This window comes from Stegostoma tigrinum, chromosome 7, assembly GCF_030684315.1.
Source record: "Stegostoma tigrinum isolate sSteTig4 chromosome 7, sSteTig4.hap1, whole genome shotgun sequence".
Lineage (NCBI taxonomy): Eukaryota > Metazoa > Chordata > Chondrichthyes > Orectolobiformes > Stegostomatidae > Stegostoma > Stegostoma tigrinum.
This window is the reverse complement of record NC_081360.1, coordinates 62,994,335-63,125,408: the sequence shown is the minus strand read 5'-3', so window position 1 is coordinate 63,125,408 and position 131,074 is coordinate 62,994,335. Positions and strand designations below refer to the sequence as shown.

Sequence of the window (131,074 nt, the reverse complement as noted above, 5' to 3'; positions counted from 1 at the left end):
GGCCAAGCATCATCTTAGGAGCACAAAAGCTGAAGTTTCGGGCCTAGACCCTTCATCTGATGAAGGGTTTAGACCTGAAACATCAGTTTCTGTGCTCCTGAGATGCTGCTTGGCCCGCTATGTTCATCCAGTTTCACACTTTGTTATCTTGGATTCTTCAGCATCTGCAGTTCCCATTATCCCTGATACAATTTTAACCTCACTGCGAAGCCTCTTCCAGGGATGCCTAACCTGAAGAAGTAACCCGCCTCCCTCTGGGCCATCTCTCCATCTTTGGTCCGCCTCCCCCCTCTCCATATTTATTCTAGAACCCTCTCCCCATCCCCCTCTCTGATGAAGGGTCTTGGCCCATAACGTCAGCTTTTGTGCTCCTGAGATGCTGCTGGGCCTGCTGTGTTCATCCAGCTTCACACTTTGTTATCCTGTAATGAACAAGTTGTCTTACGAAGGTAGGTTGGACTAATTGATCTAGTTTCCACAGGAATTTAGAAGAGTAAGGTGTGACTTGGTTGAAGGGTATAATATCCTGAATTATCTTGAAATTGGTAGAATTTGGAAATAATGCTTCTTCTTGTGGGTCAGCCCAGAACTAAGGGCCATCATTTTGAAATTAGGAGTCATCTGTTCAGGGCAGAGACAAGGAGAATGTTTTTCTCTCAGAGGGTTATGCAACTTTGAAATTCTCTGTCTCAATGGCAATGGTGGCAGGGCTATTAGAATCATAGAATCCCTATAGTGTGGCAGCAGGCTATCGAATCTACACTTAGCCTCTGAAGAGTGTCCTACCCAGACCAACTCCAGCCTTGTAAGCCTGTGTTTCCCATGACCAATCCACTTAACCTGCACGTCTTTGGACTGTTGAATTTTTTGTAAAAGATCTGGACAAATTCTTGTTAGAAAGGAAAATCAAGGGTTATTGGGGACAGCTAGGAATGTAGCATTCAAAACACAAACAGTTCAGCTACGATCTTATTGAATGGTGGGACAGGCTCAACAGGCTGAATGGTCCCCTCCTGCTTCCATTTCATATGTTTGTATGAACAATGATTTCAGGATCATCATAATATATGCTTGAATTCCAGGTGAAGTGGTAGATTTTGTGATAAGTCATTGATTTCTTTAAGGAAAAATTGAAAGCTAAATGCCCAATATTAAAATCCAAACGATAATTTGTTAAACAGAATTTAAGTCTGTATGTTTAAGTGATTTCGTTATTGTAACATGAGTTCTCTATTCTTCATAAAATTCACATCCCGCTGATTACGAACCTTCCTTTGTTATACAAGCAATTCAAATGCAATTAACTCTTAATTATGTTGTCATATCTTCCCTCATTCCATTATGTTTCAGACATTCATTCAAATGTTGTCCATCATTGCTCTCAATGGCTTTAGGGAGAGGCAGGCACTGCAGGAGATACAGTGCTTTATTTCCCCCTCCAACTCCATTGTGATTTAGTCCCTTCCCACTTTTGCGACCTACACCTTCCTCACCATTGATGATTTGCATTGGCCATAATGGACTTTGCTTGTAAATACTCAATTGGTTGCATGTGTGTTTTTATTGATACTGCTTACTAGTGTAAAAAAAAGGCAAAGAAAAAAGCAGACATTCATTCAGATCACAGCAGATAACAACAGATTCCTTTTTTCTTCTTTGATAAGTTCGTCTACAATGATAAAAAAATAAACAAAATGACACTAGATTATATTCCCATTTTTATCTTTGCACAAGTTCCAAGTGTTTTCTTATCAATATGTGCAACAGTTTCTTAGAAGATACTGTTCCCTTTGTAAAACAAAACTTGATTATAAGTCTACTCTCTCAATACATGAAGGCAACTGGTCATGGTTTAACCTGAGTGTCACCTCCCCTTAGGCAAAGGGAAAAGTTGAGAAAGAGACTCCTTTGTGTTCATCTCAGCTACTGCTGGAATTCAGCCTACACTGTTAGCATCACTCTACATTGATAACTAGCTGGCCACACAACGGAACTGACTGACCTCCTTTATCAGATAATGGATTGATAGTGTCCACACATTTCAATTTGAAAATCTTTCCTTTCTTCACCATCTGTTTTAAAACTGCAATATCAATTCTCAGTCCTTCCTTATTCACACACTTTGGTGAATATATGTTGTTCCACAGTTGATGTAGCACTCAATGGGTAGTGCTGCTGAATTTCTTAGAATTTCTTCCAACAGTTTTGCTCAGAAAAATGTCACATCTTCTGCCTCACCAAGAGTAAGAATCTCTGCCACTCAGCCTTTTCAGTTTCCCAAGCTAGAACTTTCACACAAGAAAAATGATAAACTCTCCTGCACTTGAGAATTTCATCACTGAGATTTGCTTAAGAAGCATTAGTAAAAGCTGTAAGTTTCATCTTCCAGTCATCTCACACTGAAGGAGATTTAAAACATAATGCTGTATTTTTAAATTTTTCAATATTTGTTTCCCAGAATAATACCTTCCGTATTGGGACTTTTCATAATTGAACTCAACTGTATTGTATCAAATTGGCGCCTGGCCTTTCTGGGTTCCAAATCAATTCACCTGTCCAAATTGATTCCAATTCAGCAATTACTTCACTTCAGTCTGGAAGATGCAGCATCTTGTTTTTTTTTCTATAAACAGCAATGGGGTTAAAGTTTTCCAAATAAGATTATTGATGCAAAGTGACACTTGATCCGTTTGACCTGATTTCCAATCCACTATACTTAAAAGCCCCAGAAGCCTACCTTCCAAATTTGAATTCACTTTAAACCTACATATGGCAATGTGGATGAAAAAAAGTCATCAACATTCATCATAAAGATTACTGCAAGCTACCTATTATAATGCCAGTTAAATATGGCAGTGTCTGCTTTTAAATAAAGCAAAACCAATTTTATTAAGACATATCTTACTGACAATGTCATATAGGCAGTGTAGACATTTATTTAACTCCAAGATGCTCCCCACTGCATTTGGTGCCTTTTTGGAAGTCAAATAAACACTTCTATTTTCAGCTGATCGTGATACAAAAATGTAACTTTCATACCAATTGATCTACACTCCTGAGCATTTGTAGGGATAAAGCCTCCCTCCCCGCAAATGTTTGCTTTTCATGTAATTGGTGAATATATCCTTACATTTTGATGCCCCCAGTATTTTCTTTAAAAACCTTGTACCATTACTTTGCTTTAGCCTAATAAGTCCCATCAAGGGGCAGCCTTTCAATGCATATGCATTTACATTATAGGGCTAATTCTTACCTATCTGGCACCTCCATACACACCCCAAATTGTCTCCAGCTTTGCAGTTCTAGTCTTGTTTTTTGGTATCTTTTATCAACTTTTCTCCTAGTTTGTTCATGGCCACTAGATCTGGCAGCATCTATGGAGAGAAATTCAAGTTAACATTTCAGGTTGAGTGACTCTGCCACAGAACAATTGAGGCAGTTTGATCCTCTTAGCTGTGCAACTTTTGGGGAAAAGCAATACATGAATCTTACCTATTTTCGATAGCTCCTTTACAATCTGACAATTTGCTATTTATACCAACAATCTTGAAGAATGTTCCTAAACAGTCTGACTTCCATGCTGTAGAATTATTACATTTCTGTCTTTAATAATTACCTTCCCAGTTCTCTCTCACATAATAAATCACGTCTCCCAGATTGAAACTGGTTTCTGATAGCCTTATATTGTACCTTGAGGCTTGCCAATTCTTTCTGAGATTTGGGCTTTAATGAAAGCCTTTCTGCCTGTAATTTGAATTATCCAAAAAAGTTGAAACTAAACAAAACCCCTTCTCAAGCAGCAAAACCAGGTTGCAAAGAGGACTCCTTGGCCACCTCAAAGCATACTTGACATGAGTTTGTGGGAGGTCCCCCTACAAATTGACTTATTGTGATTTTAATACAAAAGGTTCTCCAAACTTCAACCCTCAAAATACTCCCCATGCCCAATCCCTGCAATCTCATGCACACATTTACAACTCCCACAGGACATTATAGCCAATGCATGCCTCTCTACCCACCTGCTATGGCCCTCGACACATCCCAGTGGTTTGTTTTGTTCCTGTACTAAGTGCCAATTCATATTGAACCATTCCCCTCACCGTGAACCTTGCCCATATGCAGTCTGTGCCAATTCACTCAGTGTCCACCATTGGCAGACCACAAGATTAATGCTGAGATGAAATTATGCAAAATTCTTTAGTGTTTATTAGCAAATTTACTTTAATTAAAAAAAGATTTTAAAAAAATTTGACCACAACTTAACTTCCTTCAACTACTTTATCCTGTATTCATTGTATTAATAGCCCTGTTTGAAATATTTTATAGTACTTGGAACTGCCAATCAAACTATGAAAGGACAGGCACCGCACTATGTTAATGATAGGTTATGAAATCAATCATGAAACACAATCCTACGCTGTTACTCCTTAGACTTATGATAATAGAATGAAATAACAAGCATTGATGTTTTTAACACGACAGTCAGATCTCCCCCACCTCTCCAACATTTAATGGTCAGGAGACATAAATAACTTCACAGTTTTACAGTTGTCTTAATAGCTTGATAGTTCTGATCAACTTGACAGTTCCAATGAAGTTAGCCAGTTTTATGCACACACATCCCCCTTTAACAATTATGATCGCAAAGGGAACCTTGCCTCTCTGAAAGGTGTTTCTGATTCTATCCAAATTATTACCTTATGTCTCCAAATAACTCTGTTAGCATAATACCTTCTCCTGAAATGTGTAAAGTGCTCAGGTCATGATTCTGGACACTCCATGAAAAAAAGCTAGAACTGTTTAAAGGCAGTGCACTTCAACATATTAAACTGTCTCTGCAAACCACAGATATGAAAAGTATTATGTTCCCAATTCCTCCTCCCAACCTAGTGAAAATAATGGCTACTGAGTTCAGTAGAACTTCAGAAATAGAACCATAGAACCATGGAAATGATACAGCAGAAAGGGAATGGGGCCAAAGACATCCAGATGCCCTTTCCAACCCATCTTCCTGCAATGGCCCAAAGCCCTGCAGCTTGCAGCCCTTAAGAGCCAGGTACTTTTGAAAAGAGTTTTGGGTTTTTGTGTTCACCATCTACTCAGGCAGTGAATTCCATATACCCACCACATAAAGACATTTCTCCTCACATTCCTTCGAAGCCTTCTGATGCTTAGCTTCAATATATAAGCAATATTTTTTTAACTTTCTGCCAAGGGAAACTCTCATAATGTTGTATACCTCAATTATGTCATCCCTCAGCCTCCTCTATTCTAAAGAAAACAACCCCAATCTCTCTAATCTCTCCTTGTAGCTCTAATTCTCCAGCTAAAGCAACATTCTAATACATCTTCTCTGCAGTCCCTCCACAACAATTACATTCTTCCTATAATGTGATGAACAGAAGTGCACACAGCACTACAGTTGTGGCCTTTCCAATGTCTTATACAGTTTCGCCATCATATTGCTACTTTTGTATTCCATACATCTGCTGATGAAAGAGAGCATTGGCGGGGCAGTGCCCACAGTGCCAACATGGATAAAAATTACTACCAGCAGCTCTCCCACATCCTTGTGAATAGCCACATAAACCTTGTACTTAGTTGCAAGTCAACTATGTAGGTCCATTCATGAAATCAATGTTCTTAGTCACTTTAGACACTCAATCAAAGTGGTTGGATGAGCGTAGGGTCCATTAGTCACACAAACAGAGTTTTGGAAGCATTGATCACAGATAACAGGTCATTAGTTACCACAGGATTCGACATATAAGGACAGCTCATACTACCCACCATCCAATGGTGTGGCATAAAGATCAGAAGGCTGGCTTGAAGCAACAGCCCACAGCTTCACTAGATACCAAGGTTTTACAGTTATTTGAAATGGTCCCAGCTTATTGTCGGCTGCGACACATTTTACTGTATTTTCATTAATACATGTAACAATAAATTACTAAATTACTATTACTGTTACTGATTATAGGACCACTCCACATGCAGCTACAGGGGTAGGACTGGCAGAGTTGCAAATCAGCAGACAACTCTACACCAGGTTAAGTCTGATCTTCCCAGATCTGGGGGTGAAGGTTGAAATGGTCTCAAAAATTCCTGTGACGGACACAAAACTGGATCATGTTCATTTGTAATTTGTTGTAACAAAATAGAGTGTGCCCTTGTGTTATGATTTATTATTCACAAAGATAGCCTAGTGATATTATTGCCGGGCTGTTAATTCAGAGACCTAGATAACGTTCTGAACACCTGGGTTTGAATCCCGCCACCGCAGTTGGCAGAATTTGGTTTCAATAAATATCTGGAATTAAGAATCTAATGACAACCATGAATCCATTGTCCATTGTCAGGAAAATCCCATCTGGTTCGTTAATGTGCTTAAGGGAAAGAAACTGCCATACTGGTCTACATGTGACTCCAGACCCACAGCAATGTGATTGACTCTGAACTGCCCTCTGGGCAATTAGGGATGGGCAATAAATGCTGGCCTAGCCAGCGATGCTCACATCCCATTAATGAATTTTTTAAAAGTCATACAGGGAAGTGTACTTTTATTTGTGGATGACGTATTTATCAAGTGATAATTCATGTCTGGTAATGTTGGGACAAAGTAACGAAATAATCTCTGCACTAAATTATTCCAACTGGAGTTGCTACAACTGAAACTCTTCAGGATCAGAAACACCTCAATTCAATCTGACAGAGTTGCTGTGGGGGATAAAAACTGTCTTATGACTGTCAACCTAGCTCTGGAAAAATCCTCTGAATGCTACATAATGTTTTACAACTGTGATAAATGGAGCATTTAAAGGGGATTTTGTTTTTCTGTTTTCAATTAAGGAACAGCGGTCTCTGAGATGCCATTTGAAAAATCCTTCACCATTTCAGGGCTTATGTGATCTGCCAAATGATGTGAAATGCAATCACAGAAACCACAGAAAACCAGTTACTGAATTTCTACAAACCGTTGGTTGAGACTGAGCCCTAATATACAGTAATAATCTGCAATCAGAAGAATTGAGTTCAAGTTACTTCACAGCTCAGAATCCGGCCAGTTGCCTCACATTGTCACTGATGCTTAGACTCATCTCAAACCTGTTCCACACAAGCTTCTTCTTCTCTCCCTTACGTATGCATCAAATGTCACCTTAAATATGTCAAAGATATCTGCTCTTTATAGGAGTATGTTCAACGTTCACATCAAATTTGTGAAACTAAGTGACTATCACTATCTGAGAAGTGCTGTGTTGAAAATGTAAATAAATTTTCAGCGATCATTAGTAGCAGTATTTAGCAACTGTTATTGCACCATTTGCTTTGCTTCTTTTAATCTTTATTTATTGCTCATCCAAAATTGTTTTCTTATTACCATTTGCAGCTGTTAATAAGCAGCTAAAATGGTCAGCATTTCCCAGCCCTTTAATGGATGACCTTAGAATTGGGGGTGGGGAGAAATCAAATGGGGTAGTTTCACAATACTATGTACTGATTTTACAAACAGAAGATAGCATATCAAGTGGGAACAGTGGTTTTATATGTACATTGGTAGGGTAATGTTGGGACAAAGTAGCCAAGTGGATCACATAATCTCTGTATTAAGTTACTCCAACTGGAGAGTTGTCGCAACTGAAACACTGTAGGCTAACAAACAGTGGTGTGTTCAGCTCCCCAAACACTCAAGAAACTTGACAACATCCAGGACAAAGCAATTAGCACTTTATGAGCTTTATTAGCAGCACATTCATAAACATTCATTCCTTCCAACACCAACACTAGCTGGCAGTAGTGTATATCATCTACAAGGCACACTGCGCAAATTCACTGAAGACAGTGCCCTCCTAACATATGCCCATTACCATCCAGAAGGACAAGGTAGTCAGAGATGTGGAAACACCACTGTCTGCAAGTTCCTCTGCAAGCAACTCATCGTTATATGTATTCCCATTCCTTCATTGTCACTGGGTCAAAATCCTAGAACACCTTCCTTAATGGAATGATACATCTATCTACATTCAATGGACTGCAGATGTTCAACAAAGAAGCTCACCACCAACTTCACAAGTCAATTGTGAGGTCGTTATAAATGCTGGCCCATCCCCTGGATGAATAAAGAAACCAGCATGAGTTTTTGTGATTAGGGTAATTCAGGAGAAAAAATGATAATTCTCAATGATTGGCTATTCCAGTTAAGCACAAAATATATACGGACCTCAGGGTCTGAGACCCGAACTGGTAGGGACAGCTCAGGTCAATGCTATTGCATCAGGTAGTTTCAGCTAAGATGATGTGCCCTCACAGCCAGGCTGGGGAAAGCTGGCCAGATCCTCCTGCAGAAAGAAATGGTATTCAGATGCTAAGGTTTGGAGTAAAGCATCCACTTGTCTGCTGTCCTGTTGGTACATTGATAAGGCTTGAAGTATGGTGTGGGTAGTTTAAGGAACTATCTGAGAGCAAGCTTTGAGGCAGGCAGTGCCCAATATCATACACATCATTCACTCAGGGCGTGGACTGTTTAGCAAGGAGTAGTTTATAAGAGAGTTGGAGCCAAAGCTGCAAGACAGCAGCAACTTCATGGCAACCTGCAAGGGAAACCTTGGGATGGGGAAGTTGCAGATAAAAGGAATGGTTGACAGTGTTCACAATGGATCAAGTAGCTGCTCAGTAGGAAACGTGCATAGACAGAAGGTAAGCTGTCTCCTGCACCTCCAGGTCACAAATCATTTTAACTCTCCCTCCCATTCCTTAGATGACATGTCCACCCTGGGCCTCCTGCAGTGCCACAATGATGCCACCTGTAGGTTGCAGGAACAGCAACTCATATTCCGCTTGGGAACCCTGCAGCCCAATGTTATCAATGTGGACTTCACAAGCTTCAAAATCTCCCCTTCCCCCACTGCATCCCTAAACCAGCACAGCTCGTCCCCTCCCCCCACTGCATCCCAAAACCAGTCCAGCTCGCCGCTGCCTCCCTAACCTGTTCTTCCTCTCACCTATCCCCTCCTCCCACCTCAACTACACCTCCATTTCCTACCTACTAACCTCATCCCGCCTCCTTGACCTGTCCGTCCTCCCCGGACTGACCTATCCCCTCCCTACCTCCCCACCTATACTCTCCTCTCCACCTATCTTCTCCTCTATCCATGTTCGGTCCGCCTCCCCCTCTCCCCCTATTTATTTCAGAACCCCCTCCCCATCCCCCTCTCTGATGAAGGGTCTAGGCCCAAAACCTCAGCTTTTGTGCTCCTAAGATGGTGCTTGGCCTGCTATGTTTATCCAGCCCCACACTTTGTTATCCAGAAATTGGTGTGGTGTGACACTGAAGTCTGTGTCTCTCCCATGAGGACATTACAGACCCTTGTACCATGATATCAGACTGATTGAGCCCCGTAGACACTGGCAGATGCCTGCTGCCAACACTGTGAAGGTCACCGTGGTCATTAATCCTCATGATTCATTCCAGAAAGCCACTGTAGACCTACCCTCCCTTGACCTCTTCATCTCCAACTGCCGTCGGGACATCAACCGCCTCAACCTCTCCACCCCTCTCACCCACTCCAACCTCTCCCCCGCAGAACAGACAGCCCTCCGCTCCCTCCGCTCCAACCCCAACCTCACCATCAAACCCGAAGACAAGGGAGGCACAGTGGTAGTATGGCGCACTGACATCTACATCGCCGAGGCCAAACGCCAACTCTCCGACACCATTTTCCTACCGCCCCCTCGATCATGACCCCACCCTCGAGCACCAAACCATCATCTCCAACACCATTCATGACCTCATCACCTCAGGGGACCTCCCACCCACAGCCTCCAACCTCATTGTTCCCCAACCCCGCACGGCCCGTTTCTATCTCCTTCCCAAAATCCACAATCCTGCCTGCCCTGGTCAACTCTTTGCCTCAGCCTGTTCCTGCCCCACTGAACTCATCTCCACCTATCTGGACTCCATTTTCTCCCCTTTGGTCCAGGAACTCCCCACCTACGTCCGTGACACCACCCATGCCCTCCACCTCCTCCAGAACTTCCAAATCCCCGGCCCCCAACACCACATTTTCACCATGGACGTCCAGTCCCTATACACCTGTATTCCTCATGCAGATGGCCTTAAGGCCCTCAGCTTCTTCCTGTCCCGCAGCACCGACCAATCCCACTCCACCGACACCCGCATCCGCCTAGCCGAACTCGTCCACACCATCAACAACTTCTCTTTCGATTCCTCCCACTTCCTACAGACAAAGGGGGTGTCCATGGGTACCCGCATGGGCCCCAGCTATGCCCGCCTCTTTGTAGGTTACGTAGAACAGTCCCTCTTCCGCACCTACACAGGCCTCAAACCCCACCTCTTCCTCCGTTACATTGATGACTGTATTGGCGCCGCCTCTTGCTCCCCAGAGGAGCTCGAACAGTTCATCCACTTTACCAACACCTCCCACCCCATCCACAAGTTCACCTGGGCCATCTCCAGCACATCCCTCACCTTCCTGGACCTCTCAGTCTCCATCTCAGGTAACCAGGTAGAAACTGATGTCCATTTCAAGCCCACTGACTCCCACAGCTACCTAGAATACACCTCCTCCCACCCACCATGCTGCAAAAATTCCATCCCCTATTCCCAATTCCTCCACCTCTGCCGCATCTGCTCCCAGGATGAGGCATTCCACTCCCTCACATCACAGGTGTCCAAGTTCTTCAAGGACCGCAACTTTCCCCCCGCAGTGGTCGAGAACACCCTTGACTGTGTCTCCCGCATTTCCCGCAACACATCCCTCACACCCCGCCCCCTCCACAACCACCCAAAGAGGATCCCCCTCGTCCTCACATACCACCCCACCAACCTCCAGATACAACGTATCATCCTCCGACACTTCCACCATCTACAATCCGACCCCACCACCCAAGACATTTTTCCATCCCCACCTTTGTCTGCTTTCCGGAGAGACCGCTCTCTCCGCGACTCCGTTGTCCGCTCCACACTCCCCACCAACCCCACCACACCCGGCACCTTCCCCTGCAACCGCAGGAAATGCTACACTTGCCCCCACACCTCCTCCCTTACCCCCATCCCAGGCCCCAGGATGACCTTCCTTCCATATCAAACAGATGTTCACCTGCACATCTGCCAATGTGGTATATTGTATCCATTGCACCTGGTGTGGCTTCCTCTACATTGGGGAAACCAAGCGGAGGCTTGGGGACCACTTTGCAGAACACCTCCGCTCGGTTCGCAAAAAACAACTGCACCTCCCAGTCGCAAACCATTTCAACTCCCCCTCCCATTTCCCAGACGACATGTCCATCATGGGCCTCCTGCAATGCCACAATGATGCCACCCAAAGGTTGCAGGAACAGCAACTCATATTCCGCTTGGGAACCCTGCAGCCCAATGGTATCAACGTGGGCTTCACAAGCTTCAAAATCTCCCCTTCCCCTACTGCTTCCCAAAACCAGCCCAGTTCTTCCCCTCCCCCCAGTGCATCACAAAACCAGCCCAGCTCCTCCCTTCCCCCACTGCATCCCAAAACCAGCCCAGCCTGTCTCTGCTTCCCTAACCTGTTCTTCCTCTCACCCATCCCTTCCTCCCACCTCAAGCCGCACCTCCATTTCCTACCTACCACCTCATCCCGTCTCCTTGACCTGTCCATCTTCCCTGGACTGACCTATCCCCTCCCTACCTCCCCACCTATACTCTCCTCTCTACCTATCTTGTTTTCTCTCCATCTTTGGTCCGTCTCCCCCTCTCTCCCTATTTATTCCAGTTCCCTCTCCACATCCCCCTCTCTGATGAAGGGTCCAGGTCCGAAACATCAGCTTTTGTGCTCCTGAGATGCTGCTTGGCCTGCTGTGTTCATCCAGCTCCACACTTGGTTATCTTGGATTCTCCAGCATCTGCAGCTCCCATTATCACAGCCACTGTAGACATTTCTGGCATCTGCCAATCAACAGTATATTATTGCATCAAGCTGGTGACTGGTGCCCTCTTCAGGTGGCCAGGTAATGTAGCTGTTATTGCACTGATCCAGCCAGTTGTGACAACAAACTGACTATCCCAGGTATAAGATGTGACACACATGTGACAAGGTATCCACAAGCCAGCCACTGTTCATTATTAACAGAATTAAAGAATTCTATTCCATCCAATTACTCTGTGGCTACCAACATAATGTAGGTGTGTGTAGGTCTCCTGAAAGCAGCCAAAGTGCCTTTTTATATGCACAGGATGAGGGATTCACTGTCTAGGCTAGCCTTTATTACCCAACCCTAATTGCCCAGAGGGCAGTTAAGATTCAACCACATTGCTGTGGATCTGGAGTCACATGTGGTTCGACAAGGTAAGGATGTCAGTTTCCTTCCCTAAAGGACATGAGTGAGCCAAATGGAATTTTCCTTACAATAGATTTATGTTTGTCATCAGACGCTAATTTCAAGATTTTTAGTAATTCAAATTCCATTATCTGATGTAAGATGGATGAAGGGTCTAGGCCCGAAACGTCAGCTTTTGTGCTCCTGAGCTGCTGCTTGGCCTGCTGTGTTCATCCAGCTTCACATTTTATTATCCTGGATTCTCCAGCATCTGCAGTTCCCATTATCTCTCCATTATCTGATGTAGCAGGATTTGAATATTACCTCGGTCTCTGGATTAACAGTCCGGCAATCATATCACCAGGCCATTGCCTCCCCTTGAATCTCGGTGGCTCAGTAATTTTCTTTCTCATCCTCTCCTATCTTTATCACTTTCTCTCTTACCCCTCGATGATCTACTCCTTTCCTCAGCCTTCTTTAGACAAATTTCTCACTAACTTTTCGTCTGAAGATTGTTCTCATTTTGGTGATTTTTCCTTTCTCTTCTCAGTGACAATTTCTCTGTCTTCTCACTGATTTTCTCATTCTCTATCCCTTCTGAATGATTTTCTGTCTCCACCTCCCCTCTTGATGATTCTCTCTTCCTCTCAAATCACTCAGTGGTTCTCTGTCACATTCAAACACAGGGTCTGCAAATACATACAGACTATTGGGCCTGCCAGGCCTGCAGTTGTGAATAGAAAATGTAGACACACAAAAGCTAGGAGACGGCCTTTCAGCTCTTTGCTCTAGCTCTGCCATTCAATACGATCATCACTGACCTTCTACCTTAACATCATGTACACTTTTTCTGTCCATAACCTTTAACATCTACAAAAAAAATGTTTCTCAAATATAATCAGTGAGCCTGCATCCATAGCCTCCTGTGTCATCGAGTTATAGTGTCACAGAGATGTACAGTACGGAAGCAGACCCTTCAGCCCAACTTGTCCTTGCCAACCAGATATCCTTGAAAACTCCCATTTGCTAGCATTTGGCCCTTATCTCTCTGAACTCTTGCTGTTCATGTAATCATCTAGATACCTTTTAAATGCTGTAATTGTACCAGCCTCCACCACATCCTCTGGCAGCTCATTCCATACAAGTATCACCCTCTGCATGAAAAGGCTGCCCCTTCGGTTCATTTTAAACCTTTCCCCTCTCAGCTTAAACCTATATCCTCTAGTTTTTGACTCCCCTACCCTGTGAAAAAGATCTTGTCTATTTACCCTATCCATGCTCCTCATGATCTTATAAACCTCTATAAGGTCACCTCTCGGCCTCAAACACACGAGGGCAAATAGACCCAGCCTATTCAGCCTCTCTCCAGTTGCAAATTCTACAAGTTACCACCCTCTGAAAGAAGAAAAGTTACCTCATCTCATTCCTAAGATGACCCAGAGTGTATTCTGACTGTGAGCTCTCGATTTAGACTCCTCAACCAGGAAAAACATCCTCCCCGTAACTAAGATAATAAAATGTGAGGCTGGATGAACACAGCAGGCCCAGCAGCATCTCAGGAGCACAAAAGCCGACGTTTCGGGCCTAGACCCTTCATCAGAGAGGGGAGTGGGGTGAGGGTTCTGGAATAAATAGGGAGAGAGGGGGAGCCGGATCGAAGATGGAGAGAAAAGAAGATAGGTGGAGAGGAGAGTATAGGTGGGGAGGTAGGGAGGAGATAGGTCAGTTCCTGTTCCTGCCCCACCGAACTCATCTCCACATATCTGGACTCCAATTTCTCCCCTTTGGTCCAGGAACTCCCTACCTACATACGTGACACCACCCACACCCTCCACCTCCTCCAGAACTTCCAATTCCCTGGCCCCCAACACCTCATTTTCACCATGGACGTCCAGTCCCTATACACCTGTATTCCGCATGCAGATGGCCTCAAGGCCCTCTGCTTCTTCCTGTCCTGTAACCCCTCCACCGACACCCTCATCCGCCTAGCCGAACTCATCCTCACCCTCAACAACTTCTCTTTTGATTCCTCCCACTTCCTACAGACAAAGGGGGTGGCCATGGGAACCCGCATGGGCCCCAGCTATGCCTACCTCTTTGTAGATTACGTGGAACCGTCCCTCTTCCGCACCTACACAGGCCCCAAACCCCACCTCGTCCTCCGGTACATTGATAACTGTATTGGCGCCGCCTCTTGCTCCCCAGAGGAGCTCGACCACTTCACCAACACCTTCCACCCCAACCTTCAGTTCACCTGGGCCATCTCCAGCACATCCCTCACCTTCCTGGACCTCTCAGTCTCCATCTCAGGCAACCAGCTTGTAACTGATGTCCATTTCAAGCCCACCGACTCCCACAGCTACCTAGAATACACCTCCTCCCACCCACCCTCCTGCAAAAATTCCATCCCCTATTCCCAATTCCTCCGCCTCCGCCGCATATGCTCCCAGGATGAGGCATTCCACTCCCGCACATCCCAGATGTCCAAGTTCTTCAAGGACCGCAACTTGCCCCCCACAGTGGTCGAGAACGCCCTTGACCGCGTCTCCCGCATTTCCTGCAACACATCCCTCTCACCCCGCCCCTGCCACAACCAACTAACGAGGATCCCCCTTGTTCTCACACACCACCCCACTAGCCTCCGCATACAACACATCATCCTCCGACACTTCCGCCATCTACAATCCGACCCAACCACCCAAGACATTTTTCCATCCCCACCCTTGTCTGCTTTCCGGAGAGACCACTCTCTCCGTGACTCCCTTGTTTGCTCCACACTGCCCTCCAACCCCACCACACCCGGCACCTTCCCCTGCAACCGCAGGAAGTGCTACACTTGCCCCCACACCTCCTCCCTCACCCCTGTCCCAGGCCCCAAGATGACTTTCCATATTAAGCAGAGGCTCACCTGCACATCTGCCAATGTGGTATACTGTATCCATTGCACCCGGTGTGGCTTCCTCTACATTGGGGAAACCAAGGCTTGGGTACCACTTTGCAGAACACCTCCGCTCGGTTCGCAATAAACAACTGCACCTCCCAGTCGCAAACCATTTCCACTCCCCCTCCCATTCTTTACATGACGTGTCCATCATGGGCCTCCTGCAATGCCACAATGATGCCACCCAAAGTTTGCAGGAACAGCAACTCATATTCCACTTGGGAACCCTGCAGCCCAATGGTATCAACGTGGACTTCACCAGCTTCAAAATCTCCTCTTCCCCCACCGCATCACAAAACCAGCCCAGTTCGTTCCCTCCCCCCACTGCACCACACAACCAGCCCAGCTCTTCCCCTCCACCCACTGCATCCCAAAACCAGCCCAGCCTGCCTCTGCCTCCCTAACCTGTTCTTCCTCTCACCCATCCGTTCCTCCCACCCCAAACCGCACCTCCTTCTCCTACCTACTAACCTCATCCCACCTCCTTGACCTGTCCGTCTTCCTTGGACTGACCTATCCCCTTCCTACCTCCCCACCTCTACTCTCCTCTCCACCTATCTTCTTTTCTCTCCATCTTCAGTCCGCCTCCCCCTCTCTCCCTATTTATTCCCGAACCCTCACCCCATCCCCCTCTCTGATGAAGGGTCTAGGCCCAAAACGTCAGCTTTTGTGCTCCTGAGATGCTGCTGGGCCTGCTGTGTGCATCCAGCCTCACATTTTATTATCTTGGATTCTCCAGCATCTGCAGTTCCCATTATCACTCCCTGTAACTAGTCTGTCTATCCTGCTTAGAAATGTATACCTTTCAGTGAGACCCTCTTTCATTTCTCTCAACTCTGCTGAGTGCACACATGGTCAAACCAATCTCTCCTTATACAATAGCCCCACTTTCCACAGTTATCTGCCTAGTGTACCTCTGCTAAATTCCCTCAATGACAAGTGTATCTTTCTATTTTTCAGTAGGGAGACCAAAAATAGCACAGAATACTCTACAAATGTGGTCTCACCAAGTCCCTGTAAACCTGTAGTTAGGCATCTCTACTTCTGAACAAATTACCCCTTGAAATGGATACCAATCTACCATTCACCTGCCTAATTGCTTCCTGAGGCAGTTTACACTCTTCGGCACTCCCACAGTCAGGTAATGATACCTCACTTAGCAGAACATATGTTGACACTGTCGAAATGGAGAAATTTGATGTTCATATTGACAGCAGCAATAGGGTTGTAGGAGACCATATAAGAGGGAAGGAATAATTGTTACAGGTAGAGATTGTAAGAGTGAGTGAAAGAAGTCAGGAGGAATGAATATGAGAGGCGATGATTCAAAAAAGAGGTAGATAAACAAAATAAGGTGTAAAGTATGGGCACATGTTGGCGAGTAATAGATGGAAAAGGGGAGTAAGACATGGCGTTCAGTGCGAGAGAAATGAAAAGTGTAAAGATAGTTTTGGCGGACCATAAGGTTGAAAATAGCAGATCCAGAGGCTGAACATAATGGATGTTGAGCATAGGAAGCAGCAGCAGTAAGGGGTGACTCAGGGCGTAGATGAATTGTAACAGAAGACAAAATATTGATGTTTCAGTGGATGTTATAAATATTCAAACTGCATATTTTCTCTTCATAGATCATAGAATCCCTACAATGTGGAAGCAGGCCCTTTGCCCCAACAAATCTACACTGACCCAACCCAATATAACCCATCTAAGCTCCATATCCCTAAATGCTTACAGCATGGCCAATCCACCGAGCCTGCACACCTTTGGACTGTGGGAGAAAACCAGAGCACCTGGAGAAAACACACACAGACACAGGGAGAATGTGCAGACTCCACACAGACAGTTGCCCAGCTGTGAAATTGAACCTGGGTCCCTGGTGCTATGAAGGAGCAGTGCTAACCACTGGGCCACCCCACCACCGCTTAGGAAAGCCTTGACTGGCTTAGGGAAATCTTTAAAAGGTAAACTCTTGGAAGCATAATTTTCAAAAATTCTGTTGGTAAGGAAAGACATTTATACATTTAAACCATGATCTATAAATGTTGCAAAACAGTAAATATAAAATCTACAAATATATCACAACATGATATGAAATACACAAAATTCAATAATTTTGGATAGCGAAGTTGGTGATTTCTGGAAATAATAGTTTAGAACAGAAAGAGCTGAATATTCCTGACAATTTTGATCTCAGCTCCATTAGAAATGCAGAGCATAACTGAATCAATACGGTTCCTCTGTAGTGCAGGATAGTCAGGAGAAGTCAAACCAAGTCCCTTTTTGCAGCAGTGTACTGTGTTCTGAGCTTTAAATGATCAGCACCACAGCTGCTAGTAAAGGGTAAGTAAATAAACTAATTGGGGGCTTTGGGTAGTAGTTAGAGTGGTTAGGTTGTATGGGTTACCAGGTTGCCAAATAAGAAGGGTGCCAGGGATAGGGTGGAAGTACTCCAGGTAAATAGGATGCCAGCTAGGTAGAGTGCCAAGTGGGAAGGCTGCTGGGTAAGTGGACAAATGGTGACAGTAGGTTGGGGCTGTCCAACAGTGGGGCGGTGTCATTGGCAGCAGAAGACGATTGACTTCAGCCAGTGCTGAGTAAATAAATAAATAGGTACATACTTAAATAAATAACACTTAATGAGCTACTTAATAAGGAATATCATCCAGGAGGACTGAATCAACAAGATTGAAACAAATTTAAAAGGGAAGTTACATCAATAAAATGATTCACACATTGTAATACTATTAAATGAGAAACAAGTTAGAATACAGGAAATAACAGTTATGTGAACAGGAGCCATGTGCCAACTGCACCGGGGATAATTTAACCAAACTTAGCCAGTTGCAAAGAGATGGGGTCAGTCAGCTGATTTCTGAAGAAGGGTCTAGGCCTGAAACGTCAGCCTTCCTGATCCTCTGGTGCTCCTTGGTCGGCTGTGTTCATCCAGTTCTACACCTTGTTATCTCAGATTCTCCAGCATCTGCAGTTCCTACTATCTCTGGATCAGTCAGTTGCTTGTCTTGCATCCTGCTCAATTTGACACAATCCTCAAAAGGACTGTTCATTGTGCAGGTGCTCGAGTCAAACAGATCACATTGTCATCAAAATGGTTTGCCGCAAATTATCAGCAAGACTTTTATTTACATTAAAGATAATAATAAAGATAACTCAACTATGATTTTCACTGCATCCTGGGGAGAATTGCACGGTGTAATTCCAAAATAACCACTAAAAAGTTTGGGAAATCATGTAATAAACAGAAAATCTGTCTGATTTACTTGTCAAAAATCATAACTGAATCTGTTTCCTCTTTCATATTTTTGAAACATTAAGGAAATTGTCACCATTTTTGCCTAACTGTACAAAAATAACTTACTGTGGAATCATTTAGATTCGCGAACAAAACTAAACAATTTTAATACTAATATTAACAAGCTTTCTTTTTCAAAGTTAAAATCAAGTTTGAAATGAATTGCTTTGACATAGGACAATCAAATAGTCACTCTGTTTAATAGATTTTTGATTCATCTTACGCTTGCTTCTGATTTATTTGTTGCTCCCATTCTTTCAGCTTCTTGGTCTGAAAACTTCTGGCAGAATCTGACTAAGCTTTCAATGGCATGGGCAGTTTTGAGTCAGTTGGGAAAATAAGGTGAGGTGGGTTGAAATAAGGTTTTCAAAATTGAGAAAGTAAAGTTTGATTCTGCAAACAAATTTTGAACTGTGAAATGAAAATCTTGCCAGTGAGTGGCAAGAGAGTGATTTGTATGGATTTCATAGGTATCAGTATCTATTCTCACCACATTGATATGAATTTTCCTACGCACCAGAGAGAAACTCAATGGCAACAATTTCTGACATGAAAATCAAAGCAGGTATCTGGTAACAAAGTGTGAAGCTGGATGAACACAGCAGGCCAAGCAGCATCTCAGGAGCACAAAAGCTGACATTTCGGGCCTAGACCCTTCATCAGAGATGGTGAAGGGTCTAGGCCCAAAATGTCAGCTTTTGTGCGGATGAAGGGTCTAGGTCAGAAACGTCAGCTTTTGTGCTCCTGAGATGCTGCTTGGCCTGCTGTGTTCATCCAGCTCCACACTTTGTCATCTCAGATTCTCCAGCATCTGCAGTTCCCATTATCTTTGGATAGGCTGGGGCTTTTTTCACTGGAGCATAGGAGGCTAAGGGTTGACCTTTTAGAGGTTTATAAAATCATGCAGGACATAGATAAGGTGAATAGCTGTTTCTTTTTTTCTCTCTAGGATGGGGAAGTTCAAAGTTAGGGGCTATATCTTTAAGGTGAGAGGAGAAAGTTTTAAAAAGGACATGAGGGGCAACATTTTTATCCAGAGAGTGGTTCATGTGTGGAATAAGCTGCCAGAGGAAATGATTGATGCAGGCACAGTTACATTTAAAGACGTTGGATGCATACATGAAAAGGAAAAGTTTGGGAGGATATTGTCCAAATGCAGGCAGGCAGGAGTAGTCAAGTTTGGGAACATGATCAACCTGGACTGTTTGGGCTGAAGGATCTGTTTCCATGGTGTATGACTCTATGAATCAGTGACATCTGTCAAGGCCATCTCAGGTTATGCTCCATGGACAATGATTGACTGCAACCTATGTTCCCTCTAATATTCCCTGCTGCTTTGTAAGCCTCCAAGGTGTGGCATAGCAACAGCTTCTGAAACCAGAAGCCAATAGATCCGTACGCCAACAGGGATACAGGGACATTCTAAGTGGCGGTGCAGCTAAAAGAGAATATTGTCCACAGCCTCTGACCATTAGATAAATACCAGCCTTACTGCATCATCGTAGCTTATCTCCCACTCACATACAACACGGGTCTGGACTTTAATGTTGTACTTTGGAGAGCACTGGCAACCTTTCATTGTTTCCATACTTTGCTCAAAGGGTCATGCACCCATCCAATGGATTTGATTAGGCTGCACCTCCAGACTTCTCTCTTGCTCTATTAGTGTTCACACATTTTGTGCCTACTTGATTACATACGGTATCTCTGCCTTCCCTTGTCCTGCTTTTGAGCTTTGCCTCCTTATTCAGAGCATACAGCCTCGTAGACGTCTGCCTTGACTTGTCTTTTATTGTAGCCACAAGGCCATGTAGGCTGTAATAGTTGTCAGCAAGGATCGCCCAAGGGAGTGGCCATGTTGTTGTATGGTACCATGCTTTATCAGTGTTCCAACTGGCCCATATTGCCCAGCTGCTCATGCAGCAATCACACTACATGACCTTCAAACAAATGACCATGGCTCAAAGCCAAAAGAAAGTAGTTGTTGGACAAGCCAAATGATGGAGCTTTCAGTCAGGGTCCAGGCTGAGCAAGTCAAGGGCAGTATATTAGTCCAGGGGCTTAGGGCATGGTCATTTTGCGGCTTGGGATAGTCTTGAGACAGGAGTTCCGTACCACTACAGTCCAGGATGTGGATCATGTCAGTCTTGCAGGTCCAAGTTGAAAAATCTGGTCCAGTTGGGAAGTTGCACTAAGGTTAGTCAGGGGTGTGTAAGTTCTACAGTCAGGACTGTCTTTCAAAATCAGCCAGGAGGGTGGGCCATGGTCAGTCCTGTGTTGTGTCCATTGAAAGTCAAGGTGGGTTGGGGCTGTTATCAGAGATAATTTCTGCAGTGCATAAAATGAGCTTTCTTCGGAAACATGAACCGTGCGGGGAAATTGTAGACTGATGGATTCTGACCTGGCGCATACCATCATTTTAAGTTTAGCGTCAGTGTTGGGTAGTAGTTTGCACTATTATCGCACAGTTCCAGAGACTTGGGTTCAATTCCACTCTTGGGTGATTGTATGTGTGGAGTTTGCACATTTTTCTTGTGTCTGCATGGGTTTCCTTCAGGTGCTCTGGTTTCCTTCCACGCTCCAAAGATGACATGCGGGTACCAATGTTGGACTGGGGTGGACAAGGTCAAACGGTCAGATGACAGCGGGTTATAGTCCAACAGCTTTATTTCAAATCACAAGCTTTGAGAACATTGCAATGCTTTGAAAGCTTATGATTTCAAATCAAGCTGTTGGACGGTAATTTGATGTCGTCTGACTTCCCATCTAGTCCAAAGATGTGTGAAGGAGATGGTTTGGCCATGCTAAATTGTCCATAGTGTCTCGAGATGTGCAGGCTTGTTGTATGAGCCATGGCAAATGTAGGGTTTTAGGGATGGGGTAGTGGAGTGGGTCTGGGTGGGATGCTGTTTGGATGGATTGTATGGGCTTGATGGGCTTGATGGGCTGAATAGCCTACTTCCACACTGTAGGGAATCTATAATTCTAGAAGTGGCAAGTAGTCCTGTTGCAGTTGAATGTAAGATGGTCTTGAGTGTGGCGTCATAGAAGTATAGACCATGGGTAATGAGGACTCACAGAGACAGAATCTCCATGAAACTCCCTGAAATTGATATCTATCTGATCTCTGATAAAACTTAGCCCTCCGTTTCAATGTGAATACAAATAAATAAGGTGGTGAAAAGTTTTAGTTTGGCTCCACTAATTTATCAACCTATACATGCTTCCACTGTGAAATTTTGCAACTGTAAAGATTGTCAGGAAACTACCAAATACCTTTTACAATAGTGCCACCCACTGGTCTGAAGAACTGATGGAAACAATGATATATTCAGCTGATTCAGTAATAATTCTAGTTGCATCTCAGTCATTTTTAATTACTGTGTGATTTAAAAGGCGGTTAATTTCCAGTCTTTGCTTTTCAAACAATTTAATCGACCCACTTTGGAGAAGTAACCTTTCGGTAATTTAACTGAAGTGACCTTCCAGAAGGTGGGAAGATGAACAGTTAAAATTGCCACAGTTACTTGCCCACTCTGGAGTCTTCGATTATTGATAGAGACATAGAGTTTTACAGGACAGAAACAGACCCTTTAACCCAACTTGTCCATGCCAACCAGATTTCTTAAATTAATGTCGTTCCATTTGCCAGCATTTGGCCATATCCCACCAAACCCTTCCTGTTCATGTATCCATCCAGATGTCTTCTAAATTTTGTAACTGTACCAGCCTCCACCACTTCCTCTGGCAGCTCATTCCATTCATGCACCACTCATTGTGTGAAAACGCTGCCCATCAGGTCCCTTTTATATCTCTCCCGTCTCACCTTAAGCCTTTGCCCTCTAGCTTTGGACTCTCCTGCCCTGTGGAAAAGACATGGGAGTTCACACTACTCATGCCTGATTTTATAGCTTCATATTATATGGTATTCTCATAAAAAGGAAAGCAAATGAGATTCCCAACTCTTCGATATTTGGTATGAGTGCTGGAAAGGGTAGCTGATCACCCACACATTGCTGTTGACAGTGGAGACATCATCCTTGGGTGTGTTCATTTCCTCAGCTTGCAATTCAATTCTCTACCAGCTACGCAGAGGCATTGGCATTTTACTGCTTGAGATTCTTTTTTCTTTATTCATTCATAGGATGAGGGCATTGCTGGCTAGGCAGCATTTATTGCCCATCCCTAACTGCCTAAAGAGGGCAGTTAAGGGTCAACCACATGTCTGGAGTCATGTGTAAGCCATACCAGATAAGCATGGCAGTTTCCTTCCCTAAAGGGCATTAGAATAGAATGCTGCTGGAGTGAGGCTGGGCCTTGACCGGTGCCAGGCTCTATGGATAAAAGATACAGGTTTTGGAAAATGATAGACACCCATGATTAACACCCAGCGAAGACACCGGTGAGTTATAAGATCATAAGACATAGGAGTGGAAGTAAGGCCATTCGGCCCATTGCATCCACTCTGCCATTTAATCATGGCTGATGGGCATTTCAACTTCACTTCCCTGCACTCTTCCCGTAGCCCTTGATTCCTCGTGAGATCAAGAATTTATCAATCTCTGCCTTGAAGACATTTAACCCCGGCCTCCACTGCGCGCCGTGGCAATGAATTCCACAGGCCCACCACTCTCTGGCTGAAGAAATGTCTCCTCATTTCCGTTTTAAATTTACCCCCTCTAATTCTAAGGCTGTTCCCACGGGTCCTAGTCTCCCCGCCTAATGGAAACAACTTCCCAGCGTCCACCCTTTCTAAGCTATACATTATCTTGTAAGTTTCTATTAGATCTCCCCTCAACCTTCTAAACTCTAATGAATACAATCCCAGGATACTCAGTCGTTCATCGTACGCTAAACCTACCATTCCAGGGATCATCCGTGTGAATCTCCGCTGGACACGCTCCAGTGCCAGTATGACCTTCCTGAGATTTGGGGCCCAAAATTGGACACAGTATTCTAAATGGGGCCTAACTAGAGCTTTATAAAGTCTCAGAAGCACATCGCTGCTTTTGTATTCCAACCCTCTTGAGGTAAATGACAACATTACATTCGCTTTCTTAATCATGGACTCTACCTGCAAGTTAACATTTACAGAATCCTGGACCAACACTCCCAGATCCCTTTGTACTTCTGCTTTATGAATTTTCTCACTGTTTAGAAAATAGCCCATGCGTGTATTCTTTTATCCAAAGTGCAAAACCTCACATTTGCTCACATTTAATATCATCAGCCATCTCCTGGACCACTCTCCTAAACTGTCTAAATCTTTCTGCAGCCTCCCCACCTCCTCAGTACTACCTACCTGTCCACCTATCTTCATATCATCGGCAAACTTCGCCAGAATGCCCCCAGGCCCTTCATCCAGATCTTTAATATATAAAGTGAACTGCTGCGGCCTCAACACTGAACCCTGCAGGACACCACTTGTTACCAGTTGCTATTCCGAAGAAGAGCCTTTTATCCCAACTCTCTGCCTTCTGTCAGACAGCCAATCCTCAATCCAAGCCACTAGCTCACCTCAAACACCATGGGCCCTTACCTTACTCAGCAGCCTCCTGTGAGGCACCTTATCAAAGGCCTTTTGGACGTCTAGATAGATAACATCCACTGGGTTTCCCTGGTCTAACCTACTAGTTACCTCTTCAAAGAATTCTAACAGATTTGTCAGGCACGGCCTCCCCTTACTAAATCATGTTGACTTGTTCCAACCCAACCCTGTACTTCCAAGAATTTAGAAATCTCATCCTTCACAGTGAATTCTAGAATTTTACCAACACCCGAGGTTAAGCTAATTGGCTTATAATTTTCCAACTTTTGCCTTGATCCTTTCTTAAACAAGGGGGCTACAACAGCAATTTTCCAATCATCTGGGACTTTCCCAGACTCCAGTGACTTTTGAAAGATCACAACTAAAGCATCCGCTATTTCCTCAGCCACATCCCTCAGAACTCTAGGATGTAGCCCATCGGAGCCACGAGATTTATCAATTTTTAGACCTTTTAGATTTTCTAGCACTTTCTCTTTTGTAATGCCTACCGTACTCAACTCTGCCTCCTGACTCTCCTTAATTGTTGGGATACTACTCATGTCTTCCACTGTGAAGACTGATGCAAAGTACTTATTAAGTTCTTCAGCTATTTCCTTATCTCCCATCACTAACCTTCCAGCATCAATTTGGAGCGGCCCAATATCTACTTTTGCCTCTCATTTGTTTCTTACGCATTGAAAGAAGCTTTTACTATCATTTCTAATATTACTAGCTAGCCTACCTTCATATTTGATCCTCTCCTTCCTTATTTCTCTCTTTGTTATCCACTGTTTGTTTTTGTAGCCTTCCCAATCTTCTGATTTCCCAGTGCTCTTGGCCACTTTATAGGCTGTCTCTTTTTCTTTGATACATTTCCTGACTTTCTTTGTCAGCCATGGCTGTCTAATCCCACCCCGGAGAATCTTCCTTTTCTTTGGGATGAACCTCTGTACTGTCTCCTCAATTACACCCAGAAACTCCTGCCATTGTTGCTCTACTGTCTTCCCCGCCAGGCTCCACTTCGAGTCGATTTTCGTCAATTCGTCTCTCATGCCCCTGTAATTACCTTTATTTAACTATAATACCATTACATCCGATTTTGCCTTCTCTCTTTCAAACTGCAGACTGAACTGTACCATGTTATGGAGCCACTAGATACCCTACTCAGATTTTCACATTGAGAATCGTCTCTCTTTATTTTCTCTCTGCTGTATGGAGCCAGTGAACTGTCTGCAGTAAATTGGGAAAATCTGTAATGGGGACAACAAATGAAGAACAGTGGAAGGTGTTCAAAGAAACAATACAAAACCAGTTTCTATGCCGAGAGGTAAAATTTCCACTTCACAGAAACAAAGAAAGCCATGGACAACGAAAAAGATATGGGAACACACAAAACTAAAAGAACGGGCTCACAAAAATAACACACGCATTCTGCAAATGGGAAAAATACAAAAACCAACAAAGGGTCACAAAGCAATTTGATTTGATTTGATTTATTATTGTCATATATATTGAAATATAGTGAAAAGTATTGTTTTGTGTGCTAATTAGACAAACCATACATTACATCAGTACATCAGGGTAATACAACAGAAAACAGAATATAGCATTGCATGCAAAAAGATGCAGAGAAAGATCAATCATAATATATGACAGGTCCATTCATAAGTCTGATAATGGCAGGGAAAAAGCTGTTATTGAATTTGTTGATGTATGTTTTCAAACTTTTGTATCTTCTGCCCATTGAAAGGGGTAGAAGTGAGTATAAGCAGGTGGAAGTGAAGGCTTCTTTGATTATGTTGGTTGATTTCCTGAGGCAGCAGGACGTGTAGACAGAGTCAATGGGTCGAGGGCTGATTTGAGTGATGGACTGGGCTGCATTCAAAACTTTCTGTAATTTCTTCTGTTCTTGGACAGAGCAGTTGCATACCAAGCTGTGATGCATCCAGATAAGATGTTTTCCATGGATATACATCGATAAAAATTGGTAAGAGTCATTGTGGACATGCTGAATTTCATTAGCCTTTTGAGGAAGTAGAAGGGTTGTTGTGCTGCCTTGACTGTAGCATTGACATGGGTGGATCAGCATAGAGTGTTAGTACTATTTACTCCAAGGAACTTGAGGTTCTCAAGCACTTCCATGAAATAACTCCACAGTGGCTGGTATCCCGCACCAAGTCATCACTTATTTACATGTGCAGAGTCCTTGACACTGATCCAGCTCCCAGAATGAACTGAACCTTTAGCATTCCTGTTTATATCTGTCAGCCAGGGCTCCATGATTGGACCAGATTAACAACCCCAAAGATGGAACTCATATTTATGAGGCTGGCCTCATTAAAATCACTACATCTCACACTCTCTGAGTCCAAGGACACAGGTTGGTCCTTTTTTATTGTGGCATCGCCTAGTTCCTCCAACTGTGCCTCTGCAACTGGTGCATGTCAAGCACAGTAGTTCTCCTCTTGCATCTGGAGTATCTCAGAAAAAATTCATTCTCCTCTTAAGGTGGCAAAGGCTTTGAGGTGGCGATATCTGCCAATTCCATCTCAGATTCTGAGGTATCTTCAAAGCTTGATGGAAAAGGATAAGCTGCAGGTTCTGGAACATACAGAAAAGCAGTTGAAGAGCCTGACATGTTTTGCTCCAGCACCATTTGCGGGTTTGTTTGCCGCACCATTTGCTGTCTTTTGGTGCACTTGCTTGTTTAGGACCATTGTATCTACTTCAATATAATACGTCACTGGATCTGATCTCTTGTTGACCATGCCTCTTACTGATGCATGGTCATTTCCATAGTTTCTACACTAAGCATTGTTCCCTGAAGTAAACTGTCTCTCTTGCTTAGTGGAGACTTGGATTGGCATTGGCATTCCTGATGCTTTTCACCCTCCACCATCCCCACACTGTCTCCCAGGTCAAAGAAGGTCAGATTTAACCTGGTGCAGAGTCTCTTCCCCATTAGCAATTCTGCTGGAGCTGTACTCTGTAGTTGCATGAGGGGTGGTCCTTCAAACCCAAGATAGCTTGGTATCTAGTGAAGCTGTAAACTGTTCCTGAAAGCCTGCCTTCAAAGTTTGAACTGCACTTTCTGCCTGACCATTGGATGATGGATGGTATGGAGCTGTCCTTATATGACGAATGCTATTCAACTTTAGGAAGTACTCAAATTTCCTGCTGATAAACTATGGCCTCTTATCTGTGACCAACACTTTTGGGGAGTCTGTGTATTGCTAAAAATGCACATCTTTTTTCTATCATCGTCCCCGTGTTTGATGAGTGAACTTAATGTATGTCCAACAGTTTTGAGCGGGCATTAACAATGACAAAGAACATTGAGCCCATGAAACAGCCTGCATAGCTGATGTGTATACAAGTCCAGGATTTACTCAGCCATTCCCATGAATGTGAGAAAGCACTGATGGTATCTTTGTTGGCATTCTGGGCACTACCCCACCAATGCAGCTATGCTTGCATCCAATCCTGGCCACCAGACATGGCTCTCGCCAACATCTTCATTTGGAAACCCCTGGATGACCTGAATGACTTTCAGCCAATATCTGGTGGGGACCTTGACTTGGGTCAATCATGCTTGCTCTCCATTATAATATGCCATCCCCTACAGTGATTTGGTCTCGCTAGATCTAGAGTCGTAGACAGATACAACACAGAAACAAACCCTTCAGTCCAACTTGTGCATGCTGACCAGATATCCTAAATTAGCCTAGTCTCATTTTCCAGCATTTGGCCATATCCCTCTAATCCCAAACTTTTAATATATCAATCCACATACCTTTTAAATGTTGTAATTGCACCATCCTCCACCACATTCTCTGGCATATCATTCCATATATACACCACCCTCTGCGTGTCATGCTCCCCATTCCATAAATTGGATGGCTTTGATGATTCTTTCACTTTCCAGCCTTCTGATTTCTGCCCCTACTTTGCCAATAAGGCAAATGTCATTGGGTAGGACTTGCAGAATCATAGAATTGTTTCCTGGCCAACAAGCAAGGTGGCCTTGACTCCTTTGATAGTCTTTAGACCTTCCTGAAAAAACTTCTGGGTATTTATTTAGGATTTCACTCAGACAACCATTTTCTAAACAAAAAAATATTGAGCCAATCTTGGTGAATCTTTGGCAACCAATTTCATCCCCTCAGGCTCGGGCCAGTGCCTTTCTATAACCAATTGTAGCTGAACCAGCTCGTTCTCTTCACCAGGTTAAGTTGTGGTCTTAATTTGCATAGGTTCTCTTAAGCAAATTTAAGGGTTGGAGTCCAGAGTGAATTTTGTTAAAGACTGGTTCAATGAAATAACTGTGCTGGTATTGACCTCCATTAGAACTGGGTGGCCATTTAACCAGACATTTATTTTGAATGAGAGATAATGGGAACTGCAGATGCTGGAGAAACCAAGATAATAAAGTGTGGAGCTGGATGAACACAGCAGGCCAAGCAGCATCTTAGGAGCACAAAAGCTGACGTTTCGGGCCTAGACCTTTCATCAGCTCTCTGATGAAGGGTCTAGGCCCGAAACGTCAGCTTTTGCGCCCCTGAGATGCTGCTTGGCCTGCTGTGTTCATCCAGCTTCACACTTTATTATCTTATTTATTTTGAATGGTTCTGATTTGGATGTTGCTAAGCAATTTGACTGTTCCAAACTAGATGTAGGTGGACTTTCCAGTGCACTTTCCTGGATACCGACCAATGAGCTCTCTTACCTCATATAGGTCTAGTGGGACACTTTTGCCGTCTTGAGTCTGCATATCTGCAGCAACTACAATGGATTGCTGATCCAGACCCTGAGGAAAATTTAAACTGTTTGGCTTAGGCTTGGCTTTGTTTTAGTGTTTTGCTTTGTCTGAACTAGATTCCCTCTGTTCAGAATATGTCCTAACTGAGGCTATGCAATTTTCTTTACTCAAGTGGTATTCTCCAAACTCAGTCAGACAGCTGAAGGTGTCCATTTCAATTGGAATACCCTGCAACTCATATGCTTCACTTACCACATCTTCCAATGATAAAGCCAGCTGTAGTGCCTGTTTGAAGTCTAGTTGGGCTTCAGCTATTGGCACTTTTACATGGTTTCATCATCAGTCCCACATATGAACAGTCTCTCAGCATCTCATTCAGGGTTAAATCAAAATCACATGCCTCTGTCAGTCATTTTAATCTGGTCAAAAATCCCAATACGGATACCACTGGTTCTCAGATTGCCAAATAAAACCAAAAGCATCTCAGAATTAGAGAAGGCTTGGGATCATAAAATTCCTTAACTAAACCCATCAACTTTTCAAAGGTTTTCTCATTTGGTGTCTCAGGGAAAGTCAGACACTGAATAACCTAAAAAGCTGCAGGTCCACAAGCCATCAGGAGAATTACTCATTGCTTTTCATCTGCCCCAGTGTCGATTGCCTTGAAAAAAATAACACATTCTTTCTGCGCACTGGGCCCAGTCTTCGACAGCAGAATTGAATGAGTCAAGCTTCCCAGGTAACGGCATGGTGCCAGAAAAGCTTTCCACAACTAAAAGATGACAGCTGCAAATGAATTTCTTCAGAAGCATGTTTATTTCTCATAACCACTGAAATAAATTCACAGAGACCAACATCCCATCACCAAGTCACCCTTTACTTACACGTTGAGAATCCTTGATACTGACCCACAATGGTGGTGTCATCAGCAAATTTGTCAATAGAGTTAAAGCTGAATTTGGTCACACAGCCATAAGTGTATAAGGAGTATTATGAAAGAAAACTTGCAGGGACGTCAAAGTTAATAAGAAGAAATGTTGTAATTATACAAGGGGAAAGCAGGTGGTCAGGAGTAATGTTGACTCACTAAAGACTGAAAGCAGGGATTCAGTCAATGACTGTGGGGAAATGGCAAATACATTGAATAATTACTTTGCCTCAGTTTTTACAGTAGGAAAGGAAGATAGCTTACTGGATCTGATGAGGAAATTAAATGTGGATGGGGAACAGGGGCTGAATAAAATTAATGTAAGTAAAACAGTAGTAACGAGGAAATTAATAGAATTCAAGAGTGACGAATCTATGGGTTCGATGGTTTCCATCCAATGATGTTAAAAGAAATAGGAGTATTAATTGTAATATTTCAGAGTTCCCTTGATACAGGAGACATCCCTTTGGATTGAAAAATTACACATCACTCTACTTTTTAAAGAAGAGAAAAGGAGAAAAACCAGTGAATTACAGATCAGCTAGCCTAATATCTCTGGTAGGGAAATTGTTGGAGTCTATAATCAAAGATAGGGTAACTGAATACTGTGAAATTTTTTTTTCAGTCAATCGGGAAGTGGATTTGTGAAACTGGGATATGCCTGACAAATCTCATTGAATTTTTTCAAAAGGTGACTGAGGTAGTCAACATCTGAATGCCAATGTATATTATTTCTAATGAACTTTCAGAAGGCATTTGAGAAAGTCCCACATGACTGAAGCTTAACTAAGTTTGAAGCCCACCGAATCTTGGGCTATGCTGCTTGGCCTGCTGTGTTCATCCAGCTTCACACTTTATTATCTTGGATTCTCCAGCATCTGCAGTTCCCATTATCTCATGTACTACTGACGCTCTGGTCAGGCCAAATTTGGAATACTGTTTGCACTTTTGGGCCCTTTATCTCAGGAATGATGTCCAGGCCCTGTAGCAGACCCAGAGGAGGTTCACGAGAATGGTTGAAGGAATGAAAAGCTTAACATATGAGGAATGTTTGAAGACTCTGGGACTATACTTGATGAAGTTTAGAAGGATGAGGGTGGATCTAATTGAAAATTGCAGAATACTGAATGGCCTAGACAGAATGGATGTTGGGAAGATGTTTCCATTGGTAGGAGAGACTAGGACCCGAGGGCACAGCCTTGGAGCAAAGGGAATGTGTTTTAGAATGGAGAATAGGAGAAAATTCTTTCACCAGAGACTGCTGAATCGACGGAATTCAATGTCACAGAAGACTGTGGAGGCCAGGTCATGGAGTGTATTTAAGACAGAGACAGATAGATTGTTGATTGTCAAGGGGATCAAAGGTTACAGGGAGAAGGAGGGAGAATGGGGTTGAGAAACTTTTCAGCCATGATTGAATGGCAGTGCAGACTGGATTGGCTGAATGGCCCAACTTCTGCTCTGATGTCTTATGGTCTGATGGAAATTAGTTGAGTAGCAGGCAATAGAAAGAAGGGATCATAGGTAGGGATGCAATTTTGCAGGATGTGACCAGTGGTGTCCCACAAAGATCTGTGTTAGGGCCTCAATGATTCACATAATTTAGAACATGGAACATAGAACAGTACAGCACAGAACAGGCCCTTCAGCCCACAATGTTGTGCCGACCATTGATCCTCATGTATGCACCCTCAAATTTCTGTGACCATATGCATGTCCAGCAGTCTCTTAAATGACCCCAATGACCTTGCTTCCACAACTGCTGCTGGCAACGCATTCCATGCTCTCACAACTCTCTGTGTAAAGAACCCGCCTCTGACATCCCCTCTATACTTTCCACCAACCAGCTTAAAACTATGACCCCTCGTGCTAGCCATTTCTGCCCTGGGAAATAGTCTCTGGCTATCAACTCTATCTATGCCTCTCATTATCTTGTATACCTCAATTAGGTCCCCTCTTCTCCTCCTTTTCTCCAATGAAAAGAGACCGAGCTCAGTCAACCTCTCTTCATAAGATAAGCCCTCCAGTCCAGGCAGCATCCTGGTAAACCTCCTCTGAACCCTCTCCAAAGCATCCACATCTTTCCTATAATAGGGCGACCAGAACTGGACGCAGTATTCCAAGTGCGGTCTAACCAAAGTTTTATAGAGCTGCAACAAGATCTCACGACTCTTAAACTCAATCCCCCTGTTAATGAAAGCCAAAACACTTTAATGACTAAGATAAAGCGTAGAATTTATTAATGACTAAGATAAAGCATAGAAAGTCAGACATCCAAATGTGCTGCTGATACGAAGTTAAGACAGTGTAGATGGTAGCATAAAATTACAAAAAGATGTTGATAGATTAGGTGAATGAGTAAATTACAGCAGACGGAGTTCCATGGAAACAAATATGAGGTTATTCATTTTGGATTGAAAAGATAGATCAGAATACTTTCTGGATGATATTAAGTTAAATGGAGTGGATGTCCAAAGAAACTTGGGGGTCCAGGGACATAAACCTTTAAAATGCCACAAAAGGGTATAGGAAACAATTGTGAAACCTAACGGAATGCTGATCCTTATACCTACAGGACTGGAGTACATTATGCCGCAGTTCTACAAAATCTTGGTTAGACACCACTTGGAGTATTGTGAGAAGATCTGGGTGCCACACCTTAGGAAGAACATATTGGCCTTGGAGGTAGTACAATGTAAATTTACAGTTATGATACCAGGACTTCAAAGATTAGGTTATGACGAGAAAATGTACAATTAGGCATGTTTTCTGTGGAATTTACTCGGTTAACAGCTGATCTGAGTGAACTCTTCAGGTATTAACAGAAAAAGAAAACGTACATAATGTTAAACTATTTCTACTGGTTGGACTAGGGGGCATAGTCAGAGGATTAGGGCCAGATCGTTCAGGAGAGAGGCTAGGAAGCACTTCAACACAGAAAGTGTGGTAGATGTTTGGAACTTTCTTCCACAAATAGCAGTAGATGCAGAATTTTTTGTTAATTTAAAACCTGATAATTTTTTGATAAAGAAAAGTATTAAGGAATATGGGCCAAAGGCAGATGGATGGAGTTAGGCCAAAGATCAGCCATAGTGTCATTGAATGGGGAAACAGGCTTGAGGAGCTGAATGGTCGACTCCTGTTCCCATCTTCCAATGAATCCTATGAATTCCTATGAAATTTTGAAACATATGAAACCGCATCAGGAATTCCTATGAATCCAACTACAAGTTACTTAAAAGTGTTTTCCTCAAGCTGTCATTATCTGATCCAAAACATTTGCATTAATGTTACTTCAGTTATAGAGATATTATATGGATATGAAAAACATCCAACTGGAAACAGATGTTCATCTTTTACGTATTGTTGAGATGACATTTTGAATTCCTGAAGCATGCTCTAACCATTATGACTGTCGAGACATTGTAATGAGCAACAGTGTCTCTCATTTCATTAGTGAACAATTCAGCCACTTCATAAATAGTGATATGGTGGTGCCGGTGTTGGACTGGCGTGGACAAAGTCAGATGTCACTGACACCAAGTTACAATCCAACATGTTTAATTGAAAGGGCAAGCTTTCAAAGCACTGCTCCTTTGTCAGGTGAAGTGGAGGGAAATGCACAGGCACAGAAATTACAGGTGGAGAGACCATTGCAAGGTAATTCCAGGTAATTAAGAGTGTCAAAAGATTGTATCAATGATGTGAGTGGAGTGTCGACAGACTGAATAACAAGGCTTGGAAGGCAATGAAAAGTGTCAAACTGCGTGAGTAAAGTGTCAACAGCTGAATAGCAAGTGAAGGGATAACCTATGATCTGATTAATTGAAGCAGAGGGATAATTACAAAAGTCAAAAATAAGATCGTGCGAGAAACAAACCAAATGGCTGGAACAACATGGCGGGCTTATGAGTTGCATGACAAGGATCTAACTAAAGTAACAAGTAATATAAAACTGTACAATCTAATTAAGTTAGAGAGCTCATAACAAGTTATCAAGGTGATGGTGGCAAAACAAAACAGTAAGGAAGACTTTCCCGATACAGAACAATATAGTGGCGATATTTGTAGCACAAAATTAACCCAAGATCATGGGTGAGACTGTCTTCATAGGTACGGAACATGGCTATCACTTTCTGCTGGGTGATTCTATGTTGTGTATCTCAAAGGCCGCCTTGGAGGACGCTTATCAAAAATCGGGGCTGAATGTCCATGACTGCTGAAGGGACGGGACATTCCTGTTTGGTGATTGTTGTGCAGTGTCCATTCATCCGTTGTCATAGCATCTGCATGATCTTGCCGATATGCTGTGCCTCAGCGCATCCTTTCCTGCAGTGTATGAGGTAGACAACATTGGCCAAGTCACATGAATATCTACTGTGTGTATGGTAGGTGGTGTTCCCACAAGTGATGGTAGCATCCATACTGATGATCTGGCATGTTTTGCGGAGGTTACCATGGGAAGGTTGTGTGGTGTTGTGGTCACTGTTCTCTTGAGGTTTTCTGCGAACGATAATCTATTTGCGCTTTGCCGGTCGTTTGAAGGTGAGAGGTGGAGCCATAGGGATGGCTCTGGCAAGATGTTCATCATCATCAACTCTTGACCTGTAAACCTCTTGACTTTATTACAACTTTAGTTCAAATATGGATGAACGAGCTGAGTTCCAGAGGTGAGAGTGACAACCCTTCACATCAAAGCCCCATTTGACTGAGTATGGCATTAGGTCAGAGCTGGTGACATTTACCAGTGATTCCACAATGTTCAGCACAATTTATGACTTGTCAGACATACAAGCAGTCCATGGTCAAATACAATAAGAGCTGGACAATATCGACAGAAAAGTGGCAAGTAACATTGTGACACACAAATACCAGGTAATGACCATATCCAAATTAAAGACAGTCTAACCACTGCCATCAATATTCAATGGCATGGCCATCACTAGCATACAACCGGCTCCACAAATACAACAGAGAAATTGCGTGCCAAAAAACATTATTCCAGGAAGCTACCAATCAAGACTGGACAACTGACATGGAATGAGCCATTAACATCAGCTGATAGACCACAAGAGCCAAGGAAAGACAGTACCTGCAAGGCATACTAACCACACTTACCCACAAAATTGACAACAACAGAACTGATACATGGATAAGGAGCCCCTCCGACAGGAAACTGACAGACATGGAAAAAGCTGTTCTCACCCGAGGACTGCACTACAACTACGGGGACGCCAACAAAATGGAATGGCTAGCTACACTGGAAGCCACACGCAAGACCAATAATATCAACGAAGAAACACAACAAACTCTAAGATAGACCGTAGTCCCAACACTGACCAGAAAGAGGGAACTCAACACTCTCAACACACGGAAAAGACAAACCCTGGACAGATTAAAGAAGGACAAGAACATTACTATACTACCTGCAGACAAAGGGTGCACGACAGTGATAATGAATAAAAAGTACTACATCTCCAAAGCACAAGCACTGCTGGCCAACAAGAACACATATCGGCCAGTACAAACTGACCCCGCACTGCAACCAGACAACAAAATCCTATACACGCTCCAAAAACTTAAACAAACAGAACAGATCAACAAAACAGACTTCTTAGGAATGAAACCTGAAGGGACCAACACACCCCAATTCTACAGCCTCCCTAAAGTGCACAAGCCAGAAGTCCCCCTCAGACCCATAGTCTCCCTACCAGGCACTCCATCGCACAGATTAGCCAGAGAGCCACAAAGAAGACTCAAGGACCTAGTCAACAAATCACCCCACTCCATCCATGCGGCCCAGGAATTCCTCAACCCTATCTAAGACATAAAGACAGAGGACGAAGAGACCATGATATCATTTGATGTTACAGCCCTATTCACATCAATAGACATACTACTAGCAAGGGAAACAATGACAACACTGTTTGAACAAGAACACGACCCCAGTGAAACCATCTCCAAGGACACAATGCTTGAACTACTCGACCTATGCCTGATCACCCACTTCACCTTCAACAGCCAGACATACGAGCAAATCAATGGGACACCAATGGGATCGCCTATCTCTGGACTCATAGCAGAAGCAGCGATGCAAGACTGGAAAGGACGGCCCTTCCGCAAATCCAACTTAAACTATGGCTACCTTACGTAGATGACACCTTTGTCTTCATTAAAACAGACCAAATTAGAAGGGACACACAAAATCATAACAATGCCCTCACCAGAATAAAATTCACCAGAGAGGAGGAGAAGAACAAACAACTCCCATTCCTGGATGTCATGGTAGAGCATAAGACAAATGGGGAACTGTAAATGAAAGTACACCGAAAAGCCACACACACAGATCAGGTATTGAACTTCAATAGTAACCATCCCAGCACACACAAACAAAGCTGCATGCAAACACTATTTAAAAGGGCAACAACACACTGCAGCAACATGCAACTATGCCGAGAGGAGGAGGAATACCTCTTCCAAGTGTTCGAGGATAATGATATCCGAAGAACTGTGTCAGGAAATACCTACAGGAACAGCATCAGAAATATTCTACATGCCCCGAGACACTCATCTCACTACCCTACATCAGGAACACATCAGAACTCACCACAAGACTTCTACAACCACTGGGCATCAGAGTGGCACACAAGCCCACATCAACCCTATGACAAGTGCTCACCTGAACTAAAGACCCACTCCCCACCACAGACAGGACCAATGTCATCTACAAGATCCCCTACAGAGGTTGCAAGAAACACTACATTGGACAAACAGGAAGGAAACTAACAACAAAAGTACATGAACACAATGGTATCAATGTGGATTTCACAGGCTTCAAAATCTCCCCTCCCCCCACTGCATCCCAAAACCAGCCCAGCTCATCCCCGCCTCCCTAATCTGTTCTTCCTCTCACTTATCCCCTCCTCCTACCTCAAACTGCACCTCCATTTCCTACCTACCAGCCTCATACCGCCCCCTTGACCTGGTTGTCCTCCCCGGACTGACCTATCCACTCCCTACTTCCCCACCTACAGTCAACTCTACTGGCTCCATCCGCGCCCCTTTAACTTGCCTGTTTCCTCTCCACCTATCTTCTCTTCTATCCATCTTCAATCCGCCTCCCCCCTCTCCCTATTTATTTCAGAACCCTCTCCCCCTCCACCTCTTCTGATGAAGGGTCTAGACCCGAAACGTCAGCTTTTGTGCTCCTAAGATGCTGCTTGGCCTGCTGTGTTCATCCACCTCCACACTTTGTTATCCTGGATTCTCCAGAATTTGCAGTTCCCACTATCTCTAGTACATGAACACCAATTGGCTGCAAAAAGACACGACTAACTCTCCCTCATCTCAATCCAAATGGACAAGGAGAACCACGACTTCGACTGAGACAACACCAAGATCCGGGGACAGGCTAGGCAGAGGCAAGCACGAGAATTCTTGGAAGCATGGCACTCCACGAAGCATGCTACTAATAAACACATTGAACTCGACCCCCATTTGCATTCCACTATGAAGGAAACCCGGAAGTGAGGCAATCCATCGCAACGGACCCCAGAGTTTAAAATCCAGGCGGGAAAACACACCAACTCTTCATCAGAGGCTGCACTGAGGATGTTACCCAGCATGGTAATGAAACATCTGTGGAACAACAAACCAGCTCGGTGAGCCAACAAACCTCTACAGAGGCATTGAAAGCAATAAGACATGTCAGGAGATCACACAGAAAAAAATTGTTTTGACACCTGCTTGATAAACTGGATGCTTTATTAATACAGAGCACAACTTATTGCCTGCAGAAGAATTTGAGGTGTTAACCGCAAGATGCAGACTTGCAAACTATGCTTCGAAAATCATGAACTGGGTGAAAGATGCTCTTTGGTCTGCCCAAAGCATTTTGGTCTTCCAGAACAAGGAGTTGACCCTGGCTGAGTGTTGCAGGCTGAAACATTCCAAGGTCCAGGTCTACGTGCTGAGGGATGCATTGAAGCTTCGGGCAGCTGCCACCAAGGCACAGTGCTGTAAGGTCTTCCTGCTGAAAGTAAATGGGGGAAACTTCAGTAGCAGACCCTCCTAGTGCCTCAAATATATGTAAATATTAGTATTGCAAGTGTAATGGAGGTCTTTGTTTTTTAGGATAGGGTCTAAAGTCCAATGTTTTGCTTAATTACTTGATATGCAATTGTACAAAACCAAACTGCCTTTGAAGCAATGTATAGAAATATAAAGAGACTTTTTTTTAGGAACAAATTATAGCATTGAAATTAAAAATGAAGTCAAGAGCTGAGTAGCACTGGCAGAACCCAAACTGGGCATCACTGAGCAGGTTATTGTGGAGCAGGCACTGCTTCATAACATTTTTGATTACACCTTCCAAGACTTTACTGATATTTGAGACTACTATGATGGGACAATAATTGGCCTGTTGGATATATCTTGCTTTTTGTGTACTGGACATACCTGGATATTTGTGAACCATGTGTGTTTTTCTGACAATTGGCTGTCAATATTAGATTCTTAATTCTAGATTTCATTGAATTCAAATTCACTATCTCCTCTGGCAGGATTTAAATGCAGAACCTCAGAAAATGATCTTAGAGTCTGTATTAATAGTCTTGGGATAATACCGCTAATATCTCGAGAATTGCAACTCATGGCAGGGAACACAAGTTGTGGTGGACATCACCAGAACTGTGCTCCTCAGTCTGATCACCAGGTGCCCCATATCCCAGAGCCTCCTTTTACTCACACCAGCCTCACCACCCATTTCCACCCATGTTCTTCTGTAGAGACCCATTGACATATTACATCTTAATGATGCCCACCCTGGTTTTTCTACACTCCTTTTGGAGGCCATTGTGATGGTCATTGCCAAAATGCACTGGCCCTGCATGGTTGTTGTCTATTCCATGGAGTGTAGTTAGTCAGATCCCCTGACCGAGCTCATCCTGAACAGAAGACTGGCCATGCCAAGGCCCTAGATATTACGCAGATTTACAGTACTGGGACCTCCCTGTGGATGGCAACCTCGCGCGCCCCCCCCCCACCCAACTCCTCAATGAATTGAGGACTAGTCACCACTCATTTTCTGACAGGGTTAATTAGATGAATAAATGTGCAGTGTGTTTGATGTGCATTCATAAAGATGTAATCCCAACCCCACCCACACACCAGACATGACCATACTTTCAGGCTGGACAAACATTCTGTCTGTGTGTAGGTGCAAAAGAGCAAGCTGATATGTGAATACTGATGGCCTTTGACACTGGTTGAAGTGTTAATGATTGAACAGGCATGGCATTGCATCGCCAGATGGGATAAGGCATGGATGCTGCAAGCATGCAAGTAGCTGCTAAGTCAGCAAGCACGAAAAGACCAAGCAAAGAGCCCTGTGTTGCAGTCTGCTCCAAACCCTGAGACGTGTGCCTGTCTCTGCATGCAAAATATACTTGCAGAAGCCTTACATTGCTAATTACTGGTCAGGTTGAAGTGCAAACCTGTGCTTCCAAAAACATTCAGCAAGTCGGTTGGAGAGGACTGGGACATGATGGCAAATGTCAAATGCCAGTGTTTGTGAACAAGGTGTGCAATGGCTCATGCCCTGAGCTGCTGTTTGCTGCTGAGCAACATGGAGGCTCTTTACAGCCAGCAGTGAGATAAAGTTGCCAGTTCTGACTTCCATGTTAAGAGTTCTCCATATCTAAGATTATTCAGTGTGTTTCGTAAGGTAGGGAGCTGAGTATTTACTAGGTGAATTGTGCCATTAATAAGACATTTAACAAACTATCATTCACCCTTAATTGGCAACTTGCCAATATCTAGCAAGAAACTCGGCTCGCCATTTGACAGATGTATAAAAATACAGTGATTTGTTCCTGAAGCTAAAACAGGCCTTGTGGGCTTTTCATACTATTGTCCAAAAAATGATGCCATGGACCCGAGTCATTCATGCCCTTACAATAATTATAGTTTGAGTGTTCTGTACCATTTCCAGAAAGATCTGAATATAATTTCATAATTCAAATCAAAAAAAATTCTGCCACATCCATTACACTTTCCAATAAAATATGACTAAAAATTTTCAATTTCAATTCCTGGTCATCCTGATTATATATTGACTATTTTACAGCACAAACCTCTATCCTCCATCAGGTTTTGCAGGATTCCAGAAGACAGCAAGAAAAAGTTCAAAGATGTTCTTCTCAATGTATTGTGCAGCAGGCTAGATATTTGAGCCAGCAGTATATAATTTGAATCTCAAAATATAGATAATATTCCCACAACTCTGTAATAAATTATGAGTAAGTACAAGGTAAAGGTGGTTCCTTCAAACTAGTAATTTTATCTTCAGTAAAATGGCAATGTTACAAATTAAAGTTTCATGCAACCAGCTTTTCCTCACAACCTGTGCTTTTGTGAAGGCCTAGAATTGTTGCAGTGTTAGGGTTACAGTTGGCAACAAATATTCAGTAAATGGGCACTAATGTCAACAGTATAGTACACCCATTATAACATTGCTATCTCAAGCCTTTTTTAGTGCAGGCAGTAATATATTCAAGACATATGGCAGCCCATTAATCTAATTAAAACTAACAAATTAGGTAGGTATGTGTACCACGCTAATACATCATTCAGACAAAGCATTAATTTCACCTGGTGGAACAAGCATTACTAGAGGCACATTTGATTAAATGCCAGAAATGTCATTTAAAAATGAGGTACTTCTTTTTTTTTATTTTCATATGTTCAGCTTTGTCGTACTACAGCAGTAATCCAGTTCCATTCCAGCCAGTTTCCATTCAGGCAAGAGATGTAACAAGGGAAGGAATAGAATAGGACATAATAGAAATTTATTGTCATGTGTACTTTTATATGAAAAATACAGTGTTATAACTTGCCCCATTATGACACCTACTTCAAGGACAGAAGTCATTATGATAATAAGAGACAAAATTCATCAAAGTTTAGTTGATGGTTCCTGAGCTTGGGGAAAGCCGATTTAGAAACAATAGAACACCCAGATGATGCAGCCAGGATGAGACTGGCATGCCAGGCTGCTGGATACTAGCCAGAAGCCTCCATTGAAGAAGACTGCCATGCTGCGCTGAGACTGCCACTCTTGGATGAGACCGTCTGCTGGGCCACTGGAATACCTAGATGCTGAAAATGAAGAAGTCCTGCTGACCGGGATGAGTACTCCATGCCAGGACAAGACCCCCACACAACGGAACAGCCGCACCAAGCCAAGGCCGCCTTTTTCCTCCTTCAGGTGTCTGGGTCCAGCTGTGGACCTCAAGTCTCAGCTTAGCCTCTGAGTCTAGGCCAGGAGTATCAGTCCAGGACCTGTTTATCACATGCTAGAAGGTTATCTAGCAGGTTGTTTAATGCAAAATGTGCCTAAAAGATCCACTTATACACTATGTCTGGGGCCTATGCATCAGGTCCAGCTGATCATGGCGATGTACTTTATGAGACTGAAGAGTGTCACGAGCTTGTAGCCAACTCTCTCAAAACACAATCAGCATTCAATCCACCAATACGCCAGAGCAACAACTGGCACACGTGAACTTCACAACTTTCATTTTCTCAATGAATGCTCTGCACGTCTGCAACCTGTCGCCTACAATTCGGATACACACCATACCTTCTTCTCGATTTGTTGCCGAACTATTGGATCACTCTCCCCGGGGAGCAAACCATCTTACTCTTCCTTCCCCACAACATCTCCTACCTACATGCAATGTGGACCATCTTCCTTTCTCGTTTCCATCAGGTCATGGGTTTAAAAGATGTTAAGGCATAAAATTAATTTTAATTTCCCGTCAAGTTGCACATTTTGCAAAATGTGAATTTAAAATTGCAGAAATTTGAAACCCAAAATACTGCCAAAATTCAGATAATATCTGCAACAAAATGAAAATAAAATGTTCACAATAATCAATATCTGTATTGGAGTCACGTTGATCATATATTTTATTTTATTTAGATTAAAACAATATCCTCTAACTATACAGAAGATTGAGAGAGCTAGATTAAGTTCAAAAAGTTCCACTGCATTACTTACACTTGATAAGAATTGTTATGCAACTAAAACCATAAGATAAAGGAGCAGAAATAGCATTCAGCCCATCAAATCTACTTTGCTATTCAACGAAATCATAGCTAATTTCACAATCATCAATTCCTTATTGGCTTTATCCCCGTAACCCTTGGTTTCTTTTCTTGATTATAAATCTGTCTATCTCAGCCTTGTGCATGCTTAACACAGGCGCAACTGCCTTCTGAGGTAAGGGGTTCTGCAGAGTGATTACTCTCTGAGAGAAAATAATTTTCATGTCTTAAATCTCATGTTTTAAATGTGTGACTCCTTATTCCGATATTATACGCTCTATCCTAGACGTTCCCATAAGGGGAAGCAACCTCTTTGCATCTAATTTGTCAAGCCCCGAAGGATTCTTTATAACATGCACTTTAAAGAATTGTGCAGTTGCCAAAAAAAAACATTGTGCCTGCATTCTGATTAAAGCTGGTAGCAGATGTGCAGTAATGGACGTAATATAAGAACTGTAGCATATCCATTATAAAATTGCTACCTGAGGATTTTTATGCAAACACATAACAGTAGGAATTGCCACGTGGAGATAGTAATAACTGCATTTGCTGGAGTCAGAGACAAACGAGTAGAGCTGGAGGAACACAGCAGGCCAGGCAACATTAGAGGGGCAGGAAAGGTGACGGGTTGAGACCCTTCTTCAGAAAAAAATCACGTGGCCACTTAAAGATGCTCCATGGTCAGTTATTTTGTGGCTTGTCTTCTGGATAAACTCTGACACCTACCTTATCCATTATTCCTTGAATTTCTTAGTGTCCAAACACAGGGTATATTCAAGAATTAAACCAATGACTGTGCATTCGGAAGGCTTTGGGAAGTGAATTCCAAACACTCATAACCCTCATGCCAGTCCTAAAGAGCTGAAACAGTATTGTGTAATTATTGTATACAAATGCAAATCAATATCTGTCTCCATAAAAGACCTCCTGAGTTTTCCTTTCAAGGCCATCACTTTTAACACCCTTATTTGAGGAGGACTAAGGGATAGCACCAGCGAGAACAGTTCTTTCATCGAACCGCAGCAATTACGCCTGTACATTGAAAATTTTGGAAATACACAGCATCCTTGGAGAGAGAGAAACAGAGTGAATGTTTCAGGTCATGAATCATGTAAATACCAAGGGCAGAAACAATGCAAATGCGCACACACACACACACACATACAAAATCTGTCACGACAGCCATAATTATATAACATTCACATCTTGAAGCTGCATCTACGATATAGATCACCTGGGAACAACCGTACGCAGCAGCCCCAACATAAACTATCATCGGCCGCGCAGTCCACAACTTCACAAGACCACACTAAGGAGTCACAGCTGCAGACGGATTCGCATCAGCAGCAGTTATGCAACGACGCTAATATGCACAGTCTCATCTTAGCTGCCTGTCATATTGTAACCGGTAATTATTAAGAGCTGGGCGTATTTTAAATCACATACCGTGTGACTAATTCTCTCCGCTCCCTACTGTATAAATGCTGACAGTTTCCGTTAACCTGGCGCTGTGTGCTATTTCGAATATATGGCAATCAGCTGGTGAAAAGAGTACAGTATGTATGGTACCACTCTGCGGCGGCTCACTGGCACCTTGCTCACATTTATGCCGGACTGTTTCGGGAAGTCCTAAAAGCTAGCAGGGACTTTGTAGTTAACATCTAATGTAGTTTCCAGTTCTAATTGAAATACATAAAACGCTGCGACCAGACACATAACTCCGTTTTTAGGCTCATAATTTAGAATCGGCCCAGATCCTGGAGATCGTCCTACTCAAACAAAAATAGCTGTTTCGAACGTGATTGACTACAAAATAATTACATTTGGGCGAAAAAGGATTGCAATGTTCACAACTGATGGAGGTGGTGTTAACTTCGTAATCAGTATTCGAGCATCAGAGTCGAGCTAACCTCTGTGTCGGAAGAAATATTACTGCTGCATAATAATTTTGGATGGTACTTTATGAAACAGCATAGTTGCACTGTTCGGTCTTTTGAAATTATGAGGTTGGAAGTTTTACATTGAATCCCTCACTCTCGGCCGGATGGCAGCGTCCGCTTAGAGGGGGCGGATAAAGGAGGAGTTGGACTTCCTTAAAAGGCTTTCCTTTGAGATCCATAGGAAACTTCGAGTGCAGCCGTTTCAAACACGAGCTTGAATTTCACAACATCTCAAACTATAAACAAATCACAAAACCATTTTTACTTTCTTGATGGAGGTCCTGAGCATGGAAGATGAAAATAAACAGATGCAGGAAAGCTACGGAGAGGTAAGAGGAGCATTTTCCCCCCAGCACATTCCCTTCAATTGCAGCTGATAAGATCAACATAGAGCAACATTAAACCATGGTATTGAATTGAAATAAAAGTTTACGGAGAAAAACTCGGTATGTCAGCTTAGAACTGAATACTTTCGCGACTGTTGGTCTACTCTGCAGAGACAAATTAAAATGCAAAGCAGTGAGTAAAATATGACAGAATGCAGTTGTTCTTGAACAGCATAATTGAAATGTTCCCAATGTTCGTCTAACTGCCTTTTTAGAAAGTGTAGTTCCTTGGTTAAAACGTGCAAACAAGTGTATAGAAATTGAATTTACCGTAATTAATTATTCAGTGACTGAGGCATTTTGCGCATCGCTCTTTACAGATGGTCGATGTCGAAGATAAAAGAGCATTGGTTTGCGACGAGAGCACGACAGAAGGGGAGAAAAGCAACCTTTCATCAGCCAGCTTCAATGTAATAAACTCTATCATAGGCTCCGGGATCATTGGTAAATACGCGTGTTATTTATTTTAGTTCTACATTCATTAAAATCTATTCATGCCAATTGTTGACAACCCCCATCTGAATGTCGCTTTGCCAGGAGTCAGTCATCGGCACTAGGAGTTTAATGCTCAGCAAACAATGCCACGGAAATTCCAAAATCAATAATTTATACCTTCTGTCTTTATTTTAAAAGTCCAAAGTGAGCTTTGAGGTTTCAGCGGATTAATGCGAAGGGATAAGATGGGAAATATTGCAGAAAAAGATTTGTTAGCTAATGTGAAAAAAGCAGGAGAATATTAATTACTGTACGTAGTAAGAATAGAGAGGTATGTCAGTATTAGTTAAATGATAGAATTTCAAAATCCAAAGAGCTTAGAAACTGGTTGTGAACGATGCACACTGCTCTTGACCTACCTTGTATACTTAAAACTGGAGCTCCAGTTCGACTAGCAAGTTCATTTTCAAACAGTGTTTTCTAAAACTTTTATTTTTTAATATTTCTAATAAAACCAGCTGAAAATTACTGGATTTAGTATTGGAGGCAGAGATTTAGAAAAAGAAAGGAGACTATGTTAGACCACTGTAAAATTCTGGCTAAGCCTCAACTGCAGAAATGTGTTCCATTTCAGGCACCATACCTTAGAACAAAAGAACTTAAGGTGCAAGGAAGAAGCATTTTTCTAACACAGCAAGTCATTGTGATTTGGAATGAAATGCGGGAAGGAGCAATGCAAACAAATCAGTCTTCAAATTTAAGTGAAAACTGGATAAGTATTTGAAAGCAAACAGGCTTACAGAAAGTAGTGGAGTGGGTAGTTCATTGAATAATTGTAATAAAGCACAGTAACAGGAAAGATGGGTAATATGGTATGCATTACCAGTTTATCATATCACAGATTATGCCTGTTTGAAATGTTTTCAAATCTATTGAAATCTTTGATTTTCCCCTGTTTGTACGCAATTCTTATTTTATCAAGTACATGTCCAATTTCCTTTAGAAATTTACTTCAAAATCAGTAAGTATCAAAACGAATACTGGTTCTTATAGCAATGCTTGGGGCAAGCCATTATATACTTACATCCATTTTAGGTGGAAGACTAAATAAATGATCAATTCAATAGGTAATGTTAATCTTCCAATGTTTTTTATTGTTCAGATTACTGTTGAGGAAACACTTCACCAATTCATAGGGATCAAAACTCAGGGGTATGTGGGAATTTGGATTTGAGGACAAATTCAGGTCATCATCATCATCAAATCTGGTAAAAGAGCTCCCAGAATATCATTAGGTGGGAAGCTCCAGGATTTTAACTCAACAATAGGAGGGAATGCTGATGCATAGCCAAGTCAAGATGGTGAATGTCTCCGAGGTAATGGTCTTCACATGTACCTGCTACTTCCATTCTTCTAGTGAAGTTTCTGATTTCGTCTCAAAGAAGCTTCGATGACATGCTATAGTGCATTCTGCAGGCAGAACATGTTGTAACCGTGAGTGCATTCAATTGGGGGGGAAAGTATTTGAACTCCTGCATGGGATGTCAAATAGACGGACTGTTTTCATCAGTATGGCATCAAGTTGCTTGAATACTTTTGCAACTACAGTTATCCAAGGGTCTAGGCCCGAAACGTCAGCTTTTGTGCTCCTGAGATGCTGCTTGGCCTGCTGTGTTCATCCAGCCTCACATTTTATTATCTTGGAATTCTCCAGCATCTGCAGTTCCCATTATCTCCAATAACAATTACAAGTCTGGATTTTATGCTTATCTGCCAGTAGATTTGAATGCTGTGGCCACTAATCCTGATTGGTGCTGTTAGACTTTTTTAAAAAAAGTTCATGGAATATGGATCATTGGTAGTGAGGCCAACATTTATTTCCAATCCCTTATCACCAAATGAGATGGTGGTTAGTTGCTTTTTCTTTTGAGCACCTGCTCTCAATGCTTTAGCGACACCCACAATGCTGTTAGAGAGGGAGTTCCCAGATTTTGGTCCGACTGTTTGGCAGGCAGCATTCTAAGGTGGGAATTTCTTCCTCGATAAGTGTAGGCAAATTCTGTTAAGTCAATTTTTTGCCTACATCTTTAAATGCTCTGGGGCAACATTAGGATTGTAGGCAGGTTCCCTAAAGTTGAGAGAGTTTTAGCCAGGATGTTGTGGACTACGATACCCTGTACAATTTGTATATTGTAGGCAGTGGGGAAGCTTTACAACGGCAGGACACAATTACAAAATAATGCATTTTGATTTGCTCTAGTAGTAATGTTATATAAACTGAATGCTCGTATTGAATTTCATTGATGCTCAAAATGTTGATGGAGACAATTCAATTGTGGTAATGCCATTGAATATCAAGCATGGTTGTAAGGCACTGTCTGTTTTTGGAAATGATTGTTGTCTAGCTGTTGTGTGGCATAAATCTTTCAGCCTGAGTCTGCAAAGGTCAGGTTTTGTTTTGTGTGCCTATGGACTGCTTCAATACATGAAACATTTTGAATGGAAATCATCCATTAGTAGCATAATTCCTGTCCCATACTGGGGAGACGATCATTGATGAAATTGAAGATAATTGTTGTTCTTAAGCTGCTGGCTTGTGGAAATCCCACTGTGTTTCTTGGATCAAGGATATTTGGCATTTGGCATCCAGCAACAATAGTTATCTTCCTTTGTACCAGGTACAAGTGTAGTGAGTGGCATGTTTTGCCTTGACTCCGCATTAGTTTACAATAGTACCACATTCATTTAAGTGTAGGTTTGATATTAATGGGAATTGTGCACATTTTTTTTCTGGTACTTAGCTCTTGTGTTAACTTTTGGACCAAAACACAAGTTCTGGTGTTGCATGCTTTTTCTGGAACCAGAACTGTACATTAATGACTAGGTTATTGGTTAAAAAAATAAAGTCGCCATACTCCCAGAGGACCATACTGCTGCTCTCCCATTAGAGAGATTATTGGTAAATGCCACTTAATAGCATTGTTGATTACTCTTTTCCCACTATATAGTTGGCAATAAATGGTACAGTAAATGGTCAAGTTGGATGCAATCTGCTGTTTGTGACCAGAACCTACCTGGTCAATTTTCAACATGTGTAGATGCCAGAGAAAGTGACTGAGACAAAAAAATTAACGTAATTATTCATGTTGAACATGAATGACAATGTTTCAGTTTAGTCTTTAGATTAATATGTTAAGTTGTACCATCACTGAGGATGTGGATATTCACAAAGCGTCCTTCTTCTGTGACTAACTAATTGTCCATCTCTCTTCACCATTGAATATGACAAACCTGCTGAGCTTTGTTTGGATCTCTTACCCATAGCATTGCAGAGTTCAGCCTTTAGCATGTTGTTTCCCAGATTATAAATTATACTTGAGCTCCTTCTTTTTAATACTTCTTATTCAGTTAAAATCAAATTATTCATAAAATTTGCATGTTTCAAGTTGGATATGTTCAGCAAAGATTATTTTCTGTTCTGTGAACAAAAAGACAAGAGAATCAAACAGGTCGTAAAAGCTAATTAAAAAATGATAGCAGATTTCAGTTTTTTTCTCAAAAAAATTTGTGCTGTAAGCCATGTACCTGACTGATATATTCGTGCACATTAGGTATGCGTCATTTAGCATTGAGTTGTCAATTCACCACATTACTTATGCATAATGCATATGAGTGGGTTATCACTTGTTGCCAATCCTAATCAACACACGATTAATATTGTACATTCCAGCTAGCTTTTTTCATTTCTACAATTGTTTGAAGCCCTTTTTATCTTTGGAAATTTCCCTCTCTTCTGCATACATATTGGTTAAGTAATCTGTGAAGGTTTACTACACATTATACACTTTCATGAACTTGCCTCAAAACATAAGCACATTCTGAATTGAGACAGGATATCATGATCTCCAATGCACTTAACATTATCAGACATGTAATTCGCAATACTTTCCTGTTCCCAATTTCACCCAGCTGGGTGTTCTGCTAGTTCTGAGGAAGGGTCACCAGACCAGAAATTTAACTCTTCTTCTTTTTCACAAGTGCTGCCAGACCTGCTGAACTTTTCCAGCAACTTTTGCTTTTGTTCGTCCAGCCCTTTTATTCTTCTTAATGATGACCATTTCCACAGGGATCTGTTTTGAGATCTCTGCTCTTTTGTGATCTTTATAAATGACTTGGATGAGGAAGCGGAAGGGTGGGTTAGTAAGTTTTTTGATGACATGAAGGTTAGTGCAGTTGTGGACAGCATGGAGGACTGTTGTAGGTTGCAGTGGGACATTGACAGGATGCAGAGTTGGGCAAAGAAATGGCGGATGGAATTCAACTGAGAAAAGTGTGAAGTGATTCATATTGAAGGTCAAATTTAAATGCAAAATAAAGGATTAACGGCATGATTCTTGGCAGTGTGGAGAAACAGAGGGATCTTGGGGTCCATGTCCATAGATCTCTCAAAGTTGCTACCTAAGTTGATAGGGCTGTGAAGAAGGTGTGTTCGCTTTCATTGGCAGGAGAATTGGGTTTAAGAGCTGCAAAGTTAGGCTGCAGCTCTATAAAACCCTGGTTATACCACACTTGGAATATTGTGTTCAGTTCTGGTCATCTCATTTATAGGAAAGATGTGGAAGCTTTAGAGAGGGTACACAGGAGATTTACCAGGATGCTACCTGGGCTGGAGGGCAGGTCTTATGTGGAAAGGTTGAGGGAGCTAGGGCTTGTTTCATTGGAACAAAGAAGATGAGAGGTGACTTGATACAGGTTTGCAAGGTGATGAGAGGCATAAATATTGTTGATAACCAGAGACATTTTTCCCAGGGCGGAAATGACTGTTATGAGGGGGCATAATTTTAAGGTGGTTGGAGAAAGTTATGGGGAGATGTCAGAGGTAGGTTCTTCACACAGAGGTGGGCATGTGGAGTGCACTGCTGGCAGTGGTAGTGAAGTCAGATACTTTAGAGACTTTTAAGCAACTCTTGGGTCGGCACATGGAGGATAGTAAAATGTAGGGTATGCAGGGTAGTTTGAGCTTAGTAGGATAATAGGTCGGCATAACATTGTGGGCTGAAGGGCCTGTATTGTGCTGTACTGTTCTATGTTCTGTGTTAAATTGGCATGTGTACAGTGATCATTTACATATAAATGCATTCACTTACACTTCTGCAACTTCATAAAACAACAATTGCATTTATATACATCCTCTGAACACCCCAAGGCACAATTAGCTGAACAGGTGAGTGTATGTTGAAGAAGATTGTGTCTGCTCTTTCAGACTGCAGATAAATCAAAAGATGAGCAGAGCTGGTACACCATGGTCAAATGAAATACGGTAGCTTTTATGACACTGAATACAATTGCTTTTTCAGAAACCTGACCACAGATAGTAAAATGAGGACCTGTGGGGAAAGTGGGCACAGATTTTTGATATGATCAAATGTTTGAAGATTTTGAGTAGGAAAAGGAGATTGAAAATCAGTTAAGGTTAGGTGTTTAGGAAGGAGAGTGTGTGATGGTAGTATATGTAAAAGTGATCGGGACTGTGCCTGAGGGCAGGCAGCAATTTACAGTGTCAGAGATAATGGGAACTGCAGATGCTGGAGAATCCAAGATAATAAAATGTGAGGCTGGATGAACACAGCAGGCCAAGCAGCATCTCAGGAGCACAAACGCTGAAGTTTCGGGCCTAGACCCTTCATCAGAGATGGGGATGGGGTGAGGGTTCTGGAATAAATAGGGAGAGAGGGGAGGCGGACCGAAGATGGAGAGAAAAGAAGATAGGTGGAGAGAGTATAGGTGGGGAGGGGATAGGTCAGTCCAGGGAAGACGGACAGGTCAAGGAGGTGGGATGAGGTTAGTAGGTAGATGGGGGTGTGGCTTGGGGTGGGAGGAAGGGATGGGTGAGAGGAAGAACCGGTTAGGGAGGCAGAAACAGGTTGGACTGGTTTTGGGATGCAGTGGGTGGAGGGGAAGAGCTGGGCTGGTTTAGGGATGCAGTTGGGGAAGGGGAGATTTTGAAACTGGTGAAGTCCACATTGATACCATATGGCTGCAGGTTTCCCAGGCGGAATATGAGTTGCTGTTCCTGCAACCTTCGGGTGGCATCATTGTGGCACTGCAGGAGGCCCATGATGGACATGTCATCTAAAGAATGGGAGGGGGAGTGGAAATGGTTTGCGACTGGGAGGTGCAGTTGTTTGTTGCGAACTGAGCGGAGGTGTTCTGCAAAGCGGTCTCCAAGCCTCCGCTTGGTTTCCCCAATGTAGAGGAAGCCACACCGGGTACAGTGGATGCAGTATACCACACTGGCAGATGTGCAGGTGAACCTCTGCTTAATGTGGAATGTCATCTTGGGGCCCGGGATAGGGGTGAGGGAGGAGGTGTGGGGGCAAGTGTAGCATTTCCTGCGGTTGCAGGGGAAAGTGCCGGGTGTGGTGGGGTTGGAGGGCAGTGTGGAGCGAACAAGGGAGTCACGGAGAGAGTGGTCTCTCCGAAAAGCAGACAGGGGTGGGGATGGAAAAATGTCTTGGGTGGTGGGGTCGGATTGTAGATGGCGGAAGTGTCGGAGGATGATGCGTTGTATCCAGAGGTTGGTGGGGTGGTGTGTGAGAACGAGGGGGATCCTCTTTGGGCGGTTGTGGCGGGGGCGGGGTGTGAGGGATGTGTTGCGGGAAATACGGGAGACGCGGTCAAGGGCTACTTTCCCCCCACAGTGATCGAGAACGCCCTTGACCGCGTCTCCCGTATTTCCCGCAACACAACCCTCACACCCCGCCCCCGCCACAACCGCCCAAAGAGGATCCCCCTCGTTCTCACACACCACCCCACCAACCTCTGGATACAACGCATCATCCTCCGACACTTCCGCCATCTACAATCCGACCCCACCACCCAAGACATTTTTCCATCCCCACCCCTGTCTGCTTTTCGGAGAGACCACTCTCTCCGTGACTCCCTTGTTCGCTCCACACTGCCCTCCAACCCCACCACACCCGGCACCTTCCCCTGCAACCGCAGGAAATGCTACACTTGCCCCCACACCTCCTCCCTCACCCCTATCCCGGGCCCCAAGATGACATTCCACATTAAGCAGAGGTTCACCTGCACATCTGCCAGTGTGGTATACTGCATCCACTGTACCCGGTGTGGCTTCCTCTACATTGGGGAAACCAAGCGGAGGCTTGGAGACCGCTTTGCAGAACACCTCCGCTCAGTTCGCAACAAACAACTGCACCTCCCAGTCGCAAACCATTTCCACTCCCCCTCCCATTCTTTAGATGACATGTCCATCATGGGCCTCCTGCAGTGCCACAATGATGCCACCCGAAGGTTGCAGGAACAGCAACTCATATTCCGCCTGGGAACCCTGCAGCCTAATGGTATCAATGTGGATTTCACCAGTTTCAAAATCTCCCCTTCCCCAACTGCATCCCTAAACCAGCCCAGCTCTTCCCCTCCCCCCACTGCACCACACAACCAGTCCAGCTCTTCCCCTCCACCCACTGCATCCCAAAACCAGTCCAACCTGTCTCTGCCTCCCTAACCTGTTCTTTCTCTCACCCATCCCTTCCTCCCACCCCAAGCTGCACCCCCATCTACCTACTAACCTCATCCCACCTCCTTGACCTGTCCGTCTTCCCTGGACTGACCTATCCCCTCCCTACCTCCCCACCTATACTCTCCTCTCCACCTATCTTCTTTTCTCTCCATCTTCGGTCCGCCTCCCCCTCTCTCCCTATTTATTCCAGAACCCTCACTCCCTCCCCCTCTCTGATGAAGGGTCTAGGCCCGAAACGTCAGCTTTTGTGCTCCTGAGATGCTGCTTGGCCTGCTGTGTTCATCCAGCCTCACATTTTATTATCATTAATTTACAGTGTCAGTTTGCTCAGCAGTTTAGTGAGAATAGACTGAGAGCAAGAGGTGGACCTCATGAACACTGCATGATGGTTCCTAAGAGAGTGACTAGAGAATAATTTGTGTTCATACTAGGGCAGGGGGGCAGTGGTGAATATTGAAATAAATTTTGCTTAGCGGTCAAGAACAAGGACTGAATATGTATCAGAAGCCATTGAACAGTCACCTCAAGCTTCATGAGAAGAGGTGTTCGAGCACTTTGCATTTGTTGTAAGTGAGCGTGAAGGGAGAAGGCACATGAATTTTCAGAGATGGCCAGAGAAAAGAATCTTAGGATTACCTTTTTCATTCAGAAGTGATGTAATAATAATGGGACATGGTGGGAAGCACGGGGGGATTGGTGTACTGGTGATGTCACTACACTAGTAAGCCAGAAACCAAGGATAATGCTCTGGAGGACAGTTGCTTGAAGCCCACCAAGGCTGATGGTGAAATAAGAATTCAATTATGAAATCTGGAAATTAAAGCCAGTTTTATAGTGATCATTGCTGTAAAAGCCATCTGGTTCACTAATGCTTTTTAGAAAAGGAAATCTGCTAGCCCATGTATGACTCCACTCCCACAGATAAGCTCCCTGAAATGCCCTAGCAATCCACTCAATTCTGTTGAACCACTTTCAAATCAAAAGAAATGAAGGAATCTGTATGTGCCACTTGACATAGGCATTGGAAACTATATCAGCAAAGTCCTCCTTACTAACACATGTGGGCAAGTGCCAAAATTGGGATAGTTCTCCCACAGACTAGTCAGGCAACAGCTTGACATAGTCATATTAATGGAATCATACAAACAATGTCACAAAGATCACCACCACCCACTGACAAAACAGAGCTGGAGGCACAGTCGTCTACAGTCAAGAGGGCATTGTCTTTGACATCTCCAATATTGACTCTGGACCCCATGACATCTCATGGCGTCAGGTCAGCCATAGACAAGGAAACCCCCAGCTGATTATCGCCAACTGTGCACTACCATTGGTGGATGAAACAGTGCACCTTCATTTTGAACACTAATTGGAAGAAACATTTAAGATGCAAAGAACACATGATGTATTCTGAGCAGGAACTTTAATGGCCATTACCACAAGTACCTTGGTAGCACCACTACTGACCGAACTGGTCAAATCCCAAAAGATATACTTGCTAGACTTGACCTGTGGTAGATGGTGAGAGAACAAATGAAAGAGCAAAACCTACTTGACCTTGTCCTCAGCGGTCTACATGTTGTAGATGCATCCTGTCTATGGTGTAACTGGTAGATGACTGAGCAATGCATAATCCCCAAGGATACAAGGGCTCATCTTTGCATTGAGGATATCCTTCATCATGTTTCTATCACCATGATAAATCAAACAACTCAAAAACCAACAGAACTGCAGATGCTGTAAATCAGACACAAAAACAGAAGTTGCTGGAAAAGGTCAGCAGGTCTGGCAGCAACTCTGAAGAGAAATCAGAGTTAACGTTTCCGATTTAGTGATCCTTCTTCAGAACTGATGATAGCGAGGAAAACGTTGGTTTATATGCAGAATATAGGGTGGGGGGATGGAGGTAGGGAGTAAAAAATAAGTAGGAATAGAGCCCAAATTCAGAGCAGTAGTTGGACAGACAAAGGAATAGATAACGATCTGCTTAGGAGGGTGAATAGCTGTTAATGGAGACTAATGGTGGCTAACAACAGGTAGTATGTAATGGCAGACTGTGATAACAAGGCCTGGTGGGTGTAGTAGGGGCCTAGGACATGGGGGAGCTCAGGCTGTAAAATTATCCAGAGGGCTGCAGGGTTGCCAAGCGGAAAATGTTCTTCCAGCTTGCACTGAGTTTCACTGGAGCACTGCAGCAAGCCTGACACAGATGTTGGCCAGGGAACAGGATGGTGGCAGGTGACAGGAAGCTCAGGGTCTTTTTTATCTTTTTTTGCGGGCAGAACGTAGATGTTCTGTGAGGCGGTTAGCCTGGCTACGCTGCTGACTGGAATTAGTCTGCTCCAACTGCTTTTCTTTCTTATGTTCTCGCTTTTTTTTCTATCGTTCGGTTCTTAAGTTTTTTTTTCTTTCTCTACTTACCTTCTGAAGGGAACTCGGTCACGGAGGCAGTGGCAGCAATAGCAGCAGCTTGGGGACTTTGGCCACGAGATGGCTGGTGTGCCCAGCCGGAACTCTGGCGGTTAGTTGAACTGCAGCTTCATGGATGTCCAAAGCGGGACTCTGCAGCGAGGCAGCTAACGCGGCAATGTAGCATGGCAGCAGCTGGGGTCCAGTGCAAGACAGATGGTGGCAGGAGCAACGCAGCAGCCATTGACTAAGGATAGTGGCTGTGGTGTTCAGTGATGCGTTGGTGATCGGTCAGGTCCAAAGCCTTGCAGGCAGTGTCAAGGAGGTCAATAGCAGCAGTCGGTGGTGAAGGCAGCTGGCAAGCATGGGCAGGCTTTAGCCCAGAAGTCAAAACATGCCCAGCGCAGGGGAGAGCAAATCATCTTGGGGGGAAAAACCCAGTTTGGAGTGTCTGCAAGTCCATGACTTAAGAATGGATTGTATTGTTTGACTTTTTGAAGTTATTTCTTTATTTTTCTGCTTTTATACTAAGAAAACTGTAGTGCTGAAATTTTTAACTTACTTCCCTACTTTTCCTCATTCTAGAAGTCAGATTTTGTACATAGCTACTTTGTGCCTAAGATGGCACTGTGTGTGTGACATATTACACTTCTCCCTGTACTCTTGTACCCCAGAGTGGAGATCACGTGACAATAAAATCTAAATATAAGTCTAACATCCTGGAGGTTAACATTGACCAAAAACTGAATTGGGCAAGTCATCTAAATACTGTGACTACAACAGCAGGCCAGAGGCTGTGAATTCTGCTGTAACTCCTCTCCTATCTCTCCAGTGCCTGTGCAACATCTATAAGTCACTGGTTAACAGTATGATGGAATACTATCCACTTGCCTGGATAAATACAGTTACAATAACAATTGAGAAACTCAACACAAAGCAGCCCACCTGATCAGCACACCATCCTCCCCCTTTAACATTTACTCCCTTCACTACTGACGCACAGTAGCAACTGTCTGTACCACCTATATGATGCGCTGCTGCAACTCACCTTGGGATCCTTTTGACACCTTTCACACCTAAAAATTCTACCACCTAGAAGGGCAAGAATAGTAGATCCATGAGAACATCATTTACAAGTTCCCTCCAAGCCACAGACCACCTGGGCATGGAGCTACGTTGCCTCTCCTTCACTGTATGGGATCAAACTCCTGGAACTTCCTTTCATAATGACATTATGAGCATACCTAGACACCATGGAGTGCAGCGTTCAGAAAAGTCTTCTTACCACCGCCTTTTCAAGGACAATGATGGATAGACCACTAATTGTGTTCTAGCCAACGAAGCCCATATCTCCTGAACAAATTTTTTTTAAAAAGTGATCCTGCTTCTGTAACAGTTTTAGCAGGGAAAAGTAGGATTGAATAATACATGATGTTCTCCAGCTAGATTTGGCAGTGAATGGCAAAAGCAGTTTCCTCCATTGACCATAAGGGATTGCTCTTAGGAGAGTAACTCAGGTGGCAGAGAATGTGGGTTTTACTGGGGACAATGACATTAGAGCTAATGGTGAGAGTGTAATTGAGTAGAAGGTTAGCTGCAGAAATATTGTGGTGATTTGAGGGCATTTATAAGTATTGTTGCAAATGAAATTGAGGAGAGACAAAAGAGACATGACATCACCCTTGTTCTTTGTTTATAATCAGTTCTGTCTAGCTGTTTGAGTTGATATAAGTTGACATACTTCAATTCATCTTATTTAATTATAATGGTTGTGAGTTAAACAAATTCACATAGAACCTCCAAACAGGTTATTATAAGTATTATATTGTAAGACAATTGAGAGCATGTTTACTTTTGGCCTCTGGACTCCAGTATGTTAATAACAAGACAGTTAAATAGAGAAGAGGGATATAAATATATAATACTTTGGGTTCTGTGATGGGCAACAACTACTGCTTGGCCTATAGAATATTTGTAGCATTTGCTGATTTTATTCCAGATTTCCAGCAAATGCAGTTTTTAATATTTTTGTTCAAATAAATAGCAACCCTCTTCTAGTGTTTCCATCTAAAATGGCAACCAACAATAACTGAATAAACTCGCATTCAATCTGTTTCCTGACATGTGGCCATAAATCTCTAGTGTACTCAGGAGCTTTCCATCTCATAATTACATTGGGTATTCTGAAATGCTTTCTTCATTTATAAGCAGTACTTCGTGTCCACTTAAACGTTTCACTACAAAGCAAAAATGCTGTCTCAATCTGCAATGCAGGCAATTTTGCTAAGTAAGTTACTAAAGATAAGTTTGGCTGCCTTGCACAGTCCAGTTTGTAATTCAAATGAAAATTAATTTATAGATTTTTTAAAAAAAAATCCAAGGACAGCAAGTGGAATTTTTGAACTTTCATGGAGTATCATGAGTGAGATTCTAGATTTATGGTCCACCATGAGTTGGAGACAGTTCTCATGCTATCTTCCACTGCCTTATTAAACACACAACCTGCCTCTTCAACATCCTTCTTGTGCAATTGCATGGCAGGAGAGGAGAAAGTGTTTATCACTGTTGGAACCTTCTGGAATGTATGCAGTTGGCACTAAGTTCAAAGTCCAACTGCTCAGCACTTAAGATATAGCAAATCACAAACTGCCCCTTATAATGTAGTGCTGGACAATTCTAGTACAGAAAGCAAAGCTTACAACTTACTACTTTGACAGGACTTGGACAGTTTAGTGGGTAGGATGGTGGAGAAGATGCCTGTCCTTTTTCCACAGGATGCCACACTACCAGATCCAGCCAGGACACAGATATGACAAGCATTAGCCTCCCTGCTACAATGCTCCAATCCAGGCAACATCCTGGTGTATCTCTCTGTCTAGATCCTTACAGTACAATCAATTCTTCCTACAGTGTGGTGACCAGAACTCCACACAATACTCCAGCTGTAGATTAACCAAAGTTTTTGTACAGCTCCAGAATATCATCCTTGCTCTTACAATCTACTCCACAATGTGTGTGTCCTGTATACCACCTTAACTATGCTATTAATCTGCCCTGTTGCCTTCAACTGTCTGTGGAAATGCACCCCAGGATCCTTTTGTTCCTCTGAGTTTCATGATGTCCTGCTATTCACTGAATGCTCCCTTGTCTTGTTACTTATTCCAAAGTGTATCTCCTCTCAGTTTTCATTGCTAAATTCCATCTGTCCATCTCACCAAACATTTAATATTTTCATGTAACCTGAGATGTTCTTTCTCACTGTTAATCATCTGGACAACCTTCATGTCATATCCAAATTTACTTATGAAAATTGGTGGAGTTGTGGATAATGACAAGTTGTCAAGGTTTACAGCAGGATATCGATCTGTTGGAAAGTTGGACAGAGAAATGGCAGATGGAGCTTAATCTAGAAAAGTGAGGTGCTGCATTTTGGAAGGTCAATTGCAAGAAGAAATTATGGAGTAAATGATAAGACCTTAGGAACATTGATATATGGAGGGATCTTGACGTGCAAGTTCATAGCCAGCTGACAGTAACAACACAGATGGATAAGGTGGTTAAAAAGCTATAATGCATGCTTGTCTTCATCAATCAGGGCAATGAGTATAAAAGTTGGCAAGTTATGCTGAGCTATATAAAACTTTGTTCATGCCACATTTGGAACACTGCGTGCAGTTATAGTCACCACACTATAGGAAGGATGTGGAGACCTTCAAAAGGATGCAAAAGGGCTTTACCAGTGATGTTGCCTGGCTTGGAATGCATTTGGTGTGAGAAGAGGCTGGATGACCTTGGACTGTCTTCACTGAATCGGAGGCTGAGCAGTGGACTGGTAGAAGTGTATAAAATTGAGAGGCATGGATAGTCAGAGTCTTTTTAGACAATAGACAATTGACAATAGGTGCTGGAGTAGGCTATTCGGCCCATCAAGCCAACACCACCATTCATTATGATCATGGCTGATCATCCACAATCAGTATCCTGTTCCTGCCTTATCCCCATAACCCTTGATTCCACTATCTTTAAGAGCTCTGTCCATCTCTCTCTTGAAAGTATCCAGAGATTTGGCCTCCACTGCCTTCTGGGGCAGAGCATTCCATATATCCACCATTCTCTGGGTGAAGAAGTTTTTCCTCAACTCTGTTCTAAATGGCCTACCCCTTATTTTTAAAACTGTGTCCTCTGGCTCTGACTCCCCCATCAGCGGAAACATGCTTTCTGCCTCCAGAGTGTCCAATCCCTTAATCTTATATGTCTCAATCAGATCCCCTCTCATCCTTCTAAACTCAAGTGTATACAAGCCCAGCCGCTTCAATCTTTCAACATATGATAGTCCTGCCATTTCTGGGAATTGACCTCGTGAACCTATGCTGCACTCCCTCAACAGCAAGAATGTCCTTCCTCAAATTTGGAGACTGAAACTACACACAATACTCCAGGTGCGGTCTCACCAGGGCCCTGTACAGCTGCAGAAGGACCTCTTTCCTCCTTTACTCAATTCCTCTTGTTATGAAGGCCAGCATGCCATTAACTTTCTTCACTGCCTGCTGTACCTGCATGCTTGCTTTCATTGACTGATGTACAAGAACACCTAGATCTCGTACTTCCCCTTTACCTAACTTGACTCCATTTAGATAATAATCTGCCTTCCTGTTCTTGCCACCAAAATGGATAACCACACATTTATCCACATTAAACTGCATTTGCGATGAATCCGTCCACTCACCTAGCCTGTCCAAGTCACCCTGTATTCTCGTAACATCCTCGTCACATTTCACACCGCCGCCCAGCTTTGTGTCTCAGCAAATTTGCTAATATTACTTTTAATGCCTTCGTCTGTATCATTAATGTGTATTGTAAAAAGCTGCGGTCCCAGCTCCGAACCTTGTGGAACCCCACTGGTCACCGCCTGCCATACCCAAAGGGACCCATTTATCTCTACTCTTTGCTTCCTGTCAGCCAGCCAATTTTCAATCCAAGTTTGAATTGTCAAATACTAGTGGGTATAGGTTTAGGTGAGAGGGAGAATGCTTAAAGGATGCGTGTGAGGCAATTTTTGTTTTAACACAGAGGGTGGTAGGTGTCTGGAATGCATTGCTGGGGAGGTGGTAGAAGCAGATACAAAAGCAACATTTGAGGAATTTTGACCATCACAGCAGTGTGATAGACAAAAACATTTGGGAACCCCACATCATCCAAGAAAAGGAAGTCAGATTTGACACCCAACTACCACCTTAAACATTCATTCTTCCACATAGTTAGGAAATAATTTAATAAAGGAATTCGAAAGATGGAAAAGGGGTCATAAAAAGTCAGTAGCAAACAGGATTAAAGAGAATCCTAAGGCTTTTCATACATGTATGAAAATCAAGAAGGTGGCCAGGCAAAGGGAACAGAGGGATAGGCACCGTGCACAGGCAGATGGTGTTAGTTTAGAATGGTATAGTGGTCAGTAAAGACATGGTGGGCCAAAGGACCGATTTTCTGTGCTGTACTGTTTTACGTTCTGTGAGGGACCTCGTCAAAATCTTGCTGAAATTCATTAAAAACAACATCAGCTGCACGACCCTCATTCACACACCTGATCAACTCCTTGATAAATTCAATCCAATTTCTTAGGCATGATCCCCCTCTAAAGTCATGCTGACTATCCCAAATCAAGTCTTTGCTTTCCAAATGGAGATTAATTCTCACCTTCAGAATTTTCACCAATCATTTGCATGTTACTGTCTTGCCTGTGCCAGATCTCTGAACTGGCTTGACTAAAATGAAGAAACACAGATGCTGGAAATCTGAAGCAAACAAAAATGCAAAGTGCTGGAAAAATGCAGTGGGTCCGAGGCCATCTGTAGAGACAAAAACAGAGTTAACAATGAGTCGAGGGACCCTTCATCAGAACTGAAAGCAGCTAGAAAATGATGGCATTGATGTTGACTCCCTCCTCCAGATTCATTAATGACTCCCACACCCTCAGGAGCTGTCCTGCATGGGTTGCTGTCAGCAAAACCATCCCATTCTCAATTCTTCATAAACCCTGTTATCACCTATTCATTTTTTTCTCCTTCCCTGATTTACTATACCACTCTGCTTTCCATCCTTTTTCTCTCTGTCTGAGGCACTCTCCATTTCTCCATCTCATTCTTTCCCTTTCCCACCTCATTCCCCAGTCATCAGCACTAATACAACCATTACTCAGTTGTTTTCAGTTCTGATAAAAGGTCACTGGACTCGCAATGTTAACTTTTTTTTGTCTCACCTCAGATGCTGCCAAATCTATATCCTGCTGTATCCTCTAACAATCCTCCTCACTATCCGCAGTTCCATCAATCTTTGAATCTAATTTACTAATTAGACCAGCTATGTTTTCCTCCAAATCATTTTAGTAGGTCACGAACAGTAGAGGTCCCAGCACTGATACCTGTGGAACAGCACTTGTCACAACCCACCATTCCAAAAAGCATCCTTCCACTGCTACCCTCTGTCTCCTATATCTAAGTCAGCTCTGTATCTATCTTGCCAGCTCACCCCAATACCATGTGAATTCACCTTTTGTACTAGTCTGCCATGAGGGACCTGTCAAAGGCTTTACTGAAGTCCACTGTAGACAACATCAACCATCTTTGTCACATCCTCCAAAAACTTGATCAAGTTAATGAGGCACCACCTCCCCCGCACAAAACCATGCTGTCTATTGCTACAAAGTTCATTTGCTTCTAAATGCATATAGATCTTGCCCCTGAGAATCTTTTCCAATAATTTCCCTACTATAAACATGAGGGTCACAGGCCTGTAATTTCCAGGATTATCCCTGTAAACCTTCTTGAACAATGGGACAACATTATTCTCCCCTTCTCTGTGATCTCACCTGTGGTCAAAGAGGATACAAAGATATCCTGTCACTACAGCAATTTGTTCTCTGGATATTGTGGAACAGATCCTATCAGAGCCCAGGGGAATATCTACCTTAATAATTTTTAAGACACACAACATCTCTTACTTTTTAATAGCAACTTGGCTTAGAAATTTGACACTCCCTTCCCTGAGGCCATCTTCCAACAATGCCTTCTCTTTGGTGAATATCAACACCAAGTATTCATTTAGGACCTCACCGACCTCTTCTGGCTCCACAGATTCCCTCCTTTGTCCTTGAGTGGGCCAACCCTTTGCCTGACCACCTTCTTGCTTTTCATACATGTATAAAAAGCCTTAAGATTCTCCTTAATCCTGTTTGCTCATGACTTTGTGACTCCTTTTCGCCCTTCTAATTCCTTCATTAAATTCTTTCCTAACTGTGGAAAAATGAATGTTTAATGTGATAGATGGGTGTAAAATCTGACTTTCTTTTCTTGGATGATGTTGGGTTCTCAAACGTTTTTGTCAATCACACTCTTGTCTCATGCCTAAAAGATGGTGAACAGATTTTGGAGGGTTTTAAGCTACACACAGAATATCCAGGCTACATAGCAACAGTATTTATACCACAGATCTTTTTAGATATCTGATTAATGGTGAACTTTGGATTGTTAATGGTGGAGGATTCAGCCTTTGTAATTCTGCTAAACATGATTACATTCTCTCCTGTTGTAAATGTCCATTGCCTGGCACTCTACACTTGTAGAGCACAAGTATAACTTGCCATTTATCAGCCCGAGCCTAAATGTTGCCCAGGCCTCGATAAATACAAAATATTCTACATCCATCATTTGAAATGGTATCTCCTTATTTATTCTCTAAAACCCTTTCATGATTTTGAACACAACCATCTAACTTCACTTGAACCTTCTCTGTTGTGCAGAGAATAATCAGTTTCTTTCGCCACTTTGGAGCCTTTTATTCCTGGTGCTGTTTCTGCATCCTCTGTAAAGTCTTTACATTTGTCTTAAAAGTGTAGTAGCCAGGATTGGCCATCTCACTGTAAAAAAAAAGGCATGAACAGTGTTTAGTAAATGTTTCAGCAGAATATCTTTGCTTTTTTTGGTTCTATTTATAAATTTAGAGATCTCAACCTTCTGAACTTGTCCTCCCACCTTCAAAAACTTGTGAGCATACACCCTCGAGCCATGCTGTTCCTGCATGCTTTTTAAAATTGAACCATATTGTTTACCATGTTGTCTATGCTCGTTCTTCCAATAGATGAATCACTTCACATTTCTTTGTATAAAAATGATTCCACTGTGCATGCCCACTTCTTAGTCCTCCTGAAATCAACCCTTCTTACTGATTACTATATTTCTGAATTTCATATCACATGCAGATTTTGAAGTTATGTTCTGTATATCCAAATATTAATATATATTTAAAAGATCAATCATTCTAACACTTCCCTCCAGTTTGAGAAAAGCTGCTTACCACTGCTCAGTGCCACCTACTATAGTTAATTCTATATCCACAGAGCCACTGTCTGTTTAAACCAATGAGCATCAACTTTTTATGTAGTACTTTACATGGGCCTTTTGAAAGTCTGTGTATTCAAATCAACCACACCATCCTTACTAATCTGCTTAGTTACACAGACAAATATTCAAATCAGTTTAATGTTATCCATTATCTTTTTTATTTTTGGAAAACAATCCTTCTGATTAGCTCGGGTGAGGTGCTCTTAAACCTCCAAGATTACCAGTGAAATACATTTGGTTTTGATTCCTTTATCTTTATCTCTAATGCAACATTTTTACAATCAGAGGGTCTATCTGGTTCCATCTGTTAGATCAACACATTTTCCACTTCTGTGTCATATTGATCAAACCCTTGTCAACACAGAGTTGCTTCTTGAGTCCACTGTGTTGTTAGTTTTATTTGTTTCACTTGGTATCACATTTGCAACCTCTACTAACCTGCTGTTTTGACTTGGACAACAATTGCCAGTTTTTCAATGCAGATTTGAAATATATACTGTTTTTACACATCTATTTGTGCTTTCGTAAGATTGAATGGTGACACAAGATGGTCAGACTGTTTAAGAGAGTAGTGATATTCTGAAGTAAACTGAACAGGATATGGTTCCCTGCCGTTCTCTAACAGATGTTCTGCATATTATTTGATTATCCCAAGTGCTGATACAGCTAACATCTATCATAGGGTAATTAATCTGAAGGAGGTTCAGATCAAAAGCTTAAGCTTTCTCAATTCATGTAACTCAGTTACACATTGCATTAACTACTTGAGGCCTTGGGGTGATTTAGAATTTTTTTTAAGAAATAGTCAACTAATAGTTTGAGAATATCTTTAATTTCACAATATAATTAATGCTTTGGAAGATAAAGTATTCCCCATATATTCTGCAATGTCTTTATTGTTTTGATATCATAATTAAGGGCATATGTGCATTAAAATAGTATCTTTGTAAGGGGGATCATGTATGAATAATTTGGATTATTTAATTAACATGTTATAATGTAATAATCCAATTTGTAGCCTGAAAAACATTCATTTTTAATGTTTAAATATAAAACATTGGATTAAAAGATGAGATGGCGTGAATTTAAACAACTACATCATATATTACATTTTCATATAAAAATATGAATTAGAAGTAATATTTTATAGGTAATATAGATTAATGATGCAATAGTTCAAATGCTTTTTTAAATGTTCAGATATGCACAATGAATGATTAACAAGGGGTAAGGGATTTTAACGTGGAAAGGATTTTACATGGTAGAGATATATTACACGCAGTAGTTTATTTACTATTGTTAATTTGTTTTTAAAAAATATTGACTCAAACATTAATTTGTTTTCACTGCATTTTTTTTCTGTTTTGTATGATGTCAGGACTACCTTATTCAATGAAACAAGCTGGTTTTCCTTTTGGAATACTGCTCCTTTTTCTGGTTGCATATATAACAGGTAATCCATTCTAGGAATTGTATTTTTAAACATTTCATTAATACTTAAATATACTACAGAACGATAGCAATTAAAGATTAATGTAATAAAATTTTAAATAGATAACAATTGTTCCATTCTGTACATAGATTATTCTATTATCCTGTTGATTAAAGGAGGGAACCTGTCTGGAACAACTACTTATCAATCTCTGGTGAACAAAGCTTTTGGTATAACAGGTTATTTGATCCTTTCATTCCTGCAGTTTGTGTATCCTTTCATTGGTAAGAGTTTTTAATTTCTACTTTGTTTAATCACAAAATTTCTTCCAAGGCTTGTAAAGATGACAACTATATATTTTTGAAACATTTAAGTAATGAACATTAAATAAGCAATTTTTGTAAGCAAGTTAGCAATAGATCAAAGTTAGGAGTTCAAATAGGTATGTTCAAGAATTCTGAGAGAAGTTTTGAGAAAGCAAATGAGGAAAAAAAAGCTTTTTAAGTAACAACATTTTAAGTGTGTAATGTTTTACCTGAAGCATTCTTGAAAGCTTTATCAAGGTTAGCAGATAATCTTTCAAATAGGAAGCAAGAAAGTATTGTAGAAAAGGCAGGGTCAAGGGGAAAACTAGGTGATTCTTTAAGTTGGAGACTTCAGAGGGTTAATATGAATTTAAGTAAATAGCTATTCATGAACTTTTAGACTACAAAAAACATAGTTGAACTCCTAAGTAACTATTTAACAGACACCACCCTCTTCCCCCCCCTCCCACTGGAACCAAAACACCAGACCTAACACCCATTTTCCCTGCCACCCCATCTTTGCTCCATAACTGAAGTCCCAATACCTCCCAACCACACTAATTTACCTTAAATACGGCATTCCTTACCTGGTACCCTTACCCACCTGATACCTTACCCCCTTCCACTGGGCATCCTCCCCAGCTGCCACATTACACAGACAACATCTTACTTACCTGACACCCAACCTTCCTATTACTCTCACACCATACTTACCTTATGTACTTAATATTTCACAGCAGCTAAAGCAAAGGCTTTCAAGATCTTTACATTTTGGAATATGGCAGCTGACTGCTCTGAAAGGCAATGTCGTTTACCTTCTTCTGACAGTTTTGCTCAAAGAAAGATCTGTCTGACTTCTGAGGGAGCCCTAATTGGAATCTCCTCTCAGAAATGCAGAATGCCCTCTTTACATAATAAAGAGGAGCTGGACTGGCAATCGCATACTGATTGGAAAACCCAGCCCCAAGCATTTCTGGTGGGAACCATGCAGTTCAACACAAGCATTCCACACAAAATCCTCAAATAAATCAGAGGTCCCTGCCAACTGTCAGTAATAGTTTTGTAAAAGCAGCTATATCTAAACATGAGAAGAAAGGAATGTGTAGCACTGGATAGATCAAAGTGGCTCATGTGTTCAAATACCACTGCTGTGAAAGTATTCTATAGAATCTGATACCCCTCTGTGAAAGTTTTGTTTAGTTATTTGTCCAAATCTGTTGTATTAGCCCCCTTGCCTCCAGTAAAAGTTATTTTGGGGGAAAACTATAAACCTAATCTTGCATGATATTTGGATATTTCGTCTTGACTACCCCAAACCTTTAAGTTTGCATATTGGTACGAAGCAAAAGGGAATAATTTTTATGAATAGAATCCCTACAGTGTCAAAACAGGCCATATGGTCCAACAAGTCCACACTGCCCCTCCAAAGAGCATCTCTCCCAGACCCAATCCCCCCCCCCCCCCCCCCCCCGTGCATCTCACATGTCAAATCCAGCTATTCTAAACATCTCTGGACACTACTGGCAATTTAGATATTTAGTCTTCTACAAAATGTTAAACAGACATTCAAAAGGATTAAAACTTTTTGATTATTTAAGCATCCAAGTTTGTGTTTGAGTCTTTTTCTGTTTCATTATCATGTGCGCATGAATCCAGTTTGTAAAATGCCATATTTAATTTGCAGCTATGGTAAGCTACAACATTATATCAGGAGATACGTTAACAAAAGTGTTCCAGAGAATTCCGGGAGGTAAGTGATTGCTTTAGAATAGCGTAATAACAGTAATGTGGAACATAAGAACCAGGTTCATTTGAAAGTGAAATATTGAGAGATGAACTAAATAAAAATAAAGTTCAACCCCCACACTTTTGGTCAATGTGGTAAAAATGTTTAAATGTTCAATTTTCTCACAAGAAAGGAGCTCAGAACAGCTTTCTCATGAACACAACAGGTATCTGAATAATTTAAAATCCTGCATGTCTTTCAACTAAATTTGCTTATTCTTACCATGTGCACTGTTGCACTGTCATAAGAACAGAGACAGAAACCTACTCACAGCTCTCCACCAATGTTGCCGAGCAACCAGCTATGACAGCACTCTAAGTTGCATACTTCCTGTGGGAACAAAACCTCTGCTGAGATACTCTTTCTGTTACCTTTACTTCTGCTACCTTGGCATATCTTTTGTAAAAATAATGAATTCATTTTTGTAAAACACAATATTTTGATGAACATGAACACAGAACTTATTTTTATATTAAAATGTGTGAATGTAATTTGATAAAATACAGTTTCAATGTACATATATATTTGCTGCATCCTTGGAGGGTTTTTAAGTGTTTGAGACCGGCGTAAATAATACTGACTACCATTGTTGATTTACAAAAGTGATTGTTTTCTCAGAAAAAGAAAATTGTTTCAAAACACGTTGAATGTTTATCTTGTTTCCGTGTGCAACTCAAAAATAAGGAATGTTTATGGCCCAGATTTTCCAATATAAAGCTAATGGGTCCAGCAGCATTGTTAGGAGTTCTGTGCAGGAACATGCAGAATTCCTGACACAGCTGACTACACAGGAATTACATGGGAAGCTAAACATCTGATGGACAATTACCTAGTGTCTAGGACCCTCTAAAAAATACCTAAAAATAAATTAGTGATAATAAAATGTGAGGCTGGATGCAGCTCTCTCCCGTTATCACTAAAAATAAATTAGTGTTGGACTCATAACCCCTGAACGCATTAACCCTCTCAGACCCTGATCACCCTCACTCATACCTGATCCATCTCCCACCTAACTCCTATTTCCTCCCTAAATAATCTGACCAGACCTACTCTAACCTATCCCCATACTGCTACCACTACCATGATCTGTCCACCTGACCTACTATCAACCCTCGCCACATAATGCCGTCACCCACTTGATACTTTACTCCCTCATATACTAAATGTCCCAAACCCACCTCTGTATTTCTCATGCACTTGGGACTCTTCATCCCCATCCTTCATTTTGTGTCCTCACCAACTAGGCACCTGGACTCCCTAGTCCATCTGGGTTGAGGAGGTAGGGGGACAGTTGCAGAATTGGGGAGGGTTTTATGGGGTGGTTCCAGCACAATCCTCTCTGCTGCTGCCTGCCTGAATTCTGAGATTCATCTTCACTGCTTCAGCCACAAAGGCTCCTAGCTTGGATGCCCAGAATACTGCAAAAAGGTTAACTGGGCAACTGCAAGTCTGTTCTGGTTTGGAAATGGGGATTCTGACTTCAATTGGAAACTTCAGGGCAATACTTCGAAGTTACTGCTGTAGCTCCTCTCACATGATTTTGAATTGTGGTTGTATCGCTATTTCTTTAACGTTGCTGCTTTAAAATCAATGAAGATGATAAATGATTTACTCCATTGTTAGCTAATGCCACCATTGTCAATTCATAGCCTGATATCGGAGGAAGGGTGTTATCAACACAATATTCTTCCGCTGGAAAAAGGAAAATTGATAAAACACAGTCCAGACTTTTGAATGAATCGTCATTCAACATGAGCTCTAGTTGTGAAATTGAATGACTTGAGTCTAAAATTAAACACCCTCAAGCTGGGTTTCAAATTAGGATGATTTATATTTTCTCAGAATACCAGAAGTTTTACTTAGATTTCTAAGTTAAAAACAGCATCATGGAAAAGATTCTTGTGATTACCCTGTCTGGTTATCCACAGCATAAGGGCCTTTTATTCCCATAAAGGGAAAAGAAAAACATATTTAAAACTTATGTATACAAAGAACCTTTTTGTTGTAACAATGGGACAATTGTGGGCAAGGCTTAAATGGACTTCATGGGGCTTATGTAACTGCAAATTGATTGGCTAAATATGCAGAGCTATTAAAGACTATACAAAATGTATTTGTTTATGCATAGTGTTGTATAGTTCCTCAGTCTACTTGGAAATGTGTATGGATTTTGTGAATCAAATCCTATTTCAACCACAACTTCCAGCAAGGGACTTTTTTCCCTTAACCATTCTACCTCAGGGCATTAAGATCCATTGTAGCATTCCTGGTGCTGTACCAAGCTGGGAATTAAACATGGCATTTATCTTACATTCATCAGAACAGGGACAGGTTACTGGCCCCTTAAGACTGCTTTAGTATTCAATAAGACCATGACTGATGTAAATTATAGCCTGAATTCCACTTGCTGGCTTCCTCCCACTCAATAAACCCTTGATTTCCTTTCAATACAAAATTATCTCTATTCAGCCTTGATTATGTCCAATGATGCAACCTCCATTCTGTCTGGAGTAGATAATTCTAATGATTAACAACACATTGAGAGAACAAGCTTCTCCTCATCTCTATCCTAAATGGGAGGCTTTTTTTCTCCTAAACTATTTCTCCTAATTCTAGTTTTCTCCAACAAAGAAATATTTTCTCAACATCTATCCTGTAAACCCACCTCAGGATCTTATATATTTTAAAAAGCCGACCCCTCATTTATCTGAACTCCAATGAGTATAGGCCAAAACTGTTTGGTCAATCCTCGACCTGTTACATCCCTTGGACTGTTTGTCCATTGAAGAACTGCGACATTGTTTCTAATCAGAAATGCTGCTGAGGTTCTAACAGGCTAATTAAAATGTGGATGGAAATGGGATAAACAACTATTTTCTGTCATTACCTGAACTGTCAAATGGACCCTGCAAATATTTCACCAGATTTACAATGATAAATTAATGGTATTCCAAAAAATTCACATTTCAAGTTTATTTAGGCTTGTGACTAATTTCAGTAGTTTCGTTTCTTAGATCAAAGCGAAATGTATGCCTGGTATTCTAAGCCATAAATAAATGAATTGGTAGCACTGTGTTTTCCATCACTTAGGGGGCACTGTTTCACCACCTTAATATCTCCATCAGAGATAGCAGGAACTGCAAATGCTGGAGAATCTGAGATAACAAGGTGTTGAGCTGGATGAACACAGCAGGCCAAACAGCAGAGGAGCAGGAAGGCTGATTTTTGGGCCTAGGCCCTAGGCCCGAAACGGCAGCCTTCCTGCTCCTCTGATGTTGCTTGGCCTGCTGTGTTCATCCAGCTCAACACCTTGTTATCTCTTAATATCTACATGCTTCATTGTCAACAGATTTACATTAAAAATGTTCACTGCTAGGGCATACATTCCAGAATATTAGTTTGCAGAATATTTTGAGAATTTAAGTCTGGTAAAACTGGGTGAATTTTGGAACCTTACAAAACTTCCCAGATTGAACTTGGGATCTTCCCAAGTAAGAGAGTAAAAAGTTGTAATATGTATCAATCATCAAGGGGGCAGCCAGCATTGAAATTATATGGCTGCTTAAAAATATGCATCAATACATGCAAACAAAAATTGTTTTAATATTTCTAAAAGCTACATATAGAAATGTATTTTTCAGTCTTAGCAAAAGCTGTGCTGAGTGGGAGCTATTTGCCAAAGCAAGAGATGCCAAGGAACTGTTCAGGCACAAAGCTGAGTCTGATGAATTATATTTTTTGAGAATGTGGGCTGGTGGTAGGAGTCATGTTAGGAACCATGGCATTTCAGGAGCTCTTAACAGGATATTGTTAGACTGATTAAAATCTAATCTAACATCTGAATAATTACATAACTGAACACCCCAATCATCCCAATAACTTGACTGACTTCATGTACTTTCTGACTATCCTCAGGAACCAACCTGACTATCCTCTGAGCTCCTACTGCCTGACCCGAACTAAACAATTTCACCCCCTCCCCCTGATCTGACCATGTCCCCCATTTCATTAATCCCTGACCCAAATATCCTCAAATCCCCAACCATCCACTTGCATCCCCCAGACCTGAATATCATCTAACTATTCCCTAAACATATTACCCAGTTATCCACTTCACTGACCTCCACCATTTGATCACTCACCCAAGTAAACCCTACCAATCTCTGTCTAATCTTACTCATCCACTTTACTCCCTTTCCACTTAACCATTCACTCACTCATGCATTAACTTCTCCACTCACTAATGCTCAGATAGGACATTTAAATTTGTTATTATAGGAGCTAGTGTTGGAGAGAAAAGCAACTCTACTTCACTTTGACAAAGATCCCTGATGTACACTGTATATTTCTGTAGAAGTTGGGAATGTAAGCCCTTGGTAGAAGTATTGAATTGGTGGGTGTGGGGGTGGTGGAGAGACTGGATTTTCAATTGCAGCAGCAATCTCATCATGATGCGTGGGTGATCCAGGCTAATGATGTGGAGAAAGACAACTTTACCGTACCATCTTTTCAATACATGGACAGCAACAATTTTTCATCTATCTTTAACCTGGTAACTTCAGTTGTGTTTTCATGTGCAAGTCAAAGTGGTCAAGTAACCAGTTTTCTAGTTATCATAGCTAGTGAGGCCAAAGGTATAGTGTAATTAGGAGTTAGAAGTTCAATCAGAACACCCTCACTGAAATCTTCCTAATAATGCAAATCCCCATCAAATTAGAGTTCTACTCCTCTTTGTCCACTATAACTGCATTTTGGGTTGGGACTTTTGGTCCTGGCTTTCTTCAGCCACATGGAGCACACCTGAAATTGGAGTTCTTTTTCGTAATGCTGTACCATCAAAGGAAGATGAGCTTTTTACAGCCATAACTGCTGTATTCTGGTGAGCATTCACAACTGCACTGAAATGTTCTGGGACATTGAATAGCATTTCATTGTGTGGGTGAGTAGAGAGATGAATATGTGGGTGTGTAAGGGGTAGGGTGAGTGAATGAAGTAGTTGGGTGGGTGAAGTTAGTTACTTAGTGGATGGCATCTGGGTAGAATGGCAGCTGGGTAAGGTAGAACCTTGGCAAAGTAGGATAGTAGGATGGTAAGCTGGCAGCTGGTTGAAGCAGGTACATGGATCAGGAGCAGATGTCGCGTTAGAGTGTGTGGGCCAGTTAGATGTTGGGGGCTATGAGCTTTGGGAAATAGGTAGAGTTGAATCGGGGAGAGGCAGAACGTCAGTGGGGAAGCTGGGTAGTAGGGTGGTCAGGTCGGGTTGGGGTGGGTTGGAAGGTAATGGGTTAATTGGGGGTCACAGTCAGAGGGTTTGGACAGGGTGGACACAGTTGGAGGATGGGTATCCAGTCACTTAGGAATTAGACAAGGACTTTTCAAATATGTTACAGGTTACTGTCCAGGTAGTTAAGTCAGAACTAGCTTAGAGTTAAGAAAGTGAAACTTCCCAATCAATTCCCATGGACCTCTGCACAGCAGATTTTCCATAGGTCCAGATGTGCATCTTCAGCCATACATCCAAAACTCCAATGATTCTGAGACCAGAAAATTTGGCCCATTATTATATGAAATTCAACTCGATGTAAATGGTTGTTGCCATGTAAATATGTAAATAAGTAGAGTATTGTGAATTATCAGGTCAGAAAATCTCAGTAAAATTAAATTCTAACACTTTGTTTATCTTTTTCAGTGGGTCCTGGAAGCATATTAGCTGACAGACACTTTGTAATTATGCTAACAACCGTTCTGCTTACTCTTCCATTGTCCTTCTATCGCAACATTGCTAATTTAGGAAAGGTGATTATTGTTTTAACTATGAACTTTAACTCCCAATAGTTAAAGTTTTGTTTTTGTGTGTGGGTAATTTATTCACTACTGTAATCTGTACTCTAGTAAAAGAAAACTTTTGAGCTTCAATATTAAATAAGTGTACCAAACGTTATCGCCCTATGGTAGCTGGAAGCCCAGTTCTCATCTGGGTAGAGCCGTTGTTGCACCAATCTGCATTCACTGCTCGCAATGTGGTCTCCTCTACTTTGGGGAAAATGAAGCATAGACTGGGTGATCGTATTGCAGAACACCCACATTCTGTCCGCGAAAAAGACTGAGGTTCCACGTGCCTGCTACTTCAACACGCCAATGTGTTCCCTGGCCAATGTCTTGTCTCAGGTTTGCTGCAGTGCCTCATGAAGCTGAGTGCAAGCTAGACTAACAGCACCTCATTTTACACTTGGGAACTCTGCAGTCTTGTGTACTTAATATCGAGTTGAACAATTTTAGGGCTTGAGATGCATTCTCTTGTGTCCCAACCCCAACTCCCACAGACCAAGCCATGTCATTACATGGGCTGCTACCCCTCACTACCCATTATCACTTACCCATAGGACCCATTACCAGCTATTCATTCTCCCAGACTGACCTGTACCCACTCTTTTGTCAGTCCAATTGTGTTTCTCCCTCTTTGGATTCCATCTCCATCTATTGTTTATTCCCCTCTCTCTCCCCGGTCCTTTGTCTTCTGAATAAACACCGAGCTTTTCCTAACAACCATCAGTTCTGAAGAAGAATCAGTTGACCCAAAACATTAACTTTCAACGGATGCTGCCAGACGTGCTGAGTTTCTCCAGCAAATTCTGTTTTTGTTTCTGATTTTCCAACATGCACAGCTCTTTTAGTTTTCCATTGCAGTGTTGATTTTGTGGCTGCACTGAAGATAGAGGTTTTCAGCCAAACACTTTTCATAACCTGCTGGTATGGTGGCAGCTTTGGAATGCTTCCACATCTGCTAGCAAAAGAAATTATGGAGTTTTTGCTGCATAGATACATGAATACTGACAGGATTACTTTATGATAACAGCAGAAACTCTGGCAGCTATGCAGTAGGATTAGGGAAGATCCAGACAATTCATTTGATCATTGGCACGGAACTTAAGCTACATTTCGATGTGTGATTCTAACCTTGCCTTTACTCATTAGTGCTTTCTCCTGTGAAAAGTGATCAAGGCAAACCTTCTTCATAATTCAGAAAGGCAGGAGCTGTTGTGACTTCTATAGAACTTGCTGCTCACAATGTATTTGAATGATGTTAGGACAGAAAGTGAATTACTGCCCCATCATATTAAGCAAATCTGTAGTTACTGCATCAGTATCAGCTGCTTTAATATAGCAAGCTCTCTCTGCATGATGGTTGCCAGGCCATAGGTTCTCGACTGTCAGACTTGGTTGATTTTGGAATGAAATGCAGTCAGATAAAAGCCCTGAGGATCTCTAACACCATCCAATAACCCTCTTCGAAGGTAACCTCTTGCTGTCAGATGGGCATCACAGTTTGCCACCCAATGAGGATGAAGAGTGGGAAGACAGCTAAATAGTCCTACCCTGGCTACAACTCATTCATCCTTACCTACCATGTCTAATGATGCAGAGGCATGTAGACAGAATCAGGTCATGTACCCTGGCATCTTTCAGTCCAGAATACTCCCAAGCCTTAGTTTCAGTGTTAAATGAGATTTGTGCATCTTGTGTTGTTAAGGCTCTCTGCATTGCAACTTCCACTTAACTAGAAGCACCAGAATGTTTTACACTCCTCTAATAAGACCAGCATAACTCCCTTCCTTACCAAGACGGTTGTAATACTCTTTATGCAGGTGCATTATAAACATTTCCTGAGGAACCATCATTTTCTTCCAGATTAAAACAACTATTTTATAGCTAAAGTTCTTAAGGTAACAGTTATCCTGGAGGATGAATGATGTAAATTCAGCTGCTTTTATTCAATGAATAGGATGAGGAGCTTGATGATGTTTTATTGGAATTAGCACACTCCATTTACAGATTTCTTGATCACTCAAATTAATGACCTCTCTTGTGATGCAGAGATAATGTCCCTAGCTCTGAACCAAGAGACCTGGGTTTAAGCCCACCTGCTCTTGAGGTATGTAATAACATCTCTGAACAGGTTGGTAAGGGGCGGTGGTCTGGGGGGAAGAAAAAGGTTAAATTAGTAAAAAAATCACAACTTAAATACTTTCCTCAAGTTCCGTGCTATTCATTTTGACAGTGGAATCACTGACAAGAAAATTCACATTTCCACAGCTGTGAGGCTCAGAGTCCCAGCAAAGAGTGTGTTTGAATTAGAGCACAAGGCTGATGGTATTGGTGAAACATACTTTTATCTGTCCGGAGGCAACTGCACCTTTGCTTTGAAGATCTTGTTGTGGAAAAAACATGATGTGAGTGTACTTGCACACATTCTGCTCTTGGAAACCAATATGTCAATTTGTACAGATATGTACCTAGTGCTGGTTGGTGGCTCCACCACATATGCTTGTGGATTTTCTGCTTCTTCCAGTCCACACAAAGAAGCAAGCTCCCTTAAAGTTAATGAAAATCTGGCCGTGGAGTTTCATTGAATGATCAGAATATCTTGCAGACCTACACATTTGCAGTTGTGCCGTTGCCTGCTTTTCAAGGTGACAGTGTATCAATCCACCCAAGTTAGCTTCCATCATATATTTTGACTAGTATCACTGATAGAATTTGCGTCACAGCCTTCTCCTGTGAACTGCAAGTCTTGTCTTACAAGTTAGTGTTTCGCTTGCATAAGACCAGCAATGAAGATTCTCATGACACAGCAATGCATCATACATAAGCGCCATCGGATGTTCTCAGAGTCTGTTCTTCTGAATCCATATCACATCTTGTCCAGCATACACATTCTCAGTCTCACACACTCATTCAGGGGTATGTGAGCGTCTTCAGTCCAACATTCACAGTTGGCCCTTCAAATAATGTCAGTTTGGGTACTGTGCAGCCTCCAAGCACAAACATCAGCTTCTGCAGTGTGCCATATGGAATAGGAACAAAATGTTGATGGCCATGAAGGCCATTGAGTCATGGCTCTGACTCCTCTGAGTCAGTCCACCACCTACAATGCGTATGCCAGGTTGTGATGTAATATTCTCCACTTTCCAAGCTGTGTGCAACTTCAAAAAAACATTCATGAGGCTTGACAACATCAGGACAGAGCAGCCTGTTTAATTGGCATCACATCTACCAACTTCAACATGTACTTTCTATTCTACCGATGCACAGTGGCAGCAGTAGTACCATGTAAAAATGCACTGCAGCAACTTACCAAGGCCTCTTTAGGCAACCTGTTCCAAACCTGCAACTCTACCAAGAACAAGGGCAGCAGATACATGGGAACCTCACCACCGACAATTTCCTATCAAGCAACTGACTGGAAACTACATTCCATCTCCTCACTGTACCTGGGGCACAATACTGGAGTTCCCTTCCTAGCCATTCTGAGGGTATTCCCAGTCACTGCTACTGCAATGGTTCACAAACATAGCTCACTATATACTTCTCAATCATAATTCATGATGTGAAATAAAACCTTGCCTGTCTAGCAAAGCCCACATCCTGTACAGGAATAAAAAAAAGTTCTATGAAGAAGCCACACTCTACAACTGATCATCTGTATCCAAACAATTCATCACTGGTTTGTCTGGATCTGGAACTGTCCTCAAAGAAACATGTTGTGTCTGGGATGATCTAGAGGCCCGAGTCATCAAGTTTGCAAACTTTCTCTATTGTGATGGCAACAGTCCTGAAATGATGATATGTCTATAAACTATATACTTTGTTATTGCAAATATGCCATGTTTGTTCCTTCATACATCGGGTATCAACTTCTGTCACTCACTAGTTTTAACAGGACCTTTTGTTTTCACCAGCATCGCTAACTTCTAATCTGAATGTCCTTCTTTCATCTTTTGTATTCACCTGTTCAAAAGCTTTTCAAAGAATTTTACCATTATTTGATTTTAAATGTTACCTCCTGGTTACTACCATTGCCCATGATAGTTTACACATCGTTGGCTCAATGAGCTGCTTGTCCCATCCAAAGAAAATACGATCATTCTCAATAATATCCTGTTTTAGGGTGTGATCAACTCAAGTCAATCACCCATCAATATTTCCATGCCTTTAAGCTAATATCCATTCAACAACTAGCTGCCATGCTTCTCTTGGTCTCCAGACCATCAGGTGCAGTTTAATACCCAAATCTTTGAGTGACCCTCCAGAGATCATTTGTATCTCATTTGCTCGTAATGTTATTAAGCATGAATGACCATTCATGTTTGTGTATGACCATGTACATCAGGACACCTATTGGATGGTGTTCTCAATTTGTGCTTTGGATTTTGTCCACTAGATAAACTGCCATATGGATTGATCCCAAATCTAAACTTTTGCTAATGATATTCTAACTCCCATCAAATTCCATCATCCCTGATCTTGCTACGTGACCAACCAAATCACTTTGATTTTAACATTTGTATCCTTCTGCCAGCAGTGGTAGTAGAGTCAAATACATTAAGGACACTTTAAGCCACTCTTGGGTAGGCACATGGATGATAGTGAAATGAAAGTTATGCAAGTTAGTTTGATCTTAGAGTAGGATAATAGGCCGGCACAACATTGTTGGCTGAAGCGTCTGTACTGTGCTCTATTGTTTTATGTTCTATATTCTCTGCAAGCCAATTCATGGCCCCACGACTCTCTTAACTCCTGTAGCTCTTTATTCTCTGTGACTTTTGCAGCCCTCTCATTTTGATGTCACTTCTATCCATGATTTTAGTTGCAACATTACTTGTTTTAGAGCTGAGTATCTATGGCCTGGTATGCCCTTGTTCAACTTTTCAACCTCCATAGCGGTGTGGTCCTTAAAACATTCCTTGAAATGTTTCTCTGTGATTCTACTTTTGGTAATCAGTTGTTATGATTGTTGTATTTCTGAGATTTCTTTCTGTTATCCTCATATTTTCCTACATTTCTTTGTCCTGCTTATCCCTTTTTAAGATGAGCTCTTGAATTTTTAAATTCCTGAAACATCAGCGTTTGTGCTCCTAAGATGCTGCTTGGCCTGCTGTGTTCATCCAGCTCCACACTTTGTTATCTCGGATTCTCCAGCATCTGCAGTTCCCATTATCTCTCTTTTTAAATTCAGCTTGTTTATTCACCCCATTGCTATCTGTGGAACCGTATTCTGTGCAAATGTGTTACTGCATTTCCCTATTTGGTAACTAATTAACTGCATTCACAGCATTTCAGATTGCAAAATTGTTTGGATTTCAAGGCAATGAAAGGCAGTATGTAAATCCAAATACTTTCTTTCAGAAAAGTCGCGGAAGTTGAATTAATTTAATCTTGTAATTAAGCCACAGAAAAATCCATGAAGTAATGAAATTAATCAGTCTCCAGAAATTCCAAAAGATGTGAAAAATATCAGGCTCAAAAGCTTTTGAAGTAACAATTGAATTCTTGAAAAATGTGAAAAACAGAAGTGGGCCAACTAATTCACGTATCTTGTATTATGTCAAATGCCCTGCTTCTGCACGTACAGCTTAACTGTACCTGCACCTCACTATATTGTAGGTTTGCTGTCACCATCTAATAGACCTGCTTGGTCTAGTGTGGTAGAAGAAAGTCTCTTCCATTTAGACCAATAAGTGGCTATGTGTTTAAAAAGTAATTTATTGCATGTTAGCAACTAGTTATAAGTTACAGTGCTATAATAGATACAAATGATAGGAAATCCTGGATTTTAGGATCAAGTTAGTCATTCAATGTAAATTTGGGATCCTTTGTTTTGGATTAAAGATTCTCTTCTGGTGTTAATTTTCTTCTTTTTGATGTGTTGTGGAAATTAGCTTGTTGTTTGACAAAAAGATTATTGAATAAACAGCAATTTACTTCCTTTTTGTTATTTGTTTAGGTGTCACTTTCCTCGCTTGTTTTAACTATTGTCATATTGATAATAGTCATAGTCAAAACTGCAACACTTGGACCACACATGTAAGTGTTCTCACCTTAAGAGTGATTCATGGCTATCTTAATTAAATGTGAAAGTACGGCTGTGAAAAAGGCTGAAGACTTAACTGTGTTTGAATGCAGTTCTGATTCTATTGAATACTATATCTGTTTTTTCTAATATTGAACAGTTGCAAATTTTAAATTTGTGTTAACCATTCTCTCATGTTTGTCATTAATAGTATTTTTATATGTGCATGCCAATCTCTCATGATCAGGTAATAAACACAGAAATTGCTAGTAAAGCTCAGCAGGTCTGGGAGGATCAACGGAGAGAGAAACAGAGTTAACATCTCAAGACCAATGTGACTCTTCTTTTTTAAATCAAGATCTCCAGAATTTCAGTATTTTGCTTATAGTCTAATGATTAGATGCTTACTATTTTGTAGCCAGATGCTATTTCTATAATAACATGAGACCCATTTTAAAAATCAGTACTTTTACTATCTGAACTGAATACTGCAATTTCCAAAGTGGGAGAAGGTGGCCTATTTAACATATGTAATCAACAGGTTGAATTATTTTATTATCAGTACATGAAATAACAAAATGATGCCCACTGAATTACTTGTTTTCTGATGAATTTGTAGCATTGAAGATAACTAAATCATTTACATGTTCCACTGTTAGTGAACTAATGTAACTTCTCTGATTAGTAATTTCTTTGAACCTGATTAATACTGTACAACATTAAGAAGATCACTATCTTTCACACTGTCTTCCCTTACCACAACTTCCATACTGACTTAAGTTGTGCCTGTATGTTATTTATCTGTTTATAGTTTTGTTATGCAGGAAGCCAATTTCTTGATTTTGACATTCTGGTGAGCTCTTTTTAACTATAATAGGGTCAATTGTCCTGCCAATTAAATTGGCCACAAACATCCTTAGTGGAGGTCTCCTGCAGTAAGCCCAGCTGTCATTTTAACGTTACAGAGTGGATGCTTAAGGAATTTCCAAATTCACTTCTACTTTCCCAATGTGAAATGTTCTGTGGGAGGCACTGTTTGAATAACTTATTAGCCAAGATCTAATCTACTTCTTACACATTGCTGCTTTCTGAGGCTAATCCTATGAGATTTAAACATAATTTAAGAATACAAATATACAAATTAACATTGTAAAATGCATTTCACACCCTCAAGATAACTGTAGTTGCTTCAAAGTCAATTATGTACTTTCAATGTATAATCACATTTTTCAAGTTTATAGATCTGATAAATAATTTATGCACAGCAAGACTACACATATAATAGTACCAATAATAACCAGTTAATTTTGTTGGGTAGCAGATAAATTGCTGATCAACACTCTTTAATTTTTATAATGTAGAAAAATCATTACAACAATAACTTTTGTATATTGAGGAGGTGATGTTATGAATGCTAGACTTTATATGGTGGTAATGTTTTAAAATATCTCCTTTAATTCAAAGTAAATGGACTGGTTTGGAAAGGGGGTGGAACCTTTTCCTAAATCAACCTGGAGACAAACCCTTCTGATCTACTTGTTATACAGATAACAACACAAGTTGGAACTTACTCAAACTCAAGTCAAAATGTAAACTGTTGATGCAAAGAAGAAACTGTTCATGGCTCATAGATTTATGAAGTGTCAGGCATAGTCATGTAAGAATTTGGGTGAGAATGAAAAAGTAAGTGCAGCTATTCAGGCACTAAAGGGACTGCTTTTGGGTGAGTCAATAAGTGGATTGCTGGTGAGAATAGAAGATGTAGAGCTGGATGAACACAGCAGGCCAAGCAGCAATAGAGGAGCAGGAAGGCTGAAGTTTCAGACCCAGACGTCTAGGCCTGAAACGTCAGCCTTCCTGCTCCTCTAATGCTGCTTGGCCTGCTGTGTTCATCCAGCTCTACACCTTGTTATCTCAAATTCTCCAGCATCTGCAGTTCCTATGATCTCTGGTGAGAATAAAACCTTTGTTTGGAGAATGGTTTTGACTCTCCAAAATCCTTAGTTTCCAGAAGATGCTTTGTAGTAAATCCATTAGATTCTGCCTAGGAGATTGAATGAACAGCATATGAATCATGCGTGGAGTAGTATTCCTTCAAACCTGCTGTGTGACTCAGTGAGATCATGACTGGTCTGATTGCTTCACATTGCTATGTATCCCCAATCGCCTTTCACCCACATACTTATCAAGAACCTATCTAATTCTGGCTTAAAAATATTCATGGTTGCTGCTTCTACCACTTCTTGAAGAAAAGACTTCCAAAAACTCAAGGGCTTTTTCGAGAATTAAGTTTCATGTTAGTGTTGGAGGGAGAGAAGAAAATTATGCTTAAGTCAGGAGAAGCTTAAGTTTTTTGAGAGAACCATATAATTGATGTGTTATGGGGTTTTTGGATATGTTCAGGGAGGAACATTCAGCAGGTCTGGCAACTTCTGTGTAGAGAGAAACAGATTTAATATTTTGATTCCAATATATCTCTCTTCTGCAGAGTCTTGTTGGACTGAAATCATTAACCGTTTCTCTCTATACAGTCACTGTTCAATTTCCCGAACAGTTTCTGTTCCTATTACCAGTAGCTGCAATAATTTATATTTATACCTTTCTTGTAGTTTTGCATTTTGGTGACATATTAAATGATTTTTAACTTTTAACAGCAATGTTCTACAATTGGGTTCTGAAAAAGAGGCTTTGTATCCAAAGCATTTACTCAATTGCTGTCTCCACAGATGCTGTCAGGCCAGCTGCATTTTTTCAGCATTTTCTGGTTTCAATTCAGTGTTTAGTCTGTATTGATTGGTGCATGTTTGTTAAAACATAGTATTATCTAATGGGATCCTTTGAATTAGTAACTGGAAAATTCGTATGTTTTAAAAAGTTATCAGCCTGTACAGGGATCACAGTATTATATTTTGGTCATGCCAATTCTGCGTTAACAGTACGATTTTGCAACAGGACAAAACTGTTGTTTTTGAAAATAAAGATGCAACAGATTAAAGAAATTTTGTGATGTTTGAATGACATCAGATGCTGCATTCAGCTGAAATAACACATCAAATATTTTCATGACTGTATACCTTACCTAACAAGCAGGTCTGGAATGTGAAATATTGTAAAGCAGCAATTTTATTACTGATGCAAAATCTGCTGTCTCACGATTTCATTTTTTCCATTAGTTATTTCAGCAAATTAATTTACAAAGCTTTGTCAATGATTGAAAGCTGTTAGCTGTAATGCAAGAACCTTATTTCATTAGCAGAAAAGTTTAACGTACGATTGGTGAGTGAAAGTGGTATTGAAAGTGGTCCGGTTTGGCAAGCGTTCTTTCATTACTAAGTGCAGACTTTGTATTAATTTCACTGTGATTTAAATCATCATGTAGTTCATTAACTAAAAGGTTCTCCACATGCTCTGTTCCTGGAAGTAGTGCCACTTCGTCCAGAAGGACCATTAGTTATTTTTTAAAAATATAAAATTTTACTGTCACACCAGGGGTTTGTTAAAGAGTAAAGTTTTGCAATGTGAGTGACTTCAATGCAACCTAATTGTTCGTATAACTATATTTTCCTTCTGATGCCTGTAAAGATTGTCATTTTTAAAGGGGTGTAAATCTCAGACTGGAAGTATTCGTTACATCAGCTGGCAGCTTTTTGTTATTTAAGGTTTCCTCCCATGTGAAAATATAATTTGTTAGCACAACGTTCTCCCTTTGTTTTAATATCCATCACTTAATACTGCAATTAAAAGTTACTCTGAATGCAATAAATTTTCCACTAGTTCCCTCTATTCTGTAACTTTCCAGTCGTACAGTCATGCCAACTAGTGCAAATCGAGGTCACTGTGCCAACTGACTCGCTGCTGCACTGATTTACCAGTCAGGTGGACCGACTCTATTGTCCCACCTGGAGCTGCAATAATTGCAGCCAAGGCAGGAATAGACTGTTTACTCCTTGAATGACTTGTAGCTAGTTTAATGGCTTTTGGTGAAGTTCTTTCTGTCTGCAAGCAGTTTTTTTTTGAAAGAAGATAATCAAAATAGTTCTCTCATCACTTTCAAGCCCTTCTTCTTTCCCTAAAAAAAGGTGATATGCCTATTGATTCCAATCATCCTTTGCAATTGAACCAGTCTAGTTTTGATGAACCATCATAATATATTAGAGAATGATAGGATTGATTCCTATTTGTCTTTTGCACATTTAAGATTCAATATACACTGTTATCCAGGGTGAAACAGAGAGGGGAGCATTAAGCTCATTTGTTGCTGATACTTTCTTCAACCAATGGATGTGGAATTCTCCAGAAGGTAGTGAATGGCCATGTTTAATAGAAGCATTGAAACAAAGAAGATAGGAGCAGGAGGAGGCCATTTGGCCCTACGAGCCAGCTGTGCCATTCTTCACGATCATGGCTGATTGTTCGATTCAATAGTCTAATTCCACTTTTTCCCCATAACCTTTGATCCCATTCGCCCCAAGTGCTATATGTAGTCACCTCTTGAATACATAATGGGGTATTTACTTAGGATGCAAGGTAGTTGAAATATTAATAGCCACGGGTTTCGTGAGCCATTTTAATTGTCTTTTGTTTGATTTCAAAGTACTGACTTGAAGTTCATAACATACTGATACATAACATGTGAAAAAATGTTTATATTATTAATAAACTCCAAAATAGATATTAACATTCTTGGCACCAAAATCTGAAAATACAGCCAAAAGCAACATGGATCGCAATTTGCAATTATTTCAGTATTCACTGTCATCTCAAAACATCTTCCTTTCAAATAAGTTATACCTATAGCGTACCTTATTGTGTCATATACCACTGTTATTTCTACTGTCATTTTTATTACCTTTCCTACACTGTCCAACCCTATGAACCTCCACTTAGGGTGCCAGCACACCTATTTGACCATAAACAGAAAAGTTTCTCTAAATAAAGACAAACCAGCAACTCAAACTTTTTGGTTCCCTTGTTTCCCTTATTAATATTTTAGTATGTAGTTTCCAGATGTCATATAAACTTACATATACTTTGAATGTACTAATTAACTTCCTCAGCTTCCCTTCAAATGATTCATAATTTCTTTCAGCTAAACATAAACAGTTTAGATGGATGTTTATGACCAAAACACTACGTCTGCATTAATATTGTGTATACAGTTCATTGCCCTGTAATTCATTGTGATTCTCATGTTCTAAATTAACCTACCTTTTCTCTTTCTGGTCCCAAATCAAATGCCCTGACGGATTGGCTATAAACTAAAACTACATAATGACTCTGATCAACATGGAAGCTGGGGTACTTGGGGAAATAAGTAATGATGTATTAAGACGTGTTTATATTACAGAAGAGGAGGTGTTGGAGGTCTTAATACATACAAAGGTAGATAAATTGCTGGGCACTGATTAGGTGTTTCTCAGAACCTTGTGGGAAGCTTGGGAAAAGATTACTGGGTCCCTTGCTGAGATATTTGTAACAGTGAAAGCCAAGGATGAGGTGCAGGAAGACTAGAAGTTGGCTAGTGTGGTGCCATTATGTAAGAAAGGCTGTAAGGAAAAGCCAGTGAACTATAGACTGGTGAGCCTTATATCAGCAGTGGGTAAGTTGTTGGAGAGGATTCTGAGGGAAAGGTTTTAAATACATTTGGAAAGGCAAGGACTGATTAGGGATAGTCATTGTTGCTTTGTGTGTCAAAAATCATGCCTCGTTAACTTAATTGAGTTTTTTTGAAGAGGTGACAAAGAATGACGAAAGCTGAGCACTAGACATTGTCTGTGTGGTCTTCAGCAAAACATTTGACCAAGCTCCGCTTGGCGGACTGGTTAGCAAGGTTAGATCATATGAGATCCAGGAGAGCTAGCCAACTGGATACAAAATCAGCTTGAAGTTAGGGGACAGAGTTGTTTTTCAGTCTGGAGGCCTGTGACAAGTGGTGTGTGCCACAAGGATCAGCACTGGGTTCATTGATGGGTCAAGGCAAGGGGGGGAAACTGGGTGGTAAAACACAGACTGAACACTTGGTTCATTTTAATATTCTAGCAGCAGCTGCAAAATTCACCCAGGTTTTTATTTAGATATGATCCTATCAATTCTAGGGCATTAGTAGAAATTTCAACAGACTAGTAATTGAGAACACCGACCTCACATTCTGGGAACATTGGTTTGAATTCACAATGCCAGATGATGAAATTTTAGTTTCAATTTTTCTTAAATTTCTGGAATTAAAGGGAAGTTTAATGGTAGCCATATTGGTTGTCATAAAAATCCAACTGGTTGACGAGCTTTTTAGGGAAGGAAGTCTGGTTTCCTTTCCTGGTCTGACCTATGTGTGAATCCATTTCAACAGGGCTAGAATACAAGAGCAAAGATGTACTGCTGAGGCTCTGGTCAGACCACATTTGGAATATTGTGTGCACTTTTGGGCCCGCTATCTAAGAAAGAACATGGTGGCATTGGAAGGGGTTGAATTACATTTACAGGAATGATCCTGGGGATGAAGGACTTGTCATAAGAGGACCGGTTGAGGACTCTGAGTCCATACTCAATAACAGTTTAGAAGGATAAAATGAGTCTGAAACTTACAGAATAATGAGATGTTTGGATAGAACGAATGTAAGAGATTTGGATAGAATGACTGTGGAGAAGACATTTCCTCTAGTTGGAGAGACAAGTTATGAGGACACAACCTCAGAGTGAAGAATCAATTCTTCAGAATTGAGACTAGGATGAATTTCTACTGCCAGAGGCTGGTTATTCTAAGGAACTCATTGCTGCAGAAGGATTTGCAGGGCAGGTCATTGAATATATTTAAGATAGAGGTAGATAGATTCTTGTTTAGTAAGGAGATCAAGGGTGCTGGGAGAAGGCAGAAAAATGGGCTTGAGAAACATTTCAGTCATGATCGAATGGTACAGCAGGTGTGATGGGCCACGAGCCCAATTCTGCTCCTGTATCTTATGTTCTAATGGTGGACAATTAAACAGCTAACAAGCATTTGAGGTTTCAAAACTGATGTTCTGATGACTCAAAACATTAACTCTGTCTTCCTGTCAGAGATGCTGCCAGACCTGCAGAGATTTTCCAGCAACTGTAGTTTTTGTTTCAGATCTCCAGCCTCTAAAGTTCTTTGTTTTGTTTTACTGTTTTGCACTACTTTCAATAACATTCTCCATATGTGTTTTTCATCCAGGCCCTCAGCCTCTCCTCTGATTCAGCATTCCATTCCTCCTATTAGTAGCCTGCAGATGGCTTTCTGTAGCTTGCAAGTGTCATAAAAATGTAAGATGTTGTTGCATGAGTTTCTGAAAATCTTTGTCACATTATCATCAAGAGCAAATACATAGTTGACCTGCAAAGTAAACTGTGAGAAAAGTCAGAAATTATCAGAGCTTTTATTGTTATTATCAGGGCTGCCAGAAGTCAGATATTTTGAAACAAAGCAGATAGTATGTACTAGATAACAAAGTGTGGAGCTGGATGAACACAGCAGGCCAAGCAGCATCTTAGGAGCACAAAAGCTGACGCTAGACCCTTCATCAGAAAAGAGGGATGGGGAGAGGGTTCTGGAATAAATAGGGAGAGAGGGGGAGGCGGATCGAAGATAGGTGCAGAGGAGACAGACAAGTTAAAGAGGCAGGGATGGAGCCAGTAGAGGTGAGTGTAGGTGGGGAGGAGATAGATCTGCCCGGGGAGGATGGACAGTTCAAGGGGGTGGGATGAGGTTAGTAGGTAGGGAATGGAGGTGCAGCTTGAGGTGGGAGGAGGGGATAGGTGAGAGGAAGAACAGGTCAGGGAGGCGGGGACGAGCTGGGCTGGTTTTGGGATGCAGTGGGGGGAGGGGAGATTTTGAAGCTTGTGAAGTCCACATTGATACCATTGGGCTGTAGGGTTCCCGAGCAGGATATGAGTTGCTGTTTTTGCAACCTTCAGGTGGCATCATTATTCCACTGCAGGAGGCCCAGGATGTGCATGTCATCTAAGGAATGCGAGGGGGGTGTTGAAATGGTTCACGACTGGGAGGTGCAGTTGTTTGTTGCGAACCGAGCATAGATGTTCTGCAAAGCGGTCCCCAAGCCTCCATTTGGTTTCCCCAATATAGAGGAAGCCGCACCGGGTACAGAAGATGCAATATACCACATTGGCAGATATGTAGGTGAACGTCTGTTTGACGTGGAAAGTCATCTTGTGGCCTGGGATGGGGGTGAGGGAGGAGGTGTGAGGGCAAGTGTAGCACTTCCTGCGGTTGCAGAGGAAGGTACCAGGTGTGGTGGGGTTGGATGGGAGTGTGGCGCAGATAAGAGAGTCCCAGAGAGAGTGGTCTTTCCAGAAGGCAGACAAGGGTGGGGATGGAAAAATGTCTTTGGTGGTGGGGTCGGATTGTAGATGGCAGAAGTGACAGAGGATGATGAGTTGTATCTGGAGGTTGGTGGGGTCGTATGTGAGAACAAGGGGGATTCTTTTTTGGCGGTTATTGCAGGGATGGGGTGTGAGGGAGAGTTACAGGAAATGCGGGAGACACGGTCGAGGGCATTTTCGACCACTGTGGCGGGGGGGGGGGGGAAGTTGCAGTCCTTGAAGAATGAGGACTTCTGGGATGTAGGGGAATGGAATGCCTCATCCTGGGAGCAGATGCGGCGGAGGCGAAGGAATTGGGAATAGGGGATGGAATTTTTGCAGGAAGATGGGTGGGAGGATGTGTATTCCAGGTAGCTGTGGGAGTCAGGGGGCTTGAAATAGATATCGGTTGCTAAGTGGTTGCCTGAGATGGAAACTCAGAGGTCCACGAAGGGGAGGGATGTTTTGGAGATGGTCCAGGTGAACTTGAGGTTGGGGTGGAAGGTGTTGGTGAAGTGGATGAACTGTTCGATCTCCTCTTGGGAGCATGAGGCAGCGCCGATACAGTCATCAATGTAATGGAGGAAGAGGTGGAGTTTAGGGCCAGTGTAGGTACGGAAGAGGGACTGTTCAACATACCTACAAAGAGGCAGGCATAGCTTGGGCCCATGCATGTACCCATGCCCACCCCCTTTGTCTGTTGGAAGTGGGAGGAATCAAAAGAAGTTGTTGAGGGTGAGGACGAGTTTGACTAAGTGGATGAGGGTGTCACTGGAGGGGAACTGGTTGGGCCTGTGGGACAGGAAGAAGTGGAGGGCCTTGAGGCCATCTGCATGGGGAATGCAGGTGTATAGGGACTGGACGTCCATGGTGAAAATGAGGTGTTGGGGGCCAGGGAATTGGAGGTTCTGGAGGAAGTGGAGGGCATGGGTGGTGTCACGGATGTAGGTAGGGAGTTCCTGGACCAAGGGGGAGAAAATGGAGTCCAGATAGGTGGAGATGAGTTTGGTGGGGCAGGACCAGGCGGAGACAATGGGTCGACCAGGGTAGGCAGGTTTGTGGATTTTGGGAAGGAGATAGAAGCGGGCATTGCGGAGTTGGGGAACAATGAGGTCGGAGGCTCTGGGTGGGAGGTCACCTGAGGTGATGAGTTTGTGGATGGTTTGGGAGATGATGGTTTGGTGATCAGGGGTGGGGTCCTGATCCAGGGGGCGGTAGGAGGAGGTGTTGGAGAGTTGGCATCTGGCCTCAGCAATGTAAAGGTCAGTGCGCCATACTACAACTGCACCTCCCTTGTCTGCGGTTTTGATGGTGAGGTTGGGATTGGAGCGGAGGGAGCAGAGGGCTGCACATTCTGCGGGGGAGAGTTTGGAGTGGATGAGAGGGGTGGAGAGGTTGAGGCAGTTGATGTCTTGACAGCAATTGGAGATGAAGAGGTCAAAGGATGGTAGGATACCTGGGGGTGGTGTCCAGGAGGAGGACTTGTGTCGGAGGTGGGTGAAGGAGTCAGTGGTGGGAGGGTTGGGCTCCACACTTCCAGCTCCACACTTTGTTATCTCGGTCATCCAGCATCTGCAGTTCCCATTATCTCAGATAATATGTACTACCCTTTGGTTTTACAGCTCATTCTACCTTACAGCTACTTGCCTGCATGATACCTGAATGGTTATATTGGAAATAAAGCCAAATAGAAAGTAGAATAAATTAGAGTAGTCTACAAAACACCAGTGCTTCACTTCTAAGCCCTGGTCAGTAAAAAATAATTAAAAATGGGTGGGTGCGAAAACATTGTTTACAATATTACTCACTGGCCCAGCAAAATTGGGGAAGCAAAACCTTTAGAGAGAAGGCTCTAATTTAAGCCATGCAAAGATGACTAAGAATTTAAAATGTTACATGTCAGCAGCTCGATTTGAGTGGGAGTATAGGGAATGTCACTCTTTTCATGTTTAAAAGCTTTCCACGAGAATAACTTTTCAGAAATGGCTCAGCAGTCTTTTCAATCTTTGCATTTTCTGAACAGCATTAATTATAAAAGACTGTTAGTCGTGAGTTCTGACATTTAAACATTCAATTTTGTTTTCTGTGGTTTTGCTATAGATGACATCAGCTTAGCTAACTGGTGGGTAGATGCTGGCCAACATAGATAGCCTTTAGTTTCTTTGAAAGTAGCAAATTACTTGAAAATTACAAAATAGTGCATCAATAAAAATTTTAGCTAATGTGGTATGCGGAGGAATAATAAAAACGTACATGCAAGATGTTTTAAAGTATATTTATCTTCTTTTATTTTAAGCATAATGTGACACATGAATCATTTTTGCTGCTTGACATACACTATAGTACCTCCCTGTTTAAGTCTCTGGAATTAATATATGGAAAATGGAGTTTCATCATCTTGTAACTATGGCAACTGTGTCTAGCCAACAGTTTTGTGTGATATAGAATGTTAGTTTGAAGATTCATTGCAGGCAATATTTTTTCATAAGAAGTAAAATGTTTGTCTAATTTTGAAAATAAGGTTCAAATTTTGCCAGATCAATATTTTAGCTGAGTTTACCCAGAAATCTAGTTTTAAAGATAAAGTGGAAGTCCATTTTAATGTTTGAATCTCACCAGATCAGGCAAAACAGCTCAGTATATCTGGAAGAATTATTGTAAATACGTGATGCATTTGTCTTTTTTGCTGAGTAAGAATGTGCTTATTATTGCATGCTGGTTTGTCTAGCTTCAGAGAGATTAGTCAATTGTTGATACAACTGGTTTACTGTACAATAAGCAACTGTAGAGAGCTCTACATAACCATGTCTTTCTCTGTAGAACTGATGATCACTCTCTGCTTGCACCTCTACCTCCAAGTCTCTCAGTCATCTCTCTTTTAATTTTATAGGAAGTGCTATTTACACAGTTCCAAACATTAACTCTTTCAAACCTCAATCAATACTCACTGAAATCACAGGAGCCATAATTTGATTTTCTGTTGAAAGTACAGTGATTCACAGCAGTTTGTAGTTTCATCCAAATGACATTAGTCACATGTTCGAAACAGCATCAATTTGTTTTTTTTTCCAGAAATATGTCCCTTCAATCACACATGGATAAGCAGTGTGACATTATTCTAGTGGAATGTAGAAGTAAATTTAATGTGGTATTCATTGCACTTGGTCAGGTAATAGAGTTGTTCATTTGTTTATTTCCATATCTTCTGAAAGTCGACCCTTTCTAGCTTATCTTACCTTCATCTCCTCAAATCCTGGCTTGAAGGTAACTAACTAATGGTAGCGTTTCCATGTATCTGCTGCCCCTTATCCTTCTCAATGGGAATAATTGTGGGTTTGGAAGGTGATGTCTAAGGAGCCTTGGCAAATTTCTGCAGTGTGTCCTGTAAATGGCACACAATGTTGCAACTGAACAGTGACGTGAATGTAATGATGGATGTGATTACAGTTAAGAAGCCTGCTTTGTCTGACGGCATCAAGCTTCTAAGTGTTTTTGGAACTGCATTGTCTGATCAAATTACAGTCTTAATTGTGCCTTGTAAATGGTGGACAGGCTTCCTAGGATCAGGAGGTGAATTGCTCACTGTATGATTCATAGCCTCAGGCCTACTCCAAAAAATAGTGGAAATCACAGCGGGTCAGGCAGTATCTGTGGAGAGACAGTGAGCTAACATTTCGAATCTAGATGACTCTTCATCAGTGCTGATGTGAAGTATGCACGAGGCACCATTTATGCAATAGTGGGGATGGAGTGCTGGGAGAGAAAGGGTGCTGATAATTCAGATTAAGTGATTGGAATGTGAGAATGGCAGAACAATAGTGTGTCTAACTGCCAGACTGGAAAGAACAGATGGTCCCACTGGAAGGCAGGAAAGCGAGAGGGTGTATGGTGACAGAGGATGCAATAAGTAAAGCTAAAAGAAAGTGAAGAAATGGGTTTACAGTCTGAAGTTGGTGAACTCAATATTAAGTCCAGAAGGCTGTAAAGTGCCTAGCCTGAAGATGAGATGTTCCTCCAGTTTGCACTGTGATTTGCTGGAGCATTGCAGAATGCTGAGAACAGACAAATGGGTATGTGAGCAGGACACTGTTAAAATTACCAGCTACAGGAAATTCAGGGTCAGGCTTGCACACAGACCAGAGGTGCTCCGCAAAGTGGTCACCAGTCTGTATTTGATTTCTCAATGTACAATAGGCCACATTGGGTGCAGTGAATGCAATAGACCAGATTGGAGGAGATGCAGGTGAAATGTTGCTTCACCTAGAAAGACTATTTAAGCCCTTGGATGGTGACCTTCTGGACTTAATTTTGGGTTAAACAACTTCAGATTGTGAACCTATTTCTTCCCTTTCTTGTTGCATTCTCTGTTGCTTCTCTCCCCTCCCCTCACTCCAATGGGGCATTTGTTCTTTCTAGTTTAGCAGAGAGACACATCAAGAGACACATCACTGTTCTGAAATTCTCACATTCAGATCACTTAATCCACAATATCAGCACCCTTAGCCCCACCACTCCACTCCCCCACTACTGCATAAATGCTGTCCCCTCCAAGTTTCACATCCGTTCTGATGAAGAGTCATTTAGACTTGAAATGTTAGCATGCTCCCTCTCCACAGATGCTGCTTGACTCGCTGTGATTTCCAGCATATGTTGTTTTCAGTGCAGATTGCTGCAGATGCCGCAATGTACTCCTAGTTATATGGTTAATCCAGTTCAGTTTCTGGTCGGTAGCAGCCCCCAGGATATTAATGGGGTGCGGGGTCGATTACCAGCAGTAGTAATACCATTGAGAGTCAATTAGTGATGGCTAGATTCTCTCTTGTTGAAATCAAAATCCATAAAGAAACCGGTGGCAACATTTGACACTGAGAGCACTTAGGAACATTAAAAAATTGAACGTCCAAGGCAGAGGTACAATGTGTATTTTGAGATAATGGTTGATAGAACTTGTCTCAAGTCCAAGTTGAGCTCTGAGGTCACCAGATACTGAGGATATTGGCAGGGCATGTAGACATCACTCATCGCTGGCTAGGACAACATTTATTTCCCACTTTTAATCATTCTGAAGAAGGTGGAGCTCAACAGATTTATCCATGCCAGGATCAGTGCTGGAATGAGGTCAGGAGCTGGTTGCTCTTGCAAACTCCAAACTAAATATCAGTGTATATATATATAATATGTAGCTTATCAGCACTGCCAATGACCCCTTGCATCTCTTTGCTGAGGACTGGAATTAAACTAATAAAGCTGCAGTTGCCTAGGTTGCATTTGTCCTGCTTTTTGTCAACAAGATACACTTGGTAATTTTCCAGATTGTCAGATAAACGCTGGTGTTGTAGCTACTCCGGAAAGTTTAGCTACGGTTGTCTCCAGTTCTAGAGCAAAGTTTTCAGTGTTAGTGCCAGAACATTCTTCCAGGGATGCAGAAATCACAAAATAAACCTATCAATCAGATAAGTATTAAATAATTTAAATACTTACCTGATTATTTTCCAATATAGGAACTCATTTGGGAGATCAGTAGAATGCAGGGAATGCTTTGAAGCATGCAAAAACCTCTTGTCACAGTTGGGAAGTGCAGGAGAAATAGCTGTGAAAGAGGGAAAACATCAGTTACAGCCACAACACACGTGTTAACCTCCCAGTGCAATGGCAATGTGCTGTGCGGAAGAATAGCCATTATTGCAGAATAATTATCATAGAATACCAAAAGTGTGGAAACAGGCCATTCAGCCCATCTAGTCAGCACCACCCCTCTGAAGAGTGACTTAATTAAAGAGTGCAGCACCACTTGTGTATATATTGAGGATTTCATTAATGATCTCGACCAGATAGTGAGAAAATGAGACCATACTGATTTAAAATCAGAATTCATAAGAGACCCTATCATAAACAGTACTGATGAGTTTCTGTGAAGTGTGTTAGTTGAAAGGAAACCTAACTCTAGAGAAAGCCAGCCATATTGTGAGTGAAACTGAGATCCTCAGACAAAGCAGATCACTACAAAGAGAATAAAATAAACCTTATCTCAAGAGATATAAACATTCTGTCACCAGAGAGTGTTTGCAGAGGATGATTTGAATGTCTCCTTAATGATTATAAATCAGACTGGCCAGCAAATCTATCGTGACTGCCGTCTTGGAGTGATGGCCACTCTGGGATTACAGATAGTTCTGGATGCCATTTCCTGTGCCATTTCCACTTTGATTGGGACAACACATCCATCCTAGGACAAGCCAAACGGAGACATGCACAAGAATTCCTAGAAGCATGGCATTCCAACCGGAACTCCATCAACAAACACTTTGATTTGGAGCCAATCTACCATCCCCTGAGAAAAAGAACAGGAAATGACATCACCAACACAGGAAATGGCATCACCAACCCAAGGAAACCTAACCAGATAAATAGAAAGCGGGACATAACACCAGCGCTTTGTTGGAGGCTCACTGATGATGTTACCTAGAATGGTGACGAAATGTCTGAAAACTAACCTTCCAGCTTAGCGAGCAAACTCACATCCAGAACCTCAACCTGAGCTACAAATCTTCTCAAAACTCGCTATTACAGATAGTCCTACTGTGCCCAGGAATGCAGGTAAGTCAGGTGTTGGAGGTCTTGGTGAACAGGTTAGGTGGGAAGAGGATATGGGTTTAAGAATTCAGGAGAAGGGTTAAAGTGGGAGGTGACTTGGACAAGAAGGTACCTGTAATGATCATGGCACCGTGCAACATTTGTTTCCTTCAGATTTATGTCAGTGGCCTGCCTGTTTATCTAAAGATGCCAGGCTCCCTGAATGCTGTGGGCCTCCACCCAAAGCAGATAAGCTACCAAAAGCAGTGGGATGTTGGCATTAAATGGTATTTAATTGGCCACTTAGGGACCTCAGTAATTTCAAGCACAGGTAGGCCATTCAGTGTTTACCTTGCCACCTCCATTGCAACCCCTGTTTGAAACACTTCAGAGTGGATAGGTGTGTTAGATGAGTATGATAAAGCCACACACTGGAATTTGTCTGCCCCTGCCTTCAAGCCCACTGTGGGAAGCATAATTTCCATGATGATTTGTTTAGTAATTGTAAGTAAAATGGACTGTTAATACCATGTTTCTAAATATAGAAATTTCAAAATTTACTACAACAAGCCCAGATTTATGATTTATCAAAGAATTTCCTTTATAATTCATAAATAGTTTGAACTGAAATATTGTATAAGGTCTGTTGTTATCATATTCACATCAGAGGGTCACAGAGTTAGATATTACACAGGCTGGCAGTTGTTGTGGGTGGTATACACATTTTGCAATACCATTGGTTAAAAAAATCTGGTTATCATTACAACGTGTTCTTCACAGAAGACAAGAAGTTGAAGCTTTTCATCTTGCACTCGTCACACTAGGATGCAAGAAACACATATGAAAGCCATTAGATCTTTATAGTGATGTGTAACATTCCCTGAACAGGTCGATGACTTAAAATCGAAACACAACCAATGGAAATAGTCAAAGGACAGGATTCCACATTTTAAGATACTTAATCTAAAACACAAACTAAAATCACCATAAAAAGAAACACTACTTAACAAGTAACTAAGAAACAAACTAAAGAAAAGCTAACCAAAATATTCTTTATGATATGTTTTTACTGTACACCACACTTTCAGCAGATAATAATGCTCAGAGACGACAATCCAAGTTCTTTTTAACTTTCACCAGGACCCTGTACCAGGTTAAGGCTTCCAATGGCTTTCAGAAGTCATTCCTCTTCTTCTGATCATCCCCAAACCAATTTACACGAATAAGGCCACTTTGGCAACTCCTTCTTCGTTTAATTCTTTGATTTTCTTGGGAACTCTTTTCTTTGAACACAGAATCAGTCTTCCCACTATCCTGCTTCATGTCAGACACAAAAAATGATTGTTTTCTCTGCTCTTCACAGGAACAGCTGTTTCTGTCTCCCTCTCTGTGGCTGGAATTGACAAGAAAAACTGAAAACTGTAATGCTGGAAATCAGGATCAAAAACAGAAGTTGCTGGCAAAGCTCAGCAGGTCTGGCAGCATTAGTGTAGACAAAGTCAGAGTTAATGTTTCAGGCCTAGCGACCCTTCCTCAGAATTGATTATTGACAGTATTGGTCTTGCCTGTTGACCAGGGAGCCAAGGAAGGATTGCACGATCCTCTGGCAATCAGGCAGTTCTGGAGACACTGATATGCTTTCTTCAAGAATTAGTTACCCAAGTGTAGAGGTATTGCTGATCAGGAGCTGCAGTTAATCAGAAGACTGCAGTTCCTACCCTCAGCTCCCGAATTCAGCAGGAGGACTTGGTTGGCTGAAGGGCAGCTCTGAAGTTCAAGGATCCAGGAATAAAATATGTGATTAGTGAGGTACGGGTGGTATGGGGCTCGTGCTTTCCAGGAACTCCTCATTGGGAGAAGAGGGGCTGCGTGGGTATTGGAAGCAAGGGGCAGGGTTGTGATTCTCAGGACCCAGTGACTGATGTTCAGTCTCAATGTCAGTCACTAACTGCATTTGGTTAAGTGTTCCCACAAAATAGTCCCAACATCTCCAATCTAATTTCATAAGAGTAGTCCCCCATATCGCGAATCAGGGGTAGTTATCGTTGTATCAAGTGTTCGGCTCTGAAAGAGTTAATGCTGAGGACTGCACTAAGAGCTGTCCAGTATGATGATGTAATATTGTTCTGATCCCAGCTGATTGTCAAGTCAGATCCCAGAGTGACTTAACAAAGCATAACATTCAATTTTGCAGTTTGGTTCCTATCATGGTTAGTCAATGAACATATTCACATAAAGCTTCCAGTGTTCTTTTGTTAAAGAACAGAATTTTATCACACAGAATAAAGAAAAGAGCTGTATACATATAAACCAGTAGAAAGATCTTAAAATAATAAGCAAAATGAAAGATTCCTCTTAGTTTCTGAATCCCAGTGTAAGAACATTCATGTCTTAAACTCTTTATCTTCTTACTTAATCGGCTCTTCCCAGCCATGATGGCCCTTTTTGGGTCAGATGTCATGAACGTTTCTCCATTAACTCCCATAGATAAACACTTTTAAGATTTCACAAATTAAACTTCTGCTGATATAAATCTGATCTTCAAAACTGCAACATGATTCTGAACTGAACTCATTATCAGTAAACACTACTCTGTTTTTCTGTTGTTGTAAAAGTTCAACTTTGTCATACTTCATCATTTCACAACAGAGGTAGTTTTCTATGTACTGGAACCACATTCTTTTCTGAAAATGATGTCTGTAGTTCACTACTCCAAATGACTTTCTGACCTCTTTCAAAAATATGTTATTTTTATAGAGCTCAAGCTGCAAATCTACCTTACCTCTATTTTAAAATGCAAATTCTTGAATGAAGATACCTTATTAGAGACATTTATCAAAATATGGACTTAGGTGGGAGAACTGCTTTGGATCTCAAAGGAAAGTTTATTTTTATTCATTCAGGTGATGTGGGTTTTGCTGTCTGGGCCAACATATTTAGCCCCTAAGTAGTTGTTCTCGGGAAGGTGGAGATGAGCTACCTTCTTGAACCGCTGCAGTCACAGTGCAGTGACAATGGACGAATGGTGATATATTTCTAAGTCTGGATGATGAGTAGCTTGGAGTGGAACATACAGGTGATGTTCCTATATATATGTTGCTTTTGTCCTTCTTGGTGGCAGCAGTCATGGGTTTGGAAAGTGCTATTAACAAAATATGGTGAATATCTGTAGTGCATCTGGAAGATGGTACACACTGTTGCCACTGTGCATGGCAGGTGGAAGAATGAATGTCTGAGGAGTGGCACCATTTGAGAGGCTGTTTTGGAGGTGCACCCATCCAGGGAGCATTCCATCACATTCCTGCTGTCTGACTTATAGTTGGTATACAAGGTTTGGAAACACAGGAAGTGAGGTGCTCACTGCAGGATTCTTAGCCACTGACCTGCTCTTGAGCCATTATATATTTAGCTGGCTAATCTCATTCAGTTTCTGGTGAACCTGGTAACCCCAAGGATATTAACTTGGAGGTACAGTGCATGTAATGCCTTTGGATATCAAGGGAGATGGTTGAATTCTTGCCTGTTGGAGAAGGTAATAGCCTGGCACATAACTGGTACAAATATTATTTGCATCTCATCGTCCTAGACTTGGATATAGTTCAGTTCTTGTTGCTTTATAGTTGGACTGCTTCAGTATCAGACAAGTTGTAAATGGTGTTGAACATTGTCTAATCATCAGCAAACATCTCTACTTCTGACCCAGTGCTGGAAGGACATGAAGATAGTTGTGCCTCAGAAATTCAACTGAGGATCTCCTGCAGAAATATTCTGGAGCTGAGATAACTGGTTTCCAAAAATCACAACCATCGTCCTTTTTGTGTCAGGTATGACACCAAGGAGTGGAGAATTTTCCCTTGGTTTCCCATTGCCACAATCAGTCAAGTATAATCTTGATGTCAAGGGCAGTCACTTTTATCTACTGTCTGGTGTTCAGCCCTTTTGCTCATTATTGAATGAAGATGATGATTAGTTCAAGAGCTTAGTGACTCTGGCAAAAAACAAACTAAACATCAGGGAGCAGTTATTGCTATGCAAGTGCTGCTTGATGATTCTGTTGATGACATGTTTTATCACTTTACCGATGATCGAGAGCAGATTGATTGGATGGTAACTGACTGGGTTGGTTATAGCTTACCTTTTTTATGTTCTGGATATATCAGCATAATTTTCCACATCCAGGCAGATGCCATCATTCAAAATTGGATATTGCAGGAGTGTAGAGCTTAGACCTGATCCATTAGTTGGGAATCACTTTACCTGTCAATCAATTGCTGCTTACGTTGCTTGGAACTCAAGTAGTCTTGTGTTGTAGCTTCAATAGGTTGACACCTCATTACATGTCTCAGGGCTTGTTCCAAACCTGAGAGGTGTCCCCACAGACTAGTCAAGCAACTGACTGACATTGACTGTGAAATAGGATTTCATGAATGTGACCATGTCCCAGACACCACCATCACCATCTCAGATTTTTGTTTTTGCCTAGTCACAGGAGACAGCCGTTGTTGTTTACGACAGCATTTATTGTGCATCCTAATTGCCCAGGGAGCAGTTAAGAGTCAACCAAATAAATGCAAAGCACCGTGGATGTGGGAAACTGGAATAAAAAAACACAGGAAGTGGTAGAGAAACAAAGCAGAAAGAACAAATTAATGGTTTCAAGTCCTAACTCACAATTTGAAATAATAGTCATACCTAGAGTTGAAATTTTATCTCTGTTCCTCTCCCCACAAGTGCTGCCAAACCTGTCGCATTTCTCTGAACTTTCTGTCTTCATTTAAGAACAAATTATCCACATTGTTGTGGATCTGGAGCTATATGTCAGCCAGACCAGCTAATGATGGCAGATTTCCTTCTCTAAAGGATGGTAACGAACCAAATGCATTTTAATGAGAATCAAACAGTTGCCATTGCGCTACCTTTTTTTATATTCCACACTGTTATTGAATTCACATTTCACCATCTGCCATGTTGGGTTTTGGATATATGTCTTCATAACATTATCCCTTGAATCCTGATTGGTCCATTGAAATTGTTATGCGATAACCTCACACTGACATGACTGATAGCCTTCTGTCTAAGCTGTAATATTGCATGCAAGGTGACTGGAGGTTTGACTTCTAGTTTTGGAAGTCACTGCTGCACTGGGGCCTCAGAGGCCTGTGCAGCAGCTATGAAAATTAGAGGGAACGTTGATGTTAGATCAAATAGAGATGGCAGTACTATGGTATATAGTAGGGAGGGAGTTGCCCTGGGAGTTCTTGAAATTAACTCTGCACCCAATGGTGTCTCAAGGAATGAGCTCAAGCAGAACCCAAAATTGGCATCAATGAACATATTATTGTTGAGCAAGTGATGCTTGATTGCACTATCTATAATACCTCCTATTACTTTGCTGATGATTGAGAATAGACTGATGGGTCAGTAGTTGGCCAAATTGGATATGTTTTTGTTTTGTGAACAAGACATGCCTGGGTGATTTTCTACATTGCCTGCTCCGTAACAATATTATGACAGTATTAGAACCACGTGATAGGGTGCAACTAGCTCTGGAGCAAATTTTTTCAGTATTATTGCCAGAAAGTTGTCAGGGCTAATAGCCTTGGATTATCAGTGATAATGGGAACTGCAAATGCTGCAGAGTCCAAGATAATAAAATGTGAGGCTGGATGAACACAGCAGGCCCAGCACCATCTCAGGAGCACAAAAACTGACGTTTCGGGCCTAGACCCTTCATCAATAGCCTTGGATTATCCCCAGGTTCCAGCCATTTCTTGGTATCATAATGAATGAATTGAATTAGTTGATCCTGGAGACCTCAGAGAGGCTGAGATGGATCATCCACCTGACACTTCTGGCTGAAGATGAATGCAAGCTGCTCCCCTTTCATTAGGAATGAGGATATTTATGTGGCCATCTTCTCCTGTTAGATCTTTCATTGTCTATCACCATCAAGTACATCTCAAGGCAGGACAGCAGCATTTAATACCTGCATATTGGTTGCTTAGTTCTGTTTCTGGCATGCTGTTTCTGATGTTGGGAATCTGTGCTGCATCTTCACCAGCTGACAGCTCATTTTTACATATACCTGTGGCTGCTCATGGTATTCAACATGAAGGTGAACTGATTCATCAGCTGAGGGTGTGGCAGTGGGGTCAGGAGAGGGGATGATGGGATACATTGCAAGAGGTTTTCTTGTCCATGCCCTGCAGCAATTGCATTAAATTCCTGCATTGGCTGAGGTTACCATCAAGGACTCACTTCAACCTCTTCACTCACCTGAGGTGTGGTGACCTTCAGTTAAAGAACCACCCAGTCACCTCTCTCTGAGGGAGCAACCCTATGGTCCTCTGAGACTGCGACAACTTTATCTTACCTTTACCTTTCATCAACACCTTCCAAATCTGCAACTACGGTGACTCAGACAAGAGCAGCAAATACATGAAAACACCACCTCTTGAAAGTTTCCTTCCAAGCCACACACTGTCCTGACTTAGAACTATATGACTGTTTCTTCACTATTGCTGGATCAAAATCCTGGAATTCCCTCACTTATGGCACTGTGGATGTGCTTACTACAGATTACTGCAATGATTCGGGAAGACAAGTCACCACCACTTTCTCAAAAGGCATTATGGGTGGGAAGTAAATCTTCACCTAGCCAGCAATGTGCATATCCTGTTAATGAATAAAACAAAGGTTATGACAAATCTTAGCCGAAGAAGTTTGAAACATATTTTTCATTAGTTCACAAGTTTTTAAAAAAAATTGTTATGCTTTTTGCCCTGTAAAGTTCCATTTTTTTTGAGTGAAAACGGTGATGTGATGATGCATCACAAAATAGTGGTGGTTAACAATTCACACAAGACATCTCCTCCCAATCATAAGCTGATGACCAATTTGTGCATTACAGAATCTTATGACTCCATTGGGAGTGGAATAGCAGGTAGGAGCTCTATAAAAAAAAATGGAATTGCAGGGGCAACCCAAACCCTTGCCTTCCCAACAGTGATAGTACATTCGCCAACCATCTTGCATGGTTCACAACATAGCCTTCCCAGACTTGGTCATCCACTTACCTCGTTGGCCTTGGCAAAAGATATTCATTTGCATTGTGATTCAGTTCTACCATTTCCCATTATTGGGGTACAGCCTTCAGCCACAACATTGGCCATTTCTGACATTGGCATTGCTAGGAGTAGAGAGCTTCTGGCTATCTAGTGGTTTGGCAGAGCTGAGTCGTGCTCCGGATGGATGTGGAGGTCTATGTTTGTAAAAACAGCTTGAAGCGAAATTTGGTTTAGGCCCCATTTCTCAGCTGCATAAATTCTCGCCATCGTTAGTTATCTGCAAAATCCTGGCTACAATTTTTTGATTTTATTTTGAGTCTTACTATTTTGTTTCTAACACATCATCTCCTTTGCACTAATTGTGATTGCTATTGTGCTATATTGTATGACCATATTAATGCAAGACTTTTTGTCGCTGTTCTTTTACCTAGAGGCGGCTAGCTTGCAGTTGAAGTTAATTTGTAGTAAATGAGCTATTGAGTGTTTCAGGATTTGGAGACAGAATTTGAAGACAATGAATGATTGTAATTTGAGCTTAAATTCAGTTCTCCCCTCAAAACACACATTTTACAGATCCTGAAATTTTAATCTGGGTATTTGAGGAGTTGAATCTATTATGTTACAAGAGAAGCTGCGACAGAGCTATAGCATCTTCTTTAGGATGATCTACAGATATCTTTAGCACCAGAAGCAGCTAATCTTAGCTCTGAACATGCCCACTACATTAAGCCTTTCTACCACCTTCCAAGATTTGGATAAATACTTGAAGTGGAAAAAGTTTGCACAACTGTGAGAAAAGAATAGATGAGTGGGTGCTTGAAGAAGTGGAGAGATAAAGAGTTACAACTCAAAAGGGTTACAGGAGCAGAGAGCTCTGGATGAATATTTGTATAGAACATTACTGGTGGCAGGACCAATTAATAAAGCATACAATATCCAGGCTTGATTAATGGGGAATAGGGCACAAGAGCAAAAAAGGTTATCCTGAACATAAATAGGACACTGGTTTAGAATCCACTGAAGCATTATGTCCAGTTCTCGATGAAAGAAAGGATGTGAGGGTATTTGAGACAGTGCAGAAAAGGTCTATGAAAATGGCTCCACAGATGAAGAATTTGAGTTACAATGATAGATTGGAGAAGGTGGCACTGTCCTTCTTGGAGAAGAAATGGTTTTGAGGAAATTGAGCATAAGTACTCACAATCATGAGGGGTCTTGACAGAGTAAATAGGGAGAAAATGTTCCGAATCATGGAAGGATTGAGAATGAGGAGGCACAGATTTAAAAAAGACTAAAAGAAGAATCAAAACTGAGATGAGGAAAGACTCTTTCATACAGTGAATTGTTGGAATTAAATGCATTGAGAATGTGGTTTTAATCAAGGCATTCAAAAGGGAATTAGGTGGTTACTTGAAAAGGAACACTATAAACAACAGTTATGGGAGAAGCAGAAGGATACTGAGAGAGATGCTCTTTTGGAGCGCTAACACTTGCATGATGGGGCAAATGGCCCTGTTCTGCACTGCAGTAATTGTGTGAATTCTTTCAAAGAGCCAGCACAGACACATGAGCTGCATAGTTTCCTTCTGTATGGCATCATTTTATGCTTTTATGATGCAATAAAGTCCTTGCATGGGGTTTGAGCATTTTTGCAGTTATGTAGTACCTTTTAAACAGGAAAATATTCCATCCACAATCTTCCAATGGTAAATGAATCAAACATGTGGCAGGCGCTATATTTGGAAGGGTCAGCAGATTCCCTGAAAGGTACTATTTACTGAACGGGACAAAGAATACCTAAAATATTCCATTCATTCCCAATATTAAAAGTCAATGCTTGCAATCATGAATTTACTCATATTTCACAATAGGTATGCTTACTAAATTTAAGATTTTCCAATGAAGCACAGCCTTGGAGTACAGCAAAGGTTTTGTTTCATAGCATTTTATTACTGAATACAGCAGCTTGTCTCTGCATGGTGTTCTCTTGCATAGTCTGCCAGCTTGCAAAAAAAACTGGCAAAATTGATTTTGAAGCTTGCTGTAGCAATTATTTGGTCTCATTGCTTTCAGAGCAAATGTTTGCACTGTTATTCAATAGCACAGAATTGCCACCAGTTGCTCTGTATTCGTCCATTTAAATCATGATGTCTTCGTCATGATTTTGACTAATGTATTTGATTGAATGCCACATGTTTTCTGAACATGGAAGAATAGTGTATTATTGCTTTCTTGACATATTGATTACTATTTCTGCCTATTGTGATTTGCACTGAAATTAGTAAAGAAAGAATACTATGGACCACGTAATCTGAATGTTATTTACCTTCTAGTCCAACTACAGAAAATGCCTGGGCATTTGCACAGCCAAATGCCATGCAAGCAATAGGAGTTATGGTATTTGGTAAGTCGTAAATATTTGCCATACATCCATTTATTGATTCTGTTACCTTTTCCCATAATTTCTATACTTTGCCAGTGAAAGTATTTGCATTTGAAACATCCAGATTAGATTTGCCTAGACATATTAAAATCATGAGGGTAAAGAAATTCATCATCCCATACATTACTTGTCTAATATAGTAAATAAGTTTCTGACTGCTGCTCCACTACTGAATGGAAGGTGCTTCATTGTGAAAGAGCTTCTCCATGATCCAGGAACACAGTGGGGGGATAAAAAAAATCTGGAAAAGAGGATGTGACAACATATAAGAGAGAAGGCAAGAGAAGGAAGGAGTAGTTCAAAGTTGTCAACTGTGTCCAAAGCCCCCACATTTAAGCACTTTCTATGATGATAATATTTGCAGATATATGGACAAGAACAACTCATCCATCAAAAAGAGTGGTTCAGATATTTTGAAGATGAGTGTCTCATGCAGTCCATACCGAATCACCTACACCATTAAAGAAACACATTTAATTGACCCTTCTATTTCGGATATTAGGGCAGCACGGTGGCTCAGTGGTTAGCACTGCAGCCTCACAGCACCAGGGACCCAGGTTAAATTCCAGCCTCGGGTGACTGTCTGTGTGGAGTTTGCACATTCTCTCCGTGTCTGCATCAGTTTCCTCCAGGTGCTCTGGTTTCCTCCCACAGTCCAAAAATGTGCAGGCTAAGTAGATTGGCCTTGTAAAATTGCCCATAGTGTTGAGGGATGTTTAGATTAGGTGGTTTATTTGGGGATGGGTCTGGGTGGGATGCTCTGAGAGTCATTGTGGACTTGTTGGGCCAAAGGGCCTGTTTCCACACTGTAGGGGTTCTATGAATACATAATTTCAATGCACATCCTGAAGTATTTAAGCATGATGCATTGTCAATCAAATAAAAAACCTATCACTTAACCTGGACCTCAAAGCATCATCAGACTGGAACAACTGAAGATGAAAATAACGGACTATTGATTAATTTCAAAAGTAAGTTAATTATTTTCCTTAAATAGTTGGAGGATATAGTCCACCAGTGTCATAAGTAAGCTCAGTAGGAAACTGTACAGTTCCTTGTTATATACAGCAAGGAGAATAGAAATTTTGGTTAGGTTTTGTAACACCCCCCACATCCCACTCCCCAGCCCTTTTCCCATTGGCTGTTAATGAGGTAGTTGAACTTTTATGCAATCCAGATGCTTTCATTGTTACAACAGTCTGATTACCAGCTTTTTCAAATTCAATTTTCTAAAGTTATTATGGTCAGACCAGAACATACAGGACAGAAATTTCCATTTCCTACTGGGTTTAAACAGCAATTTACGAATCTCACTTAAGGAGTGGTGACTATCTTATTTCCTTGCATTTTCATTTCCTTAAATGAAGCTCACAGTGATCTCTCCTTCCCTGAGAAACTAGATGGCGCCAGTGTCTAACATGAAAGTCAAACTTGGCAACAGCTTTTCTGGACACTCAGACAACTCTGTCTCCTCTGCAACATCCTTCCATGCTCCATGGACTGCATCTTCCTCCATCCTTCATCCATGCATGTAGGAATCATAAAACCACCAGCCGTAGCAAATCATGATGGATGGTTTCTGGCCAATTCATATATCACTTCAGATGTTCACTTTAGAACACTTTGACTTGCCATACTTCTACAAGTCTCCTTTGGCTACACAGGAAACATCTTATAGTTCTTAGCTTACTTTCTTAGTGTTTACTCACTTTACATTTAGTTAGATTTAATACTTCCCCTAATATTTTATGGTCTGACTATGTTTCCTGTTTTATTTTTATGCCAAACTGGGATGAATAACTTTTGAAGTTTATCCATTGCTTACCCACCATCATCCTTTTAAATAATGATCCCTAATTTACCATAGCTAGCTTGTGCCTCATTCCATTAGAATTTCCTCTATTAAATTCAGGACCCTAGTCTCAAACAACTACGTCACTCTCCATCTTAATGAAGAACTCAGTCCAATTATGGTCACTCACCCTTAAGGCCACATGCACAACCAGACTGTAAATTATTTCCTTCCTCATTACATAATACCTAGTCAAGGATGGTTTTATTTCTAGTTGGTTCCTCAACGTATTGATTCCTAAAATGATCCCATGTGCACTCCAAGTATTCCTCCTCTACAGTTTTGCTACTGATTTGAGGTGCCCAATTGAAATGGAAACTGAAGTTACCCATAATTTACAGCTGTACCTTTACCACAGATATTTCTAATTTCTGTTTTTATGCCTGTCTTGTATTACTTCAGAAGTTTGGCAGTTTATATAGAACAGGTGCTATTGTTTCCTGCCCCTTGGTGTTTCTAAGCTGAACCCACACAGATTTCATTTCACCATATCCTTCTTTATAACTGCATTAATTACCTCTTTAATCAACAGTGCTATCCCACCTCCTTTTCCTTTTTGCTTATCCTTTCTAAAAACGGAAAACCACTGGAGATTCAGTTCACATTCCTGGTCATGCTGCAGCTACATCTATGTTTTATCCAATATATTAAAGCTGTTTAGGTCCATTTGCACAGCTAATTTATCCATTTTATGTGAATGCTCTGTGCATTAATGCATAAGGCCTTATGGCTTGTCATTTTAACATTCTTTATCCCATTTACTGTGGCCCTATTTAATTTAGTCCTTGAATTCTCAGCCTATCACCTTTAAACCAAAAGGCCACAAGTTTTGGAGCAGAATGAGGTTATTTTTTAGCCCATCAAGTCTGCTCCACTATTCGATCATGATTGATATGTTTCTCAAACTAATTCTCTTGCTTTCTTCCTGAAACCCTTCATCCTCTTACTAATCAAGAACCGATCTACCCATGACTTAAATATATTCAATGATTTGGCCACCCCGCCCTCTGACAAAGAAATTCCTCCTCATCTCAATTCTGAGGGTTGTCCCTTCACTCTGAGGCTGTGCCTTAGGTCCGAGTCTCTTTGACGAGTGGAAATATCTCCATGTTCACTCTATCCAGGCCTTTCAGTACTCTGTAAGTTCCAATCAGATTCTCCCCTCATCCTTCTAAATTCCACTGAGTACAGACTAAGAGTCCTCAACCACTCCTCATACAACAGCTCTTCATCCCTGAGATGATTCTCGTAAACCTCCTCTTTATCCCCTCCAACACCAAAGCATCCTTCCTTAGATATGGGATTCAAAACTGCTCACAACATTCCAAGTGTGGTCTGACCACAGCCTTATACAGCCTCAGCAGTACGTCTCTGGTATTGTATTCTAGTCTGCTTGAAATGAATATTAACATAACATTTGCCTTCCTAACTACCAACAGAACCTGCATGTTAACCCTAAGAGAATCAGGAAGTAGGGTTGCAAAGTCCCTTTGTGCTTCAGATTTCTGCCTTTTCCCCCATTTAGAAAGTAGCTAACACCCCTATTCTTCCACCCAAAGTGCATTTTCTCATGTTTGCCTTTTGGAAATCCAAATAGATCATGCCCACTGGCTGCCCTTTGTCTAACATGTTCATCACCTCTTCAAAAGAATTCTAATAGATTTGTCAGGCATGACCTCTCCTTGTCAAAGCCCTGCTGACTCTATCCTAGTTTACCATGCCCTTTCAAGTACTCAGAAATCTCATCCTCAATAATAAAGAACAAAGAAATCTACAGCACAGGAGCAGGCCCTTTGGCCCTCCAAGCCTGCGCCGATCAAGATCCTCTGTCTAACCTGTCATCTATTTTCTAACGGTCTGTGTCCATTTGCTCCCTGCCCATCCATGTGCCTGTCCAAATATATCTTAAAAGATGCTAACGTGTCTGCGTCTACCACCTCCGCTGGCAACGCGTTCCAGGCACCCACCACCCTGTGTGTAAAGAACTTTCCTCCTCTCACTTTGAACTCATGACCCCTGGTAATTGAGTCCCCAACTCTGGGGGAAAAAGCTTTTTGCTATCCACCCTGTCTATACCCCTCATGATTTTGTAGACCTCAATAGACTGTAAAATCTTACCAATAACTGAGATCAGGCCAACCGGCCTATAGTGTCCTGTCTCTGTCTCCCTCTCTTCATGAGCAAGGGTCTGGCATTTGCCATTTTTTCAGTCATATGAGTCTCTCCCTGACTCCAGTGATTCCTAAAAGATCACCACTGATGCCTCCTCAATCTCCTCAGTCATATCTCCAGAACTCTGCAGCACAGTCCATCTGATCTGGGTGATATATTCAACTGTAGACCTCTCAGCTTCCCCAGCAGCTTCTCCTTCGTGTTGGCTACTGTACTCTCTTCTGACTCTGTTGAAGTTCTTGTATGCTGTTGTTGTCTTCCATTGTGAACACTGATGCAAAGTATCCAATCAGTTCTATTTCTAGCAAGAACAGGCAGGCACATCAGTATCTAAATGGAATTACATTATGAAAGGGGGAGGTGTAAAGAAACCTGGGTATCCTCATACACCAGTTATTAAATGTAAGTATGCAGGTGCAGCAGGTGATGAAGAAGACAAATGGTATGTTAGTCTTCAGAGTGAGAGAGTTTGAGTGCAGGAGCACTCACTTTGTGAAAATTAAACAGGGCATCGGTAAGATGATACCTGGAGTAGAGTGTGCAGTTTTGGTCTCCCTATGGAAGGAAAGATGTGCTGGCTACTGAGAGTGTGCAAAGCAAGTTTACCAGACTGATTTTTGAGATGGCAGTCCTGACAATATGGGGAGAGACTGGATTAGCTAGAACTATATTCACTGGCATTTGAAGAAAGATGGGGCATCCCAGAGAAACCTGTAAATTCTAAGAGGACCAGACAGCACAGATGCAGGAAAGATATTCTTGAAGTCCAGGGACTCCAAAACTAGGGGTCATAATCTAAGGATTAAGGGATAGACCTTTTGGGACAGGTGAATTGTAATTTCTTCACCAGACAGTGATGGCCTGTAGGATTCTTGGCTGCAGGAAATTCTTAAGGCCAAAATATTGAAGATTTTCAAGAAAGATTTAGATATTGTTTTAGGGGCTAAAGGGCTCAAACAATATGGAGAAAGTAGGAAGAGGGTACTGAGGTAAAGGATCAGCAACGATCATATTGAATGGTGGAGCAGGCTGGAATGTCCCACTCCTACTCGTATAGTCTATGTTTCTGTAGATAATGCTGGATCACTGTTGTGTGAGGGGCATTTGCTATCTTGCAGTGTCTTAAGGTGTGTGTATGGGGTTTAAATATGGCACCAGCTGTGAGCACTTCAGTTGCACAAATCCATAATCTGGACACCAAAGAAACTGGTTGCATGATTAATGAGATGGGGAACAGAAGATTGTGTGAGAAAAATCCACATGGACTATGGTAGTGTGATTACCATTAATCCTACTGAAAAAGAATTACCAAAATATGGGAAAATATATCGCATACAATCTGGGTTGATTGCCTCGTGGCATAACCACAAGTTCACCATACAGAATATCTTCGGGAGAGATGTTAGAGCAAAATTTCAAAGTGGCATTTGAGAAACTTGCTCTTGTTGATATTCCACAAGATATTAAAATAACAATGGAAGTTTCCGTGTCAGTGCAAAATTGTATTTGATTCATTGGACCTAATTGCAATCTTAACAATCCAAGCAGACCACCATGTATATCTTGTTGAATTCTTGAAAATCATTATAGTGCAACAAATATTTTCAGTTGGAACCCTTCTGTGAATTTAACATTTTAATTTCCTTGATTTCTATATGCTCAATGGTAGTAATTTGTTTTCAGAAAATATCTTGTATTGCTTTTATGATATGTTTAATTGCTTTATATTAAGTGTGATGGAAGATTTCTTCCACCAAATCAATAGTCAAATTTAATCAATTCTAATATAGTTGGGGTTTCTCTAACCTTGTTGCCTCTGTCATACTTGTGGCTCTTTAATGGAAGGAATAAAATATTTCTTATTTCATAAGCTACCAAGTAGAATTCATCCTTACAAATGCTAAATGATTTAGAAGATAATCAATAGAAATTCTAAGCTTAAGCAGAGAAAAATTTCCTTAGTTAGTTTGCACCCATCCATGACCAATTCCCAAACATTCAGCCAAAAGCAGTTAAGCTTGTTTTATTTTTTCCCACACTGTCTCTGTAATGTAACATGCTTTGAGTAAATTCCTGCCTGTAAAAAGAGGAAAAGTTAACAGCTTCTTACAAGAGCCTATAAATGATTGTTTGTTAGATCGTAGTAAGAAACAGCATAATATTCATTAACATTTTATTCTGTGCTTACAGCTTTTGTTTGTCATCACAACAGTTTTCTAATTTATGGATCGTTAGAACAGCCTACGATAAACAATTGGTCTCGTATCACTCATGTGTCAGTATTCTTTGCCCTATTAATTAGTATGACATTTGCTGTGTGTGGATACGTAACGTTCACAGGTTATACGCAAGGTAAGGAAGCAATTTAGCTTAAGGAAAAGTTTCTGAGGTAGAGTCTGTCAGAATTTCCTGATCTATTTCCAAAAGTTCACCAGAAAATGGTTAAAAAAAACCTTGGACTAAGAATGTAAAAGGCCATTTACTCCATTTTTCTTGGGTTTCCACCATATTCCAACTAGAGTTGCTGAAGGAGATCTGCAGAAATTACTGATGCAAAAGTTTAAAATGATTTTTTTTTCATTTATGAGTTTGGTTTACTGTTCAGAAATTGATCATTTTTCAGCATTCCATAACTAAATCAACATTTATTTTACTTACCTGTATATACAAATGGAGAAAATAAAAACTGACGGGTTGATAATTTGAAGAGAATAGAGTAAATAAAAGGAATGAGTCAAATGGCTGTGCTGCTGAGTTAAAGAAAGAGGAAGAACTTTCTTTTGAACTTTGGCAACTGTTCTTGGCCCTTAATTACTTACTTTGGAACACATTTTTGAACTCTGTGTGACCAAGACTTCTGATCAAGCCACAGTTAAAGTATTCAGATGGACTTGCGTCAATCAATGTCCTTGATATTGTCACAATTAATATATTTGGTTGAATTTTTCTCAATTTTCCCTATTCTTTGCACACAAAATTGAGGAAAAATGATGACAGATATCAAAGGCAGAAAAAAAATCATATTGTACACTTTTTTGTGGGAATGTGGAATACAGAAGTGTGGGTGTTGTTGACATTGCACAAGAAATTATGTTCTGGCACTATTAGGTGAATGCATGTAGCTCCAAGCATTTCATTGGAAGAAGACTAGAGATGCACATCATTCACATAACAAGAAAGAGAGATGTTCAAGCAAGGCTAAAAGTTTTATCAGAGATAATGGAAACTGCAGATGCTGGAGAATCTGGATGAACACAGCAGGTCAAGCAGCATCTTAGGAGCACAAAAGCTGACATTTTGGGGCTAGACCCTTCATCAGAAAAGGGGGATGGGGAGAGGGTTCTAAAATAAATAGGGAGAGAGGGGGGACGTGGGTCGAAGATGGTTGGAGGAGAAGATAGGTGGAGAGGAGATCCCCTGAGGTTTGTCTGGAGGGAGGAGGGTAACTTCTTCAGGTTAGGCATCCCCGGAAGAGGCTTCACAGGGAGGTTTAAAATTGTATCAGAGATAATGGGAACTGCAGATGCTAGAGAATCTGAGATAACAATGTTGTGTTCATCCAGCTCCACACTTTGATAACAAAGGCTAAAAGTTTATTTTGTTTGACTGAGACAGAGAAGGTGATCTAATGGTGATCTAAGTGAAGGTGATCTAATTCTATGAAATTATATGAGAAGATAGATAATAACTTTCACCAGTCAGTGACACTAATAAGCTCAGAATAGTTGGAAGGAATTAGTTATTCGTTTTTTTTTTTTTTTTTTTTTAATTGTTCCAGTCGTCATCTTTAAGTTAAATGAACACTGAAAATGCCTCTCTTTAAGTGCTCACTCATTTGAAAATAATGAGCTGTCGCAGCCTTCATGCATTTGCAGTAACTAAAAAGGCAACCGTCCTCAAAAGACATTTTCACAAGCAATCACGAAGATCTTTTCAGTGGAAGTTCCGAAAGGACGTTTTGCTGATACCATCATTGAGGTCACTTTGCAGCAGGATAACACAGGAAGGAATGGATAGCGGGCCATAATGAATCATGTGGGATCAGTGGAGACAGATGGCCAGATTGTGACCTCAAACAGAACATCAGTCAGAAAATTGGAGTCAGAACAGGTTTACAGCAGTATTCCATAATAAAAATGTCCATCATTGACAGTGATTACCTCATCACATCCATTAAAAAGGTTTGGCATCATTTCCCCAGTTGGAGCAAAGTGGTCTTCATCCTCCCTGTTGGAAGGGTTATTCTCACTTAAAGCCTTACATATAATAAACTATACTAAAAGACTTCAGCTCTTTTGGTGCAACATTGAACTGTTAACCCTCCAATTATGAGTTGCAAATAGGTTCTTGTATTGTGATGCATCTCATTTTATCCAAAGGAAGCGTCAACTTTTGCATTTATACAAAGGCATAACTTTGAACTTTGATGATGGACCCTCAAACCTTAACTCTTAATGCCTTTGAAAAAAACCTTACCAGATTCAAGTGAAAGGCTATCAAAGGTATTGAGAGTAGCTTCAGCATTGAACAAGGCTTTAAAATTTAGAATCCCCATAAAATCTAGCAAGCTGGTAATTGTCTTCTAGGAGACTGCATATGACGATCAACAGCTGACGTGATATGTTAAATCTTCTGAGACACTCCTGTTCGGACACGTAAAGGAAACTCAACCACTGCCTGCAGACATGATTTTAAGAGGTTTGCTTCCTGTGAATCCTCTGTTGCTCCCTTCTGTGCTGCTCTTTGTTGTGCTACCTTCTGCCTTGCGGATCCAGAGGTCAGTGCACAGGTACTAATGCTGGACATCTTAAGGCGTGATCGGAGAACTAATCAAAGCTGGGATAAGGAACACCCATCCTAATATGATCGTGCATGAAGTAATTCCCAAAGCATATGGCATTAATTCAAAAGTGTAGAAAGTAGCCCATGTGGATGAAAATTTTCCAAAGAACAGATAAGAAAGCGGCAGTATCATGTAATTATCTTTCCCCAGGGTAGGTTTAGTCCTCTTAGTCACTATTGTGTGCTCATTTTTTTTCATATCAAATTTGATGAAGCCCATAAGTCTATGTGAAAGTGAAAAGTGTGAGCTCGTCATCCTCATTGTCATTTCCCTTACGTTTTTAAAAATGGTCATTTTTTATGTGCTTAGGAGCATCTCTTGTGCATTCTAACATGGCTGTGGAACATGATTACAGACCTGTTTGGCTTTCCACCCTGCAGGCAAGGATAAGTTCACTGATTTTGTTGGGACTGCCAGGCATTTTTAGATTCCCTACCTGTAATCTTTCATGTTCAGAAGAAACAACACTATTTGAGATTTCTCTCTGGGTAGTTCTTAAAGGAAGTACTGATATTGCTCCAATTAACATGTTAATTGGCAACCCACCTCTCCAAACGGACAGCCTCTTTCAGCCTAAAACGCTGGAGTTGAATCCAGAAGTTGGCAGGGTGGAGTCGGCCTCCTGATTCATTGATACTTTTCCCAGTTTATCCAAAATGTTTCTCTGTTCCAAAGCAATAAAATTTTATAGCATTGTGAATCTGTAAGTCATCAGAGAAGTGGCTAACTTGATCTGGAATTGTAAAAAAAAATGCAAAGTGTTGCAAATCTTACACAAAAAAGCATTGATAGATAGAAAATAGGGGTTGGAGTAAGTCTTTCAGCCCTTTAGGCAAGATCTGCCATTCATTGTGATCATGGCTAAACATCCAATTCTATTGCCTTTTCCTGCTTTCCCCACCCCCCCCCCCCCCCGCCCCGACCTACTTTGATCCCTTTACCCTAAGTGCGATATCCAACTACTTCTTGAAATCATACAGTCTTTTGGCTATGACTGCTTTCTGTGGAAAATTCCACAGGTTCACCACTCTCTGGGTTTTAAAAAAAATCCTCCTCATCTCAGTCCTAAATGATTTACCTGTCTCTTTAGACTGTGGCCCCTGGTTCTTGAGTCTGCCACCATTGCGAACAGCATTGCTGCATCTACCCTGTCTTATCTAGTTCAAATGTATTGGGTGTCTTTGAGATCCCCTCTCATTCTTCTGAATTCCTGTGAATATAATCCTAAATAATTCAACCTCTCCTCATACTACAGTTTCGTAATTCCAGGAATCAAACTGGTAAACCTTCCTGAGACTCCCACAACAGCCGTAAAATCTTTACTCAGATAAGGAGTCAAAAACTGCACACAATACTGCACGTGTGGTCTCACCAAAGTTCTGCACGTTTGCAGCAAGACATCCCTGTTTCTGTACTTGAATCCTCTCGCTCTGAAGGCAAACATACCACTTGCCTTCTTGACTTCCTGTTGTACCTGCATGCTTACTTGCATTGTCTGATGCATGAGGATACTAAAATCCCTTTGCACCTTCCACTTTTCCAATCAACTGTCATTTTGATAATCATCTGCCTCTCTGGTTTTGCTACCAAAGTGCATAACCTCGCATTATCCACATCATAGTGCACCAGCCATATATTTGGCAACTTATTTAACTTGTCACACTGAAACTTCAATGCATCCTCCCATCCAGCTTTGTGTCATCTGCAAGCATGGAGATATGACATGTAGTTTGCTCATCAATATCATTAATATACATTGTGAATACCTGGGATCCACGTACTGACCCCTGCCAGTAGTTAGAAACCTGCCACTCAGAAAAAGATCCGTTCATTCCGACTCTCTTCTGTCAACCACTTTTCTATCCATCTCATTGCACTTTATTGTGTAAAATTAAACTCTTCTGTGGGATAATAAAGTGTGGAGCTGGATGAACACAGCAGGCCAAGCAGCATCTCAGGAGCACAAAAACTGACGTTTCTGGCCCTGACCCTTCATCGGAGAGGGGGATGGGGAGAGGGTTCTGGAATAAATAGGGAGAGAGGGGGAGGCGGACCGAAGATGGATAGATGAGAAGATAGGTGGAGAGGAGAGTATAGGTGGGGAGGGGATCGGTCAGTCCAGGGAGGACGGACAGGTCAAGGAGGCGGGATGAGGTTAGTAGGTAGGAAATGGAGGTGCTGCTTGAGGTGGGAGGAGGAGATAGGTGAGAGGAAGAACAGGTTAGGGAGGCCGGGACGAGCTGGGTCTGCCCTGGCCAACCTGTTGTCTCAGCCTGTTCCTGCCCCACCAAACTATCTCCACCTGTCTGGACTCCATTGTCTCCACCTTTGGCCAGGAACTCCCCACCTATATCTGTGACACCACCCACACCCTCCACCTCCGCCAGAACTTCCAATTCCCTGGTCCCCAACACCTCATTTTCACCATGGACATCCAGTCCCTATGCACCTGCATTCCTCATGCAGATGGCCTCAAGTGCCTCCGCTTCTTCCTGTCCAGCAGGCCCGACCAGTTTCCCCCTCCACCGAGCCGAACTCGTCCTCACCCTCAACAACTTCTCTTTCGATTCATCCCACTTCCTACAGACAAAGCGGGGGCCCATGGGTACCCGCATGGGCCCAAGCTATGCCTGCCTCTTTTGTAGGTTACGTGGAACAGTCCCTCTTCCGCACCTACACTGGCCCCAAACCCCACCTCTTCCTCCATTACATTGATGACTGTATCAGCGCTGCCTCTTGCTCCCAGGAGGAGCTCGAACAGTTCATCCACTTCACCAACACCTTCCACCTCAACCTCAAGTTCACCTGGACCATCTCCAACACATCCCTCACCTTCCTGGACCTCTCAGTCTCCATCTCAGGCAACCAGCTAGAAACCGAAGTCCATTTTAAGCCCACTGACTCCCACAGCTACCTAGAATACACATCCTCCCACCCACCCCCCTGCAAAAATTCCATCCCCTATTCCCAACTCCTTCACCTCCACCGCATCTCCTCCCAGGATGAGGCATTCCACTCCCGCACATCCCAGATGTCCACGTTCTTCAAGGACCGCAACTTTCCCCCCCACCCGCAGTTGTCGGAAACGCCCTTGATCGTGTCTCCCGCATTTCCCGCAACACATCCCTCACACCCCGCCCCTGCAATAACCACCGTAAGAGAATCCCCCTCATCCTCACATTACCACTCCACCAACCTCCGGATACAACGCATCATCCTCTGACACTTCCGCCATCTACAGTCCGTCCCCACCACCCAAGACATTTTGCCTTCCCCACCCCTGTCTGCTTTCCGGAGAGACCACTCTCTCCGTGACTCCTTTGTCCGCTCCACACTCCCCTCCAACCCCACCACACCCGGCACCTTCCCCTGCAACCGCGGGAAGTGCTACACTTGCCCCCACACCACCTCCCTCACCCCCATCCCAAGCCCCAAGATAACTTTCCATATTAAGCAGATGTTCACCTGCACATCTGCCAATGTAGTATACTGTATCCACTGTACCTGGTGTGGCTTCCTCTACATTGGGGAAACCAAGCGGAGGCGTGGGGACCGCTTTGCAGAACACCTCCGCTCGGTTCGCAATAAACAACTGCACCTCCCAGTCGTGAACCATTTTAACTCCCCCTCCCATACCTTAGACAACATGTCCTTCCTGGGCCTCCTGCAGTGCCACAATGATGCCACCCGAAGGTTGCAGGAACAGCAACTCATATTCCGTTTGGGAACCCTGCAGCCCAATGGTATCAATGTGGACTTCACAAGCTTCAAAATCTCTCCCTCCCCCACTGTATCCCAAAACCAGCCCAGCTCGTCCCCGCCTCCCTAACCTGTTCTTCCTCTCACCTATCTCCTCCTCCCACCTCAAGCTGCACCTCCATTTCCCACCTCATCCCACCTCCTTGACTTGTCCGTCCTTCCCGGACTGACCTATCCCCTCCCCACCTCCTCACCTATCTTCTCCTCTATCCATCTTCGGTTCGCCTCCCCCTCTCTCCCTATTTATTTCAGAACCCTCTCCAATGAAGGGTTTAGGCCTGAAACATCAGCTTTTGTGCTCCTGAGATGCTGCTTGGCCTGCTGTGTTCATCCAGCTTCACACTTTGTTTTCTTGGATTCTCCAGCATCTGCAGTTCCCATTATCTCAAACTCTTCTGTGGGACTTCGCTGAAAGCCTTTTGCAAGTCAAAATAAACCGTATCCACTGGCTCCCCCTGACAACTCTACTAGTTAAAGTTATGAAGAATTCATTGGATTTGTCAAGCTTGATTTCCCTTTCGTAAATCCATGCTGCTTCTGTCCAATCCTATTACTATTTTCAAAGTATGAGATAACAAGGTGTGGAGCTGGATGAACACAGCAGACCAAGCAGCATCAGAGGAGCAGGAAAGCTGACGTTTTGGGCCTAGACCCTTCTTTCTGAATCTCAGATTTTCCAGCATCTGCAGTTCGTACTATCTCTGAAACTATTTTCAAAGTGCTGCACTATCAAATCTTTTATAATGGACTCTGGTTTCTTCCCCACTACCAATATCAGGCCAGTTAGTTTATAATTCCCCATTTTCTTTCCACCTCTTTTTTTTTTTTAAACAGAAGGATTACATCAGTTCTCTTCCAAATCATAGGAAGCAGGGGTTGCAGTCTAAAGACAGGGTCTAGGCCATTTAGGACTGAGATGAGGAGAATTTTTTTTTCACCCAGAGAGTGGTGATTCCATCACAGTGTAAATCTCTACCACAGAGAGCATTTGAGACAGACAAATTGAATGTTTTCAAAAAGGAGTTAGATATAGTTCCTGGGATAAAGGCAATCACAGGTATAGGGAGAAAGCAGGAATATTGTATTGAGTTAGACAATCAGCTGTGAACAAGTTGAATGGTGGAACAGGTTTGAAGGCTGAACAGCCTACTCCTGCTTTCTACGTTTCACAGCATTGTTACTGATTTAGTTTTCCCAATATGTAATTTACAGTCACCCATTATTAAAGCTGTACATCAAATGTAGCTGTTTACATGTTCTGTTTGAATGGTTGCCATTGCCATTCCACCTCACATATCTTATTTCTCATTAAGACAAATGAAATTTGAAATTAATAACTTCACAGTGGAAGCATTTATTTTTATAGGGGAAATGTAGACACTATTAATGTGTTTATTGAAAACTTAAATTAACCCAGAATTTTTTTCAATTTTTTTTTTACCAGGAGACCTATTTGAAAATTATTGCAAAAATGATGATTGGGTTACTGCTGGAAGGTTTCTGTTTGCAATAACCATTATTTTGACATTCCCAATTGAATGCTTTGTTACACGTGAGGTAAGTTATCTTTCAGTAAAAATAATTGTAAAACTATTTTGTGCATGTTTCTAACTTTACAATGCACCTTCTATTGGTGGGCATTTCCAAATTAACTTTGTAATATACAATGCTTTATTTTTCTTTATGCCATAATAATGCAAAGCAGATTTTGATTTGCAGACATAGGGTGGAAAATAAGAGACACGTGGTATGTCCCTCTGCAACATAAATATACTTTTACTCAGTGTAGAACTATACCTAATTCTCTTTCTACTGTCTTCAAAATATTTAGTTTTATTCATGCCATTTTATACATTTTTAGCAAATTTATACTTTTGTAGGACTATAACAAATTTAGAATTCAATTGCCACTAACTGCTTGAATTGCAAGACCACATACTTCCATTACCATAATATCACTTGACTCCACCCATATGTTTATTCATTTACTTTCAAAGCCTTCAGGTATGTTTTTTGTATTTTGACTTGACTGTTCTTGACCTACATGTTCCATTCACTGTTCACTGACTTGCTTGATGACATACATTGGCTGCTTTTATTTTAAAATCAAGATTGAACTGAATGACTTACTAAGCCATTTCAGAGATAATTAAGAGTTAACCAAATTGCAGTGGGTCTGGAGTCACACTTGGGCCAGACCAAGTGAGGATGGCAAATTTTGTTCCCTAAGGGACATTAATTAACCAGATGAATCTTAACAACAATCATTTTAAGATTACCTGCTTGCCATTAGACACTGTGTCTGTGTGTTCTCCTCTCTCACAGCACCTGACAAAGGGTCTGTGCTGCAAAAGCCTGTGTGATTTCAAATAAATATATTGGACTATAATCTGGTGTCGAGTAACTTCTGACTTTTCCCTTTAATAATGTTGCTCACTGATGTTCTGTTTCAGTTACACCATAGCCATGAGACTCCAAACCTAATGAAATTCGTACAAATAAAGCTAAACTCAAAAGGAAAGATGATAGATGATAGAAAGAAAGATGATAATTGATATCAGTTGCAATTAATCAAGCATGACATGAAGGAGCTTTAATCAGCAATCAGGAGGAAAACTCTGCATTGATTGGATCACACTCAGTGGGGGAGGCAATGGCCTAGCAGTATTATTGCTAGACTATTAATCCAGAGACCCAGTTAGTGTTCTGGGGACCCAGGCTCGAATCCCGCTGCGGCAGGTGGTGGAATTTGTATTCAATAAAAATACCTGGAATTAAGAATCTAATAGTGACTGTGAATCCATTGTCAATTGTCAGGAAAAGCCCTTTTGGTTCACTAATGTCTTTAGGGAAGGAAACTGTTAACCTTACCTGGTCTGGACTACATGTGTCTCCAGATCCCCTGCAATGTGGTTGACTCTTAACTGCCCTCTGAGCAATTAGGGATAGACAATAAATTTCTAATAAGAGAGAGCTCCCCTTTCTCCTTTAACAGCATAACCATTGCTCACTCCTCTACCATCAACTTCATAGGGGTCCTGATTGACAAGAACATTAACTCAACTAGCTGTACAAATGCTGCGATACTAGTGAATAAGCAGGGAAACTCATCTCCTGACTCTCCAAAGCCTGTCCACCATCCACAAGGCACATGTCAGAAATTGATGGAATACTTTCCACTTGTCTGGATGAGCGCAGCTCCAAAAACTTTGGAGAAGCTCAACATCATCAAGAACAAACAGCTTGCATTGTCAACACTGTGGTAAACATTCACTCCCTCTACCATCTGTGTACCATCTGCAAGATGCACTGCAAGAACTCGCGAAAGCTTGTTCAACAGCACTTTAAAAACCTGGAATCTCTACTACTGAAAGAACATGGTGACATGGGAACATTACCATCTGTAGGTTCCTGTTCAAGCTACATACCTTCTTGACTTAGAACTGTATCACTGTTCCTTTACTGTTATTGGCTCAAAATTCTGCAACTCCATTCCTAAAATCAATATAGGTGTATCTGCACCATGAGGAACATAAACTTCAACTACGCAGCTTATCAGCATCTTCTGGGGCTGATGGACGATAAATCCAGGCCTTGCCAATGATCACATTTTATAGATAGATCATAAGAAAAGCTCCCAACGTGGCTCACTTTATGAACATGAGATTATTTTATTGTATTGTGTAAGTAGTCTCAATACTTTCATAGATAATGGGAACTGCAGATGCTGGAGAATTCCAAGATAATAAAATGTGAGGCTGGATGAACACAGCAGGCCAAGCAGCATCTCAGGAGCACAAAAGCTGACGTTTCGGGCCTAGACCCTTCATCAGAGAGGGGGATGGGGAGAGGGAACTGGAATAAATAGGGAGAGAAGGGGAGGCGGACCGAAGATGGAGAGTAAAGAAGATAGGTGGAGAGAGTATAGGTGGGGAGGTAGGGAGGGGATAGGTCAGTCCAGGGAAGACTGACAGGTCAAGGAGGTGGGATGAGGTTAGTAGGTAGCTGGGGGTGCGGCTTGGGGTGGGAGGAAGGGATGGGTGAGAGGAAGAGCCGGTTAGGGAGGCAGAGACAGGTTGGACTGGTTTTGGGATGCAGTGGGTGGGGGGGAAGAGCTGGGCTGGTTGTGTGGTGCAGTGGGGGGAGGGGACGAACTAGGCTGGTTTAGGGATGCAGTAGGGGAAGGGGAGATTTTGAAACTGGTGAAGTCCACATTGATACCATATGGCTGCAGGGTTCCCAGGCGGAATATGAGTTGCTGTTCCAGCAACCTTCGGGTGGCATCATTGTGGCAGTGCAGGAGGCCCATGATGGACATGTCATCAAGAGAATGGGAGGGGGAATGGAAATGGTTTGCAACTGGGAGGTGCAGTTGTTTGTTGCGAACTGAGCGGAGGTGTTCTGCAAAGCGGTCCCCAAGCCTCCGCTTGGTTTCCCCAATGTAGAGGAAGCCGCACCGGGTACAGTGGATGCAGTATACCACATTGGCAGATGTGCAGGTGAACCTCTGCTTAATGTGGAATGTCATCTTGGGGCCTGGGATAGGGGTGAGGGAGGAGGTGTGGGGACAAGTGTAGCATTTCCTGCGGTTGCAGGGGAAGGTGCCGGGTGTGGTGGGGTTGGAGGGCAGTGTGGAGCGAACAAGGGAGTCACGGAGAGAGTGGTCTCTCCGGAAAGCAGACAGGGGTGGGGATGGAAAAATGTCTTGGGTGGTGGGGTCGGATTGTAAATGGCGGAAGTGTCGGAGGATGATGCGTTGTATCCGGAGGTTGGTAGGGTGGTGTGTGAGAACGAGGGGGATCCTCTTAGGGCGGTTGTGGCGGGGGCGGGGTGTGAGGGATGTGTTGCGGGAAATACGGGAGACGCGGTCAAGGGCGTTCTCGATCACTGTGGGGGGAAAGTTGCGGTCCTTAAAGAACTTGGACATCTGGGATCTGCGGGAGTGGAATGTCTTATCGTGGGAGCAGATGCGGCGGAGGCGGAGGAATTGGGAATAGGGGATGGAATTTTTGCAGGATGGTGGGTGGGAGGAGGTGTATAATAGGTAGCTGTGGGAGTCGGTGGGCTTGAAATGGACATCAGTTACAAGCTGGTTGCCTGAGATGGAGACTGAGAGGTCCAGGAAGGTGAGGGATGTGCTGGAGATGGCCCAGGTGAACTGAAGGTTGGGGTGGAAGGTGTTGGTGAAGTGGATGAACTGTTCGAGCTCCTCCGGGGAGCAAGAGGCGGCGCCGATACAGTCATCAATGTACCGGAGGAAGAGGTGGGGTTTGGGGCCTGTGTAGGTGCGGAAGAGGGACTGTTCCACGTAACCTACAAAGAGGCAGGCATAGCTGGGGCCCATGCAGGTGCCCATGGCCACCCCCTTAGTCTGTAGGAAGTGGGAGGAGTCAAAAGAGAAGTTGTTGAGTGTGAGGACGAGTTCAGCTAGGCGGATGAGAGTGTCGGTGGAGGGGGACTGGTCGGGCCTGCGGGACAGGAAGAAGCGGAGGGCCTTGAGGCCATCTCCATGCGGAATGCAGGTGTACAGGGACTGGACGTCCATGGTGAATATGAGGTGTTGGGGGCCAGGGAATTGGAAGTCCTGGAGGAGGTGGAGGGCGTGGGTGGTGTCACGGAAGTAGGTGGGGAGTTCCTGGACCAAAGGAGAGAAAATGGAGTCCAGATAGGTGGAGATGAGTTCGGTGGGGCAGGAGCAGGCTGAGACGATGGGTCGACCAGGGCAGGCAGGTTTGTGGATTTTGGGAAGGAGATAGAAACGGGCCGTGCGGGGTTGGGGAACAATGAGGTTGGAGGCTGTGGGTGGGAGGTCCGCTGAGGTGATGAGGTCATGAATGGTGTTGGAGATGATGGTTTGGTGCTCGGGTGTGGAGTACTTCTCCTGGACACCACCCCCAGGCCTCCTACCCTCCCTCGACCTCTTCATCTCCAACTGCCGTCGAGACATTAACCGCCTCAACCTCTCCACCCCTATCACCCACTCCAACCTCTCCCCCGCAGAACGGGCAGCCCTCCGCTCCAACCCCAGCCTCACCATCAAACCCGCAGACAAGGGTGGCGCAGTGGTAGTATGGCGCACTGACCTCTACATCGCCGAGGCCAGACGCCAACTCTCCGACACCATCACCTCCTACCGCCTCCTCGATCATGACCCCACACCCGAGCACCAAACCATCATCTCCAACACCATTCATGACCTCATCACCTCAGGGGACCTCCCACCCACAGCCTCCAACCTCATTGTTCCCCAACCCCGCACGGCCCGTTTCTATCTCCTTCCCAAAATCCACAAACCTGCCTGCCCTGGTCGGCCCATCGTCTCAGCCTGCTCCTGCCCCACCGAACTCATCTCCACCTATCTGGACTCCATTTTCTCTCCTTTGGTCCAGGAACTCCCCACCTACGTCCGTGAGACCACCCACGCCCTCCACCTCCTCCAGGACTTCCAATTCCCTGGCCCCCAACACCTCATATTCACCATGGACGTCCAGTCCCTGTACACCTGCATTCCGCATGGAGATGGCCTCAAGGCCCTCCGCTTCTTCCTGTCCCGCAGGCCCGACCAGTCCCCCTCCACCGACACTCTCATCCGCCTAGCTGAACTCGTCCTCACACTCAACAACTTCTCTTTTGACTCCTCCCACTTCCTACAGACTAAGGGGGTGGCCATGGGCACCTGCATGGGCCCCAGCTATGCCTGCCTCTTTGTAGGTTACGTGGAACAGTCCCTCTTCCGCACCTACACAGGCCCCAAACCCCACCTCTTCCTCTGGTACATTGATGACGGTATCGGCGCCGCCTCTTGCTCCCCAGAGGAGCTCGAACAGTTCATCCACTTCACCAACACCTTCCACCCCAACCTTCAATTCACCTGGGCCATCTCCAGCACATCCCTCACCTTCCTGGATCTCTCAGTCTCCATCTCAGGCAACCAGCTTGTAACTGATGTCCATTTCAAGCCCACCGACTCCCACAGCTACCTAGAATACACCTCCTCCCACCCACCCTCCAAAAATTCCATCCCCTATTCCCAATTCCTCCGCCTCCGCCGCATCTGCTCCCACGATAAGACATTCCACTCCCGCAGATCCCAGATGTCCAAGTTCTTTAAGGACCGCAACTTTCCCCCCACAGTGATCGAGAACGCCCTTGACCGCGTCTCCCGTATTTCCCGCAACACATCCCTCACACCCCGCCCCCGCCACAACCGCCCTAAGAGGATCCCCCTCGTTCTCACACACCACCCTACCAACCTCCGGATACAACGCATCATCCTCCGACACTTCCGCCATTTACAATCCGACCCCACCACCCAAGACATTTTTCCATCCCCTCCCCTGTCTGCTTTCCAGAGAGACCACTCTCTCTGTGACTCCCTTGTTCGCTCCACACTGCCCTCCAACCCCACCACACCCGGCACCTTCCCCTGCAACCGCAGGAAATGCTACACTTGTCCCCACACCTCCTCCCTCACCCCTATCCCAGGCCCCAAGATGACATTCCACATTAAGCAGAGGTTCACCTGCACATCTGCCAATGTTGTATACTGCATCCACTGTACCCGGTGCGGCTTCCTCTACATTGGGGAAACCAAGCGGAGGCTTGGGGACCGCTTTGCAGAACACCTCTGCTCAGTTCGCAACAAACAACTGCACCTCCCAGTTGCAAACCATTTCCACTCCCCCTCCCATTCTCTAGATGACATGTCCATCATGGGCCTCCTGCACTGCCACAATGATGCCACCCGAAGGTTACAGGAACAGCAACTCATATTCCGCCTGGGAACCCTGCAGCCATATGGTATCAACGTGGACTTCACCAGTTTCAAAATCTCCCCTTCCCCTACTGCATCCCTAAACCAGCCTAGTTCGTCCCCTCCCCCCACTGCACCACACAACCAGCCCAGCTCTTCCCCCCCCCACCACCCACTGCATCCCAAAACCAGTCCAACCTGTCTCTGCCTCCCTAACCGGTTCTTCCTCTCACCCATCCCTTCCTCCCACCCCAAGCCGCACCCCCAGCTACCTACTAACCTCATCCCACCTCCTTGACCTGTCCGTCTTCCCTGGACTGACCTATCCCCTCCCTACCTCCCCACCTACACTCTCTCCACCTATCTTCTTTACTCTCCATCTTCGGTCCGCCTCCCCCTCTCTCCCTATTTATTCCAGTTCCCTCTCCCCATCCCCCTCTCTGATGAAGGGTCTAGGCCCGAAACGTCAGCTTTTGTGCTCCTGAGATGCTGCTTGGCCTGCTGTGTTCATCCAGCCTCACATTTTATTATCTTTCAATACTTTCATTCTTTGTTTAGATGTATGTAATGTTCGTTATGCAACAGACCAAACTGAAGAATAAATGCACAATATTTAAGTGATGAGTGTGACAAAATTGGCACCTTACATTGGATGTAGCAACAGAGAAATTCTAGACTCGCCCTTCATTTACATTTCCTGTAGATGTTTCTACTCCATATCCAGTTCCTGGTAATAATTTGTTCACAATTATCTGATTAGCTGTTTCAGTACAATAAACACATAGACTTCAACAAAAAGTTGTCATAAGTCTCAAATGCTTACAGCATACAGACAATAAATGTGTACCACTCTTCTTTTATTTTATACGATGACTTTTGTGGCAGTTTAACTGATTGAATTTACTTCTGCTTTTTTAGTTGTCTTCGTGGACACAGTCCTAAGCTTTCATTTGTGTTGTTTCTAATTTTCACCAGTGGCTACCTTCAGGTACACAAGGCATCTGTCCAAAGTATTAGCAACTATATGTTAATAAGGCAGTCGCAGTAGTTTCACATGTTATCAGTTCCCTTCTTTCACAGTTTAACTATTTTAATTGAGGTTTAGGGATACAAAACATCTGTTTAGAAGGGATCTGAAAGAAATGGAAATAGAATTCTTACTTCATATCATAGGTAAAAGCAGAAGACGTTGTGCCCTGACTGGAATTTAACACAAAAATTTGCAGATTCTATAGTTCACTATACAAGCAAACTTCTATAAACACAATTTCACAATCAGACAGTGCATATATAATGAAGATATGAATATTTAGTGCCTTTTTATTTGAATTATTTTGTGCTTGTAAGGTATATTTGTCATTCTTCTGACCTGCAGATCTCAAGATAGGGTTATACATCAGATAATACATATCCGCATTCAAAGTACTTAAATGTAATGCTTTTAACTTTGTATAATATAAAACTTTATGATTGAAAATAAGTTCAGAATGATTTGCATAGGTGAAGCTTCATTAAAACTTCACTACAATTTGCAGCGGAACTTTAATCTTGTTAATCATTGAAGTGTTTTGGAAGAATCTGAAATAATAGCAAGCAAGGTTAATCAGACATTTTAGCTGCTGAAGAATCAGGTAGTTAAGTTTTGTTTTAAACATTTTTTATTGTCAGCTTGATATAACATGATGTTTGTCTGCCTGCAAATACATTTTCAAAACACATATTACAAGAATGGGAACAAAATGCTTTTATTTGTTTAGCAAGGGATCAATGAATTTTCTTTCATCTACAGGTTATTGGAAACTTATTTTTTGGGGGAACACTGTCAACAATTTTTCATGTCTTTGCAACCATCTGCATTGTTGCTGCAGCCACAGCTATTTCATTAGCCTATGACTGCCTTGGAATAGTTTTGGAATTAAACGTGAGTAAGAGTATTCCTGTAATAAGAGAACATTTATTTTTGCCATCTATTCTCTGGATATGGATGTCACAGTCAAGATTGGTATTTATTTCACATACCTGTGAAGACTTTGTTTGTGAATTGTTTAAGTTTATGTGCTAAGGGTCCACCCACAATTTTGTTTCGATAAGACTTGATGGTTTGATACAACTGAATTATTTGCTTGGGCAAATTCAGAAGACAGTTAAGGGTCAACCAAATTCAGGTACGATTGCAGTTGCACATAAGTGAGACTACGAAAGAATGGCAGGTTTAAATTAGGTTTTTCTGACAATCCAGCAGCTTCATGGTTGTTGTTACGGAACTCAGATTTTTATTAAACTGAATACAATTTGAACTGTTTTTTAAATTTTGCTTTTTTTTGTGTGGAGTTGAACTGAACAATGTCTTTGTTTGCCACTTTAATTCTTTGCCTGGACTTTGTCCATTTCGGTTTCCACCTAGAGGTTTCCTTCTCAGAAGGGTCCCTCAGTTATAAGGACTCATTGTCTTTTCTTATTCAGCTGATCAGCTGTGCCAGTAGTCCATACAATCTAGCGTCAAACATAAACCCCTTCTATTGCACTCCACGTTTACAAATTCCAAGTTTTTTTTGTTCATTTCTTCAACACAATTAACTTTAAACCCCCCAGGATCTCCTTTGATCCTTTCTTGTTTCTCATCTAAATACTGCCCCTTGGCAATGGCATCTGAAATCTCATTAGTTTTCACACCTAAACAGGCGTCAATCAAATCCTCCATGACTATGATTTGATGTAATGCTTGACCAACAATCAGTGGGTGAGCAGTATTTTCCTCCAGTTAAGTACTAGGATGACTGAAACCAATGCCTATCATCTTGGAAGTAACACCTCTGCCCCTCTTTCACAGTTACACCTGTACTCCAGTTTCCTGGAGAGGGAGCATGTGGTTCTCAGTGGTATGATGCAGACCTTTGTAGAATGGTTGGTGTCACAGGGGCTGTGGTACATCTCCACCCCAGACGATGTTATGTAATTTAAGAAGTTTCTGTTTCGGTTAAGCAAGTTTCCGTTCAACTGTTAATTTGTTATTTGATACAGTACTCTAGCAGGTGCTGTTAACTACATGGTAATAAAATGTGAGGCTGGATGAACACAGCAGGCCAAGCAGCATCTCAGGAGCACAAAAGCTGACGTTTCGGGCCTAGACCCTTCATCAGAGGCCCAAAACGTCAGCTTTTGTGCTCCTGAGATGCTGCTTGGCCTGCTGTGTTCATCCAGCCTCACATTTTATTATCTTGGAATTCTCCAGCATCTGCAGTTCCCATTATCTCTCGCTGTTAACTACATTTTTATTTTTGTTTAAAAGAGTGAAAGAAACTTTAGTTTCAGTTTAAAAGCATACAGAGAGGTTGACTTTCAGTTTAAAACAGTAGAGAAAGGTTTACTTTCTATCCAATCCTATCCTGTACCTCTCTTGGGAGTGCTTAATGGGGACAGTTCAGCAGAAGTTTCACTCCGTATCCAACACTGTGTTGTCCCTATCTTGTAAGTGTTTGATGGGGTCAGTGTCAAGAAAGTTTTGTCTTCAGTTTAAAAGAGTAGAAGGCAGCTTTACACTGTATCTAACGCGGACTGTCCATGTCCTGGAGGGGTGGAGGGGTTTGATAGGGACAGTACAGAGGAAGCTTTACACTATTTCTAACCCTGTGCTGTCCCTGTTCTGGGGACAGTGTTGGGAAGCTTTATTTTCAGTTTAAAAGAATAGAAATAACATCTTGTGCTCAGTTTGCATTTTTCCTTTCTAACCTGCAGCGCAACTTTTAATTATTCACATACATGTATGCCAAGAGCTTTTTATTCTCCATCCAAAATAGACTTGAGTCTCCCAAGAAATGTGACTTCCCCATTCTTCCAGCAAGAAATACTATCTCACGTTTCTGTGTTGAACTTAATTTAACAATTCTGCAAGTTTATTAATGTCCTCCTGAAATTTGTTGCAGTCATTTCCAGTATTGACTCTCCTTCCACACCCCCCAACTTGGTTTCATCTGCAAATTTAGATTCTGTGTTTGTTGATTGTAAATACGAAAGAATGCCAAAATGCACGTCATGCCCATAGGGCTGTTGGTTTTTGTGCTATCCCAGAGCACAATACATGGAGGCAAGGAGGTAGCAATTTATCTTCAACTAAATGGTCAATGTTGAATGGGCTGCTGTTTTGCATTCCACCATCTGATTTCAATGGAAAATTCAGATGGAGTGCAAAATGACCTATCATTTTACAATTGACCACTTTGCACTGCAATCCCAAAATGATTCTAAATCTCCAAGAATATTAATTGTTGGGTAATAGGGAGTGAGAATGAAAAATGGAATGTAAATAAGAGTAGTGGAATCACATGTTTAATCCACAATGTTGCAGGCACTTTGACCAAACAACTAAACAACTTAGTAAATGTCCTTCACTGTTGCTTTATTTTCACAGGGTGTGATTGCAGCTACTCCACTCGTTTTCATCATTCCAACAGCATGCTATCTAAAACTCTCTGAAGAGTCATGGTATAATTGGGATAGTGTTCAGTCTTGTATTATCCTGATTACTGGTATATTGGTGATGATTGTAGGGTTTGTAATGGCTGTCATGTTTCCAAAAGAATGCAGTCATGGAAAGGAGATGTTTTACTGCATGCCTTCAAATTCATCTCTTTACAATATTACATTCCCTCTCAATGAAACGGTCAGTCAATCTCCAGTGTTCATTACCAACATACTATAAAATATGAGAGTTCTGTGCAGTGGTGCTGATCAATAGTTTGTTGATTTCTGTTGCAATATAACAAATATGTTGTTATTTTGAGTAAATGTAAAATTATGTCCTCTACTTTATGCCAAAGTTTGCAACCTGTTGATTTATTGTTGAATGCTTTGGTTTATTGTCAATATTTGAAACAAGAACACATTAGTTCCCCTTTTGCAAGTGAAGCAAATTGAATCGGGGACGTTGATTAATCAGTAAATGTTTGACCTACCAACGAATGATAAAGCTTTGACACATCAATAAATAAAAAATGTACTTCACTATTAATTGACTACATCAGTGACTCTGTAGACTTGCTTAATTGAGTGATACATAACAGGAATGGAGGTGCCAGTGTTGGACTGGGGTGGACAAAGTCAGAAGTCAGACGACACAACGTTATAGTCCAAAATGTTGATTTAGAATCTCACAAGCTTTTGGAGCACAGATTCCTTTGTTGGGTGCAGTGACAGCAGGGCACACAGACACAGAGTTTATAGGCAGAGAGATCAAAAGATCATACACCGGTGAGAGTGGAGGGTCAGATAAGAAGTCTCTGCAGGTGAGCAAGAGTGTTAGTCAGTGTGTAGGGTGTTTATAAGGTCAATGTCAGTGTGTGTTGTCATGACATTCGGGCACCGCCCCGAACACTCACACACACTCTCCCCCCAATTCTCTCTCTCTCACACACACACACACACTTTTTTTCTTTTTCCCCCCACTCTCACTCTGTCCCCTACACCCATTCTCACATACATTTTCTCCGTCTCTCTCTCTGCCCCCTCACTCTTTCTCTGGCACACACGCACATGCATGCTCGCTCTCTCGCTCTCGCTGTCTCTTCCCCCCCACTCTCTCACACACACACACTTTCTCTCTCTCTCACCCCTCCCCCCCCGACACACACACACACACTCTCTCTCTCTTTCTCTCAACCCCCACACACACACACTCTCTCTCTCGCGCGCACACACACACACACACACACACACACACAAATCACTTCATCCCAGATGTTTATTTATTTACAGATACATTCTATCTTTAAAAAAAATCACAATTTGTAGTCACAGTGGGTCAGTATGGCATCTTATAAATTCCAGCTTTCACAATAAAACCAGCCTGATTCCAGGTTAAAACTCAAACAGATTCTGAACAAGGCCTCACGCCTACAATTCAATGTCTGACCTGAGGTATGGGTCTAGGCCCGAAACGTCAGCTTTTGTGCTCCTGAGATGCTGCTTGGCCTGCTGTGTTCATCCAGCTCCACACTTTGTTATCTCTGGCCTGAGGTATCACCTTTTGTATATTCCTATGGCTGTGCCTGATTGTCATGACAGCACAGCACTGACGTTAACTTTATAAACACTTTACACAGAGTCTAACATCCTTGGTCACTTGCAGAGACTTCTTATCTGACACTCTTATCAAACCAGTTATATGATCTTTTGATCTCTCTGCCTGTGAATTCTCTGTCTATAAACTCTGTGCCTGTGTGCCTGCTGTTCCACTGCACCTGACGACGGGGCTGTGCTCTGAAAGCTTGTGAGATTCTAAATAAATCTATTGGACTACAACCTAGTGTTGTGTGACTCATAACAGGAAGGTTCAATATTTGATCCCTGACCTACATTAAACTACCTGATCTCAGCTTAGGCAGCAGGGGAATTGTTTCAATGAAATTTAGTGTCCTAGTAGTAAGGAGGCAACCATCAAAAATTCCTGTTTGCTCTCCTGGAACTTCTAAAGTTTTGAATTTTTGCCATGCTGGAAGTGCAGTATTTTCAAACAAGTCAGCATGAACTCAAAAAAAACAGTATTATACGAACTCCCCCATGTGCATTTTGATTTAATGTGTTGAATAATTCAATGAATTTCTGTGAAACTCTTTCTGGTAAAGGGATAAAAATCACGATTTTACCATGATCAATATTCTCTTGCTTCATATTTCTGTTTCATTGCGACACTTCAATGTTTACAAACTGACAGAATTAATAACTTTTTCAAAGGTGTAGTGTTGCACAATCATCTCTTGCTTTTATTTACTTCCATCCATCACAATCATTCCTTTCTGCTTTTTGCTCCCCTTTGCAATTTTATTATGTCTGTGCTAACTTGAAATTTAGGATTATCACAAGCATTTTTTTAGTTCTCAATGAAAGGTAATTGATCAGAGAATTGAATGTTAACTCTGCTCAGATGCTGCCTGATTTGTCGAATATTTCCAGCATTCTAATTATGTTTCGCACATTAGTCATGGGGGCAACTATAGTTTCATGAAAAAGGCAGCTGACTAATCTTTGAAAGGAGGGTTTAAGACATTTGCCTTCCAAATTATATATAAACCTAAAATTTGTTGTACAAGTTCACCTGCAATACTTAGAGCCTCACAGAAGACTAAGAAGTGGCTGTTTAGTTTAAAACATGGTATGCTTTGTTCTTTCTTTACACAAAGCTATGTGCAATCCATAGTAATTTCTATCCCATCATTTGCCTTAGGCTCCACTGCATAATTGCTTATGACATTTACCAGGCAGAATGTACTCATGACCATTACTTGTCTGAATTGCAATTTTATTGAGTATTGGAAAATAGTAAAATGCAAATTTTAAGCAAAATTCTTGGCTATTGTATATCAAAAAAAAAGTTAAAGCTGACATTTTACAAGTACAAAAGCATATTATAATCTATCAAGTCAATATGATGTCATTTACGCTTTAATTTTGCAAATGTCCTTTCCAAAGAAAGGTCATTGTGAAAGGTTGATTTATGTTAAAAGATTTCTTAAGAACTCCCCAAAGATGCTGGCAATATGGTTGATATTTAATGTACTGACTGTCAAAATCCGTACTGATAGATTGGACTATGGACTTGTGCTTAAAATGAAAGCTTTTAAGATAAATGCAGCTTGTCCAAACACACATCAATCCTGCTTCAATGGATCTCATCATCAGAAAGAATCTAACATGTCACGAATGCTAGCATGTAAGTATAGGGCTTGGAAATCCCCCCAGGAATAGAGAATGAACAATATTGGTGAGTTCAGTCTGAAAGATTTGCCTGCCTTATTTGTAGGTGCTGGTTGAGTGCCCCAGCTATTCCTGTTACACATCCTGTTCTTAAGCTGATCTTTCTGTCCTTGAGATGATCGAACAGGAAAGCCACAGAAACTTTGTTACTCAGGCTTGCA

The 131,074-nt window shown here is 42.0% G+C and overlaps 1 protein-coding gene across 2 annotated transcripts; it reads left to right on the top strand.

Moving 5' to 3' along the window:
• Positions 1-43,156: 43,156 nt before the first annotated feature.
• Positions 43,157-128,172, top strand: slc38a11 (solute carrier family 38 member 11). 2 transcript variants are annotated; one of them, XM_059647323.1, is made up of 12 exons: positions 43,157-43,290; positions 44,529-44,652; positions 64,373-64,447; positions 64,576-64,710; positions 66,416-66,481; positions 72,207-72,313; positions 78,303-78,382; positions 102,676-102,746; positions 109,000-109,161; positions 116,856-116,968; positions 124,954-125,085; positions 127,573-128,172. In XM_059647323.1, exons 2-12 carry the CDS (start codon positions 44,529-44,531, stop codon positions 127,861-127,863), a joined length of 1,356 nt encoding a protein of 451 aa, XP_059503306.1. In that variant the 5' UTR covers positions 43,157-43,290; the 3' UTR covers positions 127,864-128,172. The 2 variants fall into 2 exon arrangements, with proteins under 2 accessions (XP_059503306.1, XP_059503305.1); XM_059647322.1 differs by lacking the exon at positions 43,157-43,290 and adding an exon at positions 43,409-44,151.
• Positions 128,173-131,074: the final 2,902 nt, after the last annotated feature.

Excerpts from the sequence above, each read along its gene's own strand:
- slc38a11 (XM_059647322.1), top strand. The coding sequence starts at position 44,095 with ATGGAGGTCCTGAGCATGGAAGATGAAAATAAACAGATGCAGGAAAGC. Across the intron at positions 64,711-66,415 it reads GTTTGTGTATCCTTTCATTG|CTATGGTAAGCTACAACATT; the intron begins GTAAGAGTTTTT and ends TTTAATTTGCAG. Across the intron at positions 66,482-72,206 it reads GTTCCAGAGAATTCCGGGAG|TGGGTCCTGGAAGCATATTA; the intron begins GTAAGTGATTGC and ends TATCTTTTTCAG.